Source organism: Lissotriton vulgaris, chromosome 6 (assembly GCF_964263255.1).
Source record: "Lissotriton vulgaris chromosome 6, aLisVul1.2, whole genome shotgun sequence".
Lineage (NCBI taxonomy): Eukaryota > Metazoa > Chordata > Amphibia > Caudata > Salamandridae > Lissotriton > Lissotriton vulgaris.
The window spans coordinates 599,252,168-599,396,346 of record NC_141694.1 but is presented as its reverse complement, the minus strand read 5'-3'; the positions used below and the strand labels follow the sequence as shown (position 1 = coordinate 599,396,346).

Sequence of the window (144,179 nt, the reverse complement as noted above, 5' to 3'; positions counted from 1 at the left end):
GGGTACATAGAAAGCCAGTCGGTTGTGGAGGTATTCTGGGCCGGTGTTGTGGAGTGCCTTGTGTGCGTGGGTCAGGAGCTTGAAGGTGATTCTTCTGTCGACTGGGAGCCAGTGCAAGTGTCTCAGGTGGGGGGTGATGTGGTCTCGGCGGGGGACGTCGCGGATCAGTCGTGCGGAGGCGTTTTGGATTCTTTGCTGTCTGCTAATGGGCTTGGATGGGGCTCCGGCATAGAGGGCGTTGCCGTAGTCTAGTCTGCTGCTGATGAGGGCGTGGGTGATGGTTTTTCGTGTGTCTGTAGGGATCCATCTGTAAATCTTGCGGAGCATGCGGAGGGTGCAGAAGCAGGTTGAGGAGACTGCGTTGATCTGTAAATCTTGCGGAGCATGCGGAGGGTGCAGAAGCAGGTTGAGGAGACTGCGTTGATTTGGTTGGTCATTGTGAGTTTCGAGTCGAGAATGACTCCCAGGTTGCGTGCGTGGTTGGTTGGAGTAGGGGCGGTGCCCAGGGAGGTGGGCTACCAGGAGTCGTCCCAGGCGGAGGGTTGGGTCCGAGGATGAGGATCTCTGTTTTGTCCATGTTGAGCTTGAGCCGGCTATCTTCCATCCAGTTGGCGGCAGCCTTCATACCACGGTGGAGGTTGGCTTTGGCGGTGAGGGGGTCGTTGGTGAGGGAGAGAATCAGCTGGGTGTCGTCTGCATAGGAGATTATGTTGAGGTCGTGGAATCTGGCGATGCGTGGGAGCAGAGCCATGTAGATGTTGAAGAGCGTCGGGCTGAGGCATGATCCTTGCGGGACACCGCAGATGGTCTTGGTGACTCCGGAGTGGAATGGGTGAGGCGGACTCTTTGGGTTCTGTCGGCGAGGAAGGAGGTGATCCAGTCCAAGGCCTTGCCGCGGATCCCTGCGTCGTAGAGGTGTGTGCGTAGTGTGAGATGGCAGACGGTGTCGAAGGGGGCGGAGAGGTCCAAGAGGATGAGCGCTGCTGTCTCGCCGTTGTCGAGTAGGATTCTGATGTCGTCTGTGGAGGTGATGAGGGCGGTCTCTGTGCTGTGGTTCCTGCTGAAGCCTGACTGGGAGGGGTCGAGGATGTTGTCTTCCAGGTAGCGGGTGAGCTGGGTGTTGACGATCTTTTCAATGACAGCCGGGAAAGGAAGTAGGGAGATGGGCCGGAAGTTCTTAAGGTCGCTCGGGTCCGCCTTGGTTTTTCTTAGTAGGGCGTTAATGTCAGCGTGTTTCCAGCTCTCAGGGAAGGTCGTGGTCTTGATTGAGAGGTTGATGATGTTGCACAGGTGGGGTGCGATGAAGCTGTCGGCCTTGTTGATGATAAGGTGGGGAAGAGGGTCGGAAGGGGCGCACGAGTGGATGGTACTCATGGTTTTGATGGCGTCCTCTGTGGTTACGCTGGTCCATGCGGTAAGATGGTCGTGGTCGGTGGGTCCGGTGTGGTGTGGTCTGCTGTTATGATGCTGCTCTTGCGCACGTTACTACATGACTTTATTTTGCAAGACTCTGTTTATGCCTTTCACATGAGAACCGTCTGCTTTGTGCGTGCTCGGTCTGTTCCTGGAGTTTAGTCTGAACACGATGAGCAAGGTCGATAAACAATGCTCCTTGTTATCCTGTTCTGGTGAGCTCCTAGACATAACACGCTAACACAGCTGCAGCTGCTGAAGACTTGTGCTTTGATATTATGAGAATGCATGTTTGGCTGACACACACTTGGAGAAGGACCTTTCCAGGGAGAAGATCCATGCTGTTCCTATGATGTAGATATACCATCTAAGTACTAAAGTATGGGGTCTGCTGACAAAGCCCAGAGATCTTCTATTGTATATTAATACTTCTTACCAAGGGGAGGGTGGTTAGGCCGTATAGTCCTTTATCCACTGTCTATATAGGATGACATCTTCCTTTATAATATATGGACTTGCTACAATGCTAAATGTTTTATGTTTATGCGTTTACCTGCTGGTAGTGGCTTGTATACCACGTTATAGAGAACAATAGTTAAGATAAACATTTTAAACTATAACAGTGTCTCTGTCAATTCTTATTGTGGACAAGTACGAGTGAGTGAGCGAAAGGGTACGTCTTGCTACTGCGATTCCTGAGAGAGTCTGGAGCGTTGTGTTCTTGGGTGTCTAATCATTTGCATCTTTTTGATTGTTTAGAAGAGCGAGTGAGACACTATAGCTAGTCGGTCCTGGGATTGCGGGTACTGAGGCGGTAGTAAGGCTTAGCCCCTATACACCGAGTTCCTGCGCAGAGTTCTGTGTATGTGCAGAATCCCTGCAACAGTGCATAGTCTGTACAGCTAAGCAGGTTGCAGCTCAGGCAACTCTTATCAAGTGCAGATTAGAGCATGAGGGACGTGTGAGGATAGGAATGTGCGCATCATGGTGATTAAAAATAATTATTGAAAACTTCCTTGAACAAATAAAGTTTTGTGCAGCTCCATGAGGAATGCTAAAATGAACACACAGGGAGGAGCTTTGCGCGCAAACAAGATGGCGGCGTGAGCACAGGGCTCCCGAGACCCACGTAACCTCCCGAATATATCCTGTCACTTATCCTGTTCGCTGTTGACGTCTTCGTGCGGATGAACCACAGGAGAAGCGAAAAATGAAATTTGTATGCCGATCGGACCCCGGAGACCGGAATTGTGGCGCTGGAAAGTTTGCGGCCTTTGCCTCTTGGATCCCCGGCACCCGAGTTGGCATGGTGCCCAGGGCGTAATTGAACAATGGCCTAAGGCAGCAGAGGCGGCCGGTCCGGGTCCACTTTCGCTTTTGGCACTTAGTTTGGTCCCGGGCCTCGGGACGCCTCACTTCCTTCAAAAGCTTGTATCCTGATTGGTTCTTGGGCGTGCTGAACAATATTTGGAGTGTTGGCCTTGGACAACAGTATAAGCTGTCTTTTTGCCCATTTTTACTCCTTTGCCTGAGGGCCATTTTGGACTTTCGCTTTCTTGATTCCTTGCTGCTCTAACATCTTGGTCGACATCCCTTTCAGTTGGGATCTGTCTACTGCTCTCTGGTTGGCCTGCCTGTGTCCCCCCTACTCTTGATTTGGATAACACCTGGGATTATTCCGAAATGGCGACCAAACCGGAGGGGGACAAACAGAAGTTGTAAAACCACCAGACGGGGTGGCTATACCCAAACCAATGTGATGGATCGTTATGCTCAGGTTAAGGGGTCGCCCAGTGGACCTAGTCGATCACTGTAGGGGCGAGGGGTTCATCAACTCCGGTAAAGGAACCAACTTTACAGGATGTGATGGCCGCCATCGATGGCATCAAGTCTTCCCTCGGAAAGCAAATGGAGACCCTTGCTCATAAATTGGATACAGTGGCGATCGATATGAATTTGATCCGTACGGACCTCACAAAAACCAATGAAAGGGTCAAATCATTGGATATAAAAACATCGATTTTAACCGCTGACGTCGTTGACCTGCAGACCGAGGTCCGTAACCTAAAGTCCTCCAATGACATTGTTATCTGGAGGACTTTGAAGGGAGGGCTCGGCGGAATAATGTCCGCATAATTGGTGTTCCGGAAAAGGCGGAAGATCAAGCGGCTGACCTCTGTTGAGGACCTTATCGTTAAACATCTAGCCCCCAAGGGACTGAGCAAGTTTTTTACGGTGGAATGGGCCCATAGGATTCCGGGTGGCAGACCGAAAGTGGGAGCCCCGCCGCGGCCTATGATATGGCGGATTTTCAACTTTCGGGATTGCGATGCAATCCTACAGGCTTCTCGGGCAGGTGGACCCTTGAAGTTTGAGAAGTCTTCTATCAGTTTCTACCCGGACTTCATGCAGACTGTCCAGAAACAGAGACTCTATTTTTTGGGGGTGAAAAGGAGACTCCGAGATATGGGACTCAAATACGCCATGCTTTTCCCAGCCAAGTTGAGGATCGAATATAACAAACGGGTCTACTTTTTTGATAAGCCCGAGGTGGTGGCCGATTGGTTGGACACTCTGACGGCTCAGCAGGAACCAGAGAGTCAGTCTGGTGGAGCAGAGGGAGGACTTGAGAGGCAGGAATGAGTGCCATTTGCCTGGTTTCTGGGGACACTGGGGGGATTGATACTGTGATGGATCCAATTCCGATGTACATTTGATTGTTGTTCGAACGGGGGGTTGCGGGACTATCGGCGGGTCTTTCTCCTCCTCAGTTTTACTTCTTGTAGTTTAGATGTGGGGGCGACAGGCACACTGCGAGTTGGGGTGGCTCTTTAGTCGTAAGCAGGGGTGCAGGGTGGGGGGGTGTTGCAACGGGTTGTTTTGGGGAGGGTGGTTGGTTTTCAGGTTACTGTTTTTGCAAGGCGCTATATTGCTGGACATTTTCATTGATATGCTGGACTCTGCTCGGGGTTGGATCTTCTTTCTCTTTCATGATGGGGGTACGGGGTTGAGGTTGATGAGTTGGAATGTTAACGAGCTGGGGGATAAGATTAAGCGTGGGGTGGTACTGCAGCTTCTGAAACGTCACTCCCCTGATGTTGTTCTACTTCAGGAGACCCACTTGGTAGGGAATACATGTCATGCCATGAACAGGAAGGGGTATCGTCTAGTTGCACACGCTGGGTTCTCTTTTGGGTCCTGGGGGGTTGGAATCCTAATTAAGAACGCTCTCCTGCTTGAGGTGGACTCCATGGTCCTGAGGTAATTGAAATTTTTATGGTCAAGTATGTCCCCTAACGTGTACCCCAACGTCTCCATGTACGTGCTTAAAGTACATGTAATTTCCCTCCATGACCAAATATGAAGACGCAAATACATTTGCGTCCAACGTTAACATGTCCTCTTTCAGATCCACCATGAATGGACCGATAATTCAGTTCCTAACCATACCATGCCAACGTCTTTACATGGTACACTTTTACGTTTTTCCTGGCTCTGCCGAGCTAGGCCCTGATTTCTGTCTCCGAGCCCTTTCTGCTTTCTGCCTCCTGCCTCTGAAAGCTGCAGCATGGACACGTATCCCTGGCCTCTGCCTTATTTCCTGCCAAGCGAAGCGGTGCCTGGCTCAACCTGGCCTGCCTGCCAAGACCGTATTTTGCCTTCAATTTATGTGTTCAGCCTCCTCGAAAATACATTCCTGTCTAGTGATTTAGGTAAACATCTCCCCGGCTGCAGAGCAAAGAGCAAGCCTTCCTGTTTCCATGCAAGTAATTTACAGTTCCCGTTGCCATAGTAGGCCCATGACCCTGCACGTAGACACGTAGACACATATGCACACACTAGCATCCAGTATAGAATAGCCTCTGCCCGAGAGACCTTTTACTCCAGATAATACATCCTCCAAACATAAGATACCAGATATGTTATAGGTCCAGGTCGTTCTGACATCCCAGACTTCTGTCTCCTCTACTAGTGTTAAAGTTCTCCCCAGTTACACATCTATGTCACGTCATGCTAGCTGCGCGTGCATCCGCACTTTCTGCTGATCCTGCAACTTTCTCTATGCACCCACCCACATGTGACGATTCTTATGACGTTTCTCTGACATGTACAGTGCACGCCTCTGTGTACGCCTATTACACGCCTTCTTTCACGCCTCTTCTTACGCACATGTGTTCTAATCTCGCTCTTTTTCACCTGTTACGCCTACTGTATTGGATTCAATTATGTTACTTTCCTATATATAATGTGTAATGTTAATAAAACGTTGACTGTCCCTTCCCGAACCCTAGTGGTGACGGAACATGATCTCCAACCTCGAGGTTTTCATTAAAACCCGTATGACTCAGATACCACGGACTCTGCCTCTCATTTGAATGAGCTGTCTTGTAATGATAATTATACGGTAAAAATGACTAGGTAAATTTATTTACCACATAATTTGGCGCCCGAATAGGGACCCCTCCCCCACCCCACGCGCCGGCGATGCGTCGCAGGCCTTGCCCCCTGCCACAGCCGTGACGGACACCTATGCGCATCTGCAGGTTTTCCTGTATCTCCCTCAGGCCTACGGAGGTGACGGAGACTGCGGTCGACATCCAGACGAGGTGGTGAGGAGTGCGGAGGATCCCGACCAGAGCCCAGCCGAGAGTAGCAGTGTCCGAGGTATCCAGAGGCCCACCTGTTCCGATGTGTCGAGGCGCATGCGTAGTAGCAGTACCAGTAGAAGTCCAGTCCAGTCCAGTCCGAGGCCTTCAAGTTCAAGTTCAAGTATTGCTCCCGGTGAGTACCGTTGCTTGGGACGCATCTAGACGGGTGCATTAGTTTGTGTCCGGTCAAGACAGGTCTGGGTACACAGTCCTGGTCCGTACGTGTTCACTTAGGTGAGCGCGGTATGACGTGTCTCTTTATGGGACCGGTCTGTACTGTTTAGCAGTGCATCTAGTAATTCAGTGATTCAGTGATTCAGTATTCAAGCCTTCTAGTATTATTCTCACGTGATTCTAAGTATTGTGTTTTATGTACTAGACAGTATCTATTCGAAATGTTTTAATATGTTTCATGTCGTGGTATGAATGACTGTTTGCTTTTCATTGCCATGTTTATTGTGTTCGAGTCGAAGTAAAAATGCCGTTATTTTCAAAGTTACGTCAGATAGGAACTAGGAAAGGGATACTCGAAGAAGCAGTGCCTGTCCCGCCTAGGGACACTCCAGGATATTTTATGTACCACAAGCACGGCTTAGACGCTGTGTTGTATTTAGATTTGTGGGTGGACTACACCAAGCACTTAGAAGAGAAGTTTAGATGGCCAGTCTCAGGGACATGGGATGCCGAGTGCATCATGAGAGTAGAAGAAGCATTATGGAAAAAGAAAGCCAGACAATCTCAGAAAGATGCCATAGAATTGTGGCGTAAAGAATCGCATAGAAGAACAGAAAAAGAATTCAGAAAAGCAGAGAGAAGTAGAGAAGAATCCGAAAAAGCCAAAGAAAAAGAGTTACTAGAAGAAGGAGAACAGGTCAGATCAGAACAATTAGACCGTCAAAGAAATGCACTCATTACAGGCATGTATCCAGTTCTTGCCGAGGGCCTGCCTAAGGCCGACCCGGAAGTATCCAGTAACTTGCCACCACCATTGGTTCCGACTAAAGTATGTCACCATAAGACCGCAGCAGATATTTTCCTTTCTTCCTATTTAGATGATGTAGCTCCCGCATATACCAATGTACCCGTACATCCTGCTAATAATAATCTGCCACAGCATATTCCTGCTGATCAAGCCACGACCCCTCCACGTCAACATATTCCCGCACCTGTTGTCACTTCCCCTACTGTTCCCCCTACTAATCCTTTTTCGACAGATGCAACCCAGGGTTCAATCCCGTTACATATGCCTGCCCTACAGTCAGGTTATGCTCATGCTTCCGCCTCAGGAGGTGCTACAGGAGGTCCCTATCACACCCCGCCACAATTACATCGAGTGACAATGAGAGAATTAGCCATGCAGCGTACACCTAAAGCAAGCCCAGCCGAAATCTTAAACAGTTACTTACAGATTGTAGATATGATCCAGTACCTGGCAAGACAGGACCCATGATGTTAGCCTCATTACGTCTACGCCGTGTTACAGATTATCTGATGTTATTACCAGACATGCCAGAACATCTAGACAACATATATCATTTTATTAGAACAGGAGAGAGGCCAGGTTGTGTTCGTGAAGCCATGGCACATCAGAAAGTTGAGACACAAGGTTTAATATTGCGATTTTTGATTAATTGTTTAATAAGGGAACAAGACCAGCCAGGCTTTTCGCAAGAAGAGATGGAGGGATTGTCAAAATGGAGTCAGAATATTGCAGATTGTAAACATGATAAACAGAATTGTATAGATGTCATGTCAAGAAAGATCCGTAAAGAAATAGTAGCAATACATGCCCGACGGGAGGCTGATAGGCCTCCCGAGTCAGACGATAAAGATACCTCAGAGGAGGAAGAACCAGAGAATGCTACAGAAACTCAAGACCTGGTAGCGTATGTAGGTAGAGCGAAACCTCCTAAACAGTATCCTTTAAATAGTCCTTTTAACAGACCCATTCGTCTAGAAAGCAAGAAACGATACCTTTCCCCGATACCAGATCAATGTTCTCTTGAACATATATTCCAAGTTACTGATAAAATCCTGAAAGAAAGAGTAGGTTATCATGAACTCACTACCTTACGTGATCAGGAACTAGCCCGGTCAGCAGTCCAATGGGCCGGGGATGACAATATATATAAAGATGATCTAGTAGTGCAAACGTTTTTAAGTCTTACTCTAGAAGAACAGCGACTAGCTGGTATATACATGACCCAACATCTCATTACCCAGTATGAAAACCAACAGTGTGATCCAGGTCCGCTGTATAATCTATTGCAAGACTTACTCCTGAGAAGATGGAGAGGCCTAGGTACCGATTTAATTGATATTATTTTAGAACAACGTCACAAATATAGTACATTCCTGACTCCACGTCTTGTTTCAGTTCCACCCCCAGTTAGACAGCCATATCACCTAGACAGACAGAATCCTTTACGAGAAGTACATCCAATCCGGAAGCCAGATGATACGCTTGAACGTGTATTTGTATACACTCCTTTGACTAAAATGGAATTATTGGAAATGAAGAAAATTGTACCTTGTCACGATAAAGATCCTGCAGGGTTCCACCGTGAATTGAAAGATATGTTACTTATGGGCGATTACACATATTCAGACATTCTTAAAATGTTAAAAGTATTATTGCCAGCAGGGATTTACGAAAAACTGAAAGAGAAGGATTGGGAGGTGGGAGATAAAAAGATTAATTGGACCGAATTAGAAGATGAAGAAAAAGGACGTACCCCAGGTTTAGGTCTTGGGGACAAAACTAAAGCATTACCAGGATTGTTAGTACAGGTTTTGCCTAGATTATTGACAGTCAAGAAGGAAGATTGGGATGCAATTTCAGCCTGCAAACAGAAACCAGACGAAGACACTAGTGATTTTTATTCTAGATTCGAGAAATGTTTTATTAATAATAGTGGCCTGAAAACAAGTAGCGAGTCATTTCCACATCTTTTCGTAACCAAATTAGTTGAGAATTCCTTACCCCAGGTTAAGAACAGAGTATTGAAAGTCGAAAGTACATGGCAAGCAAATACGCCTTCCCAAATGTTGCAAATGTTACAGTACCACCAGAATAGAATCAGAGAGGAACACGATCATGAACAGAGACGCATGAAAGACACTAAAATGAAAGTATTAGTTGCCCAGTCTGTTCCAGCAGATGGTCAGAAGAGGGGTAACACGCAGAACACACAGACTAGTCGTCCTACAGGTTCTGTTAAAGGAAATTGCAATTATTGTAAACAGCCAGGTCATTTTATTAGTGATTGTGCTGTTCTGAAACATAATATTGCTACAGGCAAAACGAAAGAAAGACCACGTCAACCTAGGCCAGAATATGTTCAACAGAATATTCAACAGAATCCGCAACCTGCTCCACAACATGTTCAGCAACAGACCGTAGCGGTACCACAGCCCCAGCCCATTGCCGCAACACAACACGTTACACAGCAGATGTACCAGTATGCACAGTCAGAGTATCCAGATTACCAACAGTATTCATGAAACAGCCTAGAGAGGGAAGTGGGTTTGCCTCTCATCGAGATTCCTGTAGATCAAGACGGTCCTTATGTACATAGTCAAGTATTAGGAAAAGACAGAACATTTTTGATTGACACAGGGGCAAGCAGAACTACCATTAGTCATGACGAGGTTCCAGGGGCACCCCTCTCAGGCTCACAGAATGTTTCCCTTGGATTTTCAGGAAAGCCTATTGTTAACGAAGTGTCAAAGCCAGTTCCCCTTGCAGTTGGTCCATTGTCCCGTACTACAGATTTATTGCTTACAAAGTCATGTCCAGAAAACCTGCTAGGTATTAAAACGCTGAAAGCTCTAGGAGCTGTAATATGTTGTTCTCCGGAAGGAGTGAGATTGTTTTTACGTGACTTCAAGGGTCACTATGTGTTGAGAGATTTTGATCCCCGATTACAGAATGTACCACAGCATTTATGGGCACAAGGTCCGACTGATGTAGGTTGTATGCATATCACACCATATCGTGTCACACTCAAGCAAGGTGTTGTTCTACCCAGAATCCGACAATACAAATTGCCACCTGAGGCTGTAGCAGCCTTATTGAAAATCATTGACGAGCTCATTGCTCAAGGAGTAGTTGTAGAAACTGACTCCAATATTTGTAATTCTCCAATCATTCCGATTCTCAAACGTACTGATCCAAATGCACCACCTGTATATCGTCTAGTGATTGACCTTAGAGAGCTTAACAAATGTATCATACCTCAGTTTCCAGTGGTCCCAGATATTTCATCCCTATTGACTGCTATTGATTCCGAAGCGGCGTTCTTTACTGTAATCGATCTTAAAAATGCCTTCTTTAGTGTTCCCATTGATCCGGAAAGCCAGTACCTTTTCGGATTCAGTTTAAATGGCCGAAGCTTTAAATTTGCACGTGCACCTCAAGGGTTCACGGAAAGTCCGAGTATCTATAGCCAAGCATTGAAAAGACAACTTGACAGTGTCCACATGCCTGCTAACACTGCCCTACTTCAGTATGTCGATGATCTATTGATCACCGCTCGAAGTGAACAAGAATGTGAACAAGCATCTCTGACAGTCCTATATTTTCTGGCCGACAAGGGACACAAAGTGTCTCCTTCGAAGCTGCAATTCTGTGTTCAGCAAGTTGTGTACCTTGGTCACTTGCTGTCCAAGAGGGGGAGACAGCTTACACCTGACCGCATTCAGTTAATTGTACATATGCCACAACCCAAGACACAAAAAGAAGTACGGGCCTTTATAGGCCTCACCTCTTACTGTAGACAATGGATCCCTCAGTACGCATATCTAGCCAAGCCCCTTATACAGTTGACAACCCAGGAGGCAGCGACATCGACTGTCCTCCCATGGACTCAGGAACATACACAAGCTTTTGACGACTTGAAGAAAGCCCTATGTCAAGCACCTGTTTTAGCAACACCATGTTACAGCAAGCCTTTTACACTTTTTGTCACAGAACGCAAAGGTACTGCATTGTCAGTACTCACTCAAGATCAAGCAGGTTCACACAAGCCATGTGCTTATTTTTCTAGTACATTAGACCCAGTAGCCCAGGCTCTGCCTGCGTGCTTGAAATCTGTAGCAGCAACAGCTCTAGCAATTAGACAAAGTGATTCCATAGTATTAGGACATCAATTGACAGTACAGGTTCCACATTCCGTGGAAGTTCTTTTAAACCGAACACAGACTCAGCACTTGACTATAGCGCGACTGACAGGTTATGAATTGACGTTATTCCAGCCACACATAGAAATCAGACGTTTTAACACACTGAATCCTGCTACACTTTTGCCGTTAAGTACAACAGACCTTATGGCACATGACTGTGTGGAAGTCATTAACACTATGACGAAGCCCAGACAAGACTTGACAGATATCGCATTACCAGATCCAGACCTGACACTTTATGTGGATGGTTCATGTATGAGAACAAGTACAGGAGAGTTGGTGGCCGCATATGCAGTGACCACTAAAACTGAAGTCATAGAAACACATCGTATTGACACCCTGTCTGCCCAAGCAGCAGAGCTCATCGCTCTGACCCAAGCCTGTATTCGAGCCAAGAACCTGAAAGTTAACATATACACAGATTCCCGTTATGCATTCGGAGTTGTACACGACTTCGGAGTCCTTTGGCAAGAGAGAGGTTTTTTAACTTCCCACGGTGCCAAGATACAGCACGGTCCCCTCATTCAAGCTCTGTTAGAAGCAATACATTTGCCTACAGCCATAGCCATCATGAAGTGTAAGGCACATACGAAAGTCACAGATACCATTTCCCAGGGTAACGACCTGGCAGATCGAACAGCCAAACATACAGCACAGACTCATACTCATACGACTGATATGACAAAGACAGTAGTTCCAACACATTGCATGACAGTTAGGGATCCCGCACTAGATGTAATTGACATACAGACACATGCTACCCCAGACGAAATCAAGAAATGGACAGAACTAGGAGGGATCCAGACAGAACAGGGATGGATGACGAAGGGAAAAGCCACATGGTTTCTCCCCGACTCTATGGTTCAAGTTATCATTAACACAGCACATAGTCCTGCACATTTAGGAGAAAAAGCTATGTTAGACAGTATTCAAAACCTTTGGTTCAATAAACATTTACGAGCAGCAGCAAAACAGAAAGTGCGTACTTGCATGATCTGTTGTCAGTTCAACCCAGGTAAAGGCATTCCCGTAGAGCAAGGTGAATTTCATCCTCCTGATCACCCCTTTGAAGTCCTCCAGATGGATTATATCCAGATGGACCGTTGTCGAGGATTCAAGTATGTCCTCGTAGTTGTATGTGCACTTTCCCGATGGACAGAAGCATATCCAGTCCCAGATTACACTGCCGTGACCACTGCCAAGCAGTTGGTTCGCGAATTTTTCCCGAGGTTTGGTTTGCCTCGTGTCGTGTATTCAGATAACGGACAGCCATTCTCGTCCGAGCTCATGAAGCAGGTTTCCCTTTTGTTAGGGTACCAATGGAAGTTCCACTGTGTTCGGCATCCCGAAGCAGCTGGATTAGTAGAGAGACACAATCAGACTCTGAAAACACGTCTTGCCAAGGTCTGTGCAGAAAAAGGAGTAGACTGGATAGTAGCCCTTCCAGTTGCTCTCTTCTATATGCGAATGGTAGCCCATTCTAGGACAGGGCTATCCCCGTATGAGGTGTTTTTTGGCCGGCCACCGAATATGTGGGGGACGCCTCTGCCCCGTAAATTAACCGATGTTGACAGTAATATGCTGACAGATTACCTTGCTTCCTTGATGTCTGCACTACAATCATGTCGTTCACAGGTCGCAGCAGCCTTTCCAGACAACACTGAGGTGAAGCCACACAAGATCGTCCCTGGTGATTACGTGTACGTCCGTAATTTTGACCGGTCAACCCTCTGGAGCCCCGCTGGAAGGAACCTAAGATCGTTTTGACGACCACAAGGACTGCCGTGAAACTCGAAGGCAGAAAAAATTGGCTCCACTCGAGCCACGTCAAGAAATGTTATGGACTTCCGCCAAAAACTGTTTCCCAGGACTGCCGCATTCCAATCATTGATACTAAACTCCCCCTGGTAGAGAAAACTCCGTCCCAGGAGTACAAACTAAAGTTGAGGTCTAGTAAGTCAGACAGTTTAATTGTTTAAGTCCCCCCCTGGGTGAAGCGGTTAGACAGGTTCCTGACATGTACAAGCTAGACCCGCATAGTGAGAGATAGACAGGAGATCAAGAAACAGAAATATTGCAAGAATCTCCGAAGCAGATGTATCGTTACTTTACTTGTCATGTTTTTTCTGAGTCTTACGATTATATGCCTAAGCTATATGTTACATGTATATTTTCCTATACAAGCACATTCTTCTTTCAATGACACTGCAGACCACACGTTTAGTGATCTGCCCCCGCACGAACTTTCTTACCGACTTGCACTGCGTAACAATTCTTTCGTCCGTATGTTACATCATTCTCACCAGACCAGCAATGCTACTAATTGCTGGGTATGTGGCCGACTCCCTCCCTATCAGAAAATGACGGGAGCCTTGCCTCTTTTTCCTTACCCGTTTACACATAATGGTTCATGTGGTGCATGGTTTACATTAATGTCCTCGTTAGACAGTAAGTCCAAAGCTTCCCAAGGTAATTGGATATGGGGAGACCTGAATACAGTTATGAATAAGGCATGTTTCCCTGACAAGGAGGGTCTTCCCCAAATGACAGGTACCGATCTAGAAAACGAAGTATATGGATTAGGTAATTTTACACTTAGCCTCATGATCTTGAATGTCCAGTCAGAAACTAGTTCGAACTTACCCTCAATATCAGTTTTGCCAGTGAAAGGTGACCTATGCGTTAGAAAGAATGGTTCAGTACATCTAGGACACAGCGATTGTAATACAGTTATTGAATTCAGTGATAAAGGCAAGTCTACATTCAAGGCTTCCCGACATTCCTATTTCATTTGTGGCCATACAGCTTATATACGTTTACCTCCAGACTGGGATGGCACTTGTTACATTGCATTCCTACTGCCACCTGTTTTTCTAGCCCCACCTGATTACCATAGAAATTTTCATCTCATTCATGTTAGACCCAAGAGAGAACTCCCGATTGTCGATTACACTGAAACAACATGGGAACAATACACAGATTTCAATAAAGGATTCTTTCCTTATTTAGGAACTGTCTCAAACAGTAAACTGATACGTAAATTGACCAGAACCCTTGAAGCTGTAGTAAATGAAACTACTTTTGCCCTAGGTAACTTAACAGAAGAGCAGTCTGCTATGAGACTTGTCGTTCTTCAAAATCGTCTCGTCCTTGACGTCATCCTGGCAGATAGGGGCGGGGCTTGTAGAGTCATCGGATCCAGTTGTTGTGTTTTCATTCCAAATAACGCACCGTCAGTATACAGAGCCATAACTCGGCTCCACAAGATTGCAAGTCAGATACACCAAAATCCAGGCACCTGGACCTGGTCCGGTTGGCTCTGGAGCGTGTTATCAGCCTGGGGATGGAAAGTCCTATCCTTCCTTGGAATAGCCCTACTCATAGTATTCAGTTGTTGCCTATGTCTACAATGTGGGCCAGCGATTTGCGGCTTGTGTGCCACATCATGTATTCCCCGTCCAAGCTCACGTTCTCGTGCCCGAATGAAAAAAGATGAGCAAATGATGTTATATGAACAGATAGATGGACTCATGAAGATTGATATATCCTGAAGGGGACGTAGGGGACAAGGAGGGAATGAGGAAATTGAAATTTTTATGGTCAAGTATGTCCCCTAACGTGTACCCCAACGTCTCCATGTACGTGCTTAAAGTACATGTAATTTCCCTCCATGACCAAATATGAAGACGCAAATACATTTGCGTCCAACGTTAACATGTCCTCTTTCAGATCCACCATGAATGGACCGATAATTCAGTTCCTAACCATACCATGCCAACGTCTTTACATGGTACACTTTTACGTTTTTCCTGGCTCTGCCGAGCTAGGCCCTGATTTCTGTCTCCGAGCCCTTTCTGCTTTCTGCCTCCTGCCTCTGAAAGCTGCAGCATGGACACGTATCCCTGACCTCTGCCTTACTTCCTGCCAAGCGAAGCGGTGCCTGGCTCAACCTGGCCTGCCTGCCAAGACCGTATTTTGCCTTCAAGTTATCTGTTCAGCCTCCTCGAAAATACATTCCTGTCTAGTGATTTAGGTAAACATCTCCCCGGCTGCAGAGCAAAGAGCAAGCCTTCCTGTTTCCATGCAAGTAATTTACAGTTCCCGTTGCCATAGTAGGCCCATGACCCTGCACGTAGACACGTAGGCACATATGCACACACTAGCATCTAGTATAGAATAGCCTCTGCCCGAGAGACCTTTTACTCCAGACAATACATCCTCCAAACATAAGATACCAGATATGTTATAGGTCCAGGTCGTTCTGACATCCCAGACTTCTGTCTCCTCTACTAGTGTTAAAGTTCTCCCCAGTTACACATCTATGTCACGTCATGCTAGCTGCACGCGCATCCGCACTTTCTGCTGATCCTGCAACTTTCTCTATGCACCCACCCACATGTGACGATTCTTATGACGTTTCTCTAACATGTACAGTGCACGCCTCCGTGTACGCCTATTACACGCCTTCTTTCACGCCTCTTCTTACGCACATGTGTTCTTATCTCGCTCTTTTTCACCTGTTACGCCTACTGTATTGGATTCAATTATGTTACTTTACTATATATAATGTGTAATGTTAATAAAACGTTGACTGTCCCTTCCCGAACCCTACTGGTGACGGAACATGATCTCCAACCTCGAGGTTTTCATTAAAACCCGTATGACTCAGATACCACGGACTCTGCCTCTCATTTGAATGAGCTGTCTTGTAATGATAATTATACGGTAAAAATGACTAGGTAAATTTATTTACCACAGTCCTTGATGATAGGGGACGCTATGCGGCTGTTTCGGGACGGTGGGAGGGCCGCACGCTTTCCCTGGTCTCTGTTTATGTTCCTCCCAGCCTACAGTCTACCACCTTTGCTGATTTGGGACGGGTTTTGCTCGAACTCCCCGGGGGATCTTTGATATTGGGTGGAGATTTTAACGCTGTGGTTTACAGTATGCTTGATAGACACCCCCTAGGGACCTAAGGGGGGCGCATGGTTGGCTGCCTGACTTCATGGACACTCTAGGCCTGGTGAACTGCTGGAGACTGCTTCACTCTATTCAGCGGCAGTATACGTTTCACTCGGGCGCCCATGGTAGCCTCTCTCGGATTGAGTATGTGTTGGTGCCGGCTGCACAGGCGTCTTGTGTTATGGAGGTCAGGCACATAACCCGGGGTATTTCCGATCACTCCCCGCTGTGGCTTCGGTTGGAATTAGCATCGGGTGCCGAGGGATGGGTAGCCCCGATTAACCCTTGGTATCTTCGCAATCCCAAGACCTGCAGTGAGCTTGTAAAGGCTTTGGATCACTATTTCCGGGAGAATGAAAGTTCGGTTTCCTCCGCGGTCTCATTATGGGAAGCGTTTAAGACCGGCATTAGAGGTCAAGCTCTATCATTAATTGCTGGAGTAAAGAAGCAGAAAGAGGAGGATGTACGTTGTTACAACGCATGCTTTTAGCACGCATGCTGTAACAACGCGGTTTTTATAACGCATTCTTTTACAACGCATAATACAAAGGGGTGTTGGATAGTGAATATTTTAATTTACTATTCCAACACCAGTCCCCGTTGACACTAGGGAAGGTGTTGGATAGTAAATTTAAAGTATTCCCTATCCTTGAGCGCCCCCCAGAGTCATGCGTTGTAATAGAATGCGATTTAAAAACCGCGTTGTAATAGCACTGCGTGCTAAAAGTTACGTCGTAAACGACGTTCCCAGAAAGAGGAATATGTGGTAAAGATAGAGACTGAGATAGCTGACTTGGAACTAGCGTTAGACCAGGAGGTGACCCGTTCTAAATTGCATGTTCTGCAATTGAAGCATCTGGAATATAGGACGTTGGTGACGGAGGCTGCGAAGGCCCTTAGTCGTGAACAACAGGGGCGTCTCTATGATGTTGGGGACAAGGCGGGCAAATTGATAGCATGGTTGGATAGAAAAGATAGAGCAAGTCGTGTGATACCGGAGATTGAGACAGAGTGGGGCCATGATGACCGACCCACAAGAGATAGTGGCGTGTTTTGCCGATCATTTTCATACTGTGTATACTTCCGTGTCGGATAGACCGGAGGAGGACTCTTGCTTATTGCTACGAGATATTGCCCTCCCGAGTCTCTCTGAGGCGGACAGGGAACTTATGGATTGTACAATTACTGCAGACGAGGTAGCGTCAGCTATGCGTTCCCTACGATCCGGTAAAGCAATGGGTCCTAATGGTCTGCCGATAGAGTTGTACAAGCTCCGGCCTGACAAGATTGCTCCATATTTAAGGGACATGTTCCTAGAGTCCCGGGACCGTGGTTTTATCCCCCGTGACCAGAGGATAGCAACAATAGTTGTAATACACAAGGAAGGGAAACTGAGGAATAAGTGTGCCTCTTACAGGCCGATTTCACTGTTAAATGCCGAACCTAAAATTCTTGCCAAGCTACTGGCTAATAGATTGATCAAAATCATTACTGCCCTAATTCATCCAGATCAGTCTGGTTTTATTCCGCATAGAAACACAGCGTTGAACCTTCGGCGCCTGCACGGGGTTCTCGCGAGGGCCGTGACGTTGCGCGAGCCGGCCATTTTGGCGTCTTTGGACGCCACTATGGCGTTCGATACTGTGGAATGGCCGTATATGTTGGCGGTGTTGACCAAATTTGGTTTCGGGTCGGATTTTATTGGTTGGGTGTGGCTTCTTTGCGCAGACCCCCTTGCTCAAATTGTGGTTAACGGTCGCGTTTCGGCTCCGTTTTGTCTCGTGCGGGGTACCCGCCAGGGTTGCCCGCATTTCCCCCTTTTGTTCGCATTGGCCCTTGAGCCCCTTGCTGCGTGGATCCGTTGGGAGCCCTCCATGAGGGTATTTACTGGTCTCCGGAGTACGAGGATCGAATCTCCTTACTTACTTTTATTTCATTTGTATAGCGCATAAATCACCCGAAGGTCTCAGAACGCTTGCAGAGGAAAGTCCTACAGAAACCCAGACAAGGCATAGGCAGATCTAAAAGAGCCATGTTTTTAACTGTCTGCGGAATCTCAGATAGTCCGGTTCCATCCTAATCTGGAGGGGCAGGGAGTTCCATGCTTCAGGAGCTGTTTTGCTGAAGGCTCTATCACCATTTCTGGCGGTACGCACTCTGGGGACACTTAGGAGGAACTTGGTGGATGATCTAAGTGTTCTCACCGGGTGGTAGACCTTAGGTTTTTGTTCTAGGTAAGCTGGGCCATGCCCATTGATGGATTTGTGGACCAGGCAGCATAGTTTAAATGTAATACGTTTTTGTATTGGGAGCCAGTGCAAGGTTTTTAAGCAGGGTAATGAGGGGGTGCGGGAAGGAAGGTCAAGCACCAATCTGGCAGCGGTGTTTTGTAGGACCTGTAGGCGGGCCAGCAAGGTCGTATTTGTTGAAGCCAGGAGTGCGTTTCCGTAATCAATTCTACTAACAATAAGTCCCTGAACTAGAGGCATACGAGCTGAGAGGGGGAGCCATTTAAAGATTTTTCTCAGGCTACGCATGAGGCCGTAGCTGGTGCCTACTACTTTGTTAATATGTTCAGACATTGATAGTTTATTGTCTATTGTTACCCCTAGATTTCTTACTGAGGATTTGGGCGTGGGGCATGGGCCAAGGGAAGTTGGCCACCAATCATCGGACCAGAATTTATCTGCCTTTCCAAACAGCAGAACCTCCGTCTTTCCTGCATTCATCATTAAAAAGTTTCTGGTCATCCAATCATGAATGTCTACCATGCAGTTTTTAAAACTTATTTTGGTTACGTCCGGATTCTGTTTGATAGTGATCAGTATTTGCGTATCATCCGCGTAGGACACGGTTCCAAAGCCGTGTGCTCGAATGACCTTAGAAAGAGGGGATACATACAGGTTAAAGAGCCTAGGGCTCAATATGGATCCCTGTGGGACGCCCTTATCGTTGTCATAATAGTTGGAGAAGTGGGCACCAATTTGGACCATGGACCGTCTGTTGGTCAAGTAGTTTTTTATCCAGCAAAGTGCGGAGCCTTCGACACCAATCTCAGCCAGACGTTCTAAAAGAATGTGGTGCAAGATGGTGTCGAAGGCCGCAGACAGTTCGAGCAAGACCAGTATGGCTGACTGGTTGGAGGCTAGTGTCAATCTTATGTTATCCACAACTTCAAGGAGGGCAGTCTTGGTGCTGTGGAACACCCTAAAACCTGATTGTGAAGGGTCCAGGAGCTTGTTTGTCTCCAGATGTGATTTGAGGTGTTTGTTTATTAAGGATTCCATGATCTTACCAAACAGGGGGAGGAGCGAGATGGGCCAATAATTAGGGAGTAATTTGGGATCTGCAGAGGGTTTTTTAAGATTGGTCCGATTACTGCTTCCTTCCAATGTTGTGGAACAGAAGAGAGAAGTAGGGACCGATTTAGCATTTTCGTTAAAGCTGGGATCAGAGCAGGAGCCACTTTAGATAAGATTTGTGGAGAGGCCGGGTCTCCAGGGGATCCCGACTTCATATGTAGTAAAGTTGCCTCCACCTGTGCTTCAGTGAAAGATGGAAATTCCCTGAGTGTGGGAGTAGATTTGTTGAGGTCACTGAAATTGCTGGTGGACGAGACTGCCTGACAGGTTGGGGGTAACTGAGGAAAGCGTTTATGAATTTCATTAATTTTGTCGTGAAAAAATGCTGCCACAGACTCTACCCATTCTTTAGATTCATCGAGTGGCTGTTGGCTGGCAGTGGGGTTGGTGAAATCTTTCACTATGTTGTATAGCTCTCTCTGTGAGTTGCATGCCAGAGACATCCTGTTGCCAAGATATGCCTTCTTCGCCTCAGCGATTCTTTTCATATATTGTCTGTGGCCGGTTTTGTATTGAACCCTGTCATTAGAGTCTTTAGTTTTGCGCCATTTCCTTTCAGCTACTCTAACTGTGTGCTTAATTCGTTCCAGATCTGGCGTAAACCAAGGTGAGTTTTTTGTAGGAGGTTTTGAAGCTCGGGCAGGGGCGCTGTGATCTAATGCCGAAACTATTGCACATTCCAGCTCTCTGGCAGCTGTATTGGGGTCAGTCTTGTCAGAAATGACTGGAGGTGAAAAATGTGCAGAGAAGGATTCTAGGGTGATTTTGTTCCACGGTCTACTCAGTTTTACTTGGGTGGTTTTCCGAAGTTCGAGCCGAGGGCACACAATGTTAAATTTAATAACATAATGGTCGGTCCACAGGACTGGATCAATTTGTATAATTTTAACTTTGGGGGAATTTGTGCATATAAAGTCCAGTGTATGTCCCGCTATGTGCGTTGGGCCTGTCGGGAGTATGATCAGCTGTAAGGCATCAAGGTTGGTAGTGAGGTCCACAGTATGAGGATCGTGCGTTTGGTCCAGACGATAATTTATGTCTCCCAACAGGAGAAAGTTCTCTGTGGCCAAAGCATAAGGTGCAATAGCTTCAATGAGCTTCTCTAATTGAGTTTTGGCGTTTGGGGGTCTATAAATGAGGGCCACTTTCCATGACTCTGGATTTCCTATTGTCAAGGTGAAGATACACATTTCACCCTAGCATTCTAAATAGGAGTCATTGATGTGAAGCTTAATATTGGATTTGTAGATTATTGCCGTTCCTCCTCCCTGCTTGCCCAGGCGGTCAAGCCTATGTATTTTATAGGGGGGTGGTAGGGCAATTGAGATGTCTGGTGAGGAAGACTCGTGTAACCAGGTTTCTGTAATGAACAGTACGTCAGGACTGTCTTGAGTCCAAGAGTGCCCAGATTTCTAAGGCATGTTTAGGCATCGATCTAGCATTGCAGTACATGCAAGATATGTGAGGCCGTGGGGTGGGGCGTTTCATTGCTGCCTTGGTTTTCCTATCTCTTACGTTGTTACTAACAAAGTGGGCAGCAGTGGAGGTCAGCCTGTCTGTATTTAAGGAGTGGAGCTCCTGGTTTGTGTAACGGATAATGCCCATTGTGGATAGCTAGTCCAGGGGAGTAGAGGGCCGGGAAGGAGAGTAACTAACAATGGGGAGAAAAAGGTGCAGGGTACCTGGCGTCTGGAGTCGGCCGGGAGCGGACAGGCGCAGACGGGCTTGCCTTTGGAGCGCCGCTGCGTGCGTCCGCTCGGCGCACTTCCAGATAAAGGGAAAGTGGTCAGGACCGCAACAGTGGTTGGATGACCCTAGAGCGCTGACCCTGCTAACTCCAGGAAGTGAGTCGCTCGTAGGGGGTGGCGTTAGCCCTCCGCTCAAACGGCACAAGCCGCGACGGAACAGGGACACCAAGAAACAGGTAATACAGTACAATTTAGATTGTGCAAATTTAGCAAAGTTAAAATAGCAAGTTAAAAACACGAGCGATTTGCCAGTGCCTGTAGCGTTTCTTGAGAGGTTTCAACTGCTCCTTATATGCGGACGACATCCTGCTTTACTTGACTTCCCCTAGGAAGTCTATGATAGTGTTGTGTGATGTTTTGACTTCCTTCAGTAGAAATTCGGGCATGATTATCAACTGGGCAAAATCCTATCTTTACGTCCTCTGTGGTAATACTCCGGTTTTGCCGCGCAACTGTCCCATCCAGATAGCGCAAGAGGGGTTTAAATATCTTGGCATTTATGTTTCGATGGACCCCTTGGTTCGGTATGAAAAAAACCTTCTCCCTCACTTGAATCGGTTGAAACGAGATGTTGCGGGCTGGCGGAAGCTTCCGCTATCGTTGCTTGGGCGAGCGGCCCTCTTTAAGATGTCTCTTCCTCGTTTTTTGTACGCCCTTCAGAACACGCTTGACATAGTCCCTACTAGTTATTTTCGGATAGTTGAGGGTCTACACAGGAAATTGTTGTGGGATGGCAGACCTCGTATTGCATTTGCAAAATTGACGCTCCCGTGGTACGACCGGGGTATTGCTCTTCCCGACATTAAAAGGTACTATTGGGCATCGCAATTAGGGGCCATCAACCATGGTATGTATGGCCCAGAGTTAAACCCGGGTTTGGCCATGGATAGGTGGTTACTTCCCGGGGGAAAATATTATAGGGCACTGTACTCTAAATCGGTGGAGAGGTCTTTGTCGGGGCCAACGAGGACGGCAGTACGGGTCTGGCAGGATGCCACTAGTGCGTTAGGGTGGAAAGATCGTCTGACCTTGGCGACCCCGCTTTTCGGATCTGACAGGTTTGGTAAATTGTGGAACACTAAGGGGTTCGACAAGTGGGATCTTATTGGCATCAACAAGGTGGGAGACCTCTGGGCTAAGGGACAAGTGAAGTCGTTCGCGGTCCTGCAGACTGAGTTTGAATTGGGAGGGGCTGAGTATTTCCGTTATGCTCAGGTTCACCATGCGTTGATGTCAGTCTTCCCGGAAGCGGAGGAGATACCAGAATCTACCCCACTTGAGGACCGAGTGTTGGACGGTCATATGCCGGACAGTACCATCTCCCTGGTTTATAAAAAATTGATTAACCATAGGACAGACCTTCTGTCGAAATTGCGAGATCAATGGACCCATGACAGCCTTGAGCTTGATGAGGAGGACTGGCAGTCGGCGATCTCCTCTCCCAAGGAGGTCGCGATTCCGGCACGACTCAGATTAGTTCAACTCAAAATATTGCACTGGGTATGTCACGGGACCCAGTCTGGTTCGAATGGGTTTTTCTGAGGAGGGTCTGTGCCAACGGGGTTGCGGACAGTTGGGTACGTGTCTCCACATCATCTGGGAGTGTAGGGAAGTCGCTGTTTATTGGAGGAAGGTCCACGAGGTGCTGCAGGAGGTCACGGGTGTGGCTCTCTTGCCAGAAGCCAGGTGCTGCTTGTTGAATCTTTGGGAACCCACCGACCATAATGTGGCTCAGACTCAATGGGTGACTCTAGGGGCCATGATCGCTAAAAATAATATTGCACAGCTGTGGGGGTCCCAGAGGCCTCCTACTCTTGAGGTGTGGATGAAAAACATGGATTGGTGCATGTTTAGGGAAAAAACTGTATATCTGGCTCGGGGTCGTCCCCGGAAGTGGTATAAAGTCTGGGGTCCTTGGAACCGTTATAGAGGAGACATATGTGTACCACCAGTGACGGCTGTCCTTGATGTTCCACCCTTGCACAGTCTATACACTTCATGTATTTTGTTGTCGCCTTGCTTGTTTTCTCCAATAAAAGAAATATATTTTTTTTTAAAATGAACACAAACTAACTAGAGTCTTGAGCAAGCACTTCTCTATAGATTAAGGTGCTGATTATAAGCAATGCCGTTCACACCTTCCCCAGCTCATTGCCAATTTTTTGTTGTGTTTGTAGACACTAGGGCAGGTGAAAAGTTCAAGAAGACCTGTTTATCGAAGGAAGGAATTAACAGCATCTCACATCTTCCCTGACAATTGCTCCAGACTCCAACTAACAAACCCTAGAGTCTGGAACCCTCACCAAAGGATGCCATAATAGATTCTACATTTTAAGATGCTACATTCCATATCAAATTAATAAAAGGATATAAGGCCTACAACAAACATAACAACTGGTTACCTGTTTACATTTGGAAATTACAGCGTATTAAATGTATTAATGTAATTCATGTTATTTTATGGGGAGAGGTAGTCCTTGCAGTAGTAAAATATGAATTTGAGAGTTTTTCACTACCAGGATATGTAAAACTTAAGTACATGTCCTTCGTTTTAAATATACTGTACCCTGTCCTCTGGGCTGTCAAGGGCCCACCATATGGTGAAGAAAAGGAAGGTTTGGCCTTGCAAAACATTTATTTTGCCAAGTTGAAATTGCACACAGGCTGCAATGGCAGACCTGAGACAAGTCTACTTAAGTGATTGACACAATAAGTGTTGCAAGCCCACTACCAGCAGGTAATTTACAAGCCCAGATATAGGTAGTGCCACTTTACTAGAGACTTACAGATAAAAATCGCTATTGGGTAAACACCAAGGCCCACATGCATCAAGCACTTTTGCATTCGCAAACGGTGCGATTCCTTAAAATCGGCCGTTTGCGAATGCAAAAGTGCTTTTTCAGATGCATCATTATTTTTGAATGAAATTCGCTGATTTTGCGACTTTCCAGAATGCGATTGCATTTAAGGAATCGCAAATTTGCGATTCCTTAAATGCAATGCATCATTCTGAAATCAAATTGCGAGAACAAGGTTTGGAAGTGCAAATTACCACGAGGTTGAACCTCGTGGTAAATTGCGAAAAATGTTTAAAATGTACTAATTTACATTTTAAACAATGTCATGTTACAGACACACATGTCCTTAGGAGATGTGTGTGTGAAACATTCATTTAAAAATACATTTCAGGGGTGCAGGGGGGGGGTCCTTTGGACCCCCCCCTGCACCCATGAAATTTTCTAAGTGCCACTCGCAATTTCCATTGATTCCTATGGGCCTTTTGGCCCATAGGAATCAATGGGAATAGCGAATTCGCAATTTTGAAGTCACATAATATTTGCGATTCGGTAAAAATTGCGATTTTTACCGAATCGGAAATATTTTGCACTTTCTATGATGCATCCCGTTTTGCGAATCCATATTTGCGATTCGGTAAAATTCGCAAATTTGGAAACGCAAAACGGGAGTTTGATGCATGAGCCCCCAAGTCTGCCATGCTAAAAGGAGAGAGAGCACAAGCACTTTCGCACTGGTTAACAGCGTGTGCAGAGTCCTATGAGCCAACAAAAGCGGTTTCAGAAAACAGGAGGGGGAAGGCAAATCGTTTGGAGACGATCCTGCAGAAGGTGTCAAGTCCAACTCTGGTTTACATGGGAAACATTACCAGAAGCAATACAAAGTATCCTTTTATTTAAGACAAATGCCCACATTTTAAAGGAAAAAATTGGACATCGTTATAAAGTAAACCCTTAACGTGACATATGGGTAAATCTAAAACACTTGGTTGGCATTTGTTTTTTCAGTCACGAGTGTAAATAGGATATGAAGACTGAATAATGTAAACTTAAATACTTCAAACGTGTGTTAAAAATGTATTCTATAGGCATCTCTAAATCCTCAACACCTCCACCCTAAAATCACATTTTATTCTTTCAGATTATTTACTTCTGGTCGCTGTGTTTCACCTCCACTTTAACACGCCACGAGACGCTTTGTCCGGGCCCACAAATAAAAAATCATCCGTCTCACTTACTCGATGCATGAAATGTCCCCACTCCACGCAAATTTATTAAAAACGCACAACTGTCAGTCTCATCATAACACTGCACGTTTCAGTGCACGGCCAAATATGCCACCGTGTTCATTTTTTCCATCATTATCAGCTCAACTGCTTTCCTGACCGATGCAGGGCCCTCTTAATTTGGGAATGTAGTCTCCGAATGCGATTTTGACACTCAGTAGCGAAGGGCGGTTTTCTCGCCGCTAGTGGGAGAGTAGGACATTCCTCGGCCATGGCATGACGAACGAGGTATGCATGGCAGCACTTTAAAAAGGGTCGTCGTTCCATGGAGCTCACCTAACGCTGTGCGTAAAACAAAGGAACCGTAAGCAAGTTGTTAAGATGAGCCGCAGCCCGGAGAGGATGTCTTCGTACCGCAGGCACTTCGAGGACTTCAGCAGCTCGTCTGTGGTTAGGCTAAGGGTGTGCAGCCCATCCCCACCGCGCCGACCGCGCTCGTCGAGCATCGGCCGCAGCAGCAGGGCACAGAGCCTCGTCTCAGCCCCCAGGGCGAGCAGGAGGAGCACCGCGGGCAGCCGGAGACCCTTCAGCGCCAGGTAAAAACTGGGGATATATTTAACTGCGCCACGGAGTAAGAACTGAGACGGAAGGGCGTTTCTTCGCCACGCGCCTCACGCAGCGCTGAGAGGTTTACCCACGTGACGCTGCACGTCTATCAGGACTCACGTGCAGTAAAACCTCGTCACTATCGTGACGTCATGCGAGTGAAAACATAGGAGCTGTTTCCTAACATAGGAGCTGTTTCCTGTTGTAAACTAGCAAAACATTTATTCCTGTCTCTTTTAATGGGGTGGGCAAGTCAGGGCAGCATTTCTATACCTGACAGGTATGCACTTTATATGTTTAGTCATTGCTCCCACTTTGCTATGTTTTTATAGATGAGAAGTCTATATGTTATTTGAAAAATCCGTTGGTGTGTGCATCTATTCAGTATTTTACAAATCTAGCCAATATTTGTATGTCAGGATTAGTAAAAAAAAAAACAGGTGACGCTGGTGTTTTTTTCCCTCTGAAAAGCAAACGTAAAACAGCAACTAAGAAATCTCATCAAAGATTTTAGAGGTGTTTAAACCACCCCTACGGATTATCATAGGTAAAAGAGGCAAAATTGCCACGTTAAAGAATAATATTTTTATATAAATTCACGATTAGCTGTGCCTGGCTCTTTCAGAATGTAAACAATGGACACATGGTTAACATTTTTCCACGAGGAAGGAGGCAACCACAATTGACGTGCAATATGTTTATTTCTGTGTTGTGGAGAGGAACAAATATGTTGTTACTGATTTGGGCTAATTCTTTGTGTGTTTGGGTTTCACTGAATGTTTTTCTAGGAAATAGCCAAACGTTTTTACTCTTCTTATTGATGATGGAGAGTGCACGGTTTCAGTATAAATTATGCCATTCCCAACTGATTTTTGCATCAGTTAAAATATCCCTCATTCCAAAGCCAGTCAGTGGACAAAGACAGTGTGACACTGCCGATTGGAATGGATGAATTCTTTAAATCAGTGTTAAAGCAAAAATATTGTTAAGTTTCTCCCACTTAAAATTGTCCCTACTGCCCTACTGTAATACAAATGAATGGGAACATTATTTTCATTCAATCTTACTTTTAGCTGTTTATAAATGTTGAACTGCATCTCTTGGCAACACTTTGCATTGTTGGCTTAGCATAAACATGCTTCTTTATGAGTTTATACACTTAAATAAAGGCAATTCAAATTGGTTAAAAAAAATGAAACATTGCAGAGCAATTTTTGAATATCTGCAGCAAAAACGTAAAATCTTGGGGTCACAGACTATATTTAGTATCAAAAATTGGCTAACAAATTACATAAACGTGCATACACTGTCTTTATTTATTTTGAGCATTCCTGACCCTTTTCTGAGGAAGCTAAAAAATTTCTCTTTCCTAGTCAACCACGTTCCTTCTGGACCCTTCTTTTGATATCTTGATGTCAGGATTTCTGTCCTCACTTCTCTTTGCAGCTTCACTTTTTAATAACATGGTCTCTGCATCCTTCTCACCTTATCTCACTCCATTTAGTGTGCTGATACCTTTAAGACAAATTCGAACACGTGGTAGAAAATAAACTCAGTAAATCACACACTTCCTTAAATGGCAGGCATCGGTGCATCAAATGCCAACCCAGTAACAAAAAACACCCTCCAAACTTGATATAGAAAAGAAAGAAAAACACACTCTGAAAGGTCAGATATCAACTCAGTGATTATGATAAATACAAATGTCTTGCTTGCATTTGTCTAAAATCCATTGGATGTTTTCCCAAATCAAAACTAGAACTCAGGTGCGTCACAATCCTGTCACCCAGGACACTATTCAAGGAGGAAAGACTAAGAACCATAATGTAGAGATTAATATTCACTACTAGCTTGAAACATTTATAAACACGCCTCGCTTTTTTCCCAGATGAACCACCAGATAAGCTGAAAAATAATATGAAAGATAAAAGAGGCCAGGGGAATGAGTGTCAGTGGTAGAGATTTGTGTGTAGGATGCTGGTCACATGCTCGAATACTGGTAGGGATGGCACATCCTTTTGGGGTAGCTTGAGTTAATGGTATGGAGTTGACAAAAAGAACACCTATTTTTTAAACACTTAGAGACTATTCACCATTACAAGGCTTCGGTGAGGTTTGAAACCTGTAACACCCAACTTTAAAACTAGGCAGATGTAGTTGCCAACGTTGGAAACCCTAGTACGTACTGTAAAACTACAGAAATCAAATTGATATTATTAAGTCCTCAATCACAACAAGAATAAAACAGATGTGAAGACTACTTGATTAGCAAGATATGAACTAGTCCTGCTCCTTTCACACATACAGTGTTGAATTTTTGTCCAGGAAAGTTGTCTGCCTTTAGGTTGGCAAACAAAATACCAAGTCTACTTGATGCATGTGAATGTTATATCTTCTGAGTAAAACCGTTATTTATTGACACCAGTTTAGTTTACAGGTCTGATATATCAAGGTTTTGATTTCCATTACAGTAGTAGGAATATGAGATATTATCAGAAATGAGCCAATAAGTGTAGTCTTGGTATTCCTATATTATAGTAAGTGTTTAAACAGATTGAAAACATGCTTTTCCTGCAGTGCAATTCCTGTGTATAGATTAAAAGTGTCTCAAACAGAAAATATGTAAAAAAATAATAGGATAATCAACTTAATTACGTTGAAGGTCATTGTAAAGTGGGCTAAATAAACTTTACATGCATTATTATTTTGTGAGCAGCTAATCCCTTAATGAGAACATATAATGCGATTAGTATGAGGATTTGTTAACAACTGACCAACTACTAAGAAATATAGTTAAACATTTTTAACAATGCTTTTCTTCAGTGAGATTCACAACTTGTGTTTAAAAAGAAGAAACACAACCTCAAGAATAATATATCCTCGGTTCATATATGTTTGGAGGACGTTCACACAGAAACCAAGTGGATATGGCTGTCGTTTTAACTCTGATCTAAAGGATTTCAAACATCATTAAGCTAATGCCACGGGGCACGTATTAACAGCCATTTCTTGTTTGTTTGGGGAAAGAGAACGGGTGAAGGTGGTGCTTAGGGATGAAATTAACATATCTTGCCAAAGAGTTTACAGTTCATTTGCTCCTGAGATTTATTTTTCAGAGGAGAAAGCTTGTAACTTGAGGCTAGTTGTTGGGTCCCTTCTTTGGAAAGAATTCTACTGCGTATGCGTTATATTGAGGTAAGCGCCATAGGCCCAGCAGGATGCAGCAGCCATAAGTGAGATTCAAGTCATGCGTATGACAAAGGGTGCGGAGATGCAGAATCTGGGTCTTTAAAGGAATTGTGAGGAAAGGCACATCGTGGTGCAGGGCCACAGCCCAGATGTTCAGTGCTGCAATCAGGTGCACGTGGCTGTTCATCTTCAAGTTGTCATTACAGAATTTAAAAACGCAGTGCTCATTCAGAGGTTCATCATCATAGATGAAAGAACAATGCTTATGCCTGACTCGCTTTGTGAAGAGATTGGACCATAAACAAGCCACACAGGCTCATAACAATCATGGCAACTGACTAAATCTGTGCACGTTTCATCACTAGTGCCATTCTTCAAACAATCATATACATTTGCAAAATAAATAGCATTGAATTTTGTGTCTGTGAACATTTTTTTAGTTTCTTGTGTTCCATGTAAATGAATGATTGCGTTGTGTTTGTTAGTTCTGTATCGTCTCCAGAATTGCTGTTATCCTTAATGCAGCCCCTTAGGGACAGTTGTTTATTATTAAATGTTGTCTTAAGCTGATAATGCAAGCAAGCAACCAACTTAAAAAGGAAACTTAGGCCCCATTAGGATGACGGGCGGATTGCCCCCGCCAGGCCGGCGCTTGTCACTGCTGGCCCAGCGGGGGCAATCCGCCCGCCATCCCTGTAGAAATGACCCCGCCATATTATAATGGCTGGGGGGTCTGCGGCGGACGGAAAGACCGTCCGGCGCTTTTCCGCCCAGTCGACATGTCGACCGGGCGGAAAAGGGTACAATATGGTGGCGGTGTCTTTCAGACACTGCCAGCCATATTAGTATGTGCATTTGTGAATGCCTCAATGCCGCCACAGAAAGGCATGCAGAGTCTGCTTGGGGGGCCCGTTGCGGGCCCCCAGGGACTCTTGGGGGCTGGGGGTACACATGGGGGGTACCTATGGTACCCTGCCTTTCAAAGAACAACGTGGCAGGCACCGCGTGGTGCCTGTCAGGTTGTGCTTTGGAAAGCACAACATGTATTTTTAGCATTGCGGCGGGCAGTGCTTTTAGCACCACCCGCCGCAATGTTAAAAATACGAGACGCGCCCGCCACTGTGGGGGGCGCATCCTAAATGCCCCCACGGGACCCCTGCTCTTATGGCGGACAGTCCCTTCTACCGTGAGGATGGCGGGAGGATTCTGTCCGCCCGCCATCCTAATGATGCCCTAAAGGTAGATATTTAGAGCACTATCAAGTAGCAAAACTGTGGCAACATGTATATTATACCAGACTAATGTATTGTTTTTTATATGTCATTGAGAGTCACCTGTATCTTGGTGCAAACAAGGTTAAAAAAAAGAAATATGCTGTTGAGTAATGGCAATTTGACAATAGTTACTCATCATCTATTCTACATCATAGTAAATCACGTTTTTATTTACTTTACTGGTAGTCCTTCTGGAGCTCTTCCAATCCTCAAAGCTTTAGGGATTGTATATGTTTTTTGATTTACTTTCTTGTGGCTGTGATAATATGTACTTAAAATCCAAAATTACGCTACAGTCCTAAATTGTGCTATTGAGCATATGCACTTGTGTAGAAGGAGTTGAGATCAATCATGTAACCGACCACATGAGCTTAAAACAACACAAAATAAATATTCATATGATACACATACCTACTATTTCAATGACCAATGAAGGACATTGTTACTGGTAGCTAAGATACTGGAGAAAGCCCTCTGAAAAATACATTTTTCACCATAACTACTAGCAAAATATTAAATTATGTTTAGCATTTTTAGAGGATCTTTCAGTCACCTTCAGCTTTTAGACAGCTAAAATGATAGCCATATTAAATATACGTTTGTTAAAGATACAATTTAGTTGCCCAATATTTGAAAAATCCTGCTGGTGATGTTTACCTTCATGTCAGAAAATCGACAGAATTGCACAAGAGGGACATATTGCTGTTTTGAGTAGTTAGGACATTTAAAGAAATGTATCAATTGTCCTTTCATTATTTAATGACACAGCTTAAAGACTGAATCTTGGAACCAGTAAATCTCCAAAATGTAATTTTACTACATCATCACAGAGGACTGTATTGGGATGGCAAAGGGGATTGAGCAGAGTTACGAAAATACATGAATTTGTTCAACATGTGTGCCTTGAAATTAACATGTTTGACCTGCAGAGATGTCTTTGTTGTCTTACCGCTGCAGGGCTCAGAAGGGTATTGTTCAGACTGCTGCACTCTGACAATATTTATCAGCTACTGTTATCTTTGGGGTCTAAAGGCAAGGACTTATTCTATAACATCCCTTTGGCAATATGTGCCTTTGCATCTTCGCCATATCAGAGAGATACAATTCACTCTTTAGAATATGTGTAAATATCCAGCCTTATAGAACTATGGGATCTTATCAACCATAGCTTGCTATTGAATTATATTTATAGATATCAGTCATGTAGTTTGTAGGAAAACGTGAACCCTTTGTTCCCAAGTGCTATGATTGAAACACTGACTTGTGAGCAATTTTACAGAATTCTTCTTTAGAAGATCTATGTGAAGTTCAGTGTTTATTTGCTGTTAAACATTCACCAAATATCCTGTGAAATAGCATATAATAACCGATCTTACATGTATGATTTACCCAACACATGGCGACGGTGTTGCCTGTAACTCTTAATGTAACAACTTATATCAGTAGGACGCCTTGAGACCACATTTATGACTTGCTATATACATCTAATGTTATCATTGTTGATATGTATCACCCAAGAATGTGATACTCTATTAAAAACATAAACATAATTTACTGTGGTTTAAGATGAAAAATGCTCTAACAATGCATTGAAGAGAATAATATTAGGAGACCCAGTAACCAGGGAGAATCACAGCAAGCGCATTATGAGCTGTTGGTGTGGCAATTTAGAGAGTGGGGCTGCTGAAAAATACTTACTTAAATTGAAATTCAACAATCCACATAGGTAAGTCCTGCTATGGTCAATAATAGCTTCATATTGCTGTAAAATATTGGGAAACTCTACTCCTGCAAACAGGTGCTAACCTTTCAATATTATCATCAGTGATAGCTTTAAAAAAATAACCTACAGTTTCTATTGATGCGGTTTGTATAAAAATCAAACTGTTAAACAGATTGCTGGTCTGCTTTGGATTTTTCATGAATGGAGACCTGAAAAACTCGGTCCCTACCAATACTACCCTAGAAATGCAATATTGTTTCTACTCTAAAGTTGAGTTAACCTCTGAGAATCACAGTGCACGAATGATAGCTATAGAAATAAAATCACATTGAATGGCAACATAATAAGAACACAGTAAAAGAACAGCGGATTGAAAATGCTTTCTGGGTGTCTTATTCAAATACATGACATTAAAATGAAGGAAATACATGGCAGCATAGCAGCCAGAAGGAGCAATAGAGTCTGCATTCGATAAGAAGACTTGAGCGTGACTGAAAGAGTGCCCGGGGAACAAAAGAAAATATACAACAACTGCAGGGCTAAACACAAATAAACAGACTAGCCTTCTGAAAATTCACTTTATAAAAACATCTGAATACAACACTGCTGTTGCAAATTCGTCGAAAACAAAATCAACTAAAACGTTAGAAGCCAATTATAGTACTACACACTCTGTATATTGACTTACTATCACAAGGAATGATTAAAGGTGACTTCAATCAAATATGCTACAACAGAGTGAATTTAAGGCCAGATATTTGTAGGTTGTGATTATGTATCAGCATACTATGCATTCTAAATATTCAGTTTGTCAGAAGATGTTGGCCACAACTACACAGAGATACAGTTTGCAATAAGCGAGATGTGGAGGAATAACAATATTTTAAGTGTACATAGATGAGCTCCATTAGTAAAACACTGAAAATTGGCTCAGGGTGTAATTTCACTCTTAAACCTGGTATATTTTGTTGTGTTATTTTACATAGCTACAGACCAACACTTCTGGAAGACGGAGGTGCCTTTACCACGCCTAGGGACTGAACTCCCTCCATTATTAAGGCCTCCTCCTGGATACCGCATACCCTGTTGCTCACACTAGCTACTTGCATTCGTAACACAGGATCCTACTGCCCGGGGCTTTAACACTGTGGTAGACACTGAGTGCAGCCAGCTTCCCAACACCTTTGCACCCCGATGTGGCCTGGGTTAGGAACTGTTGGACTCCAGGCTGCCGGCCCCTGAATCTAGCCTGCTCCTGTTCTTCAACTGACCCCATTTGTGATATTACTACTGTTCTTATGCACCACTGGGGGGGTGGACCACCTGACTTAGCGTACTTTCATCAGACTGCACACACCTGTCCCAGGTTCCCTGGCACAATGGTGGTGGATTGACTTCCCCTTCCTGGCTGGCCGCTTGAGATTTGTAATTTTTTTCCAACTGAGACCTTGAGATGACCCCCATCCTGGTGGACCGGACTACACACCACCTTGACTCCTCCTCCATCCTACATGGCACCCACAGCCAGGGAACAACACCTTCGTTCAGATTGCCCTTCAGGAATATAAGGTTTTCCCAAACTTTATTATCTCCCAGGCGTCAGACAACTCCCAGCAAGCTTGAGGAGGTACATCCTCCTCCTCTCCCCCACCCCAACACAATTGGAACAGTATTTCCCAGCCAACGGTGCGGCAGACATACTTGTCAAGTACTTGTGACCTCCTGGACCTCTCAACGTGGTCACTACAGCTTTGGGGTACCTGGCATTCCAGGTACTGAACAGGGGTTGAGGACTCAATCCTACATCCTGCGCCACTCAAACCACCCACGACCCTCAGCCACTGACTGTGTACGCATCCATGGCTTCTGGAATGTTGACTCGTCAGCTATTTTTCACTGAGGTCGTGCCCCAGCATAAAGCCCCACATTGTCATCCGGATGACCTGAACGAATGCATCCTGCAGAAAATTGCAACAGAGAGTCGCAGACTAGGAATAATGGATGTCAGGATCACAGACCTTACCAACAATATGAAGTCCTTCAGGGCTGAAAAAGGGGCATTACAAGGGTGACTAGATGTAATCGATACCCTTCGCACAGCCCTGAAAACACAAGCGACAAACTCAGATGCACAGTGTTGGACCCGGGCCTTTATGGCTGGTTCACCCCTGAACTTTTTGCTTTTGATGGCGACCTGGCGTTCATGATATCTGGCTTGGCGCACTTTTTCCCTGGGTCCCAGAGTAAAGTGCGTGCATGTAGTTAGGCTGGCCTGCCCTCCCATAGGAATGCATGGGGAATGTCTGTGTCCCTAGTAGTTCCTGATGCGTGGGGAGTGCAGGCTCGAATTTAGTATGTGTAAACTCGTGAGAGTGAATGCTGCGAGATGGTGTATGCGGCATGTATGTGTCTAGAAGGGAAGTGCTACTTCTGGACATTGAGATATGTGTGCAGTGAGGGTGCTGGAGCGTGATTGGCTGGAGCTGGCTGGCATGCCAGGCTCCAGGAAGTCTGGATGGGTCTGCCCGGTGGTGAGTGGGAGATTAGCATGAGTGATGTGTGGGAGGAGTGTACCTGTGTCCTGGATGGGCTGGGTTTTTCCCACACAATGCTGGCTCCGCCCCCCTGTGGTGTGTCTAACGACCCTAGCCTCCCCAGTGAATGAAATGGGTGGTTGGGCCATCAAGAGTGCTCCAGAACCAGCTGCGACTGGTTTCTCCCCCACCCTGCACCTACAGACAAAGGATTTCAGTGTATAAAAATGGGGCTGTGTCCCCACTGAAATGGTTCTTGTTCCAGGATCCCGAGGGGGCTGCTGTTGCTGCTGCTGGGCCAGAGGATCGCCACTTGGGGTGTCTCCCTGCCTGGAGACCCAGTGTGCTGGCTCTGGGCCCAGCCTTGCCCCCTGCCCCTGAATGGACTTTGCTGGACCTTTTTATTACTTCTAGCGCTGGGGAGCGCTTTCTGATTTCCCTAGCGCCTGGGAGCGCTTCGTTTTCCTTCTAGCGCCTAACAGCGCTTTATTCGGGCTGTAGCGCTTGGGAGCGCTTTGCCTGCTACAGCCGGTGCCCACCCGGCGTGTGCCCGCTGGATTGGCCAATTTTGAAGTCCCCTGGCGAGTGCCCACCTCGCCAGGGACCTGGCCCCCATAGCGAGAGCCCACCTCGCCTTATATTTAAATTAGAGGGTCACCGGCGCAGCCCGGAGTGTTTTGAAAACGTTGCCGGGCCGCTGCCAAGTGCGACCCGGAAGTGCCCGCCTCCCTGCTCGGGGCCGCGCTGTCATTGGCGGACACCCGAGGCAGGAAGCCAGGCAACCCCAGAGAAGACGCCCGGACGAGGACGGGACCGGCGAGCCTCCCTTCCGCTTCCCCCGGTCTGGGGAAGCCTAGGAGTGCGTCTGGAGCAGGCCCCGGAAGTCCGCCCCCCTCAGGACGAGAGAGAGAGGAGAGCCTGGAAGCCCTGTGTGGCCGCCGGTGAACAGGAGACGACCGGCAGCCTCGCAGAGCGGGTGAGTGAAGCAGTGTTGTCAGAGAAGGGGGAGGCGTCGGGCGCATTGCCGGTGCCCGCCCCCCCTGTGCTCTCTCCCCGAGTGCGGGACAGTTTCCACTTGTGCGCAGAGCGGCCCCGGTTGCCAGGGGGCCGCTCCAACCAGTGGGGCATTTCGTTGCTGAGAGCCCGAGAGGCTCGGGCCCCTTTGCTTTTATTTTTAGTCCCCCGGGAGGGACTCCAACGATAGTGACGGGCCCAGAGAGGCTCGTAGGGCCATTGTTGTTTGAAGCGCTGCGAGGCTCCACCAGAGAGCCGCCCCCCTGCCACAGTTGTTTTCAGAGCCCGAGAGGCTCGTGGTGGCCATTATTGATTTAGAGCCCGGAGGGGCTTAGGGGGCAGTTCAAGTTGTGCTCCAGAGCCCAGAGAGGCTCAGAGGGGGCAGCCATTTGTTTAGAGCCCTGAGAGGCTCAGAGGGGACATTTTTTTGCTTCAGAGCCTGGAAGGCTCCAACGTTGACCCCACCATTGTTTGCACCAGTTGCCCAGCACTTTGTGGGCAACTGCTCCGTTTAGGCCCCCTGACTTTGGACACAGGGCGTCCTAGCCCTAGAAAGGCCAGTTGGCCTAGGGACTGCCACAGGTTGTGGCTCATGTGAGTTTTGCGCAATTGCTTGTGCTTGCACCTCTGAATGTGTTCTGAAGCATCATATGTTTTTCCGTGCATACACCGCTGAATGTAGGTTCTGCATCATGTGTTTTCTTGGCATGCTCCTCTGAATGTGTTTTGATACATCATGTGTTTTCTTTCCCTACACCGCTGAATGTTAATGCATCATGTGTAATGTTCCTATGCTTATACCCCTAGATGTTGGTGATTCCTAGGTGGTTGTTTTTCTCCTAGTACAGGTGTTGCTAGTGAGGTCTTGGTTCCCTGCGCAATATTTTCCTAAGGTGGTTAGGGTTGTGTAGGAGGTTCTTATGCTTTACCAGTAATTACTGGTTGTGTGCTAATTTGTGCTACATGTTCTATTTGGTTCTAAAAGTATTCTATGTGCTAATTACTATTCCTAAAAAGTGATGATTCCTGACAGTGGTCCAGGTGGCCCTGTCTTGTAAATATCCCCCCTGTAAATTCTGCCCGTGCCTGTTGGCACATTGTAAAATGTGTGTTCTTATCTAATGTGTTTTGATATAATACAAAGGCTATTTTTATATAACCTTGTGTGGAGTTTCCTTTGTGGTGGGCCTTGGGTGTTGTTGCTGGGTGCGCGCGCAAACACTTAACCTACATAGCCTCCAAGTTTAGCCTTGCTGCTCGCGCCACGTTACCTAGAGGGTGAGTAGGGGTTATCTTGGTGTGTGACTCCCTTGCCCTGACGTGGAAGTAGTGGTCTCTGACTGACGTTGGCGCAAGCCTTGGCCAGCCAGAGATCCCGTTTCTAACACACAGGGCTTGGAGTTTAGGCAAATACGCCATGACTAAAATGATGGTGTGACTCCGGACGGAGCCCACAAGTGGGGATTTTACTCCTTAAGTTCAAAGCAAGTAGAGTGCCACTAGTATATCATTCATATGCAAAAAGAGATCGGTACGGAGGAATTAAGATATCATTTTATTCTATCATAGGGAACATTCAATTACACAATCACCCAATTAAAAGTGTGTACACTAGTTATATAAATATGTTTGGGTATTGGCAACGTAGAGTTGAGTTTATAACTGTTTTTCGTATATATTTTACATGTATTTTTGTATGTCCTTGTGCTTCTGATTGTTATTAGGTTTTTGTTAAAAAATCGGCCCCATTGCGTATGTAAAGTAATTTGGTCAATATATTTTTGTGTGGGACTATAGACTGATGATAGGCTAATTGAATGTTCCCTATGATGAAAAATAAAATGATATATAAATTCTTGCGTACCTATCTCCTTTTGCATATTATAGTGTTCCATACCGAGGTATAGGAGGGTGATTTGGGTATACCCCTTGTGTATATACATAGTACATCATTCAGCATAGCTATCCTCGTCTCTCTATCTCCCAAATACCCTCCTAGGAAGTCCAGACCCTAACTTACTACATTCTATGCTCTCCACCGAGATCCATTAAGAGACAAACCCAAAACATCCTCCCCCCATAGTATTTACAAAACAGAAGTAGAATAAATGTACAACTATTTAATGAAAAGAGCATAATACTCAATAAATCCCATGCGAGTTCCAATACAACCAAGAAAGAGACATAGATACCGAAATATAATAAAAAACAAATCAATTCAACAACACAAGAAATTAAGCGTTAAGTCACAGTTTGCTTGATGGACACCCAACAATGTAATCCTTGTTCCAAACCGGTTCATGCCTTTCATTTCTAGATTGGTTTACACACGGTTTCCTTAAAAACCCAGCCCCAGATGTTTTCCCCAGATGAGTTTGCACAAGGTCAACCTTACTTTCAGGAACAATGAAAATCTTGTCCTTGTTCCATACCTCGCCATCACTAGTGTGGATTGTACTAGTATTTACCTTAACCAATCACTTGGGGGTGGAAAACCGAGAATCACCCTTGAGAATATGTCCTAGCCTCTTGATTCTGACCAAGCTACCCACTTTAAAATCACGAAGGTCTAGTTTCATGCTAACACTTCCATACTTCTCCTGTACCTTTATCCTCACGTCCACCACCCCGCCAGTCTCACATCATCAATATGATTCCAACCTATGCACTCACGCTTGAGTTTTAAACAAGGAATTCTCTCCCACAACAGGATAAAAGGAGAAACCCCTTTTGAACAATTGGGGGTTGTCCTAAATGCCCCAGTATGTCATCAACCACAGTCTTCCAATTTAAGTTGTTGACAGTTGCCAACTGCGAATGGTCTTTCATTGTGTGGTTGAAGCTTTAGACAAGACCATTGCTCCTAGGATGATAAATGGACGCTTTCACATGGTTAATGCCGTGGGAGTCTAGAAATGATACAATTTCTATTGATACCAAATGCGTTCCATTATCTGTTGCAATCTCAGCAGGGAACCCTTCCCTTACGAATACTTTGTGTAGAAATTGAATGACTGAAGAGGAGGTGGCATCATTTACAAACCCCACTTCCGGCTATTTTGACGTATAGCGAATTTGAAATTGTTTCCTAAAGTTTTTATGGGGCCGGCTGTGTCCAATGCCACATTCGCCCTTGTATCCAAGGGGAATTCACTGAGTTCACTGGAGTAGGTTGCGTCACCTAGATTTGTCACTTACAAAACATGGACCACAGTATCTCATGAAACATTCCACAGCTTTGTCTACCCCTGGCCACCAAAAATCCTCTTGCACTCTGTGCTTCATTGCTCTTATGCCAATTTGACCTTCTTGTGCCAATTCCAAACTTGTAGGTGCTACCAGCTTGCCCACCCTACGCAGCAGTCCATCTTCACATGTTAATTTTGAGGCCACATGCCCATATGGAATGCCCATTCTCTTAGTGTTGGGCCACCTCTGTGCGACCCACTTCATGACTTCACTAAGAACATGATCTTTATGTAGCTTCTCTCTCCATTCACTCTCTTCCAAACCCCTGCTCAACACATTGTTGATGGCATTTGCTAAACACCACCACATCCTAAACATCTAAGGGCATTCTTGGCTATCATGCACTTCTTGCCAGGAACCTAATCAATGTTATAATTAAACTCCTGCAACCAATTTTTCCACTTGGCAATCCTGGGAGTGGCCTTATCTCCCCTTTTGTGCTGAATAAGTCAATCAGAGGTTTGTGATCCATTCTTTAAAAAAAGGAACTCCTCAGATATATGTACGAAAATACTGTGTTCTCCACCAAAGTGCCAAGGCTTTTTTTTAATGTGGTAGAATAGGTATGTTCTGCACCCCTAAGTGCTCTGGAGGCGAAAGCAACCACATCTTCCCTACCATACCTTCTACTCTGCAAGAGCACATCAACCAACCCCCAGTTCATGGCATTCGTATCTATGATGCTACTATCTCTTGGATCAAATAACTTCAAAGGGCCTGCCGATTCAATGTTCGAATGTACTTTGTCAAAAGCAACTTGGCACTCCACAACCCACAAAAATGAGGCACCCCTCTTTAATAAATTTCGTGGGGCCTGGCTTTGTCATTTAAACAGGGAATGCATTTTGAGTGATACTCAACCAACCCCAGGAAGGATCTCAGTTGATATTTATTATCTGAATAGGAGCTTCCTCGAAAGTTTTAAGCAACTTTACGTTGGGACTGACACCCTCTTTGGATATGTGGTGTCCAAGGAATCCACCCCAGACTTTTCACATTTGCACTTGTCTCCCCTCAATATTACTTCTTTGTCCTGCAGAATATGCAACACCCAGGCCAAAAGCATATTATACTGTTGAAGATTCTGCTCAAAGATCAATATGTCGTCCAGGAAGTACCAGACGCCCTCACAATCTTTGAAACTCTCCTTTATAAGTCTTTGAAACACCTGTGAAGCAGATGCAAGTCTGAAGGGCATTAGTTTGAAACAGAATGCTCCATCCTAAGTTACAAATGAGGTCAAGTCTTTTGACTCCTGACTCAAACCTACCTCATGGTGTGATACTGACATGACTAGAGAGGTAAATATTGTTGCTCCCTCCAATGTACTGAACATCTCACTGGTGTAGGGAAGGGGTTCTGTATCCACCCAAATAGTTTGGTTGAACTCACGCAAATCAACACATATACTCAAGGCATTATCACACTTATGTGTTAAAACCACAGGTGCAAGCTATTCTGAGCTTTCAGTTAGTTCAATAATGTCAAACTCGCACAGTTTGTCTAGTTCCATGCGTAGATCTGTCCTCAAAGAAAGGGGTACTCTCTGCACTTTCTGTGCCACCGGGTTGGAACCGGTTTTCAATATGATTCTGTGTTTATACCCTCTCAACTTCCTGAATCATTGCATAAATACTCCGGGGAACTTTTCAACCCACACGTTTACAGGAGACACACTCAGGCACATACACATTAATTTAGATAGGAGCCGAAGAAACAATATCTGTTTTTTTGGCTTCCTGGAGAAGAGTGAGTGGGACAACGCAGGGTGATATCTCTGCAACTTACTCCTGCACTTCTTAGGTCTGACTTTCACCCCAACTTTGGAGGGCCAACGTGTACCCAGCCGCAGACTGGCCAGCAGAGACAAACCCCACCCGCTCTTAGCTTTGTTTCTGAGACACCATCAGGTTCAGAAAATTCTGACCGCTGCTCACAGCTACAGACCCTACAACTATGAAGGACACAAAATGTGCATGGGGTGAACTTCTCCAGAGAGATGAATGAAAAGCGATCGGCCTTGTTAGCTCTCTGACCTGCACTGCATAAATGGGACATTAAATATGTTCTATTAAACCGGCCTGCATGTAGATCACCATACATGGCAAGTCCAGAACTTTCAATAGCAGAGGACTTTTGAGCCTTCTTGGCCACTCTTCAGGATTCTGCTATGGACATGACTCTCCTTCCTGCTCATGATCGGGCACTCCTGCTCACAATACTATGGGGCATCACCGGTGACTGGACAGGCTGCAGGACTAGGGCTCCCAATCCCTCTCCCAAAGCGGGAGGGACAGAGCCATCAGAGCAGTGGAGGAATCTACACAGGAACTACTGATGATGATGATGACCAGGCACCACCTCGACACTTCACAATGCTGGACTGATGAGTACCTCCAGTTTTTCTCGTTGTTTCTACCTCTGCATTTATACAAATACATAAATAAATAAATACACCCAAGTATCCTAATCTTATCTGAACTCTGTTAAATGACATTATGCCTTGTTTTTCTATTGCATTGAATGATGTTATATGCTGGTTTTTTTCTTTAATCACATTGTAATAAAGAGGTTCATACCTCCCAGAGCTCAGCTGTTCCCTTCCCTCTCCTGGTCAGTTAGGATGGATGTCTTGCCTGCCCAAGACCCCCTCTCCCCCGGAGATCACACTGACGTATCCTAGCGAACCCCTTGGAGGGTGTCTGTGGCCATCACTGAATCTTCTCCACTCCACCTCCATTTGGCTCTCTCCCGTGGCCTTGATGGACTCTCCGCTGCCCCTTGCCTGTTTCTGCCCTCCCCTCCCTTAAGAGGACATGGAACCAATTTCACTTTTTCTCCAGACCAGACCAAGCTCTAAGGAAATCGGCTCACATGATGCTTCAGCTCCTTCAATCAAAGGGATATCCCCCAATCCCACTGTTTTTCCTAGTAGAAGGACGCAAGACCTACCCCGACCTCTAACCCCCGTACACTCCCAATTATCACCCTCTTATCAACTCACTCACCCTCCTTCCTTTTCTCCCCCCTCTCCCAACAGTCCCAATCCATGTTCAGATATCCTTATTTCCATCTTGCCTCCCATCCCGGCTAGACACCACACTCGCTAGTCATGGTGTCGACTCCCTTGACGATCCTATGCTGGAATGCTCAGGGCTTCACCCACTATATCAAGTGCAAAAAAAGTCCTCGCCTTTCATAAGATGCCTCAGAGAAAAGTACTCCTCCAATCAAATCTTAAAACCTATCTCGACGATAACAAGGGATCTGCCATGACCGCACAGAAGCTCTGGGAGTCCTCGAAAGCCACGGTCAACGGCCAACTCATCCGCAACGGAGCGCTTCATAATAATCAAAGGGTGACCCATCAGGCCACCCTGTAAATGAAAGTCCAGAACCTGACCCAGTCATATTCCTTCCATTCCACCAACTCCGCTCACTGATGGTTGGAGAAGGCGAAAACGGACCTTAAAACCCTTTTCCCCTCCAAAGCAGAACATGCACCCCATAACCTGAGATGCCGTCATAATGAACAGGGTGAGAAGGCTAGAAGATTACTTGCAGCCCAGCTGTGACAACTTGAGGCAGCCTCCACTATCCAGGCTATTGAAGGGCGAACCATCTGTCTCATCACTCATCCCCAAGGGATAGCGGATACATTCACAGAGTATTATAGGAACCTCTTCACTCCAGAAAGTATCACTGACAAGGCCCGCATTGACAGCTTTCTCAGTACAGTCCGTCTCCCCCAGCTGAATGACAATGGGCAGGAATTACTCTCGGGAGACCAAAGAGGAAACTGTGAGTGCCATCTCCGCTTCACTTTATAGCAGGACTCCCGGGGCAGACAGCGTCCCCACGGAATTTTACATATGGTCCTCACCAGACATAGCAGAATATCTTGGAACCGATTTTCAACAAGCCCTTTATAACAGTGCTCCCTAGGCTTAGTAAGGACCCGCTGTCCTGCGACAGCTCTCGACCCATGTCCTTCCTGAATGGGGATGCCAAGATCCTGGCCATCAGCTTGGCAGCCCGACCTAAAACAGTCATTCCTTCGCTCATGCTCCCCATGCAGGTCAGCTTGATCTCAGACCAAACTTCTTGCAACTATCTTAGGATCGTGGGCAATGTCCTCTGGCTGGTTGAAAACATGCCAGACGAGGCACTAGCCTGGCTAGTGCCTCCCCATGCTAGTGCCTCGTCTGGCATGTTGGTCTAATTGCTGGGCGGTCGACCTAAAATCTTGGGAACCAGGTTTGAGTCTCGGCAATGACGCTCAACATCCTGTGAATCTGGGTAAATCACGTAATTTCCCTGTGCCTCACCAAAAAATGAATGTGTCCGTCTGTAACACAACTGGTGATCATGTAAAGCACTCAGATACCTTCGGGTTGAGTTTGCGCTATATAAAACTCTTGGGGAAAAAAACTAGCCCTTTCTCTCGATACCGAAAAGGCATTTGCCCGCATAGAATGGGAATACCTCTTCATGGTGCTCTCCAAGGCTGAACTTTCAGACAACTTCATAGCACGAGTCCGATGGTTACAAGACGCCCCCTTGGCTCAGATGAGTTGCGGGGGCTTCTTATCTACCTTCTTACCAATCCGACATGGGACACAGCATGGGTGCACGCTCGTGCCACTCCTCTTCTTTTTAATTCTCGAACCATTGGCCTTGGCTATTCATCAATCAACCGATATTGTGGGCATTCTTAAACTGGGGAGGCCCTCCTCCATTCTTGTCTACGCTGATGATATCTTACTGACCCTCAAAGACCTCCCTAGATCCCTGCTGGCTCTCCTGACTCTCTTTTCCAAGTTTGCACCTATTGTGGGATACAAGATCAACTGAGACAAAAGCAAAGCACTACCACTCTCCCTGTCCACGACAGTGTCCCACATTTAGGGCTATTGATTCCGCTGGACACCAGCCCACCTCATATACTTGGGAGTCTATATCAGTAAAGGTTTGGACTGCATAATGAAGGATAATCCAGAACCCCTCCTGGATCAGACCCGAGCAGACTTCGCCAAGTAGACGCATCTTAATCTCACAATCTGGGGCTGGGTTCAGGCTGTCAAGATGGTTACTCTCCCATGATTTGCATATTCTTGGGCATGCTACCCTTACTGATCCTGATCACGCTGCCACCCATCTATTGAAAAGACCATCAAGGGTGTCACAGGGGGCACCGCCAAACGCTGCTAGCTAGCTCCAAGTTGATCACCCAGAGTAGGTACGGTGGCCTGGGACTTCCCTTTGTTGAACACTACTCCCTAACACTCCATATCATAAAACTCGTCTTCATGCAACAAGGGATAAACAACCCCCTCCTCTGGTTCCTGATAAAGAGAAACATCACTCAAAGCTCACCCAGTCTGTAACTTCTCTACACATACAGTCACTTAAGGTATGTTCTGCCAATCCTATGATTCAGGCTATGGCTCAAGTCTGGAAACACGTCCACAATTTCTTCTCGATTGATCCTTGCCTGCACGAAGGAGCTCCACTCAGTACGGAACACTAGTATCCATATCTGGGGTGGTATTCCTGACTGGCCTCTCTGGCGGCAGGAGGGCATTGAAACACTTCCAGATTCTCATCCACAGAACCCTTAAACCCTTGGCAGCCCAGAGGGTGGAATTTCAACATCCTCCGCATCAGCAATGGAAATACCTACAGCTCTGCCACTGTCTTTTTATCAGTTTGAGTTGCCATTGCGGCCTACAGCTTGCTCCCAATTGTTGCTTATCTCTTACTGTGGGGCCGCTATAGCATGGTGATGTCAGGTCTGTATAACCTTCTGATTTGGCATAAGTACTCATTGCCCCAAACACAGGCCTGAAAACTTTATGGCAAGCAAACCTGCACTTCGATTACGACGACAAAGACTGGTCTGTGGTTCTCGAAAACCTGGACTGCAAGTGTGAGGAAGCCCAGTATGAAATTCTGTCATTTCAGGATGGTGTAGGATTAGTACTGGACTCCTTCAAAATTGGAACATGCGGGCCTTCTGAATCATTTGCAATGCTGGTGATGCAACCTCTAGGGATGCAACACGATGCATATCTTGTACAATTCTCATGCTCTCTGAGGTTTGTGGACGAACACACTATACAGAATCCTGCCCCTTCCAGTCACCCCATCAAGTGGTGTTCATACACAATACATCGAATATCCCCCCCCCCCTAATGATGTATCATGATTGCCATTTCGTTTCAATGGCACTGGCCTCAGCCAAACTATTATGGTATTTCCCACACACCCACGCATGTGGAATGGTTAACCAAAATGTTTAAGACTGCCTCCTATGAGAAGCTTATTTACACACTGGCTGATAAACAGGACACCTACCAGCAGGTGTGGACCCCATGCCTGACTGATGGTCACTGATCAATAACAATGACATAGGCCTCTTGGGGTCATGGCTCTTCCCTTTCCTCCTCCAACAGAAGGGGCATATACATCCACATAGGCTATCACATGCCACATGTCTCCAAAACCATGCATCTCTTACATTCACATGAGGGTGGATATACCTGATCCTGCCCCCATGCCCTCCCCCTTTTTTTCCTTTCCTTTTATTTTCTCTCTTCTCTCCCTGGAAACTACTCTTCCTCTCCCATTAAGCTATTGTTCCTAAGTTAGAATACTGGTAGCTTTGAACACCTACCAGACAATATTGTTGTTGTTGATGTACCTTGTAATCTATCATAATTTTGTTCTGCTGTGCCTGTATTTTGTACTCAGCACTTCTGAAATCATAGCAAAGAATTCAGAGAGAGAAACCCCCTGCCCAAAAAACACAGTGTACCTTCACAATTTGCCTATTGCAATTATTGCAATCAGGTAAAATCGGTTAAGATACAAAGGGCCAGATTTAGGTAATTCCGATGTACCGACTCTTACATACCGAATCATACTGATTCAGTATTTAAGATTCGGAAAATCGGAAGGGGCAGATGTAGGTAATTCTAATTTTAGAATTACCGAATCTGTATGATCCATATTCCTATGGGCCATGAAGCCCATAGGAATCAATGGGAAATACCGATTCGGTATTTACCGAATCGGTAAATACCGAATCCTGCAAGGGTGCAGGGGGTGTCACTTTGACACCCTCTAGCACCCCAAGTACAGGCTTGTGTGACATGCGGCACACATACATGCCATAAGGGCATGTCTGTGTGTCACATGGCACAGGTGTACATGCACAGATGTGCTGTACACCTGTATTCGGTATTTTACCACCCAATTGGATTGGGTGGTAAAATACCGAATTCTGAAGGCCTGTAGCACTGTCAACAGTGCTACCTACATCTGGAATTTACCGAATCGGGCAAATTACTGATTCGGTATTTTACGGAATCAGTAAATTTACCGATTCTTTAAATTTACCGAATCTGTAAAATAAAGGGCCCTACATCTCAAAATCCAATTACCGGTCGGTAACGGCCGAATTCGGTCGTTACCGACCGGTAATTGTCGACCTACATCTGGCCCATAAAGAGGTAAACTAGAGCTGGTTCTGGTGGTGTAGGGGACCAGCGCATTCACTATAGAAACTTGTGTTTGACCCCATTGCAAGAAGTTCAAATCCTGGCATGTCCACTCAGCCTTTCGTTCTCCAGTTGATGACAAAATAAGTACCATTGAGTTGGGTAACAGTAAGTACTCACTATTTGTCAATTGTCCAAAATGACCTCCTTGGGGGTAAAGTTTCTCTACAAATATGCCTGTTATATGAGAAGGGAGACACTTGATTGGGCCATAGAAAGCTGTGATGTTGCCATAATTTGGCAGAAAAGGAAATATGCCTTTAAGAATACAAGTATAGGTGCTTAGAGAGCTCCTGAAGGAATAGTTTAAGGTATATTCGGGAACAATGCTGTGCGGTTGGTATCAAATAAATCCAACCCACTAAAAATGAAGTACTCCTCAACAATAAAAGATACATGAACTTTGATATGACATGCTCTGTAGCATGCATTCAACAAATGCGAAGAAAATATTTTGACAACAGGTATTTTCAGAGCTAAATTAGCAACATTAATGGTGTATCTGTGTAGAGGGTTAGAAAAATCACACTGATATATTCCACACAGTTCTTGTATCCAAAATCCATACACATATAAGTTTCAGTACATAGTGCAATTCCACTTGGTTATATGTAAAGTGTTCATCAAAATCTTCCTCCCCATGAAGAAGGCACTGTAAAGTGATATACGGCCAATGTGGAATAATCTTTGATGTTTCGGCTTCGAAGGTCAATAGATAATGAAACCCTCCTCAGGGCATGTGTTCCATTATACATCACAATATAGGATTTCTTGCGGGTTGATTCACTTTGAAGGTCGGCCATTTAGGAGGTAGTTCACAGTCCTAAAGATCGTCTCACAAGGCAAATTAAAGTGTACACTCTGAGTGGATGCTTTCAATACATAAATAAATGTTATATGTTGTGTTTCTGTGGCTTGAGCTCTAAACCCTGGTTGTCTATGGCGAAAAGGCATATTTAAGTTAAACATTTAACCCAGCCTTTGCTGTGCTGTTTGTAGGGAGAGCCATTGTCATACTTTCATTGTTTGAAATCTCTCGTGAAATCTCTTGGCATCTTTTATAAGCGCAACGTACATGGTGATAAGCAGCTAAGTGATAGCAACATCTTCCTCTGCCTCTTCCTCTCATATAACATCACTCAATGGAGTAGGATTACTAAAGGACCTAGGGCCAGATGTACGACCATTGAAAATTGCTCCTCGCAAATTTCGCCAAATTGCGAGTTGCAATTTCCAATGTACAACAGTGTCTGAGACTCTGTTTGCGATTCCCAATGGGGGCGCAAATTGCATGCCTCATGAATATTTATGAGGCGCTCTTATTTGCGACCCCATTGGGAATAGCTGGCCATCCCAGGGATGGTGGCCTGCTGGGCTCCGTAGACCTCCATGTCTGGGACTGCTTTTAAATAAAGCAGTTTATCTTTTTCAAATGCAGTCAGTTTTCCTTAAAGGAAAACGGGATGCATGTTAAAAAAAAAATGAAACGTTTTCGTTTAATTTTTTGCGGTTGCAAAACATTCTTACATGGCTTGTGGGGTCTCTATTAGGAAGGGAATGCCCCTTCCTAATAGCGAGTCGCAAAACACTTTTGCGAGTCACAAATTATTTGCGAGTCGCGAAATAGTGTTTGTACAAGGCCCACAGGAATTTTGAATGCGCAAAACGGGTCGCAAACCAGTTTGTGCATGCAAAATGTTGTTGTACATCTGGCCCTTAGTCACAACAGACACAATTCAATAGCATGCGAAGAAATGACCATTCATGGAGAAGAATTGATAATGTGCTCCTTATGCCATGCACATGCTTACGCCGTGATGCTTACTTTCATCCTGTAGCATGGCAACTTTATGCTTTGGGTCGGCCTTGGGGGCAGTAGTGGATCTGGAAGCAGCCAGTGCAGCAAACCAGGAATTCCTAAACATGAGGAGCAGTGAAAAGCGTGAGATGGTCGGCCTTAATGACAGACTGGCTAAGTACATTGAGAAGGTAATTTTTTTCAAGATTAACAATGACTGATCGGAATAGCTGCAAAAGCATGTGCCTCTCTATAGTCCTAAAGCACTCTGTTAACTTCTGTGAACCTAGCCCTCCATCAGATGCTTAGTGGTCGATTTAAAAAGGCATTTTTGAATATGGGAAGTAATACTACTGGAGTACTCTTTTACATGCTCTTACAAGTGTTTGTGAATCTGCCCTGAAAAGTTTAACTCCCTATTGGTAAAACTGCAAAGAGAGCACTGTCATTTCTATTTGCATTAATTGTATATAATTATTCCCTAGGTATTCCTGCGTTTATTTCCATTTTAGTTGTTTTTAGGCCAATTCACGAAGGCATGTAAGAATACGTCAAATAGTCCTATATGAGTACTACTTTTTTTACTCCGTGATATCTTCGTGAACACGCCCATAAGTTCGGAGTGTCTCTTGTTTATAAGAAATATTTATTGGCATTGAAATCACAAAATGGATTTACTAAAGTTGGAACTCATGAATGACTAAACAAATTAATGTCCACAGGTACGCGATTTAGAGCAACAGAACAAATCACTCGAGGCTGAGATTGAAACCCTACAAAACCGTTACACGCGGCCTTCCGGACTGCGGGCGCTGTACGAGGAGCAGCTGAGAGACCTTCACAGAACTGCTGAGCAGATAAAAGTTCACAGGGTAAACTGCAGAGTGCACCTGAAACTTATAAGAAAGCATTGTGTTATTGTATGTTGGATACCTGCACAGTGAATGCTACATTGAGTGAAACCACAATGCACAGCAGTAGAGATTCCTTTTTTATTAATTTTTTTGTTACTTTTTTATTGGGATTGTAAGGTGCAGTACAAAAAGAAACATTTAGGCCAGAACATTATATACAAAACTGAGGTATCAGGCAGAATAAATACAATTAATAATATACACAATAGTAGAATTAGGAACAGTACAATTGATATAAAAGAATTGATGTACCAAGGAGAATTAATAATACACCGGGCCATTTTAAAACTAGTTACTATCTGAGTTTACATATAAAACACATAGCGAACAACGTTCAGAGCTTACAGCCTTACCTCCCTCCATTTAGTGATAGGAGCCTAGATACCTCTACCGAAATCCCTAGTTTTCACGCTCTTCTGTTCATATAGACAGGACTCTATATTATGTATCCGAGAAATCTGGAGAGCCACATTTGAAAGGACGGAGCCCCAGCATCTTTCCACCCCGCTGATATTAAAATCCGGAGTACCGCCACTGCGGCAAACACCAAGACTTCCTCTTCTCTTCCCAGCTTTGCATATGTGTAATTCAAGCCTATTCTCACAGCTGGGTGTCGATAGGACCTTGCAGGAGTGAAGGGGGATGGGGATTAAGACGTTGGGGGACATTATGGAGGGAGACGGGGTAGTGGACTTTGGGGTCCTGCAATGTAGGTTTGGAATTTCTCCGAACCATTGGTTTGTGTATGGTCAAATTAGACGATCCCTGAAGGCACTTAGACCGAAACTGCCGCCTACTATAAATATCCCCTTGCTGGACTTATTGACTAGGGGTCGCAAGAAGATTAAGATAATATACAACCTTCTTCTAACAGGAATTCAAGATGACTTGGAAAAGATAGAATCTGCCTGGGCTATAAAATTGGGGAATCCCGATGTTGATGTGGATCTAGCCCTTGACCTGAATAAGAAGGTATTTCGGGCCTCAAACTTGCGGGCCCAGCACTATAAAACAGTGTTTAATCTCTATTATACGCCCGCAAAATTATTTGCTTGGGGGATTAGGGAAGATGATAGGTTTCCTAGATGCGGGGTTGGACAAGCAGATCTAATGCATATGTTTTTTAACTGTAGCTTACTGGCCGCAGTCAGGTCAGAGATAGAGAAATTTTGGGAGGGGCTGCTGGGTCATAAGTCCGATCTATCCCCTGCACAGCAGTAGAGATTCCATAGTATGGCCTTATAGCCTGCTATGTGGGCTATACCGGCCATTCAACGCCCACTTCGGCTTGGGACTTTAACAAGGGAGCAGGACTTTAATGCGGGTATAGCCCAGATACGGAGGGCTATAAGGCTATTAGAACATTCCACCACTAGAGGGCAGAATGTTCTAACAAATATCCAGAAGCCTCATGGAGAGGCCTTTTTTCACAGCAATAGCTGTGAAGGACATCATTGTAATGTTGAAGCTTCATGCTTCTACCAGCCATTAGAAGCACACAGCACTCCATTGTTTTCAAAGAAGCTCCCAACATTCCAATGTTCTCATAAGTATTAGTTATTTTCTGCATGCTCACAATAGCTCACATTGCTCACTGGGCGCCTGATTTTAAAAGGTATTTACACATTTAAGCTGAACTTGTGTGTGCAGATACCTCCATTTATAAGTGTATATTAAATGTTTGGTATTCATAAAACCTGAATTTACACCTGCATAGGTGATAGTAAACCAGTTTGATGTAAAAGTACCTTTCAGCAAATTTGCTCTAGTGGGTTTGTTGTAGGTGTTCAACGGTTTGAACCCCTGCTTAAGTTGGCGAACACCACCCTCGATATAGTAAGAAATTTACTCATGTCAGTGGCAGGAGTAAATTCATCACTAGGATGGGAAGGTGGAAAACATACCCAAAATTGGTGGTGAAGGTAGGAAGGGCTATTTTTATAAGGAGACAAATATTTTCACCAAAAGGGGGAAACTTAAGGAAACATTTCAAATGCAAACTCACTTTCGTAAAGTACTTACATATGCGTCAATGTACAGCTGGTACATTTACTCATCCATGATTACTGTTGTGGCTTGCCAGGAGAACTCCTGGAATTCTCTGTGAATTCCAGAAATGTTGGAAATTTACTGAAAGCATGGATGAAAGGCTATAGGAATAGATTGTCAACATGTTTTAAGACTCCGGCCCAAGGAAAAATACTTTGAGAGCTACTTCTTTGACGTTTATGGACCGATCAGCCCAATATGCGGTCTAAAGTGACCTAATGAGTAGAATATAGTGTTATGTTAGTAACCACTGATACATACATGAAGATATGCAAGAGTTTTGCAGTGTTTTAAAGTTATTTGCAAACTGTGAGGCACTTTGGTCCCCTATTCACAAATCCAGACCGCCCCCCCTTTACATTTACTCATACATATAGATCATGCTAGGAGCTATTTGGGAATTCACAAAGAAATCCCGGTGGTATTCCTGGGGAGCTGTGACTGTAACAGCTTCCCAGGAGTAATAATCTGGATTTACACCTTTGGAAATGCTACTAGTGTCAATTTCTGCATGTGTAAACACAACAGTTCATTACCTCTGAATGCAATTTTGTTTGTACTTCCTTGTTTAAGAATATTGTTAGATGATGGAACCAGTTTCCTCACAACCCTGCTGTAGATAACTGGATTTAAAGTGGTCACTAGGGGAAAGAAAGGCTTAGTTATTGATGTGAACAAGGGCAGAGATCTCGCACAGCTATGGAATTTAGTGCCTCGAAAGTAAAAGCAGGTTTCTTCGAGGAATCCTGAGCTTAAGCTTGGTAGTGTGGAATAATCAGCATTTTCACTAAGAGAAAATATGTGTGGTATTTAGGAGCAAATTGGAGGCCTAGTATAAACTAGGTCTGGACCGGGAGCTCTCGCTTAATGTCCCTAAGGCTTCAAAGTATGTAAGTTCAGTTAGTCATGTTCAAAACAATTGTAATCCAATAACTCAATCAACATAGATTTTGAAATTTGAAACTTATTTAGTAAGCTTTGTTGCAGTACATTACTTCAGTAATATTCACCAATCATCAAATGGGTACAAATGTCAAAAAAGTACTCAAATTATTATCCTAAAACAATTCAATAAACGAAAATACACTTTTCCCAATGCATTTCGGGTCTACTCGACCCTTCTTCAGGGGAATTTCAAATGTAGCAACCAATTCTGTAAACAGTGTCAAGCACTTCAGTCCGATTTCAGGCACTGCAAAGTTAAAAAAACAACAATTGTATTCTTTTGCCAGTTAGAACCATTATGTACAAGATCAAGAATAGAGTTCACACTACTTCTCTCCACTTATAGTGCTATAAAACATGCATATGTGCAATTATGCTGGTGCTGTATGAAAGTGTAAACCAAGCCGAGAAGGGGGATTTGTGTAAACTCTAAGTGCTGCCCACTGGATTACCCTCACGAATCGTGTAAGTTTAAAAAACTGTGAAACACCCTCGTGACCCGAGGAAGAGGCATTTTCAAACTAAACAGAACGGTCTCTCTAAAAACCCAGTAAGTGCCAAAAGCTACCTGTTTGAGGCTCCAAACAGTCCTAGAATTAGGTCAACCGATTCTACTGGATCCAGTACAAATACTGCAAATGTAACATGCCGTGTGTTAAACGTAGATGTCAGCCTTTTTAAATGATAGTGTGTGCTGAGAAAGATCACTATCTTACCCACGTTCTGATGCGCTGTGTTGAGGGTTGGATATTAACTCGGGCAATGTCCCGTTTTTGAATTCAAAGCCTAAAAAAAGTAGTAACGCCCGTTATTTTTACCCCTTATGAGTGATTGGTAGCTAAGAAGCCGGTGATAAAAAGTGCTTACCGTACCTTCGTTCGCGTGATCGTGTCGCGTAGTTATCGTCCCCGTGGTAGCACCTGACCCTGTCTTCACCCTGATATGAAGTGAATTAAGGAAACAGTGATTCCTCCGCCTGTTTGCTCCCAATGACTACTCACTAAACGCCCACCATGGCGGAACGAAGCGCTCACCTTCTCTCTGTTAGCGTCCGCTGACCTCTGTCGCCTGAATCATTTCCGGCATCAACATCCGGTCGAAGTGATGCTGTTTAAATACCCGTACCTCACGTTCGGTTAATGTTATTAAAATGAACCTAATTCCTAGGGAATGTAACTCGGCTGATAAACCCTGATCTAGTCTAAAAACTCCCATCTCAGAAACTTAAAGTGAAAGTGAGATCGGTGAAAAGCACTTGCTAAAAGTATCATGAATTCTTCTTGAAATGTCAAAGCGCCGCTTATGGAGTGTACCGCGCCTCTCATTTGCGAATCAGTGAAATGTTACCAGAAATGAAAAGTGTACAACTTTGTGAAAGTAAAGGCATGCTGGAAATATAGTGTCCATGTATATACCATAAAACTTGAAAAAACGTTAAATAACGTTAAGTAAGTGGAACGTGGTTAGTTGTAGTGTGAATCCTGTACAAAATTAGAAACATATTAACTAATAAAAATACAATCAAGTTATTCAATGCATGTTATGACGTCAAATAATGATGCTAAACGTTATATGTTACATTCATGTGATTCATAGAAAGCAAACCATTTCACACTGGTCATTGAGCCCCCCTGGTGTGAGTGTCCCGAGCATTTTGATCCAAAATGTCTCTCTACGCGCCAAGGCTATGTTGTGATCTACCCCATTGCGTTTTTCTACCACTTCTAGAATAGTATATCGAAGTTGAGGTATGGAATGACTGGATTTCGTCCAGTGTGTTGCAAGACAGGATGTGGTTGATTTGTTTCGTATGGTACTCTTATGCTCGATAATTCGAGTTTTGACTTTTCGGGAAGTTCTTCCCACATAGGTTAATCCGCAAGGGCATGTGATCGCATAGATTACCCCAACTGTACTACAGTCACCACTGTATTTCAGTTGTATGACTTTACCACTATGGGGATGCTTGAATTCTTTGCCCGTGGATACGTTATTACATTGTCCACAGTTGTAACACTTTCTCATTCCTTTATGATTAACTGTTAGATGTTTTGAAGGGGATTTCAGGATTTCCCTGATGTTTTTTGCTCTTGTGTGTGCTATTATAGGAAGAGTTTCATTTCTGGTAACATTTCACTGATTCGCAAATGAGAGGCGCGGTACACTCCATAAGCGGCGCTTTGACATTTCAAGAAGAATTCATGATACTTTTAGCAAGTGCTTTTCACCGATCTCACTTTCACTTTAAGTTTCTGAGATGGGAGTTTTTAGACTAGATCAGGGTTTATCAGCCGAGTTACATTCCCTAGGAATTAGGTTCATTTTAATAACATTAGCCGAACGTGAGGTACGGGTATTTAAACAGCATCACTTCGACCGGATGTTGATGCCGGAAATGATTCAGGCGACAGAGGTCAGCGGACGCTAACAGAGAGAAGGTGAGCGCTTCGTTCCGCCATGGTGGGCGTTTAGTGAGTAGTCATTGGGAGCAAACAGGCGGAGGAATCACTGTTTCCTTAATTCACTTCATATCAGGGTGAAGACAGGGTCAGGTGCTACCACGGGGACGATAACTACGCAACACGATCACGCGAACGAAGGTACGGTAAGCACTTTTTATCACCAGCTTCTTAGCTACCAATCACTCATAAGGGGTAAAAATAACGGGCGTTACTACTTTTTTTAGGCTTTGAATTCAAAAACGGGACATTGCCCGAGTTAATATCCAACCCTCAACACAGCGCATCAGAACGTGGGTAAGATAGTGATCTTTCTCAGCACACACTATCATTTAAAAAGGCTGACATCTACGTTTAACACACGGCATGTTACATTTGCAGTATTTGTACTGGATCCAGTAGAATCGGTTGACCTAATTCTAGGACTGTTTGGAGCCTCAAACAGGTAGCTTTTGGCACTTACTGGGTTTTTAGAGAGACCGTTCTGTTTAGTTTGAAAATGCCTCTTCCTCGGGTCACGAGGGTGTTTCACAGTTTTTTAAACTTACACGATTCGTGAGGGTAATCCAGTGGGCAGCACTTAGAGTTTACACAAATCACCCTTCTCGGCTTGGTTTACACTTTCATACAGCACCAGCATAATTGCACATATGCATGTTTTATAGCACTATAAGTGGAGAGAAGTAGTGTGAACTCTATTCTTGATCTTGTACATAATGGTTCTAACTGGCAAAAGAATACAATTGTTGTTTTTTTAACTTTGCAGTGCCTGAAATCGGACTGAAGTGCTTGACACTGTTTACAGAATTGGTTGCTACATTTGAAATTCCCCTGAAGAAGGGTCGAGTAGACCCGAAATGCATTGGGAAAAGTGTATTTTCGTTTATTGAATTGTTTTAGGATAATAATTTGAGTACTTTTTTGACATTTGTACCCATTTGATGATTGGTGAATATTACTGAAGTAATGTACTGCAACAAAGCTTACTAAATAAGTTTCAAATTTCAAAATCTATGTTGATTGAGTTATTGGATTACAATTGTTTTGAACATGACTAACTGAACTTACATACTTTGAAGCCTTAGGGACATTAAGCGAGAGCTCCCGGTCCAGACCTAGTTTATACTAGGCCTCCAATTTGCAGTTTAACTTTAGTTGTGGGCTCAACTGACCTACTGGGAAGCTCCGAAAAATATAACATAAATTCAACAAAAAAACACTAATATTTGATTAAAATTACAGGAGTGCTGGCTAGACTCTTATATTGCAGTTTAACCACAGCCCGTCACTAAACCAGCACCCACATTACGAAGGATAATGGCTTCTTTTCAAGAAATAGCAAATCTCACCTTGAACCAAGCAGAAATTAAGGTATATGGCACAGAGGAAGCAGCTTCCATCTACTCGTTAATAGAACAAGTACGCACATTCAGCACGTCTAAAGGCACCACCACCCAGATGCTAAAACAACTTGAATATATCATGCGTAAGGAGGTTAACCAACGTTTACACGCAACAACTTTGATTGAGTATCATAAGGTGAAGAGAATTCCCAGGGGACTACGCATAGCGCTTAAACCCATGCTTTTCAAATTCAATAAGGCTTTCATTATCAAATGGCAAGCAATATTGAACAAATGTTCTCTAGATCTTATATTGTTGATTATCGAGGAACTCTCACAAATACTTTTGGATTTAAAGGAAGACATTTTTAAATTACAACAAGAACTATCAAAAACCATCCCGGAAACAGATTGGACAAAAATTCTTGAAGACATCAACAATAGATTGGATGTTCATGCTAAGGAGGTTCATGACCGGAAGATTCGCAAATTTCGTAGAGATACGATAGATTATAAACTGGATGAGGTATACACATGGGCGGAGGCCTATGCACACAAAAGATTTACCAGTAAAACATCTAGGAATACCTCATCAGAAGAAAGCGTGGCATTAGATGAGGATCTCTCATTACAAAGACCACCAGCAGCCGTCCCAATGACGTCAGCAACACCACAAGCCACAACGTCTGGTACCTCTCAGAATATACAACCTTCTTTTTTGGCGGAGGGCCAATCAGCAATTCAACCACCAGACCAGTCGCTAGAATCAAGAATAGACGCACCCGTAGGGGACAAGGCACCAAAAAAGACCACGGAAACTGGACGACCACAAAGACAAGTCACAAAGAAACCAACTTGATAATCAACATCTCAAGTAGACAACTTACAATGGAAGAGGAGAAAGTCCTCAACAAAGGCACATCTTTTGTACCAACTTATGTATCAAACGGTTTGGAAACAGAAATAGCCCTCTTCAAATTTCTACACAAATTGAGATTAAAATGGTTTTTTTCAACCTCAATGACGGATGGAACCACAAAGATTCAAGAAAAATTTAAACCTAAAAGTAAATTTATGTCCCCAATTTCACATAAAATTCTGGACAACTTTGAAACATTAGTCAAAAAGGATCTAGAGACCATCAAATACTCAACACCCAAAAAACAGAACCTATCTATCAAACAAAAGAGAATTTTGAATGATCTCAAACAAGACAAGTCGATTACATTCCAACCGGCAGACAAGGGAGGAGCGTTGGTGATGTTGGACACCACTTTCTATGAAAGAAAAGTTGACACTCATGTTTTGGATTCTGAAACATATATCAAATTGGAACAAGATCCCACTGATGAATTCAGCAAGATATTGGACACCATCATTGAACAAGCAGAAAATTCGGGTGTCATAAATAACAACACTGGCAGATATCTAAGGACCAGCACACCACAAATACCACATATCTATATGATACCTAAGGTTCACAAGAGCATTACCGATCCACCGTTTAGACCCATCGTGGCAGGATGTGGTTCTATTCATGAACCGATTGGTCGTTTCATTGATTTCCATTTGCAACCTTTGGTTCAATCTTGGGAAACATACCTGAAAGACACCACAGATTGTCTATTGAAACTTCAACAAGTCAACAACCTGATTGCGGAAACCACATTACTTTGCACAATAGATGTCGTGGCACTCTATACTTCAATTGCACACACAGAGGGCCTGGAGGCCATAGAATGGAGACTGTTACAATCAGAGGTGGATCACTCTTTGGGGATTTTTTTGTTAGAACTATTACATTTTTCTTTATATCACAGTTATTTTTCATGGAAATCTGATTTCTTTTTGCAAAAGACAGGCACATCCATGGGTTTTTCGGGGGCGCCCGCATACGCTAACACTTTTATGGCTTACTTTGAGCAACGATTCATCTTATCCAACACAAGATGGACGGCGAATCTCATTTTGTTTCTACGGTTTATAGATGACATCCTGATAATTTGGCGAGGGACCAAGATGGAGTTGGAAGAACTCATCAGAGAACTAAATGGGTGTAACCCTAGAATACAGTTCACGCACAACATCCAAGATCAAAAGATACAGTTTCTGGATATTGAGATTTGCAAATCACCTGACGGCATCATAACCAACATCTACCGAAAACCTACTGATGTAAACAACGCATTACACTACACAAGCGCTCATCCCAAAAACCTGAAAGATCACCTACCTACCTCTCAATTCATAAGGATTAAAAGGATTTCCTCAGATCCAACTAACAGTAACCACATGATTGATGAGCAAGTGGGAAGATACATAGCCAGGGGTTACCCAACGGACGTACTAGAGACTTCAGTACAGAAGGTATCCAGAATGGAAAGAAAAGACCTATTGAAAAAAACAGAGAAATCCAACAATGACCGTATAGTGTTTGTCATGAAACACTCGACACAGTCACAATGAATCAAACAGATTCTAAGGAAAAGATGGGAAATCATAGCTAATGAACCCGATTTTGCCCACTTGTTCAAAACTCTTCCTATAATAGCACACACAAGAGCAAAAAACATCAGGGAAATCCTGAAATCCCCTTCAAAACATCTAACAGTTAATCATAAAGGAATGAGAAAGTGTTACAACTGTGGACAATGTAATAACGTATCCACGGGCAAAGAATTCAAGCATCCCCATAGTGGTAAAGTCATACAACTGAAATACAGTGGTGACTGTAATACAGTTGGGGTAATCTATGCGATCACATGCCCTTGCGGATTAACCTATGTGGGAAGAACTTCCCGAAAAGTCAAAACTCGAATTATCGAGCATAAGAGTACCATACGAAACAAATCAACCACATCCTGTCTTGCAACACACTGGACGAAATCCAGTCATTCCATACCTCAACTTCGATATACTATTCTAGAAGTGGTAGAAAAACGCAATGGGGTAGATCACAACATAGCCTTGGCGCGTAGAGAGACATTTTGGATCAAAATGCTCGGGACACTCACACCAGGGGGGCTCAATGACCAGTGTGAAATGGTTTGCTTTCTATGAATCACATGAATGTAACATATAACGTTTAGCATCATTATTTGACGTCATAACATGCATTGAATAACTTGATTGTATTTTTATTAGTTAATATGTTTCTAATTTTGTACAGGATTCACACTACAACTAACCACGTTCCACTTACTTAACGTTATTTAACGTTTTTTCAAGTTTTATGGTATATACATGGACACTATATTTCCAGCATGCCTTTACTTTCACAAAGTTGTACACTTTTCATTTCTGGTAACATTTCACTGATTCGCAAATGAGAGGCGCGGTACACTCCATAAGCGGCGCTTTGACATTTCAAGAAGAATTCATGATACTTTTAGCAAGTGCTTTTCACCGATCTCACTTTCACTTTAAGTTTCTGAGATGGGAGTTTTTAGACTAGATCAGGGTTTATCAGCCGAGTTACATTCCCTAGGAATTAGGTTCATTTTAATAACATTAACCGAACGTGAGGTACGGGTATTTAAACAGCATCACTTCGACCGGATGTTGATGCCGGAAATGATTCAGGCGACAGAGGTCAGCGGACGCTAACAGAGAGAAGGTGAGCGCTTCGTTCCGCCATGGTGGGCGTTTAGTGAGTAGTCATTGGGAGCAAACAGGCGGAGGAATCACTGTTTCCTTAATTCACTTCATATCAGGGTGAAGACAGGGTCAGGTGCTACCACGGGGACGATAACTACGCGACACGATCACGCGAACGAAGGTACGGTAAGCACTTTTTATCACCGGCTTCTTAGCTACCAATCACTCATAAGGGGTAAAAATAACGGGCGTTACTACTTTTTTTAGGCTTTGAATTCAAAAACGGGACATTGCCCGAGTTAATATCCAACCCTCAACACAGCGCATCAGAACGTGGGTAAGATAGTGATCTTTCTCAGCACACACTATCATTTAAAAAGGCTGACATCTACGTTTAACACACGGCATGTTACATTTGCAGTATTTGTACTGGATCCAGTAGAATCGGTTGACCTAATTCTAGGACTGTTTGGAGCCTCAAACAGGTAGCTTTTGGCACTTACTGGGTTTTTAGAGAGACCGTTCTGTTTAGTTTGAAAATGCCTCTTCCTCGGGTCACGAGGGTGTTTCACAGTTTTTTAAACTTACACGATTCGTGAGGGTAATCCAGTGGGCAGCACTTAGAGTTTACACAAATCCCCCTTCTCGGCTTGGTTTACACTTTCATACAGCACCAGCATAATTGCACATATGCATGTTTTATAGCACTATAAGTGGAGAGAAGTAGTGTGAACTCTATTCTTGATCTTGTACATAATGGTTCTAACTGGCAAAAGAATACAATTGTTGTTTTTTTAACTTTGCAGTGCCTGAAATCGGACTGAAGTGCTTGACACTGTTTACAGAATTGGTTGCTACATTTGAAATTCCCCTGAAGAAGGGTCGAGTAGACCCGAAATGCATTGGGAAAAGTGTATTTTCGTTTATTGAATTGTTTTAGGATAATAATTTGAGTACTTTTTTGACATTTGTACCCATTTGATGATTGGTGAATATTACTGAAGTAATGTACTGCAACAAAGCTTACTAAATAAGTTTCAAATTTCAAAATCTATGTTGATTGAGTTATTGGATTACAATTGTTTTGAACATGACTAACTGAACTTACATACTTTGAAGCCTTAGGGACATTAAGCGAGAGCTCCCGGTCCAGACCTAGTTTATACTAGGCCTCCAATTTGCAGTTTAACTTTAGTTGTGGGCTCAACTGACCTACTGGGAAGCTCCGAAAAATATAACATAAATTCAACAAAAAAACACTAATATTTGATTAAAATTACAGGAGTGCTGGCTAGACTCTTATATTGTGGTATTTAGGAGCACCACAAGAATGCTAAACTCAACAAATGAAACCAATAATATTCCCAAAACATGCCACTTATAAAAGAATAAAATGTAATTACAAAACAACACAAAAATAACAAAAGTCTACTGAGGGGATCAGGAGATATTTATTTTTAAAGAAATGGTAAGGGGGCGTGGCCAAGATGGCAGCGAGATAGGACGTGCGTTCCTATCCCTCCGGCGTCACCACTCATAAGATTTGTAATATCACCCACCTTGGAGCCCATTGGAGCTAACCAGTGAGTGCAGCAGCTTGGGTTGTCATCCTGACACCGACGGCGAGCCTGTTTTTCCGATCTTCGGCGGCCATTCCTGCTTTTGCGGTCTTTCCGGCCCCGGCATTGCTGCTGCTTGGCGAGCCAGGAGTGGGCCTGCGAGCCTCACAAAGCCCTGGCACAATCATACACCGTGATCGCCTAGCGAAGGGGGCAGAAGTGCACCCCACCGGTGAGCCCTCCACCGGGAGATGGACCAGGACAGTGAAGCAGCTGGCCTGTGTGTAGCGAGACGCAACTTGGAGCTGTCGCCATTTTGGACTCCCTGCCGCAGTCTGACCGAGGCCCTCAGGACCGCAAGCAGAGGAGAGCGAATCTAGCGGTCACGAGGGGCCTTCCGTGAATGTTCCCAATGCTTGGGTCCCGACCCTTGCTGAGGTGCCCTTGAGCTGTGGTATGGCCCTGAACTCCTACGCCGGCGAAGACGACATGCCCCCAGAGGAGCAGAGGACCTGCAAGGTCGGGCGCAGCCTGCCTGAGCTAGTCCCAGTCCGCAGGTTGGCGGACGGTGCAGGTGGTGGTTGAGGGCTGTTGCGGGTGTCTGCGGGCCGCGAGGAGTGATGTGACTTCCTTGTGAGCCCCCCCCCCCCAGGGCCTGCAGCGTGGTGGGCTGGCGCAGTCCTCTGCCGACGCCCGAAGGGGGTGTGGCAGTGACCGCGGGCCTAGTGACTGAGGAGCGGCCCTGTGGCCTTGGGCCTGATTTGTAGATTGGCAAACACTATGGGCCACAGTGAGAGATCCCAGCGCTCTCTATAAGGTGGGGAGTGCAGTGCTTTCTCCGCTGAGTGGGGCCGGATATGAGACCTGACTGCCCTCCAGAGGATCCGAGGTGAGGAGAGTGTGACCTGTTGTATTTAGGTGACCAGGCGGGGCCAACACCGGTCTGCGGACGGCGCCCTTTTTTTAAACGAGGCCTGTTATCAGGAATTAGAGGGCTGCAGCGGGTGCGGCGCATTTCCTTGTGAGGATCTAGGGGGGCCTATTATCCCAGCAGACGCCCACAAACTGGTCGGCACGAGCGGGTGTCTGGTGACAGTGGTGTGCTCCCCCCCTCCATTGACGAGACCGGAGACCTATGAGAGGGTGAGTTGAGTGCCCATAGTAACTTTATACTGCCCAGAGGCCGCGAGATGGCAGTGCCCTCCGGGCCCATTCGACATCCTATAGCGATCTGTAACCTTCCCATCTCGGCCCAGAGTTCCGGTGAGAGGGGTGCTAGCCTGGAGGGGGATATTGACCGGCCTGTAGTCTAGTGAGAGGTGCAGATGAAGAGACACAAGTGTCAGCGATGGCACACGCTGCCAAATAGCGCCTACCGTCAATCCTGGGCCCAGACGAGGCATGGCTCGCCCACGCCTGGCAGTGTGAAGTCAGTGCTACTGTGGGGCTTGGTACGCTGCTTTCTCCCGTGGCGGAGTGGGAAGAGTGGTGCAAAGGGCAGTGACCTAATTGATCCATTATGTCGTTGGCCAGAGGACGAAAAGAGAAATCACTGAAGGAACTCTTCCAGAAAACTTCATGGCACTCTACATCACTACCTGATGCCAAGATACCACCTATGGAAGGAGATGACACCCCAGCGACTAAAGCTTTCAGAGCTCTTCTCAGCTATCAAGGATGGTGTCCAGGAACTGCGCTCCCAGCTCTCAGTGGACCTTAGAGAGGTTTGGCGTGAAGTTGACAACATAGGAGAAAGGGTGGCGTCTCTGGAGGAGCACTAGCTGGGGAGGGGGGGAGGACATACACCAGCTACAACAAGAAATGATACGCCTGCGGGAGTAGAATATTGATCTACAGGCCCATGCAGAGGACTTGGAGAACCGCTCCAGACATAATAACATCCGGATCAGATCAGTGCCTTGGAAACAGAAAGGTGACGACTTTCGTGCCGACGTCAGCGCTCTGTTTCACCAGATCCTCGGGGATGAAGAGATTCAGGAGATTCAAATGGACCGAGTCTACCAAGTGGGACTTCCACGCGGGGCTAAAGCTCCCCCCCCCCCGATATCCTTTTTTTTTAAAGTCTCCAAAACGTTTATTTAAGAAAAAAGGGCACGGTACATAGTTTTCAAATCTGCCCCAGCAGAGGCATATCATCAGCAATTCCAGCTTATAATAACAAAAAAAAACAGGTCTATCAAATACATATATCCGAACAATACCCTCCTACCAACCCCCCCCCCCCCGTCCCCCCAGATGCAGTGAACAGTTCTGGACATAAACCTTGCTAATGCCCAAGTATCATGTAAGCACAGATTGCAATTCAATACCATCAGTACCTTATCAGAGCGATTCATCATGGTATAGGAGAAATGTGCGTGTCAGATCCCCTGTAAAGAGTAAAACGAGGGCAGGTTACCGTCCCACCGTCCTCTGATCAGTTTCCCCCCCTGCTAACTTATTATCTCCTCGCTGGAAGTGTTCAGTCGTTCTCCCCAGATAAAGGAGCCTCCACTATCGATGCATCCTCCCCCCCTCCTTGTGCATTATCCTGGCTCGTATCATGAGCGAGTACATATGACACTAGGGGCCCCCAAATGTCCTTAGGGCATGACTTTAATGGTAGCTGTCCTGCATAGCTATACAACTGCTCTTGCCAAGTGGACATGTCTGTGAGCCAATCTTTGAATTTCAGTGCCCTGCCTCGTCCCCATCAGCAGGCTACCTGCCGTTTAGCGATTAGGAGTCCCATTGCGAGATACGCCTTATGCACCGTCTGTACATGGCATGTTAGCCCCAGGAGGCCCACCAGAGGCTGCGTTACAATCCTCACACTCAGCATCTCAGACATGCCGTCAAAGACCTCCGCCCAGTATTCCTCCACTTTAGGGCACAGTCACGCCAAGTGCATGAAATCAGCCCCTTCTCTGCCACATCTATTACACCTGTCATGTTCCCTCAATTAAAAGCGGTGAAGCCGAACCGGCGTATGGTACAGTTGGTGCAGGAACTTGTAATGGATTAACCGCAAGCGACTGCTGCCAGTAATCGCCTCCGTTTGCATACAGCTTCGTTTCCACTGATCGTCAGTCAGCGTAACCCCCAAGTCCTTGTCCCACTCCGTCCTCGCCCATACAGGGGTTGCCAGTGGGACGTCCCTAACTTGCTTATAAAGCAGCGAGATAACGTGTGTGGGTGCTTCCGCTTGTAATAACGTATGTAGTGGTATAAATATGTCAGGTTCTCTGGGGAAATCTGGTGTAACTGCTTTAATGTTCTGCCGTAATCTGGTATACAAAAACCTATCCATACTGGTAGGGGTATGATCCCCAAAGAGTTGGCCGTCTAGATAAAGTGCTCCCCAGGTAGTACACTGCAATTTGCGCAGCAACCTAACCCCCAGCCCCTCACATGTTACCCGCACAATAGGGCTGTGTAATAGTGGCCGTCTGGGGGAGTACATTAAAGCTGTCCCCATCTGTCGTGCCATCCACCTCCATGCCGCCACAGTACAATCCACCGTGGTCTCTTTCCGCAACTTCTGTGAATAAATACCCTTCAGGGGGGGTAGGGGCCATGTACCCATCTTCCACCGCTAAGTGCTCCATTTAAGGAGGCGGGTGCAGCCAGTAGACTGCAAAGTGTGCCTGCGCACAAAAGTAATATTGTTCGAAGTTGGGAACTTCAAATCCACCCTGTCGATACGGAAGCATGAGGGTCGCTAAGTTCAGCCGGGCCTGTTTCCCGCCCCAGATGAGTCGGAGTAATTGGGACCTAAGGGTACGAAAGAAAAAGCTTCCCGGGTGATAAGGGATATTGATGAATAAATAAAGAAATTTGGGTAAAATTATCATCTTGATGAGGGATATACGTCACGCCGTCGAGAGGGGCAGTTTCAACCACTGAGTTATGTTTTCGGTTATTCTATCCCTTGCTTTTCCATAGTTTGTGCGCATAAGTTCGTCTATGTTTCTAGAAACGTGTATACCCAGATACTTAAAGTTGTCCACCTCCCACTGTAGTGGGAAGTCCAATGGATACTGTGCCGTCTTGTCAGTCAACGGGAATATTGCTGATTTGGTCCAATTTATCTGGACCCCCGAGATGGCTCCAAACCGTGTAATTTCCCGCAGCACAGGGTTCAGGTTTTCCTGAGGTTTGTGGAGGTACAACGTTATGTCGTCTGCATAGAGAGATATTAACAATTGCCTGGCTGGATATATTAACGCCCTGTGTTTGTGGTGTTGTCTCAGCTTTGCCGCCAGCGGTTCGACCGCTAGTGCAAAGAGGACAGGAGATAAAGGGCATCCCTGCCTCGTGCTCTAGAAATGGGGAAGTTGTCAGACCTGGTCCCGTTCAGGAGGACTGAGGCCCGCGGGTTGGAGTACAACAGCTGAATCCAATTAAGGAAAGAGTACGGCATCCCCATACGCTCAAGCGTACCCAGCAGATAATCCCACTCAAGGGAGTCAAATGCTTTGGTAGCGTCCAGAAAGACCGCTACTGCAGCACTGTTGGGATCTATATCCTGTATGACAGATAACAGAGTTCTAAGGTTATGGGCTGTGGATCTGTTGGGGACAAATCCTGCCTGGTCGGGTAGGACAAGTTTTTCCATTAGTAGGTTAAGGCGCGTCGCAAGGACTTTGGCTAGAATTTTAGTATCACAGTTGAGTAGTGATAGCGGCCTATAGGAATCGTAAGAGGTGGGGCATTTCCCTGGTTTCAGTAACGTCATTATCTGTGCTTCCAGCATTGTGGCAAGCAACACCCCTTCCTCAAGGGCCTCATAATACACAGCCTTAAGGATGGGAGCTAAGGTCGTAATGAAGGTCTTGTAGATATCCACAGGCAGCCCATCGGTGCCCGGGGCTCTACCCGACTTCATGGCCATAATAGCATCAGTAATCTCATCTAACTCCAGGGGGAGGTCTAGGAATTTTTGCTGGGTGTCTCCCAGCCATGCCAGGGCCGTATCGTCAAGATATGTCTGCAAATCTAAAGGCGTCGCCCTCTGTGAGGAATAAAGTATCTTATAAAAATGTACGAATACCTGCATTTGTTCCCGTAAGCCTCTGTGCATTTGGCCCTCCTCATCTTGCACTTCCACTATGTAATTAGCAAATCTAGGGGATCTCACCGCTGTCGCCAAGGCTTTCCCCGGTCGGTCGCCCTTACCATATACACGTGCCCTCTGGGCCTTCCCGTGAAACTGACACTCCCTCTCGGCAGTCTCCACATATTCCGACATTTTCCCCCGGAGGGTAACTCTGATGGTTCCCGACTCATCTCCCTCCTCTAGGTTCCTCTCAAGAGATTTAAGTTCTCCCTCCAGTCTGTGTAATTGACCACGGAGGTCTTTCAGGACCCCCCCCCCCCCCTTCGTGATACACCAACCCTGCATCGTGACCTTAAAGGCCTCCCACACCACGGTCAGGCTGGAAACCGAGTGCACATTACGATCAAAAAATTCCTGTATCTCCTGTTCCAGTTCAGCCCTGAATACTTGATCTTGGAGATGCTGGGGATTCAGTCTCCAGTGTTAGTAAGGGGAGTGGTCCATTGGGGGATGTAACTTAAGCCGGACAGGCGAGTGGTCTGAGTATGTACGGGCCAAATGGGTAGCCCCTTCCACCCAGTGTGCCATACCCACAGTAACAAATACGTCATCAAGCCTTGCCCAGGACCCGTGTACAGTTGAGATATGTGTCCCTTCCCGCAATGTAGGGTGTTTGTAAAGCCATGCATCTAACAGCCTATTGGTGGAGGTAATGTCATGTAGTGTCCCTTGCGAGTTGGCATAATATATACATTCAGGTCCCGATCTGTCAGCCCCAGGATCCAGTACTGTGTTGAAATCCCCTCCCCACACTACATAAGTGGGAGCTATCAGTTGGATTTTACTCCACACCTCCAGGAGCGTATGTGGATCGTCTATGTTGGGGCTGTAGTAATTAGCGAATAGTATATCATGTGCATGTATCCTGCCCCACAATAAACAGTATCGACCAATAACATCTGCTTCCTCTCCCCCTCTTACAAAAGGCATCCCTCTCCTAACCAATATGGCCACCCCTCTAGAGTAACTCGAATATGAGGCAAAGCATCGGTGCACAGCCCATCGACCCGCAAACTGAGGACTACTTGACGGGTTCAGGTGGGTTTCCTGCTGCAGATCCACAGCAATCTAATATCTATCCAAGTAACTCAGCACTTGCCTTCTTTTTCTGGGATCGCTTAAACCCCGCACATTCCACAATAGTATATTAAGACTTCTCCCATCCGATGCCTGATCACCCATTGTCCCAGCTTTTGCGTATATTCAACATGTGCCAGTCCAGTCCAGTATTCAGTCCTGCATAAAGAAACTTCCCCCAACTCCCCCCGCCACCCCCCCCCCCCAATCCGGCTCCCCCAACCCGCCGAGTATGTCACCCACCCTCCCCATTGCAAGAAGAAAACAAAAACTCACTACAGTCCTCTTCTCAGTGGAGAGAAGTTTGGGGGTATGCCCACATATGGGGAACCCTAGCGGCACACGACGTGCCCTCTCACCTTCCCTATTTCACCCACCCGCGTCTCCACTCAACAGAGCAGGGTGCGTCAGTGGGACGGATGGGAGTGCCCGGGCGGAAGTCCGAAGTGAATATACTCAAATCAGAATAATGAAGGATACATCACCAGTTCGCCATGAGCTTTATGTCGCCATCACAACCTGTCCAATCGCCATTGACAGCCCGTAGCCCAGAGTGCCGTCCTGGTTCGAGGTGGGCAACAGTGATCTTGAGAGAGCCTGCTGCAGTCTGTCTCCTGGGAAGCCGCTTTGCGATGCCTTCTCAAGTAGTCCTCAGCTTGCTGCGGTGTGGTGAAAAAGTGCTGCTTCCCCAGGTGCGTGATCCGAAGTTTTGCCGGGTAGAGCATCGCATAGTGTATATTTCGCGCTAGCAGTTTCTTTTTCACAGCGATATATTTGCGCCTCGCCTATTGAACTGCTTGAGTAAAATCCGGGTAAAACGATAAAGTTGTGTTCTCATAGCAGACTTGTTTATTTTCCCGTGCCAGCCGTAGTACAGTGTCGCGATCCCGATAGTTTAGAAATCGGACGATGACAGGACGCGGCGGTACCCCCGGCGGAGGTCGTTTGGCTAGCGATCGATGAGCACGCTCCACCGTTAGGTGTGCATAAAAAGCTTCCCTGCCAAATAGTTCAATCACCAAGTTTTCCATGAAGATCTCCATCCTGCCGGTGTTGGTGGTCTCCGCCAGGCCTATGACTCGCACGTTATTCCGTCGAGAGCTCGCTTCTATGTCCTCATTCTTTTCAGCAATCACTTTTAATAATTCGTCCATCTGAAGCACATGCGCACTCGTCGAGGCGGCACCATCTTCCAGATCTGACACTCTGGATTCAATCTCTTTGATCCTGTGGTCCTGTCTCCAGTTCAGAAACCACTGAGTCCATTCTAGCATTCATGGTGTCAATCTTAGTGTCTATGGACGTCAGACTCTGCTTCATACCTAGCAAGATTTCCTTCCTTTCATCTTCCTGCTGCTCCGGTGGTCCTGTGTCTGAACCCTCCGTCGAGCCGGAGCGCTGACCCCTACGGGAATCGAAGGCGAGTTTAGCCTGCTAAGGCTCGACGCGTCCCATGGCTGTCTCGGTGGGCAGACTGTCGGGCAGTGATCGCTCTGCCAGAGTAAGTTAAAAAGTAAAGGAGGACCCCGCACAGGCTTATAGGGGACTGGGGGGATAGTGAATCTTAAAAGACAGGGATGTCCCCACGAGAGAGCAGTCTTAGACTGAGTATCACACCTGGTTCTTAAATTCTAGGGTGAACATTTCATTCTAAAAGAAAAATATTTATGAAGCATGCCATTAATATGGCGGGAGAGGTAAAGTTACAATGATTTGTACTCGACTTCTATCAGTGTATGGTAAGACCAACTACTTACTTTCTATCACTAAAGATGCCAAATTCAGAGGGAGATGACTGTTATACACCCTCGTTTAAACTGCAGTTATTACGTATTCCCCACCATGAACACAATATTTGGTTGTTAAGCAAAAAGAATAAACAAGACACAATGTCAATAATGTAAAAGATAAAATGAAATAAAATTTTTCACACCATGAGTTACTCTGTCAAACATTTATTGTATATACACATTGTTAAAAAATTTCATTGTTACACAGTATAAAAATTTTTTCAAAAACATTAAATACATTTGAATAAACACAGTTAAAAACAAAGAATCACAGGTCGACGCGGCGTTTCGGTTTCTTGGATTAGTACCTTCTTCAGGACAGATTCTACATCAAATTTAAAGATTTAAAAAAACACAGAGTTACTCTAAGTTGCATTGGTGCAGTCTATTAAGTTTTCACAAGTTTATAATTAATCACAATTGTGGTTACTCCAGTTAATCTTTAGGCATCTCTAGTACAAAACAAACATCTATTTTCCCACAGTGTTTTCAGTTTACACACTAATACCATTTTAAAATGTCTAAGGTTTTATTTAAACATTATTCCCCCCTTCTTTTTTGAAACATTGAGTTATGCGAACATATTCACCATATTCTTTCTGTCCGTACCCTTTGAACAAAACTAATACTGTTTACCTCTCCCATGGACTTGAGTGGTCCAATGCTTACGGAGCTTAGATGAAACAATTCCTATTCATGCACTAAAGGTATTTGTAAATTTGTTGCATACCTTAAAACCAGTGGAATAACTTCCCCACCGGACAACGTTTTCTGTTCAAAATCTTGCTGCCGTCTTACTTATGGGCTTAATATTTGGTATTTCACCTTGGATAAGAGATAGATATAGGAAAAGGATATTACCACCTCCATTTTTACATGAGGTGTCCGCGTACACAGGGTCGAAATATCCCTGACTCCAAATATTGTATGTGAATATTAAAAATTGATATATACCTTTCATTTACACTTGGTATGCTTTGTCTTTGACTACCAGGAGGAGCCACCGTATTTTGTCCTATTTGGGTTTCTTCAATGACCCTAGGAAATATTAGATTGTTTAATTCTTACTTTATACCATTTGTTCCAATACAGAATGTAGCCTCAAGGTGTTACTTATTAGTGGCTGATTTGTAACTCACCAGAAAGGGTTTTCTGCTTATTGCAGTTCCTTGAATATTCTGATTCTCAGTTCCTTTTATGGATATCAGGGTTCGTGGCTGTATTAAAAAAATAATGAAAACTTTCTTTGTATCTTAGTGAATTTACGCATGTTTCTCATTTAGTTGTTCCCAACTGGGAATCTATTTTTATACATGCTCTCAATTTTTAGTTGTTCATACAGGCACTTAATAGGAAAAACCATTAATGTGTCTTCCTCAATTTTGGCAATTTTTTCTTCAGTTATTACCAGTCTAGGAATCTATTTACAATTAAAGTATCAATGTTTGGAATTCTTCCTAACTTTTCATTATAATTACTTTTTCTTTTTTTAAAAAAGGGTTTAAAACTCGCCTATCCTATTGGTGATCCTTACCTTTTAATTAGCAATCGGCCTCCCTGCTCCTTGGTCCTGGCAGTCTATTCTGGCGTATCTTCGTCGGTCTGCTCCGATCCGGTAACAAGAACTGAATGTATGTCCTAGCGCGATGTTCTTATATTAGACGCGCTTTGATTGGGTTGATATGTCCCCTTCAGTAATTGGTTGCCTACCGGCCAATCAGAGTAAGGTTGCCTAAGCAACCGAATGCTTTTCCCCGATCCGGAACCGGCATCATTCTATTATATTTGTTGTCTCCTCTAACCTGGTTACAAGAATGTTAGGAAATCTAACGCGTTTTTCTTCACCTCTATGTTCTAGCTTATGTGTTTTACGTGACGGAGTTTGATGTTTATTCAGAGTGTTTCTGTGTGGAAACACTACCATGCTGATTGGTTCTATGTGGGCCAATCAGGGTGAGGTTGCCTCGACAACCAAATGCTTGCCGTTTTCAATGCGGACTCGGCAATCCGTCTGCCTATCGCTTTGTGTACTATATTATCTGATGGCATTACACGGTTGCTAGCGCGTTTATCATTGGCTCATCGTATTGGCTTTTAGTTGCAGGATTGTTAGGTAATCAAACGTGTTTTTCTTCGTATCTTTGTGATTTACGTGGCGGAGTTTAATGTTTATTCAGAGTGCTTCTGTAAGGAGACACTCCCATGCCGATTGGTTCTCTGGGGGCCAATTAGGGTGAGGTTGCCTTGACAACCAAATGCTTGCCGCTTTTAATGCGGAATCGGCAGTCTATTTGCCTTGTGCTTCGTTTACTATTTTATCTGATAAAATTACAAGGATGCTAGCGCGTTTTTCATTGCCTCATCGTATTGGCTTTTAGTGTTTACGTGAGGGATACTGATATTTACTTAGAATCATGCTATTTAGGAAAATTGTTAACATTCCGAAAGCGGAACTTAAACAAAATGCCTTCCCTCTGTGCTTATCCTTTGAAGAGAAGTGGATAGTAAAGTCATGGGTACACAAGTTTTGTTCAGATCTTGTGACTCTGTCCAGTCTTATCCTTGGATAATTCTCTCCCAATCTTCCTTGGAGTTTAGGCCACACCTGACACTATTCAAGGTTGACATAAAGAATTGTTCCCTTCTATTTCTTTTGTTATTCTGATTTCCACCTCTGGTATTCTCACTTATTCTTTCTAGACCACACCATTTTAAATCCTCAATTTTATGGCCAGCTTCCCTCCAGTGTTCCGTCAGGGGGGCTCCAATTTTGTTAGTCCTGATGGCTGAGCGGTGCTCATTCAGACGGAGCCTAAGTTCCCTAGACGTTTCACCTACATATGGTCTATTGCAGGGGCATTGAATGAGGTAAATTGCGTTAGTGGTTCTACAATTAATAAAACTCCTAATCTTAATTGTTTTGTCATTCACTGTGATCGTGCTGCCTTTAATTATATTACCACAATTGACACAACCTGCACATGGGTGGGTTCCTGTTGGTAAAGGCTTGCCATCTATGGTGGTTTGCACATTCCTGTGGGGCTCCTTGTATGTGTGTACAAGTGAGTTCCTAATTGTTCTGTTTCTCCTATATGAGATCATAGGTTTGGGGATGGGTTCCTGTGCCTTATCTGAGATTAGGTGCCAATTCCTATTTATTATATTTTTTACTTTAAAGCTCACTTGGGAGAAGTTGGTCACGAACATGATTGGCTGTTCTTTCTGTTGATTATTTTGTTCCTCTTTGAACAAATTTTCCCTGTTAAAATATTTGGCCCTTTTGTAAGCATGTTTAATCATTCTCCTCGGATAGCCCCTTTCCAAGAATTTTTCTTTTAGTCTGTTGGCATGGTTTTCGTAATCTGCCATTGAGGTACAGTTCCTTCTTAGTCGAAGGAACTGACCAAAGGGAATGTTATTTTTCTGTGATGGTGGGTGGTTGCTTTTATAATGGAGCATGCTGTTTCTATCAGCTGGTTTGGTATATAGTTCTACTGTTAGTCTCCCTTCTTGATGTTTGATAAGGATGTCCAGAAATTCAACTTGAGTCCTGCTGATGTGGGATGTGAATTTTAAGTTCGCATCTCCCAGGTTTAACCATATCAAAAATTCATTCAAGGTATCCATTTCACCTGTCCATATGAAGAAAATGTCATCAATGTAGCGCCCCCACTCCGAGATGTTTTCATAGAATGGGGCAGCTACATTGTAGACATGCTTCTCCTTGAATTTAGAAACATAAAGACATGCCAGGCTAGGGGCACAGGTAGCCCCCATGCTGGTCCCCTTAGTCTGTCTAAAGAGACTATCCCTGTATAGAAAAATGTTATTCTTGAGAATGATCGTAATGCACTCAATTATGAAGGTTTGGTGATCTGTTAGATCCTGTTCACCCTCTCCTAATATCTCCTCCATAATATTAATTGTGCTGTCTTGAGGGATATTGGTGTATAAAGCTTCAATATCCAGAGTCACCAATATCTGTGACTCTGGATTGAAGCTTAAGTTCTCTACTCTCTTAATCATTGAGGTGGTGTCCTTTATATATGCTTTCTGTTGTTGCACACGAGGTTGCAGGAAAATTTCGACGTACTTACTCAAAGGCTCAGTCAAGGACCCTATGCATGACACTATAGGTCTCATCGGAGGATCACTAATGTTTTTGTGCACCTTTGGGAGGCCATACAGTGCTGGGATTAGAGGGTCCTTATTTAGCATAAATGCGAATTCTTCTTCACATATGATGTCCTCTTCTTTCGCTAGCCTCAACATCCTCTCTATTTCTATCTTTAGGGTTTGCCATTCTTCTCTGTTGGATTTCTTGTAATGGTCACTATTATTTAATAGTTTCAACATTCTCTTATCATAGTCACTGCTGTTCATAAGAACAATACTTCCTCCCTTGTCAGCTGGTTTGACTATTAGGGCGCTGTTTTTCTCAAGCTCTTCTAGTGCTTCCTTCTCCTCTCTACTGAGATTGTATGATGTCCAATTTCTTTGTTTTAGAAGATTATCTATGCTTTTGTCCACTGACCTTTCAAAGGCCTCTACATCCTTATGTACAGTGTTGATAGGAGGAACCCATGTGGATTTGTTTTTTAGACCAGATTTGTTTTGTCGCACCATCTTATCTTTGCCATCAAAGAAGATCCGGAGTCTTATTTTACGGAAGAAGCTCTGCAGATCTCTTTCCAGGGTATATCTGTCTACATGGGAACATATGGCGTAACCTAATCCTTTTTCAAAGAGTTTTATCTCTATTGGGGTCAGTTGGTGGTCCGATAGGTTGATAACTGTTAGTTTCTCGTTCATGGAGCTTAGTCCCATTGTTTTTGGCTCCGAGTCCGAGGACGTTGAGGGTTCTGGGCTTGGGTGTATTGTGTCTGATTGTAATTGTTTCTGCCCCTTCCCCTCTCCCTTGGTTGACCAAACATCTGATTTCGCCTCTCTAAAAAAACTAGACCCTCTTTTGTTGTTTGTTGTTGTTTATTCATTTCACCATCCTGTTGTTGTCTATCGTTTACAAGTTCACCCTCTGAGTCAGTACTACTGTAAGAGGAATCAAAGAATCTTACACGTTTCCTAGATTGATTTCTAGGTTGATTCTGCCACTGTCTGCGGGGTTGGAAGTTTTCTTTGGGACGGTCATAAAAATCTTTTTGAAGGTATGGATAAACAATTTCTGGGTTATAGTTTTCAATATCTTTTTTTAGTTTGTTGCTTTTCTTTTTAATTAGGTACTCACTATAACTATCAACATCATTTTGAATTTCTTTTAATTTCGCCTTTGCATCTTTCAAAGCATTACTGTCCCTTAGTTGACTCTCTAGTGCTTCAATCTCCTTTTTTTCAATGAATATAAATTCCTCTGCTGTCTCTATAATAAGTAAGATCCAGTCTCTACTGCATCTATTTGCCACCAAGGTCCATTTGTCTATGAATTTTTTATCTGTGATAAAAATCCCCGGTTCATTTGTCACTTGTAGACCCTTTGGGATAATACCACTCTTGCAGTATTCCACCAGGAACTCTGCGTGTAATTCTGCTCTTATCACTTTCTTTTTGAGGTTCCAGAGTTTTTCCCACTGTTCCTCGTCTGTTTTATCCAGTCTGATTGTGGTGGTATTCCGCGATCTCTTATTTATTAGTCTATCAAACTGATCTTCCGAGAAGCTGTATGTTTTTATACCCTCCATACTGGGAATAATTGATGTGTTTGTTATGTTGAATCTAGGGGTATCTTTTCAATTTTATACCGCTATGCTAATTAGCATATACAAAACAAAACCTCCTCAGCTTACAAGCCGAGTATTTAAGTTAAAAAGTAAAGGAGGACCCCGCACAGGCTTATAGGGGACTGGGGGGATAGTGAATCTTAAAAGACAGGGATGTCCCCACGAGAGAGCAGTCTTAGACTGAGTATCACACCTGGTTCTTAAATTCTAGGGTGAACATTTCATTCTAAAAGAAAAATATTTATGAAGCATGCCATTAATATGGCGGGAGAGGTAAAGTTACAATGATTTGTACTCGACTTCTATCAGTGTATGGTAAGACCAACTACTTATTTTCTATCACTAAAGATGCCAAATTCAGAGGGAGATGACTGTTATACACCCTCGTTTAAACTGCAGTTATTACGTATTCCCCACCATGAACACAATATTTGGTTGTTAAGCAAAAAGAATAAACAAGACACAATGTCAATAATGTAAAAGATAAAATGAAATAAAATTTTTCACACCATGAGTTACTCTGTCAAACATTTATTGTATATACACATTGTTAAAAAATTTCATTGTTACACAGTATAAAATTTTTTTCAAAAACATTAAATACATTTGAATAAACACAGTTAAAAACAAAGAATCACAGGTCGACGCGGCGTTTCGGTTTCTTGGATTAGTACCTTCTTCAGGACAGATTCTACATCAAATTTAAAGATTTAAAAAAACACAGAGTTACTCTAAGTTGCATTGGTGCAGTCTATTAAGTTTTCACAAGTTTATAATTAATCACAATTGTGGTTACTCCAGTTAATCTTTAGGCATCTCTAGTACAAAACAAACATCTATTTTCCCACAGTGTTTTCAGTTTACACACTAATACCATTTTAAAATGTCTAAGGTTTTATTTAAACATTATTCCCCCCTTCTTTTTTGAAACATTGAGTTATGCGAACATATTCACCATATTCTTTCTGTCCGTACCCTTTGAACAAAACTAATACTGTTTACCTCTCCCATGGACTTGAGTGGTCCAATGCTTACGGAGCTTAGATGAAACAATTCCTATTCATGCACTAAAGGTATTTGTAAATTTGTTGCATACCTTAAAACCAGTGGAATAACTTCCCCACCGGACAACGTTTTCTGTTCAAAATCTTGCTGCCGTCTTACTTATGGGCTTAATATTTGGTATTTCACCTTGGATAAGAGATAGATATAGGAAAAGGATATTACCACCTCCATTTTTACATGAGGTGTCCGCGTACACAGTAGAAGCTGGCCATAAAATTGAGGATTTAAAATGGTGTGGTCTAGAAAGAATAAGTGAGAATACCAGAGGTGGAAATCAGAATAACAAAAGAAAAAGAAGGGAACAATTCTTTATGTCAACCTTGAATAGTGTCAGGTGTGGCCTAAACTCCAAGGAAGATTGGGAGAGAATTATCCAAGGATAAGACTGGACAGAGTCACAAGATCTGAACAAAACTTGTGTACCCATGACTTTACTATCCACTTCTCTTCAAAGGATAAGCACAGAGGGAAGGCATTTTGTTTAAGTTCCGCTTTCGGAATGTTAACAATTTTCCTAAATAGCATGATTCTAAGTAAATATCAGTATCCCTCACGTAAACACTAAAAGCCAATACGATGAGGCAATGAAAAACGCGCTAGCATCCTTGTAATTTTATCAGATAAAATAGTAAACGAAGCACAAGGCAAATAGACTGCCGATTCCGCATTAAAAGCGGCAAGCATTTGGTTGTCAAGGCAACCTCACCCTAATTGGCCCCCAGAGAACCAATCGGCATGGGAGTGTCTCCTTACAGAAGCACTCTGAATAAACATTAAACTCCGCCACGTAAATCACAAAGATACGAAGAAAAACGCGTTTGATTACCTAACAATCCTGCAACTAAAAGCCAATACGATGAGCCAATGATAAACGCGCTAGCAACCGTGTAATGCCATCAGATAATATAGTACACAAAGCGATAGGCAGACGGATTGCCGAGTCCGCATTGAAAACGGCAAGCATTTGGTTGTCGAGGCAACCTCACCCTGATTGGCCCACATAGAACCAATCAGCATGGTAGTGTTTCCACACAGAAACACTCTGAATAAACATCAAACTCCGTCACGTAAAACACATAAGCTAGAACATAGAGGTGAAGAAAAACGCGTTAGATTTCCTAACATTCTTGTAACCAGGTTAGAGGAGACAACAAATATAATAGAATGATGCCGGTTCCGGATCGGGGAAAAGCATTCGGTTGCTTAGGCAACCTTACTCTGATTGGCCGGTAGGCAACCAATTACTGAAGGGGACATATCAACCCAATCAAAGCGCGTCTAATATAAGAACATCGCGCTAGGACATACATTCAGTTCTTGTTACCGGATCGGAGCAGACCGACGAAGATACGCCAGAATAGACTGCCAGGACCAAGGAGCAGGGAGGCCGATTGCTAATTAAAAGGTAAGGATCACCAATAGGATAGGCGAGTTTTAAACCCTTTTTTAAAAAAAGAAAAAGTAATTATAATGAAAAGTTAGGAAGAATTCCAAACATTGATACTTTAATTGTAAATAGATTCCTAGACTGGTAATAACTGAAGAAAAAATTGCCAAAATTGAGGAAGACACATTAATGGTTTTTCCTATTAAGTGCCTGTATGAACAACTAAAAATTGAGAGCATGTATAAAAATAGATTCCCAGTTGGGAACAACTAAATGAGAAACATGCGTAAATTCACTAAGATACAAAGAAAGTTTTCATTATTTTTTTAATACAGCCACGAACCCTGATATCCATAAAAGGAACTGAGAATCAGAATATTCAAGGAACTGCAATAAGCAGAAAACCCTTTCTGGTGAGTTACAAATCAGCCACTAATAAGTAACACCTTGAGGCTACATTCTGTATTGGAATAAATGGTATAAAGTAAGAATTAAACAATCTAATATTTCCTAGGGTCATTGAAGAAACCCAAATAGGACAAAATACGGTGGCTCCTCCTGGTAGTCAAAGACAAAGCATACCAAGTGTAAATGAAAGGTATATATCAATTTTTAATATTCACATACAATATTTGGAGTCAGGAATATTTCGACCCTGTGTACGCGGACACCTCATGTAAAAATGGAGGTGGTAATATCCTTTTCCTATATCTATCTCTTATCCAAGGTGAAATACCAAATATTAAGCCCATAAGTAAGACGGCAGCAAGATTTTGAACAGAAAACGTTGTCCGGTGGGGAAGTTATTCCACTGGTTTTAAGGTATGCAACAAATTTACAAATACCTTTAGTGCATGAATAGGAATTGTTTCATCTAAGCTCCGTAAGCATTGGACCACTCAAGTCCATGGGAGAGGTAAACAGTATTAGTTTTGTTCAAAGGGTACGGACAGAAAGAATATGGTGAATATGTTCGCATAACTCAATGTTTCAAAAAAGAAGGGGGGAATAATGTTTAAATAAAACCTTAGACATTTTAAAATGGTATTAGTGTGTAAACTGAAAACACTGTGGGAAAATAGATGTTTGTTTTGTACTAGAGATGCCTAAAGATTAACTGGAGTAACCACAATTGTGATTAATTATAAACTTGTGAAAACTTAATAGACTGCACCAATGCAACTTAGAGTAACTCTGTGTTTTTTTAAATCTTTAAATTTGATGTAGAATCTGTCCTGAAGAAGGTACTAATCCAAGAAACCGAAACGCCGCGTTGACCTGTGATTCTTTGTTTTTAACTGTGTTTATTCAAATGTATTTAATGTTTTTGAAAAATTTTTTATACTGTGTAACAATGAAATTTTTTAACAATGTGTATATACAATAAATGTTTGACAGAGTAACTCATGGTGTGAAAAATTTTATTTCATTTTATCTTTTACATTATTGACATTGTGTCTTGTTTATTCTTTTTGCTTAACAACCAAATATTGTGTTCATGGTGGGGAATACGTAATAACTGCAGTTTAAACGAGGGTGTATAACAGTCATCTCCCTCTGAATTTGGCATCTTTAGTGATAGAAAATAAGTAGTTGGTCTTACCATACACTGATAGAAGTCGAGTACAAATCATTGTAACTTTACCTCTCCCGCCATATTAATGGCATGCTTCATAAATATTTTTCTTTTAGAATGAAATGTTCACCCTAGAATTTAAGAACCAGGTGTGATACTCAGTCTAAGACTGCGCTCTGCCAGAGTATACACAGTGATAAGGACCCTTGCACAATCTCTGTCTCTAGGTTCCAAGTGGGTCACCTTCCGCCCGTCAATGCCTACCTATGTCCTGCACCCCAGCCTCCAGTAACTCAAAAGGGGAAACCTCGGCAAGTAATAAAAGGGCAGGCCAGTCGACTCTTTCAAAGGCCGCAACAGTCAGACCCTCCAGGATTTCGCGATTTCGCCGCGAAATCTGCACTTTTGTAAAAATGCTGCGATTTTTACAAAAGTGCCCGCAAAATCGGCACTTTCGTAAAAATGCCGCAATTTTTACAAAAGTGCCTGAGAAATCAACCCCCTATTAAATAATTCTCCACTCTTCTTCTTTTCTAAATCATAATTATTATGATTTCGAAAATAAGAATCGCGGTTTGAAAATGCCAGGGTGTTTTTGGCTACCAGCCAGGCTTTATCATTGAAATATGTCGGCTGTGCAATCCGTGCCTGGCGGATGACATAAAATGCGTAATCGGAGAACAACTCAGCTTCCTGTGTGAGATATGACTTCTAAAGCACTGACGAAGACGTGAATCACTTTAAAGAACAACGGATGATAAACATACACCACCTGGGTATTGCACAGTGATCTGAAGTCTCAAAGAGCGTGCTATGTTTACATTCTTCGAAAAAACATGACATAGAGTGGAACTTGACACCGAGAACGTCCTGGCTGTGCCAGTGAATTATGCCTATAAAAGAAATGCAGACCCTGATGGACATGGCCTTGCCCGCTCCATTTCAAGTCTACATCCTCAAGTAGCGTTAGGTGTGAATCAGGCTTGCTTCAGGTGTTCCTTCAAACAATCAGGTTCTACCATTACCACTCTAAACATCAATTGCCTCGTTTTTTAATCCTACCTGCTTCCTGCCTCCTTTAATATGAGTGGCTCATAATGTTATAGACACTTGAGTATATTCAAGCAATTAATTTCCTGTAACTGTTTTAGTTCGAATGTGGTTTTACCTTGAAAAAACAGGCAGTATCCTCCCCTTTGGTGTCCCTCCTACAATTCCCATCTTGCTCTGTTTGAGGCAGGGTGCATTGTAAGTATAAGGTAGGACATGCCCTGGTGTGTGTAGCATGTCCTAATCAGACCCTCCAGCATTTCGCGATTCACGAAAAAATCACGAAATCAGCTGGCAAGCATGACGGGCGCGATATTTATTTTGCTGTCAGCACTACCTATAAAAGGGAGTCAGTGAATGCAACACAAGAGGAGGCTGTACCTCTGCACCCAGGGAGCGATGGGGGTCTTTGTGACTGTATCCAGGGAGCAAATGGGGGCTGTGTGACTGCACCCATGGAGCAAAGGGGAGCTGTGGGACTGCACCCAGGGAGCAGTGAAAGTGGTGCCCCGGCAGGGGTGCACTCATGGGCACTAGAAAATCCCAGGGAGAAATACGCCCCCTCCCACAAGCTTAGTAGGTTACTAGATTGGAGCTGTGCTTCCGTAGAGCTGCAGAAACTTTAAACATGCCTATTTCAAAGAGGAATACTATGCTAAAACAGGTTCCATTGATTTAGGGCTGAAAAGGAATGATTAGGAGTAAATTAAAGTGCTGCAATAATGCAGCTAAATTTACATTTTTGTGCCGCTAAATTTGCACTTTTATGCCGCTATATCCTGGGGGGTCTGAACAGTCATCTCTCCCGCAGCGCATTACTCTCTCACTGTTATAATGTGAGATCATCAAGCAGCAGGTAATTTCAGGGACCCCCAATCCGAGTCTCTCCAACCGCCAGGGGGATCGCAGCCAGTCCCAGCCGTTCTGTGTGGAGGCGTCTGCAAGTGTGGGGCCCAGGCACCTCGGCCGAAATTTCTCCTCAAGCGCGTGGGCACAAAATGGCGGCTTCCAGGCCCTGCTGCACGTCGCGTCACCACAGCGCTTGGCTATCTGCGCTTATTGCAATACAGTGGCACCAACAGTGACCAAGCTCAAAGTTCTTCACTCTACTATGCCACAAATGGCCACTCCGTTCGTGCACATGAGTAGTTCCCTTTACGGTCAATCCCAGGATTTCAATGCCGCTGCAGCTGCACGTTGTGGCAAAAGAAAGGGGGTGTTACAGCTTCTAGCACATCCCTCTTAGTTTAATATGGCCGGTATAACCACCCATCAGGCTCCGTTCTCTAGAGGGGTTTGAGTGCTCCCAGCCGCCTGCCGCCACTCTCCGTCGAGGCCCCTTGATCCCCGGGCTCGCTTGGTGGTTCTCCGCCGCACCAGAGCTCTGCCGCTCCGTGCACCCCTTGCGCCGGCGTTTCGGACCGCAGATATCTCGGGCAGCCAACAGCGTAGGACGTTCAAAATTAGTTTACCGGGATCCGGGGAACATCCACTTTCAGCTCTGGCGTCTGGTCACAAATTTAGGGCACTCAGGATGGTGATTATGTGGAAGAATCTGCCCGGGCCGGCAGGAGCCTCACTAGCGCGCGGCCATGTTGGTTGTGCGCCCTCTAGCGCCCCCTCTCCCCCCCAGATATCCTTGTCTGTGTCCATGACTTTCAATTGAAAGAGCGTATCCTCCGTAAAGCAAGAGACCTTAACCCGGTGCAGTTCCGTGGGCACCAACCTGCGCTCTTCCAAGATTTGGCGGCCCCCACATTGATTAAACGCAGAGAATTTAAACCTATCACTAACCACCTCCGAGGAAAAGGCATTCCCTATTCCAGAGGTCACCCGTTTCGCCTCATCTTCAAACATCAAGGAAAACTCCAGCAGATTCGGCCCCTGGAGGAAGCATATGACACCTTAGGTCTCGAAAGGAGCCCTGCCTCGGCAGAGGATGACAAGCCACTCCCTTGTAGACTACGGCACTCCTCGGACTGGCAACGGGTCAGGAGACCTTCACCAAGCTCCAAACCTGACATGATCACTAGCAAACTAGGAAGAGAGGCGGCCCTTTCATCAATGACACAAGTAACAGACTGCTCTGACGCCCCTTGATTTTTTTGAGATATGGCTTCCTTCTGGGTTCACCTACTGGCGCTGAAGGGATGACCCAGTCTGACTCTGTGCAGTGACGCCACTCACCTGCCATCTTAGTGAGCTACGTAATACGTGGTGCTGACTGGGTATATGCTATGTCCCCCTGAACATTTGACCAACATGCCGAACTTTTGTCATGTTTTTTGGTTTTCCCCCTTTCCTTCTACTACTTAGCTGTTTCTTATTGTTTGGGGTTTTCGGGTGTTACTTTGGGGCTCCGCATCAGTTCATGGGCAAGACTGGCAGGCGACCACACTACATCGGATAACCTTTGCTGTTCTAGTGTTATTTAGGCTTGCGCAAGTATTTAGCCCCCCCCAACACTACGATAGGTAGAGATTTGAAAGTTGTAGCCTGAACGTTCGTGGGTTGAATAATCCTGCAAAGCGCTCTGCAAAACTCTAACTCCTGGAGAACGCCAATAGCGATATTTGTCTGCTCCAGGAAACCCACCTCCTAGCTAAAGATACTAGGCGCATGAGGGATAGGCGCTTCAAGCAACAATTCTGGTCATCTGGGCCATCCAAGAAAAACGGAGTAGCGATCCTATTCAGGGCGCGCTCTCAATGAAAAGTAGTTTCCAAATTGGAGGAAGTTAAAGGCAGGTTCCTGGCACTAAGGGTACAATGGGGGGTGCACATATTACAATAGGGTCCTTATATGCACCTAATGAACGGCAAGAGTCCTTCTTGCGCCTTGCCCTGTCCGAGGTTCTTGCCTCTCCCGACGTGGCACTTTTGGTCGGGGGGACTTCAGTGTGGTAATGGATCCAGACCTAGATAGATCGGGACAGAGATCACTCCAAACAGGGGCACTTTAGCAGGCTGGGAAACAGTGGCTGGTTGACTGAGGATTGTGCGATGTGTGGCGAATGCAGCACCCCAATGAGCGTGACTATACCTACTTCTCATCAGTGCATAAAACATATGCGCGTATTGATCAGTTCTTAACCTCCTCATCTCTTCTTCCCATCTTACACACCGCGGATATCACCCCCACTCCCTCTCAGACCATGCCCTCATCTCAGTGCTTCTGCCGGCGCGGTGCTCGCGCTCAGCTCCACTGGGCTAGAGACTCCGTGAATCCCTCATCCACTCTGAAGAGGTTACCAAACTGATCCGTGATACTATAATACACTACTTCTCTGAGAATGACCAGGCGGCTACATACCCTGCTGCAGTATGGGAGGCTCTGAAGTTGGTGATTCGGGGTGAATTAATCGTGGTTGCGGCATAATTTTCGAACTTACGCAGAGAGAAGCGCACAGAATTAGAAAGAGAGGTGGGAGAACTAGAGGCGGTCCATAAACAGACGAGGGCTCCGAGGGTATGGAGGGAACTAGAAAACCGGCGGCGAATGCTGAAACACCTAGACTTAGATAGGGCTGAGCATGCTCTCCTGCAGCTACAACACAAATTCTACCTTAGTGAGGATAAATGTGGGAAAATGCTAGCACACAAATCACAAGCACAGGCGCAGATGTCCGCAATCCATTCCATACGGGACTAGAGCGGGGTGGAACACCCCACAGATGCCCTTATCTTTGACTCCTTTCGTAATTTTTATTGGCGTCTCTATGCCAAGGGAGATACCCTCCTGCACGGCCCAGAGACATATCTGGGCTCCTGCGATATATCGCCCATACTCAAATCTTCGGCTGATAATTTAGATGCAGCCATTCGCATAGAAGAGGTCATATTGGCGATTTCGAGGTTGAAGGTAGCTAAGTCACTGGGTCTGGATGGCTTCCCGGCCGTGTTTTATAAAACATTTTGTGTGGAGCTTGCTCCCTTTTTAACACAGATTTTTAATTCTGTCCTGGATACCGGGGAAGTGATGCCTATAATGGCTGAAGCAGCAATTTCTATTGTTCTGAAACCTGGGAAAGAGCCCAAAGAATGCGGGTCATACCGACCAATCTCACTCCTTAACATTGATGCAAAATTGTTTGCGGGCATTTTAGCTTCACGCCTTATCCTCCTAATGGCTGATATCCTAGTCCCAGACCAATCGGGTTTAATACCGACTCGACAAGGGAGTGACAATTCTAAATGACTGCTGCATCTCATAGATCTCGTACATCACTCGCGGACACAGGCCCTCCTACTCTCGATCGACGCGGAAAGGCCTTTGACCCTGTCGACTGGGAGTACTTGTAGCGGTGATGCATGCGTACGTTTTTGGTAATAATTTTATCTGATGGGTCCATTGTTTGTACACCTCCCCCACAGACATGGTGCGGGTTAATGGATGTAAATCGGCCCTCTTCCCAATCGCCAAGGGAACGCGTCAGGGCTGCCCCTTATCCCCACTTTTATTTGCACTATATGGAGTCATTCACCCAGCGCATTCGGACAAATCCTGACATCGTTGGCCTCAAATTTGGAGCTGACACACATAAAATTAGTTGGTATGCCGACTGCGTCATCCTTTCGCTCACCCAGCCCCGGCTGACGTTGCAGGCCCTGACTCAGGAGCTCACTGCTTTTGGGAATGTTGAAGGGTTCAAGGTCAACTTTGCAAAGTCACAGAACTCAACATCGATACCAGAGAAGGAGGTTCTGGATCTACAACAAGATTTTGTGTTCTACTGGGTGCCCACAGACATTACTTACCTGGGCCTTCGACTAACCTCATCCATTGCTAAAACGGTCTCCCTCAACTACACCATGCTGATGGAGCACACGACCAAGGCACTGGCTGCCTGGTCGCGCCTCAAGTTGGCGTGGTTCGGGAGGATAGCGGTGGTGAAGATAACAGTGCTCCCAAGCATCCTTACATCTTCCAAATGCTATCTTTGGCTATTTGGCCCCACCGGCAGGCACGCTTCAGAAATTGCAAGAGTTACTCAATAAGTTTATATGGGAGAGTAAGAAACCTCGCCTCTCGCTTGCGCACATTGCTTTCTCGAAGGCACAGGGACGGCTAGGCTTCCTGCTGGTAGGCGCTTATTACCAAGTGACATGCCTTTGCTACATTGTTGAATGGAATAGGCCCCTGTCCAGCAAACATTGGAACTTCATGGACCAATCAGTGGCCGGAAAGAACATTTGGTGAGAACTGTGGCTCCCTCGTAAGCATCGAGCATGTGGGCTGTACTCATCGCCGGTCACATCCCCGACACTTAAGGTATGGGATCGACTGGCAGGCCCGAAGGGTTGGACCACATTTCCTTCTCCCATGTTCTCTATTGTAGATAATCCCGACTTTCAGCCAGGACGCTCGTCCCCCGTCTTTCATCGCTGGAGCGAAGAGTGGTGCAAGAGGGTGGGCTCCCTTTTTGATACTGAGGGCTTAATCCCCTTTACCCAATTGCGTAAAGATTATGACTTACCACCCTCTGACGCCTTCCACTATGCACAAATTGCACACTGGATGACACCAGCTGAGAACTTTGCCCTAATTTCTCGTCCCCTGACTTCCTTCGAAAAGTGGCTGGTTTGTAAAAAGGATGATCACAAACTCATATCTGAACTCTACGCCATGATCACTACACAACCGAAGGGACACCGTACGAAAGCGTAAGTAAGGTGGGAGACCGAGCTTGGGAGGCCCTTATCACCTAAAGAGTGGGACGACATTTTTTACCGAACACATCACAGTGCATACAACACAGCAGGAGCGGAATCTGCATACAAAGTGGTTACTTACTGGTATTATATGCCGGAGCGCGTTTACTGTTGGGACAAGTCCAAGACAGACCTCTGCTAGCTGGGGTGTGGTCTAACTGGTACCCCAGCTCACTTACTCCGGCACTGCCCGAAACTGGTGCGATATTGGTCAGCGATCTTTGATGATATCGATGCAGCCTTCCAGATTACATTGCCAAGGATTCCTGAACACACTCAACTGGGTCTTCCCCACCCTAAGTTCTTCCCGCTGATGTCACTGAGGGGAAGACAGATTGCAATGGCATTGATTGCCGTGTGACAGGTGCTCTTAGCGCAATGGGGGTCTTCGACAGTCCCTGAACCTCGAGACTGGATCCACCGCCTATGGCAACATTTGGCCATGGAGCATCTATCGCTTAGCATAGAGAGGAAAGGCAACGAATTCCCGGAATTATGGACCCCTTACTTGCAGATTCTTATCAGAGATATGAGAGAAGTAACGTGTCCGAAATATTTGCAAATTTTTCAGCTTATCCCAATAGAACCACACGGCTTATCCACAGATAAGGTTGCTAGATAATTGAATACTGTTATAGGCGTCCGTAGCAAGGTCGCTTAGGTAGGGCTCGAACTGATGCGGACGGAGGGTGGAGGGTGGGTTGGGGGGGTTGTTTCTTTGTTTTGTTGATCTTTTATAAAAGTGGTTTCTTCGCCAGGTGCCCTAAATGTTAACTAATGCTTGAATTCTTCGCTGGGTCATCCTCCGGGATGTAGACTTGAACGCTGTGTATTTCTAAGCATTTTTCGCTCTACCGGCACCCTGATGTAGACAGCTAAGCTGTGTACTCGTCACCATACTTCCATGCAATAAAAATGATTAATTCTAAAGAAATGGTAAGCTGTGCCTTTAGAAAACCTTGTGGGCATTTAATAGTCATTATTATCCTATGGGATGAGGATAACCTGGTGCTAGCTGACATATCAAGCTGACCATGATGGTGTGGGTCCCAGTTAACATTTTTACCTACTGACTTTGGGCCTCATTTATGTCTCAGCGGTTGGGCCTTTGTTTCAGCAGGGCGATGGATTGCTCTGGTAGAGGCCCCAACCTCTGAAATAATAAATGGCCGCCTAGCTGTTGGTCATTTATAAAGCATTGGCAGGAATTGCTGTCACAGCGGTACCTGTCAATACAATCCGCGCTTAGGGCAGGGCTGCTTCAGTATGATGCAACTTTGCACCAAACAGCATTCTTTTTTATTTAAAAAAAATAGGATTTTCTTTTTGAAAATATAAAAAGCAATGCTCCCCTCATCATGGGAGTCCTCTCCAGTGGCAGGGGGGCATTAATCGGTTTTTACTGTCCCTCACCACCAGAGTTTGCCTGGCGGTGAAAGAGAGCAATAAAATGGCTACATGCCCCCCATCCTCATTGGGTGGGCGGACATATACCTATTTTTCCGACGGCCCTTACTTCATCGGGCTGTTGGAGAGGTTTTGCTGTGGCAATGATGGAGTAGTCACTGCTGTAGCTAAACCGAAGGTCCCCCCGTATATAAATTGGGTGGGCCGACCTTAATGTTGACTCTAGGTATACACTGTCACTGTTGTGACGTAGTATATACACCACAACCATGTAAATCAGGCCATCAGTCTTCATGATGAATGTCAAAATCCTTCAATGGAGGAAGGCTGAATGCTATGGTTGAAATTGATTGGTACGTCACTTTGATTCTATGGTTCTGCGGAAATTCTCACTTGAAGGAGCCTTCCACTAAAGAGGAACCTCCTTTTTCAAGTGGTGGGGTTAGTCATCTTACCTTCTTTTTTTTTCTAACTATGCAGTCACTGTACATTCCGGGCCCAATTCACAGAATTAACTTAAGACAAAATCCTAAACGTACTACTTTTGGTATTCACAGAATGCACCTATTACTTTTGGTATTCACAGAATGCACTTACTACCTTTGGTATTCACAGAATGGATTTACGACTACTAACTTTACGTCTGCACTCGGGCCGGAGATTCTGGCCCGGAGGCGGAGCTTCCGGCTTGGAGGTGGAGTTTCCGGCCCAGAGGCGGAGCTTCTGGCTGGGAGGCAGAGCTTCCGGCCCGGAGGTGAAGATTTCGACCATGGCTAAATCTCCACCACTGACCGGAATCCCCTCCTCCGGACTGGAAGCTCCGCCTTTAAGCCGGAAGCTCCGCCTCCAATCTGGAAGCTCTGCCTCCCAACCGGAAGCTCCGCCTCCAGGCCAGAATCCCTGGCCTGAGTGTGGACATAAAGTTAGTAGTCGTAAATCCATTCTGTGAATACCAAAAGTAGTAAGTGCATTCTGTGAACACCAAAAGCTGCAAGTGCATTCTGTGAATACAAATAGTAGTAAGTTTAGGATTTTGTCTTAAGTTAATTCTGTTAATCAGGCCCATTGAATCTTTGACCCTCGCTCTGCACGAGGGTTTAGGCAAAATCAGACAATTTGGAAAGGCACACATGCAGTGCGCATGGGCCTGCTGTTGTACCTTTTGCAGGGCTTACCTGATGCCAACCTTGTGTTGCAAGGCACAGAGGACCAAAGTTGGTCAGAGGTTGAATGATGCTTCAAAGAATTGATACATACAACTTCTTTACTAGTTGCATTCTTTTGTGTACATTTTATTTTGAAAGCAAAGAATTAGCAATGTTGATTTCAAATTCTGAAAATATTTGCATCTCATCAGAGGGCATTCTGGGAGCATTATACATAGCCTTATATTGTTTTGTTTTTTTGAAATCTTTATTATGTAAAGAAAAAGACAGTTACAGACCCACAACCACGGAGGCTGGTCAGTCAAACACAATAACATCAACATCAAAATACACAGCTCATCAGCCGACAACCCGGGGGTACGGCAGCGATGTTTCATGATTATGCACAAGCAGGTGGTATGGCTAGGATCCATGGAAGGTTCACATTGTATCTTTTATTTAAATAAAACCCACAAACAAAAACTCAAAAAAGAAAGATCGAGGCACGGCTATGTATAAACTGGCTGTCCCTTATGGCAGTGGAAGGCGGGTGAAAAACGTAGTTCAATAGGAATGAGGAGAAATATAGGGGAGGGCATGGGGGGGTAAACCTGGTAGCAAACCAATACAGTGTGATCAACGAGAACTGAGTATAAGGAACGCACGATCAAGGGAGAAGAAGCGGATCCGGAAGGTCGGTGAATGGGGGGGTACAAATCTCACCACGGTATGCGTTCCATTGTCCCCATATCCTGCCCCATTTCTTGGGTCTGCCGCGGGAAACATACACAACTTTCTCTCTGAACATGGACCAGTCCATATTTTCTGTCCACCGCAGGAGCGTCGGTGGCCTTGGGGAACCCCATAACTGGGCAATGTCACGTTTAGCAACCATATTACCCAATGTAACCCATTGAGTCTGAGCAACAGTGCAGTCATTCGGCTCCCAGACATTCAACAGACAACGCCTGGCCTCAGGCAATAACGCTACCCCCGTCACTTCACCCATAACCGCATGCACCCGGCGCCAAAACGCCGCCACCTCCGGACATTCCCAGAGGATATGCAAAAAGGTAGCCAGCATACCACAACCGCGCCTACACAATCCATCCACAGAAAAACCCATATGTATCAGTCGTGGGCCCGTGACATACACCCGATGCAGTATTTTAAGTTGCACCAGCCTAAGACGTGCCGGAATCGCAACCTCCTTAGGGGAGGATATCGCCGCCTGCCAGTCTTCATCATCCAGTTCTAATCCGTCACTGGTCCAAACAGTCCGCAATTGCAGAAGGAGATCCGAGCGGTCGTTGATAAGTTTCTTGTAAATGAGAGATATGTGCTATCGGGGATGTATCCATCAAGCACTCTATCCTCAAGAGGGGAGGCCTCCGGGATAGAAGTGTCAGCCGGGAAAACCGAGTGAATCGCATGACGGACCTGGAGGTACCGGAAATATTCCCTGTCACTCAATTTATATTCTCGCTGAAGTGCCTCGAAGGTCTTGACTGTACACTTGGCCCAGAGGTCGCCCACCCTGCTAATACCAATGAGATCCCATCTGTCGAAACCCCTCGACGTCCACAGGCCACCTAGCGCTTCCGCAGCATACAATGGGGTAGATTCCGTCAATCTATCCGTCCAGCCCGCGGCGGCGGTCGCGCTTCCCCAAACTCGCACAGCCACTGCCGTAGGGCCCGTGAGGTGCTTCCGGTCGGCTCTGGAATAGAGCGCCCGATTGTAATCCCCCCCAGGGAGTTGCCATCTGTCCATCTCAAACGCGGGGTTAGGGACAGGGCCATACATAGCGTGGTTCACAGCACTCAACTGGGAGGCCCAATAGTAGCGCTTGATGTCGGGCAACGCGATACCCCCATCGTACCAAGGCAAAGTCAATTTTGCCAGCGCGATGCGTGGTCGCCCACCCCATACCAACCGCCTCTGCAAGCCCTCAATCTCTCGGAAGTAGCTGGCAGGTACCAAATCAAGTGTGTTTTGAATGGCATTTAAAAAGTGGGGGAGAGACATCATTTTGAACAGGGCCGCCCTTCCCAAAGGGGATAATCGGAGGCCGCACCACGCTGTAACATCCGAACGAAGCCGGGAAAGTGGAGGCAACAAGTTCCGCTCATAGCGAGCTTTGGGGTCTAGTGAAATGTAGATCCCCAAGTATTTGAAACCATCTCTGGAAACCGGTATCGGACAATGGCGGGGAAGAAGGAGCTCATCGTCCGTTAGTGGATAAATACAGGATTTAGCCCAATTAATAACAAGACCGGAATTCCTCCCAAAGGAGCGTAGTACGTCAAACAGGATGCCCAACGATTTACGAGGAGAGGTAAGGTACAACAATATATCATCGGCGTAGAGTGATATACGGTCTTCGAAATCGGGCGACCAGCGGATGCCCTTAAGCGATGGTTCCCACCGCAACCATGCAGCCAGGGGCTCAAGGGCAAGCGCAAAGAGGAGCGGCGACAAGGGGCATCCCTGTCTCGTTCCCCGCCCAAGGGTAAAGGGCTCCGAAGCCATACCGTTAACCACCACCTGTGCCAGCGGTTGCTCATACAGGAGTCTAATCCATCCAATGAATTTGGGGCTGAACCCAAACTTAGCGAGAACAGCCCACAAATACGGCCACTCAACCGTATCGAAGGCCATCGAGGCATCAAGGGAAACCAAAATGGCCGGCTCTCGAAGAGACCCCGCCCTCGCTAAGATGTCATGGAGGCGACGTAGATTGAGCGCGGTGTTTCGGTGGGGTATAAATCCAGATTGGTCCGGATGGATCAAGTCCGCTATCACCGTAACCAACCGATTCGCCAGAAGTTTAGCGAGAATTTGGGGCTCGACATTCAAAAAGCGAAATCGGCCGATATGATGAGCAATGATCACGGGGCTTGTCATCTTTATAAATGACGACAATGGACGCCAGTCTCTGATCCCGAGGAAGAGAGCCGAGATCTCGCGATGACAAAAACATCTTACGGAGATACGGTGCCATTTTGTCTGGGCAGAGTTTATACAATTCCACCGGAATACCGTTGGGGCCAGAGGCCTTCCCAGACCGAAGTGAACGGATGGCGAGCGCTACTTTGTCGGTGGAAAAATCCGCCTCCATAAGCTCCTTGTCAGAATCCGACAGGCCAGGCAGGGCGATATCTCGAAGCAAAAGATGCGAATCCTCTTCCGGCCTATCAGAGACCGGCGCATAAACCGCCTGAAAGTGACGGGCAAATGTTTGGACTATGTCAATCGGGTCCACAACTTGAACACCATCCACGCGCTCAACAACAGGCACCACTCGGTTCAATCTATCCCTTTTGTCCAGCCATGCAATCAACTTTCCCGCTTTATCACCCACATCATACAAGCGCCCCTGTTGCACACGGTGCATCGCCTTAGCGGCATCAAATTGTTTCAGGGCCAGGGAATGCAACACCTCTGGAGTATCCCCAGTCCCAACCTGTCCCTCCAAGTCAGTGATCTCATTTTCCAGTTCCACCACCGCGGCATTTCTACGCCTCCTTTGGCTGGCAATGAGAGACAAGGCCTGACCACGAATCACCGGTTTGTAGGCCTCCCACAGTGTAACCGGGGAGGAAACCGATCCCTCATTCTCAGCGAAATAGTATTCCATACATTTCACTATCTCCGACCTGATTTTAGGATTACGAAGGTGCCAGGGGTTGATCGGGGCGACCCGGCCCTCGGCACCCAGTTGCACATCAATTGCAAGCCAAAGCGGAGAGTGATCAGAGATCCCCCTGGCCAAATGCCGAACCTCCCGCACCAAGACCATCTGTGCTGCTGGCATAAGAATATAATCTTATCTCGAGAGGCTCCTATGTGCACCTGAGTAAAAAGTGTATTGGAGCTGACCAGGGTGTAGCTGCCTCCAACTGCCAATCCCAGCATGTCCAGTAGCCTCCCAAGCCAGAGCTGCGCCACAGGCAAAGTCCTGGGGGGACTACGATCCTCATCCCCACTGACCACAGAGTTAAAATTGCCGCCCACCACCAACATGTCGCCAGGGAGCCCCAGGATCACCTCACCCAGATCAGCAAACGTGGTAGACTGCAGGCCAGGGGGAACATACACAGACAAGAAAGAGACCGTTTTCCCTTCCCACTACCCCGTAATAGCCGCATAGCGGCCCCTGTCGTCCAACACTACATCATCGATCTCCAAGGGGAGGGAAGTACGTACCATGACCCCCACCCCTCTCGAGCCAGAAGTGAACCCCGACTGTGCTACCATTCGGTAGCCGCGTCTGTTTAGTGCGCGGCATGCATTGCCCACCAAGTGTGTCTCCTGAAGCAAAATCACATCTGGAGTACAACGTTTCAAATATTGCAATACAATACCCCGCTTTATTCTATCTCCAAGACCGTTAACGTTCCAACTCAGCATCCTAAGCCCCCCTCCCCCCATTCCGGCATTGAGCACCCCCCCCCCCCCCCCTCGCCTGGGAAGAAGCACACAGAATTGACAACTGGAAATGTAGCAGCCTCGAACAAAACAAAAAGAAAAAGGCCCCCCCACCACCCCCAAGGAACCCTGAAAAACACCCCCCCCACCCTGCACCCCTGTATTAGACCAGAAAGCCACCCCAACTTGCAGTGTGCCTGTCGCCCCATGAAACTAACCTACAAGAAGAGAGAGAAAGCCCCCAAGGGAGGAAGAGGAAGCCCGATTCCCCCCACCCCGGGTACCCATAGTAGTAGCAAGTCTATTAAAAAGCGATTGCTAGAAGTCCAAAGTAACCAGTTCGCCACTGCAGACTCCTTACTCCTGTTCGGCCGGGCCACCCCCGGCACCTTCCGAGTTCTCGCCGCCCATACGATGCGATGGCAAAGTGTCCAACCAGTCACTGGCTACGTCGGGCGATAGAAGAAAAACGCCCGCTCCTCATACTCGATCCTCAGCCGGGCAGGAAAAAGCATGGCATATTTCAGACCAATTTCCCTAAGTCGTCTCTTCACCCCGGTGAAACCCATGTGCTGTTTCTGCGCCGCCTGGGTGAAGTCTGGGTAAAAACTGACCGAGGCATTGTCAAATTTGATAGGACCCGTGGTTCTTGAAGCTTGCAGGATAGCATCCCGGTCTCGGAAATTAAAAATCCTGGCGATGATGGGTCTTGGTGCGGCCCCCAGCTTCGGCTTCCCGCCGGGAACTCTATGTGCTTGTTCTACAGTGAAAAAGTTACTGAGGCCTTTAGGCGCAAGATGTTTACGGACCAGATCCTCCACCAGAAGGTCCGTGGAGACGTCCGGTGAGGTCTCCGGAACCCCCACGATGCGAACGTTGTTGCGCTTGGCCCGGCTCTCGAAATCCTCCAGCCGCCGGGCAAACTGGTCATTGGAAGTACGGAGAGTGCGAACCTCGGCCTGAAGGTCCGAGACATCAGTGATCAAGCTCGCAGTTTTAATATCCAGAGACTTGACACGTTCATTAGTCTTACCCAGGTCAGCCCTGATAAGATTAACCTCGATCGCCACCGTATCGATCTTGGCAGCAAAAGTCTCGTATTGATGGCCCATGTCCGTCCGAACACTAGTAATGGCGCCCATGATGTCCTTTAGTGTCGGCTCCTCCGATAATGGAGTACCAACCACGGTCCCTTCAAGAGCCTTGCTCGCTCCACCTGGGGACCCTTTCGGGCGAGTGTAGCGCTCTATAGTCTGGGTTTGGATGAAACCCCCACGATGCGTGCCCTTGGTGTTCCGCTTCTCGGCATCCGCCTTGCCCGCCATAGTGGGCTTTGAACTCCCGCGGAGTCGTTGTGATCTGGTCAAAATGATCACGCTCTCGATGGACCTCAAGGGCAGGAGGGCTAAGAACCAGAGCAGATTCAGGATCCGTAGCTGGGACGAGAAGACAAACGGGGCAACTGTAGAGCGTCGTCAACAATGGCCCAAATCGAAACCGAAAGTGCCCCAGGGGCTGTGGGCGTGCCCAAATGGCCGCTGTTGTTGACTTGCCACCTGGGTACCTCGGAGACTCAAGGCCGGGGACGGTCTACGATGTAGGCCACAAACTTCCGGATGCAGCAAGTCCGGTTTGCGGCGTCCGATTTAAGTTCCGAAAAAGTCCTCAGAATCAGCAAGGCATAGTTGACAAGTACCCGTCGATCAAATCAGGATTTGTTGCAGGATAGATGCGGTAGGCGAAGAGGGTCTCAGGAGCCCTGTGCTCACGCGTCCATCTTGGATCCGCGCGAAGCTCCTCCTCCTAGCATTATATTGTTAAACTTTGCAAATGTGTGTACGCATTTAGTTTCTGGAACCACTGTCAGTAGTGCAGTCCAAGCTTACAATATTAATTTAGGGTCCTCAGCCTAATAATAAAAGCTTTGCAATAATGAACCATAAGTATACGTTTGAACGGGGGTGTGGCTTGGATGCAGGGCGAGGATTAGTGCGGCTCCTGTACCCGTAAACCAGAATCTTTCACAAATCCTGGCGAAATAGCGAGAATCCCTGAACGAGAGGGGGTCGGAACCCCCCCTGGTCCTGTGCCTCAGGCCGTATGCGGAGCGGCTTGCCAGCGGTCCTATAAGCTGGTCTTTTCCCTGGCGGCGGAGGCGGCTGCGTTGGGGACAAGATGGCGGTACTTCTGTGATCGGCCTAACTGCCTGCTTCTTGCCGCCTGTGCTGGGCCGGCCCCTGCCGTGCAGATTGGTGCGGCGGGGCTGTCGGCGGTCGGACGATCCTGCGACAGTGTGGAGAATCTTTGAGGCTCGTGCGGCTTGCGGTGAGGCCCCTGTGAACGCCTGTTGCCTGAGCCCTGATGCGATCCCGGGGGCGGCTTCTGCGCGACCTCGGGGATTTGGAGGCCTGTAGTGAGCTCGGATTGTGGAGCTCCTCCCGACGGAGTTGTTGCCCATCACGTCGTACTTCTTGGTCCGGACCGCATTATTTATTGTCCCCCTTGCGAGGGACCCTCTCCGGGGGACGTTTGGGGCCTGTACCTTGAAGTCGCCAGCATCGGGCCTGATCTGAGATACCGGCGAGGAGGGGCTGGCTGGGGCCCGTGGTCTAGAGCGAGGGGCCCGCAGCGCTGGATCGGCAGACAGAGCGGGTGCCTGACGGCGCCCGGGGGCGCACTGCTGGAGGCCTTGGGACTTGGAAGGGCTGACTCTGGCGACTTGGCGGTAAGACACGGACGACAGGCCTGCTAGTTGAAGGGAAGCGAGCCCCTGCGGGTGGAAGAGCTGCCGAGGGGCTTCGAACTGGGCTTCTGGGACTGCCAGCGCTACCGGACGCCATCTGGGGAGACTTATGAGGAGACCACCGTGGAGGCATGATACGGTGACACGGGGGCTATAGCTAGACCCCAACTGGGCAGTGATTCTTGTGGAGGCCCTGGATTGCCTTGGGGCCTGAGGTGGAGTGCCCTGTGCGCTGACTCCCCGGGAGCTGTCGGACTGCCTGAGGGGTGCGAGTGGTGAGCGGCCTACGTATAGGCCTCCCGGACCTGGCCTGGCCTGCTGCGCAGCTTGGTGCCAGGAGTGGCGGCGTTGCAAAAGTACAAAGGCCTCGAGGGTGACTTTTGGTGGGCCCCTACTGGAGATGGGGAGAAACCGACGACCACTTCGTGGAGCGCAAACAAACAAAATTATGCAATACACGGTACCGGGGCCGCTGTCCATGAAGCGCAGCAGACCGCCTCCTGCGCAGGGGCCGCCGCAGGGATCAGTGGCCCAAGATAAGGCTGACATCCTAGAGGCCATTAGGGATTTGAGAGTGGCGCTTGAATCGAAAATGGACGGCATGTCTATGGACATAAACCACCTGCGCCTGGACCTGCAAAGGTGGCAGACCGTGTCACTACCACTGAGGGAGACCTGACCTCCCTGCGGACGGAGGTCCAACACCTGCAGGTGACGGTGTCCGCACTTTGGGAGCATACCTCTCATCTTGAAGACAGGGCGGAAGATGCGGAGGGGCGCTCTAGGCGGGACAACTTCCGCTTCCTGGGCTTTCCGGAGAAGGCGGCGGACCTGTTCTTGGAGGAATGGATCGGCACCGTCCTCCCGAGCCTTCGGCTCTCCCGGTTGTTCGCGGTGGAACGGGCCCACCGATCCCTGGGTCCCCCCTCCCGAAGTCAGGGGCACCGCCCTGAACTTTATTTGCACGTGTCAAGATCCAGTCGAACTCCTCAGGATCAGAGTGATGCTTAAAGGGGTCCACCTCCTGACTTCCCCACACTCTGACTAGTGATAAACACACAGAGCATAGAGGTAATCAAGTGAGGGATAGGAAGGAAGGGAGCAGCAGTGGAAGGGACACCTGAAACGAGAAGATAGAAGGGTTAGACACAAACAAGATTACTAGCTACTCTCATATTTTCTCGCTGATATAGATATAAGACACACCTCTGATTCTCAGCTCCGGAGATGGACCCTTCCTAATGTCTCAGTTAACAAGATACTTCTCTTATTATGGAGACAAACTGCTCCTAGAAACCAAAGCAGATGTTATAGACACCACAATCTATTCCTGCTCTGCACCTATCAAATCAAACCAACCTCATACACACCCTAGCTCGCACTTCCCTTGCTTCTAAACAAAACCTTAGAAAATTGCTATCTTGATAGCAAAAGTAAAGTCAAGGAGGAAATGAGGAATTCCAAAAAGCATTAGGAAATTAACTTGGCGTTTGCACCAAAGTCTATGACAAACGACTTCTCCAGAATCCAACTTAATCCATCCGGGTTGTGTATAAGGAAAGAAATCAAATATAACATACAGTCAAGCCTTAGCACATCCAGCCTGGATGCTTACGCTTACGGATACCTCCAGAACCTTGGAACAAACAATAGTAGAAGGAAAGTCTCTAATCCTTGCTCAGCCGAGCGGAAGTTGAATCCGGCAAACAATTCCCAAAGAGTCACGCCGGACTCGGAATTGGCAGCATAAGAACAGCAGTCTCAAAGAATGGACGAGGCGTCAGTAATCACCACGCCGAAAGTCCCTTCCCCGCTGCAGCTGCAAGCGGGAAGAGTAGATGCACAGCCCTGCTCAGCCGAGCAGGATCGAACAGCATGAGACGACCGAGGCATCTCAGGTAAGGAACTACAGATAACCTCCCAGCCGGGAAGATGAGGAAAGTTAGCAGAGTCAGTCGGGAAACCAAGATGGACGACTCGAATCTCCGACACGTTTTGCCAATGAAACTAGAATCACGTACAACGCGGATTGCGTGTCACGTGATTTAAAAGCTTTTGGATCTGCCCAGAAAGCCTTCTGGGCAATGTATTCCTGCCTAAAGTTCATAATGTAGGCGCTGATGTCTGTTCCCGACAGCACGCCTGTTTAACTTCAGGGATCGGGATGTGATCCTTCAGTTCATCCATAAGAATGGTCCCCCCAAGTTTGAAAACCACGAGATTCATATCTACCCAGATTACACCAAAAAAGTCCAGGACCTACGGAACGACTTTCTGAGGATCAAGCGGAGGCTGCGGGACCTTCATATTAAGTACTGCCTGATGTTCCCGGCTCGACTCCGAGTGCAACACGCTGACAGGGTCCACTTTTTCAACACTCCAAAAGAAGCTGAGGACTAGATGGACTCACTGGGCCTGGCAGGGCAAGATATGCAACAGGAATTGCAAGAGCAGAGATGGCGGAGTGGCAGACAGCGGAATCGGACTCGCCGCTCGGGGGAACAACATACCGAGGCACAGGAGGAGCCAAGCGGAGATCGCATTCTGGTAGGTCCGGATAGCACCCTGAGGGAAAAGTTGGGGGGCATCCCAACTCAAAATCCGTTTTCCCCATTGTGTCGGGTCCAGGAAAGGCACTGTGGACCTGAACGCAGGCGGTTCCTGAGATGCCTAACTCTGTAGGTGGGGACTGCCAAATGTAGGATGGAGGGCCGACGGGACTACATAAACTGTTGTGAGTATGGTCCCCACCTGGGAAATGACCTGAATTGTTGGGGCATGGCAGGAGAAGATCCTCACTTGCTGTGACCATGAGGGGGATGGGGTTCTTGGAGAGGGGATGAGACGATGTTCCGCCATTCTGCAGTCTAGACACTCCGACTGTAATGTGCTGTGTTGGCCTGGCTAGGCGCCGGTCGGGCGGGACCGCATGACACCAGGCAGTTTGGCCGTACGACATGGTTTGGGTGATACATTTGACTGATTGCTAATGTTACATACAATGTTGCGGGGGGAATTTCGGGGGAGAGTGGCGGCTATGGGGCGGAGTCCTGTGTCTTCAGACCACGGTTGGGCTGGGAGACCGAGGTTCTACTGCCTGGGGGTGGGGGGTTACTGTTTACACTGTTTTGCATTTTTCTACTGTGGGGCACTACGATTTATCCTTATCCAGCATTTGCAGTGGTGGTTAGCCAAACTTCCATCTCTATGACAGGAGATCGACAAACCTATAAACTTATAACATGGAATGTCAGGGGGCTCAATAATCGGGTCAAGCGGATCAGGATAGCAATGTACCTGAGACGATACAAGATTAGTATTGCTTTCCTCCAAGAGACCCATCTTTGGGGAGATTGCTTAAAGTATGTCCAATGACGGTGCCAGGGCCAGTTTTTTGCAACCTCGTACTCGGGGTTTGCTAGAGGGGCGCTTAAATGGGTGGCACCTGGAGTCCCATTTAAGATGTTAAACTGTTCCCCTGACTCTGACGAGAGGTACGTGGTGGTGGAGGGGACGCTGGACGGGAGGCACGTGTTTTTCATTAATGTGTATGCTCCTAAAACGGATGACGGGGAATTCCTGCTTGTGGTCTTGAGGACATTAGATCTGGCGCCAGACGTAGAATTATTGTGGCTGGAGACTTTGACTGCGCCTTAGATGGAAGCTGGGATAGACACCCCTCTAGAGCGGAGGCCAAACCCAAAACGTAGGAAGCCATGCGTCAAATGCTTAGTAATTATCACTTATTGTATATTTGGCGACACCGCAACCCTTATAGCCGGGTGTACTCCTGCGTCACTCCGGTGGCCAATACCTACAGCAGACTGGACTACTGTTTCCTACAAAAAACGGCAGACGGGCGGGTTCTGGAAACGCAATATTTGGCCAGATATCTGTCTGATCATTCCCCCCTGCTGGTGGCCTATTCTTTGGGCCTCCCGTATTCCAAAATTCCGTTATGGCGACTTAATACTGAGGCGTTGACGGACCTGGTCTACAAAGAGGCAGTTGCGACTGAGCTGGAGGGTTACTTTGAACAGAACTGGAACACTGCGAGCTCCAGGGCGGTGGAATGGGACGCAATGAAAGTGGTGCTGAGGGGGATATGTATGTCAACTGAGGCAGGGGTATGGAGGGTGCTGGAGCGAGACCAGCAACAACAGGAAGATAGGTTAAAGACCCTAGAGAAGAACCTCCCCAGAGACCCGGAGGGGCAGGCCCAGTGGACAGAACAGCAACAGCGAATATGGGAGTTGTGGGACTCACTGGGCAAGTATAATAGGACCGTAAGTAGACGTTGGTGGTACACAGAGGGGGACAAGGCCGGGCGCCTACCGGCGCAGTTGATAAAGACTGGGTCTTCACAGCCTCTATTACACCATTAGATTGTGGACACTTTCTCTCCTGGGTAAGGAGAACCCAGATGATGTAAAAAGGGCTGTACAGATCGGCAACTGATGGGAAATCTTTACATGCCCTTGAGTTTTTTTGCCCACGTGTATTTAGTCATGCATAATTGAGCATTTGGGTTCTTCACTTTTTAGAAACTAACATTTGGTTATGTCGAGGATATTCTGTGAGTTGAGTCTTTTTTCTTACTTCCTTGACCCCTAGATACTTGTTGTTGATGTTATTATTGGGGGCATGTATCTAGTATTGGGTCATAAAACTTTCCCTTGGACCCTTGTTCTAAATATTGTGTTTTGTATACAACAGGTTACTCCCCCACCTTCGGTAGCTGGTTCACGACGACCAGTCCGGATTTATCCTAGGAAGGAACACGCTGCGAAATATCCGCCGCCTTGCCCATGTTATGCAATCATTAGAGGGCAGGGCTGACCAGAATACTCTGGTGTTCCTTGATATCCAGCAGGTGTTTGATTCGCTTTGATGGTAATACCTGTGGCGGGTGCTCCTGAAAATGGGGTTGGGTGAGGGGTTTGTCAATTGGGTGAGACTGCTCTACACCCAGCCGGTGGCGAGGGTCCGCATGGGGCGCTACGTCTCCGATGTAATACCGATTGCCATGGGGACACGACAGGGGTGTCCACTCTCCCCCTTGCTGTTCGCCCTCGCAATGGAGCCATTGGCGTGCCATCTCCGTAAGGTTCTCCTGGGGCAAGGAATCCAAATTGGGGCCCGGGAACACATACAATCACTGTATACGGATGACGCTCTGATGTATTTACGTGAGCCAACACACTCGCTTCCGCTACTGATGTCGGCCCTGGGGCCATTTGCCAGAGTCTCGGGGTTACACGCTAACAATACCAAGTCGCAACTATACCCGATAGGTTCAGAGGCTGAGAAGGGTGGGTCTCCGCTCCCGGAAGTAGGGATCCCCTGGGAGCTAGGTGCATTGCGCTACATAGGGATTTGGATCAGCAGAGACAGGAAAGATTTTTACCAGCACAACATGGGGAGTATAATTTGTGGTCTCCACAGCAGTATCAATTTTTGGAACACACTCTGGCTTTCGCTGATGGGGAAGATCACCCTTATCAAAATGGTGGTATTGCCTCGCTGCCATTACACAATGCAGGGCTCGTTTTTTGAGCTCCCACACCAGGTCTTTCGGGACCTAGATGCTATGCTTTTTCAATTATTGTTGAATGGCAAAAGGTGTCGGGTGAGCCTCGAAGTAATGAAACGCACTTCGGGCAGAGGTGGATTAGAAATCCCGACCTTGAACTTTATTATTTTGCATCCCAATTACAGCACGCAGTGGCATGGCTTGATACTGATCCGTCGTGGGAACGCTCCCTCCTGGCTGATACGTACGGAGATCGGCAGTTGGGGGCACTTCTGTGGCTTGCGAAAGGACAACAGGGCCGATGCCCCCCATTGGGCAGGCTGATGGCGGCCATATGGGATAGGGTGATTAAACGGCTTCTTCGGGTGCGGCCGTTTGCCCCAAGGCGGATTTTTGGTTGATGCCACCTTTCGCGCACATTGACCGGGTCATGTCTACTGACAAATGAAAAACGTGAGGTTGTCTCATGTTAGCGGATCTTTATCCCGACCAACAGTTCATCACATACCAAGATGCAGTAGACACCTTCGAGCTGGGCCCGGGGCAATTCTTGCAATATGCCAAGATAGCAGCGATGGCACAACTTTCCCGGACGCCCCTGACCACACGCGCACCTTAGATACACTGAAAGCAATGGCGGGAGGGCGGAAACTGATCACTCACCTGTACAGGTCACTTCGAGAGGACACCACTCAAAGTAGAAAGTAGGTGGCAGGAGGTGAGCCCCCAAGAGATCACACCCGTTGACTGGGAGAAGATCCATGAAGGGGTCCGTAAGGTAGCTGTTTCCAATAGATTCAAATTGATACAGTTTAATATGGTCCATATGACCTACCTCTCACCTAAGTGCCTCCATGCTATAGATAGCACGAGAAATCCACGGTGCCCCAGGTGCCAGTACGACCCGGCAGATTTCCCACATATGGTTTGGGCATGTCCCATTATACAGACATACTGGACAATCATCAGGATGGAGGGTGGCCCTGGAGCTGCGTACGTGTCTCCTGGGATTGATCCCCCGGGACCCGAAACGCAAAACTAGCCAAAAATTCCTGGTGTTGGGACTTGTTATAGCCCGAAGGCGGATAGTAGTTCACTGGCTGTCACAGACTGGGCCATCGGTAGAGAACTGAAAAGCTGATCTGAGGGAGTGGGCATTGGCAGAGGAGGGACACATGCGCAGCACAAGGAGGGATGCCAAACTCCCGGAGGTATTACAGGCAAGGGGTTAATGATCCAGGAGATTGTGTGGAGCGCCCCAGATTCCACGCAGACAGTGTCCTCTTCAGTTAGCCACGAGAGGACCGGATCCCCCAGGCAGGAGGAGGAACGGGAGGTCACTCCTGTTTGAGATAGTGTGAGGAGTTCCTTTGACTGGATGGGCCCGGTAGGGGGGGGAGGGTACTGAGAGGGTGGGGGGGGGGGTTAGTTACACTGTTCATGTGATTATGACGGCCAATGTTTGCATCACTCGCTGGTTTACTGTACACCACCACTGCAACTCAACTTAGACTACCAGCTGCCGGAGTGGTTGTAGGCGGCTTGCTAAGTATTTCTACGCTGACAACAATGCTTTCTTTGGTTTGATTCATACGCTGCTGGTCTGTAAGAGGTTGTAGGCATCATGCTGTGTTCAAACATGCATGCCTTTTATAAAGGTTTTTGAAAATTAAAAAAAAAAAAAAAAAACGAGGGATGTGGATGAAAAACTCCATCTACCGGTGATTTATACCATTCCAGTACACTCTGGGATTACGGTAATAGTAGATTCCTGCCTAATGGGACAGGGTGTAGCGTTGTTGGGACAATGGGTATGAATGAATTGCTCAAAAAGAAAGGGCTATATAGACATAAAATGTTTTCAATTTGTTGCTGAACGATTATCCCCTCAACTATCTTGCTCTTGTGTGTGTGGGAAGTTGGTAGGAATTTTTGACAGACAATACAACAGCCCTGTTTAACACCACAAAACTGGGTGGAAGAAGATTACCCAATTAGAGAGAAACACAACTGTTGAGGAAGTGGGCTTTCCAACACAGTTTCTGTCATGACCTAGGGTATAAAAACAGTGGTGCATTTTCCTTTGATTCTGTTCTTTGTTTACAAGCAGAATACCCTTAAGTTACTATCGACCACAGGTGGCTGGCTAACTATCTGCGCTCATTGCTCTCAGGTCTGCCCGCCTATCCTTTCGCAGTACGAGATGTCTGCTGTGCACCCTCCTTGTATACGCAGTCGGCCCTCTTGGGTTGTAGGGGACATGCTGTGTTAATTCTTGGTGGGATGGTACCTTCACCTTTGTCGTGCCAACATGAATGCACCAATACTAGCCGGCCCACTGGGTTGTAGGCAACATTGCCCTGTTTGCCTTGCTTGTAATCTGCCAATAAAAACTGTTTAATACTAAAAAAAAAAAAAAAAAAAATTATACGTTTGAACAGCGTTAACGTAGGGATACAAATATTACCTCAACTGCAGACAATTCCCATCCCTGCTCCATAATGAGGTACTGTAAATTGGTAGCCAAAGGGCTTGTGCTGCAGGAGGTTGGTGCTACTTGTCCCAATGACAAAATAAACTTGAAAGCTTGTTGTCCTTGACCCCAAACAATATGTCCTGGGCATCGGGCGATAGGAATTCCATACCCTGATATTTCATCCACATAGAGGGCAAACGTCTACATGGCACCTAAGGCAAAGTACTGGGAATGTCCAACTGGAGGTAAGTCTTAACATACCGTGGTTGGTGACCTATGGCAAATTTAGAAAAGAAATGGAGTCAGCTAGTGGTAAGTGATGGAAAATTTCAGAAATGCCCTCGGACTTTTTAACTATTTAGTTTGAAAAGTGTGTTTTAAAATTCACTCTTGGACCTCAGTTTTTTACACGTTTCTTACGGGAGAACCACCTCACCCACCACCTAAACCCTCCTTGAAGATGTGAGGCTCACATCGCTTGCAGTCTGTCATTCAGGGCAAGAATTATACCTCACCACTTTCAAACATCACCAGCTGCCATTGGAAATGGCACATGAAAGGTTGTGATATCAAGTTTTGATGTCATCTTACAGACTACCTACCAGAATTATTTTTCAAGCATTTGGAGACATTTCGTATGTTAGTTTCATCAGACGGGCATGTTCCACAGTCATTGTTTTCCAGCTGGGAAGGCCATGAATTAGGCACAGTTAAGGGCTGCTTGTCAAGATTATGCCAGACAAATTATATTTCTTTACAGTACCCACTGTTATTCAAAATTATTTTTGAGTGGTGATCACTTTTGCTCGTGTCATAAGTGTGCCTCAAATGTTTTCTCAATTTTTCTAATCACAAATCTACTTTGGATTTGACCATGATAGTATACCCGAGCTTCTCCTCTCACAAACAAATCAACTTACTAGTGTTTATCCTCCCTCATGCCCGTCCAGGTTGGAGGAGAGACTATAGAGTTTTAATTCAAAAAGGGCTTCCATCTATTCAGAACAAAGGAATTTTGGGGAGAATGCCCAACTATTGGTTTCTCTGGGTCTTAGAATGGGAGACTACTATTCAAGCAGACAGTATTACAATGTATTGTGATGTGCATTAGATATATTTTATGACCTTACTAGACAGGTTCCAAAGGGTTTTATCACTGTAACAACTCTGTTTCCAGAGGGGTGCCCCTTTATCAATCTACTAAGCTGCTACTTTTCCTACATCTGTGCTTTCATTCCACGTTACCACTGGAAGCTCATTTTGGGTGAGAAGTCCTTATGAATTTCCCAGTTTACGGTAGAGATGAAATTCACTCTATCTTCTTCACACATCTCAGTTTATGATCTGTGTATTGGTTTGGGAGTTAGTCTTTTAGAACCAGAATGTGTGGGAAGTATGTACTATTAGAAGTGCAAGTTAGTTACCTTCTTAGCATTTTTCAGATGTACATGTTCTTTCTCCTTCAGATTCCAGCTGAGAGCTGCTTTTTGGGCAAGCAAGATTTCAGATAGCGGCTCTTCAAAGGCGGTCGAGCAGTAGTTTGCGCAAAGGAGGTGGAAAAAGTTTGGGAGCTTGTCCATTATTTCGGTTTAAGGCACCATAGTTCATTTAAACTGGGATACCATCAGGGCGGAGTTCATGTCCCAGGAGAGGTGATGGGTAATGAGGGCCCTTTGGGAAGTTCATTGGGTGGAACACAAGGAGACTCCAATGGTGGCAGATCCAGCCTACATATGAAAGATACATTGAGGAAACATAGTTGAATACAGTGTCAAGGGAGGTTGGGTCATAGCGAACCAGAGGAAAGATCTAGAAGGCATGGAAGCCAGAATGAGAATATCAGAATCCCCAATGGGCCTAGCACCAGGGTGTTTATGACAAACGTACCCAAATTGACAAATGCCTCAAGTGAATCCAGGGGCTGCTTGGTTAATAATGCTATCCACTGGATAAGACAGGTGAGGCAGTGTTGCACAATTATAAGATCAGACATATTAAGAGTGGAACGTTGCCCAACATATAAAGACTCAGACCATATTATACTGGATCTGGTTTCCAGCGATTTAGTAAAGGGGCTAGTTAATTTAGAGCAATGCTCACTACCCCCGAACAACACGCAGAGCCAGCACAAGTCCAAGTTCTCTCCCCCAAATTCATCTTCCCCCACTAACCGGATTCAGGTGAGCCAACCAGATAACATCGCTAACATCAACTCCCAGCCAGTTCTGACAATCAAATCTACTTGACAGGCAGTGGAATTGTTCCCTCGCAACGCTTTGTTAACTTTATCACAAGAAGGTAATTGCTAACAGATACCAAAAGACTTACCTAGGGCTCATGCCACTAACGCTGACAGGGGACAGTCCTCAACTCAAACACCTACACAACTCTAGCGAATGACTCGATTAGCACTTTACAAGGTAAGGGAACATCACTCACCCCCTGCACTTAACAGGAAACTGAGACTGTTATTTTGGAACCTAGCAGGGCTTAAGTCTAAAGTTGTCTGCGAAGACTGGGGAAGGCTAATAGACAGCCATGATATTTGCCTATTTCAAGAGACCTGGGCTGTGATCAAAATACATGGAGTGGATTTCACAAACTACAGCATAGAAGCCACTCCATCAAAGAAAGGCCGTCCAGTAAGAGGGTTAAAAATCTAAACAAAAATAAGAAGGGGATCCATATAAAAATAACAGGAACTAGATAGCCCCAATTTATTGGCCATTATCATTAAAGACACCAACACCAACAGGTCAATCGTATTGGTAAATATCTATAACCGATTCACCTCTCAACACCAAGACTCTCCAACTATGGCAAACCTAGACAACTTTCTTGAGGCAGATAGGGTGCACCATCATTTAATCATAGCTGGAGACTTAAATACAGCATTTGAGCCTCTCGAAGTAACTAAAGGCATCACTGACAAGGAGGAATCTGAACTAGGGATTCCTGCACTGAGTCACGAGAAACTGGGGAAGGATGTGAAAGTAGCTCTTCAAGTAGCATCGTTCACCTATAAACATAGGTTGAGAGCTGTGAATGGTCACTCCTCCTCTGACTGTAGACTATATCATATACATACAAGAGAGCAAATAGTAAAACCAGGATAGACTATTTCCTGATTGACGTCCATCTATGGGTAAGTCTAGTGGACATGTGGGTGATAGACAGAGATGATAGCGACCACAATGCTCTCTCCCTGGAATGAAAAGATCCTTCTTGTTCACTCCAACTTCCCACTCAACCCAAATCTCTCAATTGTATTGTCACCAGTAACAATAGGAAGAGGATCAAATGGCCACAAATATAGAACAATGCAGAAACTCTGGCACAGATTTACACCATAGTCAGTGACAAGCTAAAGACTGTAGATACTAATAACGATGAAGAGCAAGCTCAGGTGGATACATTTAAAGCCCTGGTCAATAACGTTAACGCATTTTTCTATAAAGCATATATTGGAAGGGGGAAGATGATAGAGTTATAGCATTTCGTAGCCCGCCCTGCATTGCATTTTGCAATGCAGGGCGCACTACGAAATTCATTTTATTTATTAAATTGTTTACTTACCTGCAATCATCCATATTACGGTATTTAGTACCCCCCTCTTTTTCTGTCCCATGTGTAGCCAATTGAGAAGAACTTGGCTAATTCCAATTGGTCGAATTCTGGCAGCTAATCGCCTAATAGAGATTGTCAGATTCCTGAAAAGCGACAGCACAGAATATCTAGTGTTTGGGTTGTTTATATATCTACTCCATGCATGGACGACACGAAGAAAAGCAATAAAGAATACCCAGCAAGCAGGATTAGGGCAGTGAGTATATTAACCTTGGGAAGAATTCAGTTTGTGGGAGAATGAGCAATGCTCAAGGGACAGAATGGCATTGAATAGAGAAATATTATGGGTTCCCACCACCCGCCTTATTCATACAGAATGGCTAGAATGCATTCCTGTCCAGAAACTTGTGATATGACCCAATATGTGACACTTGAATTCGAACTTAATATGCTGCTATTATTTTTTATGATGAATTGATATTTTATTATATTTGCAATAGAAGGATAATTATAATTTTAATGTGTACATTCCAATCGTGACCAAAATATTAAGTGTGATTTTATTCTATATATATCTCAGTTTTATTATGATTTTTTTGGGGTGTTTTAAAAGCGTAAGCACTAGGCACTTTAGAAACCCCAAAATGCAAGCACTATAGTAAACTGAATGCTGTTGCTAAGCCTGCAGTTCCTCCTATAAGGAAGGGTAATGGGGATGTTATTAGGAATGATGGAAGAGGGGAAGGTGCTAGGCACAATGTATCAAACAGTTTATTTTCCTAGGCACACCCGATGTGGAATTTGCTTTCTCCACCCTCCCCCACTACTGCATTAGGATGTACCGATAAATGTATTGTAAATGTATGTGCTTTTATGATTTTAAAAAGAAATCGAATAAAGATATTTAACTAACTAACTACTCACAGATATTCATTGGCCTTGGGTGAATGGGGCCCCTTTGTAGGGTTTGGAAGCCTCTGATGGGTAGAGGGCAGGCCTCTGTGCCACAAAAGTGGAAGGGCCCTGTTTTACACCCTTGCATGCTATACCATCATGATTGCAGGCATGCTGTTCCCATCGATACGTTCTGCTAGGTGGAAATTCACCAGTTTGATGCTTTGCTCGTTGTATGCCATTCTTTTGTTTGTAATTCTTTCACATGTCATGCAAAGAAGTGTTTGTAATCGTATTGTGTCTATAATTCCATATACACACGCTCCTGTGCCTGCCTGCAGCTCTTGAGTTTTCTTTGTATATGGAGTAGAGGCACACAAACATAATAATAATAAAACAATGTGATAACAGCACTTTACTCTTATTATTCCCTAGGACATGTCCTTGGCAGCAAAATCTGGAGTGGCAGAACAGCTGGAATCTATAAAGAAGCGGTACGAAGAAGCAGTGGAAGAGCGGAAGAAGGCTGAAAAAGATATTGACGCTTTCCGCCCTGTATGAGTCCTTTTATTTTTGCTTCACATTAAATAGTTGTAGCTGTAGCCTTTCCCCCACGAGCTTTCTGGATACATATCAAAGTACTGGAGAGACACAAGCTCTTGTTACCTCCTGCTGTGCATTTACAGAGGGGTGGCCCTGGGCAGGGAGCATAGGTAGGGGGCCCCGGATGAGGGGGTCCGGGTGGGGCGGAGCGGGGAGGCCAGCGAAGAGGAGGGGGGTCAGGGTGTTTGGAAGTGGAACAGAGCCGGAGGCCCCCAAATCCCTGCCAGGGGCTACCACGCAAATATGCATCCATCCTCAGAGGATTACTATATTAAGGATATACATTGGTGTGGTGGCCCCTGGGGTTTGGTGGCCCTGTACAGGTGCACAGCTTGCACATGCCTAAGGCCGCCCCTGATTTACATTTGGTAGTGAGCGCCGTCCTACGTTTATTTAATCGGAAGTGCCCCAATAACTCTAGCATGTATCCAATATTCGATCATGCTGTCTGTGTTCCAGATGTAGATGCCATTTCAAGCGTGAAAATGAGCCAATATTCATGTAAACTTAATATTTGATATTATGGTACATGGATCTTGAGACTCATACAATCTAAAAGAAACGTTCAAAGAAAATTTCTTTTTTGTCTTTTCTTACTCATTTCTCACATTTATCTTGCCTCTTTGTGCAAGTTACTGATCTTTACTTTGCTTTTTTCAGCTCCCTTCTCTGCCTCTCTCACTTAATTTCTCACCTTTATCTTGCCTCTTTCTGTTCATTGCTGACCTTTATTTTGCCTCTTTCTGCTCGTTGTTTACCTTTATTTTGCCTCTTTCTGCTCGTTGTTTACCTTTATTTTGCCTTTTGCTGCTCGTTTCTGACCTCTATTCTGCTTCTTTCTGCTCGCTGCTGACCTTTATTTTGCCTCTTTCTGCTCTTTTCTGACCTTGATTCTGCCTCTTTTTGCTCGTTGCTGACCTTTTTTCCTCTTTCTGCTCATTTCTGACACTTATTCTGCTTTTCGTGCTCCCGTCTGACCTTTTTTCTGCCTTTCTGTTAATTTTTCATGTTTATTCTGCCTCTCTCTTCTAGTTTATGGTCTTTATTTTGCTGCTTTCTGCTCATTTTTTACCTCTATTCTGACTTTTTCTACTCATTTCTGACCTCTATTCAGCCTCTTTCTGCTCATTGCTGACCTTTTATTTTGCCTCTTCTTGCTCGTTCCCCACTTTTATTGTGCCTCCTTCTGCTGGTTTCTGACCTCTATATTACCTCTTGCTGCTTGTTTCTGACCTTTTTTTTGCCTCTTTCTGCTCGTTTCTGACCTTTATTTTGCCTCTTTCTGCTAGTTTCTGACCTTTATTCTGCCTTTTCTGCTTGTTCCTGACCTCCATTCCGCCTCTCGCTTCTCGTTTCCTACCGCTATTCTGCCTCTTTCTGCTTGTTGCTTACCTTAATTCTGCCTCTTTCTGCTCATTTTTTACTTTTATTCTGCCTCTTTCTGTTTGTTTCTCACCTTTTATCTTGCCTCTTTCTGTGTGTTGCTGACATTTATTCTGCCTCTTTCTGCTCATTTCTCACCTTTATTCTGCTTCTTGCTGCATGTTGCTGACCCTAATTTTGCCTCTTTATGCTAGTTCCTGATCTTTATTCTGCAGGTTGCTGCTCGTTACCTACCTCTATTCTGCATCTTACTGCTCGTTGCTCAATTTATTTCTGCCTCTTTCTGCTTATTTCTGAACTTTGTTCTCTTTCTGCACGTATCTCACCTTTTATTTTGCCTCTCTGCTCATTACTGATCTTTATTTTGCCTCTTTCAGCTCATTTCTGACCTTTATCCTGCCTCATTCTGCTCATTTCTGTCCTTTATTCTGCTCTTGATGCTTGTTTCGTACTGCTATTCTGCCTCTTTATGCTTCTTGCTCACCTTAATTCTGCCGCTTGCTGCTAGTTTTTTACCTTTACTCTGCCTCTTTCTGCATGTATCTAACCTTTAAGCTTGCCTATTTCAGCTTGTTGCTGACCTTTATTCTTCCTCTTTCTGCTCATTTCTGACCTTTATTCTGCCTCTTTCCACTCGTTTCTCACCTTTATTTTGCCTCTTCTTGCTCCTTTCTGACCTATATTTTGCCTCTTGCTGCTCATTTCTGACCTCTTTCTGCTCGTTGCTGACCTTTATTTTGCCTCTTTTTGTTCATTTCTCACCTTTGTTTTGCCTCTTTATGCTGATTACCGACCTCTATTTTGCTTCTTTCTGTTTCTTTCTGACCTTTTTTCTGCTTCTTTCTGCTTGTTTCTGACCTTTATTCTACCTCTTTCTGCTTGTTTCGGAACGTTATTCAGCCTCTTTTCTGTTCATATCTGAAATCTATTTTGCCTCTTGCTGCTCGTCTCTGACCTCTATTCTGCCTCTTTCTGCTCGTTGCTCACCTTAATTCTGCCTCTTTCTGCTTGTTTTTGACTTTTATTCAGCCTCTTTCTGCTCATTTCTTTATCCTGCCTCTTTCTTCTAATTTCTCACCTTTATTTTGCTTCTTTCTGCTCGTTGCTGACCTTTATTTTGCCTCTTTCTGCTTGTGTTTCCAGGAAATTACTCATCCAGGGATTAATTGTATCGAGGCTGGATTATAGTAATGCGATTTTTTTGGGCGCTCCGGAAGAAACGCTCAATAAACTCCAGCCGGTGCAAAACGCAGCAGCAAGGCTGCTGATGAACATTCCTAGGAGGCAGTCAGCTAAACCGGCACTAAGAGCACTGCACTGGCTTCCGGCTTCTTTCTGCCTATTTCTGACCTCTATTCTGCTTTTGTCTACTCCCATCTGACCTTTTTTTTGCCTTTCTGCTTGTTTCTGACCTTTATTCTACCTCTTTCTGCTTGTTTCTGACCTTTATCCTTCCTCTTTTCTGCTCATATCTGACCTCTATTTTGCCTCATGCTGCTTGTTTCTGACCTCTATTCTGCCTCTTTCTGCTCGTTGCTCACCTTAATTCTGCCTCTTTCTGCTAGTTTTTGAATTTTATTCTGCCTCTTTCTGCTTGTTTCTTACCTTTTATCTCGCCACTTTCTGCTCGTTGCTGACCTTTATTCTGCCTATTTCTGCTCATTTCCCACCTTTATTCTACTTCTTGCTGCACGTAGCTGACCTTTTTTTTGCCTCTTTATTCTAATTTCAGACTTTTATTCTGCCGGTTTCGGCTTGTTTCCTACCTCTATTCTGCCTCTTACTGCTTGTTGCCCACCAACATTCTCCCTCTTTCTGCTTGTTTTTAATCTTTGTTCTACCTCTTTCTGCATGTATCTCACCTTTTATCTTGCCTCTTTCTGCTCGCTGCTGACCTTTATTCTGCCTCTTTCGGCTCATTTCTGACCTTTATCCTGCCTCTTTCTGCTCATTTCTCACCTTTTTTCTGCTTCACGTTGCACATTGCTGACCTTTGTTTTGCCGCTTTCTGCTTGTTGCTCGCCTTAATTCTGTCTCTTTCTGCCTGTTTCGGACCTTTATTCTGCCTTTTTCTGCACATATCTAGCCTTTGATCTTGCCTCTTTCAGCTCGTCACTGACCTTTATTCTGCCTCTTCCTGTTCATTTCTGACCTTTATCCTGCCTCTTTCTACTCATTTCTCACCTTTATTTACTCTCTTTTTGCTCGTTGCTGACCTATATTCTGCCTCTTTATGTTTGTTGCTGACCTTCATTTTGCCTCTTTCTGCTAATTTCTCACTGTTATTTTTCCTCTTGCTGCCGATTACTGACCTCTTTCTTCTTAGTTCTCACCTATATTTGTTTTTTTCTGCTCCCGTCTGACCTTTTTTCTATCTCTTCCTGCTTGTTTATGACCTTTATACTACCTCTTTCTGCTTGTTTCTGATCTTTATCCTGCCTCTTTCTGCTCACTTCTCACTTTTATTCTGCTTTTTGCTACTCGTTGCTGACCTTTGTTTTGCCTCTTTCTGCTTGTTTCTGACCTTTTTTCTACCTGTTGCTGCTTGTTTCCTCCTCTATTCTGCCTCTTTCTGCTTGTTGCTCACCTTAATTCTGGTTCTTTGTGCTCATTTTTGACCATGATTCTGCCTCTTTCTGCACGTATCTAGCCTTTAATCTTGCCTCTTTCTGCTCATTGCTGACCTTTATTTTGCCTCTTTCTGCTCATTTCTGACCTCTATTTCTGCCTCTTTATGCTTGTTGCTGACCTTTATTTTGCCTCTTTATGCTCATTTTTCACCTTTATCTTGCCTCATGCTGCTGATTACTGACCTCTATTTTGCCTCTTTCAGCATTTTTCTGACCTTAATCAGCTTTTTTCTGCTCCCGTCTGACCTTTTTTCTACCTCTTGCTGCTTGTTTATGACCTTTATTCTACCTCTTTCTGCTTGTTTCTGATCTTTATTATGCCTTTCTAGCGCATTTCTGACCTCTATTTTACCTCGCTGTTCATTTCTGACCTCTATTCTGCCTCTTTCTGCTCGTTGCTGATCTTTATTCTGCCACTTTCTGCTCATTTCTCACCTTTATCTTGCCTCTTTCTGCTCATTGCTGACCTTTATTCTGTCTCTTTCTGCTCGTTTCTGACATTTATTCTGCCTCTTTCTGCTTGTTTCTCAGCTTTATCTTTCATCTCACTGCTTGTTGCTGGCCTTTACTCTGCCTCCTGCTGCTCATTTCTGACCTTTATTATGCCTCTTTCTGACCTTTATTATGCCTCTTTCTAATCATTTCTGACCTTTATTTTGTCGTTTCTTGCTCTTTCCTTGGACCACATGGGGGAGCCTGAAGGCCTCTGTGGTCCCCACCAACTCCCTGCCTCCTGAGAGAGCTGGCATTGCTGCTGCATCGAGGGAGCTGCAGGCTCCAGGAGGTACCACGTAGCTCTCCTCCTTTCTTGTGCATGGCCCATGGAGGGGGGCCCTATGCGCCCCACTCCTTTTTTATTAATAAAGCCCCGGGAATTAGTGGTCCTAGGGGCTCAATGAGGCTTAGAAGCCTCTCCTGTTTTTCAAAAATGCCCCCGGGACCTGGCCCACCAAGGAGCCCTTTTGAAAACAAGCGTGGGAGCCTGCGCTTGCTTTTTTTTTTTACATTGTTTTTGCTGCAAATGTCACAAATTCACAGCAATTCTTTTTTATACCTTTATACCGTGGTGAGGTTCCAGGGGTACTCCAAGACTAAGGCTTGGGGTTTAGGGTATTCCAACCCTGTCCCCTTTTCTTTTTTGTTACTTTTTTTGTGGGGACTAAGCTGAAGCCGAATCCCAAGATGCCTGCCACTTGAAGTGTTTGCAGCCAGTCACAGCTCTGCATTTCTCCGCACAAGCTTGTTATTTTTCGCAAAGATCCTGCTGCACAGACATCATTAACTTTGTTTTTTTATATTTCTTAACAACTACTGAACGGATTTACACCAAATAACTGAAAGTGTGATCTGCGAAACCAAACCGAGAAAATGCTTGCGACTATTATGGCTTTGACAAAGACTTTTCCAGTCGAAATGCCTCAGCCTTTGTAATACATTTCACAGATTATGTTTGGAGTTTAATGCAGTGCTGATTACATTCTATGTGGGTCTGGCCCCCACTGCTCCGCTCTGATCTCGAGAGGTGGATGAAATCGGGAGTCTGCAAGATGACAGCTGGTGGATATATATATATATATATATATATATATATATATATATATATATATATATATATATATATATATATGAGATATATATATATATATATTTGAGATATAGGTATGTGTGTGTGTGTATGTGTATATATATATATATATATTCAACAATAGTGCAATTATTGTAAGTTTTAATCAACAGTATTCACATAGTGTGTAATAAAATAATCTAAGTGCTTAGATTTTTTTTTCTTGATCTTACCTGCTTGTAGGATGCTTCGATGATATAGCATGGTTTGCAGGTAAACACGTGTAATTCAAACACCTTCATTGCAACAAATAACCCTATGGATCCATACAATAAGAAGCGTTTCTCTATATTCGTGTAACAGAATTTATGACCTTGAGTCCTTTATCCCTAATAACTATAGATTGTTGGGGGACCATTCACATCGTAAATTAGTTTCTTAAGGGCAGTCTATATCCCAGATACATGCGGGTTAGTCCACATTCTCTAAAGCCATTTATTGAAAAGAAAATATAATACAACCAAAGGAATGCGTTGGTTGCAAGGAATCTTGATACAGGAAATGAAAGCCTAAAATTCACATCCTGTTCGTGTTTATGTCTTGAATGACATCTTTGTGAGACATGCTCTGTTAGCACAATGACTGGGAAGTATCTGTTTTTATTATGAAGAGTATTTCCCGTCCTCGTTCACCATTCGTTTTAAATGCAGCGACCTTTTCTTTTGATTTTTTTGGGATGATTCATCGATTGATTTGTGGCTATAGAGAGTTCTTTGGAATCCAACCTATGACTTTGTCATGTAGAGCTTATCTCAATGACTGAACGCCTTTTGACGGGTTCTCTTTTAGGTGCCTCTCAAGCAGGAGTTTTTAGATAAGGAAACTCACCCATGTGAATGGAGTTTTGAGCTTTCTGTTGCTTGTAATTTCTTAAGAAATACAATAACTATTGAAAGACTAGTGATTGAAATCATTGAGTAGCCCTCGCACAGTGAAAGTAAATATTTTTCCTTCTACCGTCTTTTAACTTACTACTAAAATTGTACTTTGCAGTAAATGAATGTGTTGATCACAAGGCAGCCATTCCCTTGGAAATAGAGGTTGTTTTTCTAATTGCCTTTCTCCTTCATGGGGATATTCAGCATAAATATTCTTCGAATGTATAGTTACTTATAAATCTCCCGGTTAAATTAGCTTTATTTAAGCCCTATAGCACAATCAAGGGCACTAAAATTCGCTAATTATATCCACATTTTGGGAAAAGAAAAGCAGTTGGACTAATTCCATTATTTCAAGGGGGCAAAAGCATTGCCTCTTACAATGTCTCACAGGAATCCATTTTTTTAATTGATTTTAAGTTTGGACAGTGCTGGGTTGCAAGACAACACAACTTCATATTCAATGTGTTATGTTTTACATAGTTTAGAATCAACAGCGGGTGGTTAGAAGATTTCATGATCATTTTGTTTTAAAGGGGATATCTGCCCCGTTATCTCTACAGCACAGACTCCTTGAGTGGTTTTTTTAATTTCCTCATGTGCAAAAGAGACACTAACTGCTTTATTTTCTGCCTAATACCATGGAGCCATGTTCACACATCCAGGCTAGTGTAAGGCCAAAAGAGGGAGGTCCCTGATGATATCTGGGTAAAATTGGCTGAGCAGCACTATTGGAAAGAAGTAGGTTTTTTTAGACTTACACTGCCTGTCCTACACCCAGTGTTGAAGAGGAAAGGTAGATTTTGTGTTATGAATGGGTGGGCTTGCAGTGATGCACAACATTCTCAAGAATTTCACTGGATTGGTTGTTTCAAGCTCATGAATTTATTTGATCCTTTTTTGTGCATGCAAGGTCCACCAAGTTCACCGCTGTACTAGGTCTGTTGCCCTTGCTCCAGGTCTTACATTATAGAGCAGGTCAATTCGTTATAACAGTGGCGCCCCAGCACATTTGTAATTCTGTTGCCAGGACAGGTATGCATGTGCGCTGATACAACTCTTCTTTTCTTCTTACAGGACGTGGACGCCGCCACTGCTGGGCGCATCACCCTGGAGAAGCAGCTGGAGAGCTTGGAAGCCGAAATTGTGTTTCTGCAAAGAGTTCACACTGAGGTAATAAAGTGCTCCTCAAAATGAAAAGAGTGCGGTGTCACTGTTGTGCACAGGTCTGCTGCAGACTCCAGATTATGTTTACCACGTGCCCTTTCTTTGCCGCGACACGCAGGAGATTGAAGATTTGATGCAGCAGATTTACAGCGCCACCACCAGCGTGGACATTGCTTTCTCCATCCCAGACCTGGCCGCCTCTCTGAGGGACATCCAGTCGGAGTACGAAGGGATTGCCGCCAAGAACCTGCAGGTGAAGCCGGGGCGCGTGCCCTGCGTGGGCTGGAGTGACATGTCACATCGTGTACAGAGCAGCGAGGCGCAGCCTCCCTTTGACGCGCACATATTGCTCTGTAAACATCTGATGTTTCCCCCTCGCCCCTCCTCACGGCTCCCCCCTCATTAGACTTCACTACTTAATCCGGCATTGGAATAATATAATTCCGCCCGGGTGATTGATGGTTTGGGGGAAAGCTTTGCTGCTTGTCTTGTTAATATGACAGAACACATTTTCCGCTTGCGGTTGCCCGACTTACTCTCCTGCGTGTGTGTTTGTTTCCCCCAGGAGGTAGACGAGTGGTACAAAACCAAATTTGTGGACTTCAATCAAGCTTCCACGAAACACGCGGAGAACGTGCGACGTTTCAGGGAAGAAATGGGAGACTGCAAGAGAAGTGTAAGCTGATTTGAAAAGGCCTTCCAGCTTAAGCTGTGTCACTTCCAATAGGACACTTGCCGGGGATGTCGCGAGGCCGTAGAACATGCCCGTCTGCCCGCGCTCCTGTCTTGTGGAAGTGACGTTTTTACTCGGCCGGGTTGTTGGGGGAGGGGAAGGCGCATTTTTTTTGCCGAGCTTAATGCAACAGTAAAACACAGGGTTGGCGGGTCTGGAAAATTGATTTCAGGAGGCCATGGTTGGAAAGGGCTGTCACCAACTTTACATCATTTATGCAGGCCGGATTGTCTTCTTCTCAAGCTAGCCGTCCATTTCAGGAACATTTGAGTCGATTGCTTACATTGCAAGCATATTTTATGTTTCATGTATTTATAGCAATTTCAATGAGAGTTAAATTCAGAATCACAACCAGGGAGATTGTTAACAACAGTAAATGCAGGTACCCAAGGAGTTCCACAGGAGCCCGCTGCCAGGTACCACACCTCATGCATCTATCTCTCTTTCACCATCTTACACTTCTTGCCTCTTTATTTCAGTCTCGAAGGTTATTTTTCATCTATGCCTTCACCATTGCCACTGTTTTCCGATTGTTCTCTTCCTATCCCTTCTTCCGCCTCATCTCACTTTTAAGTAGGGACAAAGTCAGTTGATGATAAAATATGTTTCTGTCCCTAAACGTGAGGGCTACCGCACACCACCCACAGCCACCGGCATAAATTAAACACTGGCTTCCTATTGAGGCAGACACTCTTGTCCCAAGAGAGACTTGGGCTACGTGTTTGGACAGGTTCAGAGTAGAACACATCTGTCTCATGGATGGGGCCTGATCTGTCACCCATCTTCACTTTTGTAATCAGACTTTGGTGCTGCCCCTGTGATTTTAAATGCATCACAGAGATTGCTTCTATTGCACCGATTACCTTGTAAATTTCACGTGTATCCACAACACTTTAGGGTCTCTGGCAATGTTCGCGCTAATTATTTTTCTTTGTATACTGCAGCACAGCATATATGCGCAAACTTTTCTGAGCGGTGTGCGTAAATAGAATTCCCTAGGAGTCACAATGCGACTACATGTGTGCTACTTATTCTAAGGGTCATTGAGGTGCAACATCTTACTTTCACTTTTGAAAAGAATGGGCTAAAAGAATAACATTGAAATATATAACTAGTCTAGTTACGTTGGCTAAATAAAAGCCTTATGTTTTAGCGAAAGCTATGGATGGGCTGGTAAAGCTTCCGAAATAATCCAATATTTTATGATATGTCATTACACATAGAAGTATTATTGTCCTGAGATAAAATCAATCCTTTATGTACCTAATTGTTATTTATTTGAAGGTGCCAGGTGCATCCATATTCTGTGTGCCACCTGAATGTATATGTGACCTTGTTACTCCACCTGTTCAAAGGTTTTGATGCTTCTCCTGAAAACTGTTGTTCTCGTGCCTCCTCTCGGACCTGCTCTCTCACTCATTTAATCAAACTTCCTCTTTCACTAATTCTAATTCTTTCTTACACTTTCATGATTCCTCTTGCTCTTTAACTCACTAGGTCATTCAGTCCCTGAATATAATTGGGCCTCTAATTCAGTTTCAAGTTCAAACTTCCATTTGTGCCTGAATTTGGATTATTATCAATACTGTTTCCCTCGCTTGATTTTCACGAGGTAAAACCTAACACATATTAAGGGGTCATATAGTGTAATGCCTCTTTCTCTGTCTTGGACTTTGTGAAAGCATGTGACATTTTTTTATGTATTCTCCATTCCCAGGGCTGAAAACCATGGCGGCTGCAAGTTGTGCTCCTGCAAAATATAACACCCTGTGCGAACTGCAATTAGTGGGTGTGCAATTCACACCAAGTTATAATCAGGCCCTCACTCTTTCTCTTCCTGTCTTACAGTTTTGCATATATTCAACATAAAGCTCTTGCCAGCTGTTAAACACAGATATATATTTTCAGGGTAATTGGCCTTTGGAGCAACTCATGAAATATATAAATAGTCTCACCTACACATTAAAACTCTCAACTTATTGAAAGTCGCACAATCACTCTAGTGATTACACAAGCCCCAAAAAACAAATGAGTAGTCTGCGATGGAAACGCATGGAAAGTCATACCCTGGACTAGTTGTAATTCCATATTAGTGGCAGTTTGTACACAATGCAAGTGCTAGTTCACAATAGCAATTAACCTATGCACACACTCTCCCTATCAAATGTTTAAGAAATAAGAATACAAAAGTAGAGGGTGAGAGTATGGTTTAAAACATGTATAAATGTACTGTGACAGCACTGAAAACTGTACTGTGCTTTTAAACCTATCCTCTAATCGATATAAATCGATCAATCTAATATGTAACTTTCAGATGAAAAAAATGATATAGGATAGTCAACGTTTGGAAGCACATCTGGTCAAAAAAGTTAATGGTTCTATCTATTTTGGTTGTTTTATATAGCATGGACAAGCTTAAATTGCATTAGAGTGTTTTACAGAGGGAAAAGAAATCTGAGCATTTGGAAAATGTGACTGCAATGTAAAATAAAGACAACAATTAGATAACAAACCACACATGAAAATCAACTGTCAGGAGAAGGGAGAGGACACTTATATACACTATTGACAATGTGATTAGACATAATAGTAACTTTCATAGCAATGTAGAAAACGAACATGTTTACAAATCATTTTAGGTAGTTTTGTTGCACGCATTAGTGTTTTAAGAGAGAATATCTTTGATGACAGAAGTTTCTAATACTATAGTAAGAAGTCAAAAGGCATCAGCAAACTTCATTTACTGGCAGTAGGAAACCTGAAGTCAGATATACAAAGCCAGCCTTGCAATGTGGGACACAGATCACCTCTCACTTAAGCAAAAAGCCTTTTGCTTTCTTTTCATGTATGCATTTGCTCTTTAAAGGCTGGTGTTGTTCCTTCAGCAACATAGACTTTATTATGCATGCTTCTGCGGGCACCCTGCGCAGAGAATAATGACAGAATACTAGGCGCGCACCTTAGAGGGAACTTCCGTCTCTGGGTTGCTTCAGTAAATAGTTAAACTCAGTATGAAACAGACATTGACAAAGACAGTGGGGCTGGGTTACACTGTCAGACTTTTAGATATGTCAGTGTTTATTTTGTCATGGTTTTTGTCAAACGTTTTTGATCAGAGAGTCTGCAATATAAAAAAAAAATTCTAAAAGCAAAAATATTTTCTGTTCTGAAAAACCATATATTGCATAGCGATCCCTGACACTGAAGAGGCTACTTTATGTACGGAGCTGCTCCTTGTGAAAGAACGGAACGCTATCACTCATAGTCAATTTAGTTAATGACTGAACTGCCCTAAGCTGTGTGCTGAAGTGGGCGGGAGAAATATGTGAATGACCCACAACAGGCCATTGGATGAAGAGGGTCGGTTAAAAGTCCCTATGTGTAAGTATATTTAAACTGCAATTTTAGTGAAATTAAAAGGTTTGGGCTAACACTAGACTAAAACAGAGCAAAGACCCTTTAGGACAGAAAAAAGTACGAGGTATTTTTTTTGGTTCAAAATATAAAACACGTACACATTATAGAAGCTTGTCAAACTGGAGAGAGAGGAAGCTTTACTGCTCCAAATATCTGGTTGAATTAGGGGATGTCTTCGGAGGAAGGATTTCAGGGTAGGCAAGTCACGTGCCACTGCTGCAAAGACTGCTGGAAGATGAGAATCGGTGCTGTGAACCCTGGCAGGTAGCTCGTTCAGGGGTCTTTAACCCCAGCCCATTTCAGGTGGATGATGGTCCCACTCGTATGATCTTTGGTGGCTATAGGGAGCCAGGGGCGGCCTTAGGCATGTGCAAGCTGTGCACCTGCACAAGGCCACCAAACCCCAGGGGCCACCACGCCAATATATATCCTTAATGTAATAATCCTCTGAGGATGGATACATATTTGCGTGGCGGCCCCTGGCAGGGATTTGGCGGCCTCCGGCTCTGTTCCACTGCCAAACACCCTGACCCCCCTCTTCACTGGCCTCCGCGCTCCGCCCAACCCGGACCCCTCTTCTGGGGCCCCCTACCAACGCTCCCTGCCCTGGGCCGCCATGAGCCTAGAGCCTCCCCTGAGGGAGCTCAATACAGATAATGTTTGTTTGAAAACAATACTGAGGTATTGCCTCTGGTGTACAGATCTATTGGTGATGTTTTGAACCCTCTGAAATACTATTTTCAGAAAACAATACCACTGTGCAAAACGAGCACGACAAGGAAACACTTGCTCATAGGGATAAAACAAAGACAACACAGTTCCAACCATACACCCTACATGTTGCAGCATGCTACACATGTAGGTAAGTGCTATGGTGTCCCACATTGGGGTAGTAAGTGCTATAGGTAAATGTTACAATATGATAACATAATGATGTAGAGCTTGCTAGGTAAGGCATTGCTGAGATTAATGCTGTAAGAACTTTCTAGATCAATGCAGCAGTTGCAAAGTTATATTTACCTCTGGAACCCTGACTTGTAATGATTTTTGCTGAAGCCATCTTTGGTCTTAGGGCAGCTGTCAGCGCAGGACATTTTTTTAATGCTATTGGCAGTTTTACAAATAAAGTTTCTTTAGCTAGACATCAGCAACTGGTACATGAAAATGTTTGCATTTTATTGTCTGAGATGCAGTGCCTTTTATAATAGAGCCATTAAGGGGGAGAAATCCCTTTAGGACGATTACCCTCACTCACCAAAGGTGACATGCTTCATCATTGGAGAATCTCCTCTCAGTGGAAAAACCTAGTTCCACAAAGGGCTACAACCCCCTCACTGTGAGAGAGGGGGTTCATCTAGATGTTAATTAAGACACACTGACTGCCCTTACTGTTCCTCATTCCAGCACAAAATCAATTTTGAGGAAAGAGGTTGCACACATTTCGAGGAAAGTTGACTTAACAACTGTATATTCCATCACCTATACCGCCTCAAACATTAAATCGTATGAGGAAACGAGAATGCATCCATACCTAAAGTTAACACTAGCCAATGAGACCAGGCACTGTATTAGAGCGCAACTCATGGTCCTCCCAATTAATACATTTAGACCAGCGTGGGCTGCAACATCAGGCAGCAGGCTTTGTAGATTCTGCGAGTATAGAAGAGAGCCCATGATTCACCTGCTATGCTGTCGCCCAGACTTTTAAACTGCACGCTGTACTTTATTAAAACCAATGTTCAGGGTGAATTGGGGTCTTCTCCTGCAATGATGTGCTGGAATTGTGTATGACTACCACTATTCCCATGTTTTTGGCACGCTTTGGGAAATCTATTAACACAATCTTTACCGCCATCAGGCACCGAAGGACTTGAATACATCCATTACGGTCACTGTCGAAAGATCCATATTTTTACTCCAGATTTATTTACCTTTTTCTGCAGAGTTGTATTTTAGGATACTGTTCTACTTCAGGATTGCTGCTGGTATATTCTAAATTGACTTTACTTATTTTGTTATTAATTGTAACAATTTTAATTAGCTGAAAATTATATAATACATACACACTGGATACATACAGGACACAATCATAAAGCTGAAATGAAGAAGTGCTCAACTTCAACCCACATTAATTATATTGTCCTCTTACACAGTGTTGTATTCATTACATAAGGTTTGTAAGGTACCATTAAGAATGTTTGATGTGAGGATTCTTGGTTGTCGGTGAGAGTTGGGGCTGGCGAGGGGATGTCACGCCATAGCAGGCTGAATCAAGCTTCTACCAGGAACGGAGTGAATGGTCTAGACGATCTTTATTTCCTATATTTGGTGACGCACATGCACATGCCACCAACTGGACTATACTGTTTGCACTTCACCTACATGTGTTTCCCACCTGTTAACACAGGCCGCCTCATCTAACTTCAGCAATTTATTCCTGTGCCATTTTGACATTCAAATGGCCAATGATTCCACTTACTCTTGGCTGTGTTGTCTACTGTCTATCAAATGTGCTGGTGAGTTCCAGAAGGTCCTGTGGGTGGGTGAGAGGAGGTGGTTCTCTTATTACCGGTTCTGGGGACATGATCCATAGCTTATTTCTAGAATGTCCTCATGAGATGAATATTTATTGCAACCCCATAAGAACGAAAGGATCTATCACGGCTCGAACCTGTGACTTTCAAGTTATCCAGTGAGCTCTGCAATTGATGCTTTTCAGACTGACCTTCATTTATTGCAGTGCCTCTGGCTTAAAAAAAACCTTGTAATGATAATCATAAATTGCCATTATTCAAATAAAAAAAGCTCCATATTTTGTGTTCTATTATTTTATGTTATATGTATTTTTGTGGCTTACATTCTGCCATTTTTACGGCCTCTTAGCACTAATCGAATCTGGTACCTCCCTGCTTTGGTTTCGACGATTCCCTAACGGATAGGAGCCTGGTTTTGTTTATTTATGATTTTCTGTGTGTTTATTGCAGATTAAGTGTAAAGAACTGGAGCTGGAGGCCCTTAGAAATAAAAACGCAGCGTTGGAAGCACAAATTAAAGACGCACAGGAAAAGAACAATGTTGAAATTGAAGAACTACAGGTAAAAATCCATTCTATTAAGTTACCGTGTTCTGAATGGCTAATTGTTAATTTGAAAAATACAGATGTAAGCTTGTTAGTTAACTGTGTTCCATCACTAGTGGTCAGTTGGCATAGAATGGTAGGTGCTAACAGGTGACAATGAACATGTTTGCTCTCATTATTCATGTGGGTGATGGGTTGTTCTACTCTGCAGTAGGTTTGGATCCACCGCCAGGTAGTCCACACTGCTCCTTATACAGTGCTGAGCAGAGGAATCTGTTCCTGGCAGAATTGTATCTACCAGTGAACTTCCAAATGGGGTAGACCTCATATGCATGGGTGCGTATTCCGATGCGTATGAGCTCCACCCATTCCATTCCATTCCACTTCCCTTCAGTATCTAATAAGATTTATAATGATGACAAGGAAAGTACAGGTGTCATTCAAATGCAGATCTGCGTTCTCTAATGTTTGTGCATTGTGTGTTGGCAGACACTCTATGCCTCCCCTGCGTGGAAGAGAAAACCACAAGTTTCTAACACCCCCTTTCCTTAAAGATTAATGTATGCCCAGAGCTTAATGGAGTGCTAGGCAGAAGTGTCCTAGAAGACGAGAGGAAGGCTGCATTGCATGATTTCATGCCAGCCACTACGTCAAGGAACTATTAATCTCTTCTCAACTTTTATAACAGGCAGCTAATTTTGTTTCGTATTAAGCCCCCAGCCCCCCCCCCCGTATTTACAATTAGACAAAATCGTAATATTTCGATTTTTAACCAAAGCAAAGATGATAGGGAATAGTGGACCTTGCATAGCACGTTGCTGTAATCGCACCGGAGATCTGCCTTGGTCCCTTTTTCATAGTCTGTAATAAAACGGGATATGTTATCTCTATAAATCCAGAGAACCCAAAAAAGTGCTATAAGTGCTATTTTTTAGAATGGCTCACGTGTATCAAGCAGTATTAGATGAACATCTCAACATATGCTATTGTCAGCTGTATGTTCCATGACACTGGCTAAATATTGCATTGAGTAGCTGAGATTAACAATGAACAACATTGTGAATAAATGTTTTGATATCTAATAAGCTTGATCTTGTAAAGATGGCAGGTAACATGGTACGAGTTTTTCGGTAAAACCAGTTAATCATTTTTTAATGGTTTTAAGCAGTATGTCACTTTTCAGAAACTGGTTAAATCACCACAACTTAAATTAATATGAAAATGTTAGCTCAAGCCATCTTCCTTGACACCTTACAAGAAAAGTATTATTGCTCCATTTAGCTACTCAAATGGGCAATTAATTCCCTTGCTGATGATTCTGTTGTAACCTACTCAGAAGGTTCAGAGGGTGAGTGAGAAGAGGAGGTCATTAGTTAATCTCAGTGATCTCCACTATTGGTCCTGGAGGGCACGAGCCATGGTTAATTTCACTGATATGCATGCAATGGATATCCATGCAGTGAAACTAAATGGTAATTATGTATTTTGTTCTTATGTTTCCTGAAATCGGGCATGATTGTGATTCCTGATGACAATCTTAAACCTCTTCTGGTGCATGCTAATTCTTAGGTGAATCTCAGTATTACAGTGTGGGCTCTAGGGCAGCAGAGGCGGCATGGGGTAATAACAATTGCTACCATGTTTGTATATATGTATATGGCATGTCTATAGCAAGAACTTAGCCCAAAGGCAGGAGAGCACTGTATATGGTCAAAGACAAATTTAAAGCCTATGGCTAATGGAAGAGGAAGCTGGGTTGTGATCGGTTAATGTAGTGTTCTTTAAAGAAGTGAGCCTTCAACTCTCCCCTAATTCGGAGCAGCATTGGGGCAGTCTTGATTGATGTTGTTCCCACTCCTAGGTGCATAGTTGAAAAAGGCCTGTTGTCGTGTTTTTTTTCACACTTCTTAGTCTGCAGTCAGTTGGTGTCCTTGCTGTTGGTTTGCTGAGAGACACCTGAGATGGTGTGCTTGTCTGCAAGATAAGAAGAGGGACCAGGAGTGATGGCTTTGTAAATGATGCAGCTGGTTTTGAAGGTAGTGTCGGCTGACAAGGAAAGCCAATAGTGTTCAGTTAAGAAAGGAGTGATGTGATTATACTTTGTCAGGCCCTGGATAAGATGTGCTGCAGCATGTAGGATGGCACTAAGGGGTGCCAGTGTGGAGTTTGGTAGAACATGAAGTAGAGCACTATAACCATATAGATCCAAGGATATAAGGGCTTGAATAGCAGTTTTGAAGTTGCTTTCTGGAAGAAATGGTTTAACTTTCTGTAGAAGAGAGATTTGGTTTCAGGCCATCTTTGTGTTTAAGGCAGTGTTCCTTGAGGGTGAAGTTGGTCTTTGGAATGAGTCCATGTGACTTGACATCAGTTGAGAATTGGGTTTCAAAGCCGTCAAAGTTTATGGTATATTATAATCCAACATACAGGTGAACCTCGGGAGACTTTCTAATGAAGTCTGGCCACAAACTAGGTAAGGTGAGGAACTGATGCAACAGTTTAGGTCACACAGTATTTAGCAAATATAGTTAAACAATGTTTTCTATTTTTAGGATAAAATTATGAAACTCCAGGAGGACTTGAAAACAATGAAAGAGAAAATTGCCCTGCATCTACGTGAATACCAAAGTCTGCTTAATGTAAAAATGGCACTGGATGTTGAGATCGCCACCTACAGGTGACAGTATTTGTGGACAGGTCATCATGTTCAAGTCCCAAGCTATGCTTCGACGATTTCACCTTTTGGTTGTTTGTTTCACATAGTTTTCACATAGGAAAAGTAGGCACTAACTTAACTCCTTGCTTTCAGGAAGCTGATTGAAGGTGAAGACATTCGTCTCTCCACCAGCGTAAGTGGACATCACCTTTTGAGCAGGATGACAGAATGTCATGAGGAAGCTAGCACCATTCAGAGCATCTCCAAAGAGCAAGCTGTAGAGGTAACTGAAAGAAAAACTCTCCTCATCAGGTAAGAATGTTTTTTTCTGTCTTCTTCTCTCTCCGATTCCCACCTATTTGCTGATTAGGCTTTGCCTCACCTCCCAGTTCTGTTCTTACCTTCTTATCCACTATTCACACATCTAAAGTTGGATCAATCTATTAAAGCTTTTCTCGCTTTCCCTCTCCCTTGATCCTTTCTTGAAAACCTGCCCTTTTTTCTAACTCCCAGTGTTCCACTGTCACTACGCTCCGAGATTGTTGTGCCTTGATATGGTTTGACTTGTGATGTGTGTTGAATAATGATGTAAATAAATAAATAAATATACACCAGCTCCTTCACCCCATTTCTCCCACAGCCTGTCCTCTACCAGGGTGATAGAGTCATTTACTTGATTGTCCTGGTGAAGGTGCCAATGGCCAAACTTAGAAATGTCTGCTGACCAGCGGACATTTCTAGAATTGGCAGGAACCGCCATCATTTTGTCAAATATGGAAGGTGCACTAGGAAATGAAGTCACAGTCTTATGCGTACGTCCATCAAGTTTCTTTATTTTTCATCATTGTAAAAAATTGGACATCAGCTAACGCGTTTAGCTCCTATGCAAGGAACTGCTTCAGGGCTATATATAATATCAGTGGAAATTCTCCAAAATTCTCTAAAAGCTTCTCTGATGTAATCTCGGATAAGTTAGGCGAGTAATGTGAAAAGGAGCCCACAATAAGGGTTCAGGTAAACAAAGTGCAGCCCTTACGATCTCGTGGGCCAATATCTTCTAGTTTCACACTAATAACCTCCATCGCACTGGGTAGCGTACTGGTTAAGTCTTTTTTTATTTTTCATAGATTCTATCTCCTATTTTCTTGTGACAATATCTTAGTTTAATCTCATCAGTGTTGCATTTGTTTCAGATGGGAAGGACAAGGCTGACAGCCCAGCCATGACCCTTATCAAAGGAGAACGGAGCACTGACTGAATACTGATGAGAATAACCTAAGAAATTGTCACAAGAAAATAAGAGATAGAATCTATGAAAAATAAAAAAGCCTGTTTTACTGAATGACCCGTCAAGCCATTTTCACAGAGTCTGAAGATGAACATATCTGGGGTCATTTGTCGCATACAATGACTGTCTCCCCAAACTGTTGCAGGTGTAGTGCCCCATGTCAAACCATTTGACCTTGAACTGAGTGGGTGGGTTGCAGTAACCCAATCCATTGGCAACCTGACTGATGAAGAGTAATAACTATCCAAAGAGGAAGCATAATCATTACACTAAACAAAGGGGGAGACAGTGACTATGAGACAAAGCTAAAAAGAAAGCACAATCACCACACTGCTTTAAATAACCTCCCCCAGCAACAGCTTACCCTACTTCTGTGCCAAAGAGTTCACTGCCAGATGCCTCATGACTGAGAATACTGGACAACATTCCCATTGATTGGCACCGACTGTACCTACTACCCCTCCCTTGGACTTCATGAGTCTAACAAGTAAAGTCCTATTTACTATTTGAGCCTTATTTGCATGCAGCCCCTGTAGGAGGTCACCCTCTGCCTTAGCTACCAACTTGCTCATACAAAGCTTCAGACAAAAATAAGTGTCTAAGCTGCCTTGAACATCATCCTGCTTAGATGGAGAAACATCTAAAACCACTCATGGAAGTCAGTTGGGTTCAATGAGTCCAGAAGGAGGCTTCCAGCGGATCCCCCTGCTTTGTCTTCTTGACTGAAAAGCTAGCTGAGTGGTAGAGTTTTGTAGTCAGCATAGCGTGAATGCAACTGCGCATATCTGCCTAAAACTTATGCTGTGTTGTTTCCCATCAAGTGCATGTGGTCTTTATGACCACCAACCACCTCATGGACAATAAATCACTGTGAGCCACCATCCCTCCAAATGATTGGTATAACACAAACATGCCCTGTTGTTCGCTCTTCAAATTTCAGGTGTGAACAAAACTGAGACGAGGCCCTTTGGAAGTGGGCCCCAAGATCCCACACTTTTTTGGGAAATGGCATCATGTGCACCACTGCTGTTGTGTGGAATCCACAAATTAAGTTCAATTCTTGAAGGAGACAAAGCATCAGCAGCATTATTCACTACACCTTTAAGAAAACGTTTTTTAATGAAATTGTTTTGCTTTAAAATTACTGGCAAAGACATACATGACCATGGGAGCTCATGTTACATCAAAAAGTGACCCCATATATATCCCTTGGGTAAGAAATATCCAGCAATATGTTGCATAGTCTCTGCACATTCATTACATAGAGCTGCGTCTTTCATCTTAAGAGAATGGTCCTTAATACCAGTCAACTCTGCTCGGTATTTAGACTGCATTAGCAGCATTGCTGTGAGTCTCCTAAACCTTTTAGTGATGTTGATTACATATCCCAGTGATGTCAGAAGTGCTGAGCTATGCACACTGTGACCAATGATTTTCAAGATTATATCCAACACATCAGATCAGTATTTCAGCATAGTCGCGCATAGCTATGTCAAATGGAAGAACTTCATATTTGGGGCTCTATACTTACAGCAAGTGTAACAGTATGTCATGTTAAGTTTATGTAAAAATCCAAGCATAGTGGTGTATAAAGTTGAAGCCAATCAATTTATGTCTATAATTCATGAATATTTGTGACATTTTCATAGAACATTATTTCTAACAGTCATCCAAAAGTTCAAGTTCAAGTTCTAGATCAGACTCCCACTTACATCTTGTAGGCATGTCAGTATCTGCCTGGAGGAAGCTTGCTATTGCATATAGTTTAGAAACCCATATCCTAACCTCTTAGTCAAAGTCAATAAAAGTTTTTATCAATTAAGACCCTGACAGGGATCAATAACATAAAATGGGTGGACCGCGGTGCAGATGAGGTCGTATGAGAGTGAGACTGACAGACTCATCACATCACCTCGACTAGAATTTCAACTCTCTAACTTCCATTCTGGTGCTGCATTGTGACTCCTCTTAGCTGGGGGTCCTCTGCAAACCTCTAGCACAAGCAATACGTAAAGTAAGATAAGATTATCTGGTTTTGGAGCTGACACAAGATTTTCAAATGCCCTTCAAAACTTCAGAAATTATTGTTAAAGAGCACACATTTCATGTTCTAGTGGTCTAGCTCATAGTTTAGGTACGGTGAATAACACTTTAATTGGCATTGTTTTATATTGAACACTGCATCCGTGTAGCCACAACATCCGCACTTTGGTCAGTGAGTGCTAGTGGACTGGCCAACAAGACATTGTCTGTTTTGACCGCCACCAAAAGCCGGAATGGCCATACGAGGCATCTGGCAACGGGCGGGTGGTTCCCCTGGAGGCTGGAAAGGTGGAGGGCAGGTTTTGTGAGTGGGTCGGGTTTTTGTAGCAATGCAGCAGTTTTAAAAGCACTCCAAAGTTCCTTGTATGTTCAACAGTTTTCAGGCAACAATAAAAGTGTCAAGTTAATTCTGGTGATTTATTAGTGCATCTGCTGGAGAAAGAGGGGGGTTCGTCTAGTGGCAGTTTTCATTTATCTAAGGTAGTGGAGAGGGTTAATATGCCTGCTGCAAAGAATGTGTGACACACGGCACAGCCTCTGTATCGTGCTTGCAGATTAGTAGAAATATTTTTCTTGGATGCTGGATAAATAGGAAAATAGCATCCACTTCCATTGAAGTTATCAGCCATCTGCTGATAAAGACAATATACTGATTCATGTGATGTTGAGACAGTTGGCACACTAGTGGCCCCAAAACCATGGCAAAAATAAGCAAGTACACATACAACCTTGTCTGATACCCTTCCTATTGACATTGAACACAAGCTTATCATTTTAAGTAAATAGTGTCCCATACCAGCTTCATAAGAACAATTCTCAAAAAGGCCATTCCAGTGAGTCAAAGATCTTCTTGGCAATGGAATATAACACAACTGCTGCAAGCACCAGGTTCAATTAATTCCTGAGGGCAAATGGGGTGCTCAAGTTATTATTAAGAACTCTCCAAACAAGATAGAGCCCTTCAAGACCAGCATGATCACAAAGTCGCTGTACCCAAATTTGCAAAGCCACCACAATTAGGAACAACTCTATTAAAGTGGCATTTTTGACTAAATCTGTCTTGTGCCATTGCCTAGCCTACTTTTACATACACCAGTCACTCACCGAAATGCCTAGAAGCCCACACTAAGGGCATCATTGGTGTGCATGTCCAGTTCCATGTTGAGAGTGAAAGAAACCGTCCATAGAATTCCCCACTTAAAATTAGACTTATCTAATGGTATGTACCCGTGACGGTTCCACTGAGCAAAAAATTGACCTGGAGAACGGCACCTGCTAGACCTGACAGCCTTTAGGATAGTCTTCCCCAAGACATTTTGTCTGCTCACCTCCTGTTACTGAAATTCTTTTTTGTTGGCTTTAGGACTATGTGCACTTTATGACTACTAACCAGTGCTTGTGCTCCCTCCTCTGAACATGGTAAAATTGGCTTACACTCAATTGCCACTTTTTTTTTATTGTAGGTCCATGGAAAGTGGTACAACATGTACCCAATGCCTGTAAATTAAATTCTGCTACTAGTGGGTCTGCGGAATGTTCTGTGCCACCCACTTAAGTAGTCTTTTAAACATGTCTTAGGCCTGCCATTGAAGCCTGTGTGTGCAGTTTTAAACTGACATTTTGACCTGGCAAAATAAACCTTTTGCAATGCCTAAACCTTTCTATTTAATACAAATGTCACTCCCTAGGGTAGGTCCGAAACAGCCCATTGCACAGGGTGCAGTGTATTTGAAAAAGTTGGACATGTACTTTTAACTTTTACATGTCCTGGTAGTTAAAAACTCTTAAATTCATCTTTTATTACTGCAAGGCTTACCTCTCCCATAGCTTAACATTGGATTATTTTATTACATTTAATATGTGATAACTTTCAGTTGGGAACATGTAGGAATGTTGAGTTTGATGTCTAAAGAACTGTTATTTAAAACCTTCTATAATGGTAAAGTTGATTTGAAGTCACAATTCTGAAAATGCCACTTTAATAAAGATGGCATTTTCTTGTCCCTACAATTTGGTTCCTGCAACCTCTAACCTGGGTCACATGACTAGCAGTAGATGGCAGTTGATCTTTGTGTATTAATCCCAGACAGTGAGACATAGGAGGAATAGCTGTTGGAAGGATGGGGGATCTCTGACTTGATGAGGGGGTGGAGCTGTGACCTATCAAACTTGCACATCACAAAGACTATGCCTCATCACACTCACACAGAGTTTCACACTAGTCTTTTGCACCACCAGACAAGCTGGGGCCAAGCCAGAGAGACAGGAATTTCCAAACACATCTGGGGGTGGAAACTTCCAGAACCTTCTACTTCAAAGCTGGCACCAAGTATAAATATTGGACCCTCAGACCCCACTCTTCAGTAGGCTCCTGGACCTATGGTTATTACAGAAGAAGAATGCCCTGCTGCTTGAGGCCTGCCTTGGTTACTGAGGCCTCCCTGCATCTGCCCAGCTGACCTGGTGTCTGGACCTGCAACTGGACATGCACCTTGAATTGCCTGAGCTCTGCTCGGCTCTGCTGGAGTGAGTACCTGTTTTCGAAGTGGTGCCCTCAGGTCCTGGACCCTTGGTATGTCATCAGTTGTGCTCCCCTCTAGGAAAAAGAGAAAACCTGACGTTTTGAGTTCTTGGCGACCGCAAACAGGCCTGTTCGCACCAAAATCTTGCCACCTGAGCTTCCTGCCAAAGCAAAGCTCCAATGAACCTGACATTTTGAGCTACAGCGACTGCCAGCAACTCAGATATGCACTTTGCACTACAGCAACGACACACCGCGGTGACCGCCAACACGAATCCCGAAAGCCGTCCACCCAACAGTATCTTCGCACTACAGCCATGATCGCCTGTGACAACTCGCCTGCTCTTCGTGCTACAGGGACGACCATCCGCGATGCTCATCCTGCTCCTCGCAGCCTTCTCCACTGTGAACAGAACTCTTTATGTGAGGCTTTATATGGTCGATTTTTCAGCTGGACTACCCTGGTCCCTGTGTCTGGTCAGCACTCCATCACGGTGGCCGGAACTTTTGACATTCACCAGTTCTCGCATGACCAGATGGCTGCGAGCTGCGCTTTTAGGTGCTATACTTACCTTACAACTTTAAAATTGCATATCTCTGTTTCTACTGGCTGGACTTTTGTTGTTTTGGTCTCAAATAATGTATTACATTTTACTTTAGTGTCTTAATTGATGTGGGATTTTCTAGTGTTGTGTTTTCACTTTCTTACTGTTTGAAGTGCTGCATAAGTATTTTACAGATTGCCTCTAAGTTAAACCTGACTACTTTTGTGCCAAGCTACCAGAGGGTTAAGCATGGGTTAATTTTAGATTGCTTGTGACTTCACTCTGACAGGAATTGTGGTTGCTACTTGAGTATGGTTCCACCCCCCTCAACCAGTAACCCAGTGGCCTACAGCGAGACAAAGGAGGACTAGGTGCCGGCAGGATGGGAGGGGTGGAGCTGTTCCCACAAAGAACATCACAACATTCTTTTGTCATCCTAGACCCGATGTACTCTGGGCAGGGGAGTAAAGAAATTCCAGAACTAGATATGGTGGAAAGATCTAGAAGTTTCTCACACTTCAAAGTTGGTACCTGGTTTAAAAACATAGCCATCGGACCCAATCTTCAGTTCTCTCCTGGACCTGCAGAGGACCCCCCCCCCCCCCCATAAGGACTGCTTGTACTCTGGAGGTCTGCCCCACTGCTTGAGGCCTACCTTGTACCTCAGAAAATGGCCCTCTGCTACCAAAGGATTGTCCTGCTGCTTACGTTTTGCCATATACCCGCAGAGGACTGCCCTGCTGCTTGAGGCATGCCTTTCTGCTTGATCCCATGGCTACCTGAGTGACTCAAAGGGTCAGGTGGCTGACCTCATGTTCCGAGCTACAGGGACTCACCAAACTCCAGAGACCTCCATGCAGGAGCTGAGTACATCTGCTGCAACTGGACCTGCCTGAGTCCTGCTGGAGGTAGTTTCTAATCCCCAAGAGGTGCCTCTATTGGTCCTGGACCCTTGGATGGCATAAGGTGAGCTCCTCCTAGAAGAAAGGGAAAAATCCTGTAGTTTTGGCCTCTTTACGACTGCGAATGGGCCAGTTTGTGCCAATATCTCGCCGCCTGTGACGACCACCCACTTGAAGCTCCAGTGAACCTGACTGTTTGTGTTACAGTGACTCACAGCGATGACCAGCAACATATGCACTTCGAGCTACAGCTATAACAGCCCGTGGTTACCGCCAACGCAAAGCTCCAGCAATGACTGTCCTTGATGCCCGACAGGATTGTCATGCTTCAGTAACAACTGTGTGTAACACCAGGCCTGCTCTTTGCACTCCAGTGATGACCATCTGCGATATTGTGTTCTCTGCCCCCTCCACCACAAACACAACTGTTTGTGCCTGACTTTGAGAAGGTAACTCTTTGATCGGGACTAATCTGGTCCCTGTATCTGGCCCGCATTCCATCGTGGTCAGCCTGAACTTATGACTTTCCCTCGTCTAGTGCAATCACACAACTGTGAGTGACGCTTTATGCTTCTAGCCACTATACTCAAATACATCTTTGAAATTGCATAAATCCAGTTCTAGTGATTAGATATTTGTTGTTTTGGTTTCAAATGAAAGTCAATTTTTCTAAATTAGTGTGGGATTTTTCTTGTGTTGTGTTTACACTTTATTACAGTTTGTGTGCTGCCTAAATACTTTCCACATTGCCTCAAGTTTAAGCCTGACTGCTTTTGTACCAGCGTACCAGAGGGTTAAGCACAGGTTAATTTAGTCACTTTTTTGCTTCACTCTGAATCTTCAGTTAAAAGGCCAATTTCCTACAACGTCTCATCTGTATGACCCACACACTGAAATTGTGTTACCCTACCAAAACCTGCAGTTGGTGTAGTGTAACATTTTGAGATGCCAAACTGGCATTGGTGAAATCATGGAAAGCTCTAGCCTTCTAAGTGATAACCTTCAGACTCCCAAGCAGGAGTCGATCTCAATTCTGTGAAAGGTTTGTGTCAAAGCAGAAGCCACCATTTTGTTTGCCGTGAGCAGACATCGCACTTAGCCCATTATGCTTTATAAAGATTTAAGGTTGTGCCCAAGCCTTTAGTAGCTGGGGGGCCAAATAAAAACAAACCCTTATAGATAGATGATATCACTTTACTGTGTCAGAAGACCCACTCCAAAAGGGAATTGAAGCTGGAAAATAAAGTGAGCATCCCATGCTTTTTTTTTAGCAGCTTCACAGTGGTCTGCTTAAGCATGAGGGTTATCTTGTGGGGCAAATAGAGAGTGTCCCTCTTTACCTGATCAGCCCTTTGAACTGTACATTGGTGACACATTTCAAGCCCTGGGGTAATTAATGCAGGCACCCTCGCGGCTGAATGTACATGAAATACAGCAAATAAATTATCCCTAGGATTGGTAGGAGCAAGGGCCCACTGCCTAGCCCAACCTACTCATTCTTCTTCCCTAAATTGTGGCACTTTTTCAGCAACAGTTAAAACGTCCGGGCTTTCAGAGGCTACTGAAATATTGAGTACCTGTTTGTTATTTGTTAATTTATAATGGTCACATAATGCCTTGTAATTAGAGCTTCAGGGTGCAAATGCAGTAGACAAGTCATACAATAATAGCATAAAAATAAATAATAAAATATCTAGCAAACTAAAATACAATACTCAACCATGGTCCCTTATAATAGTGAAAGATCGGCACACCAGATGCCATTAATCTTCCCTCAATTTGAAATTGAAGGAATTGAAGACAGTAAGGTGATGCAGTTTTGGCATGAGGACATTTCAAAGCTTAGTTGCAACACCACTAAGAAGTTTACCACCAGATCTGGAGCACCTCCAACTTGGTGAGATCATCTTTCTATATCTTGAGGAAGGCTGTTCCCAAAAACATTTGTTAAATTGAAGGCAGGCTTTAAAATAATTGAGGTTCAACCCATAGATGGATGTACAAATTTAGTCCAAAACATTAAGTTAGTTGCGAAATGGAAATTGAACCACAAGAACTCTGCAATATTCTAAAAAGCGGTCCCATTTTCTTAAACAAGACACAACTCTGATTTCACGGTTTTGTACTGCTTGTAACTTACTTAGTTTTTAGTGAGAGGCATTTAAGTATATATCAGAGCACTACAGTAATCCAGAATAAAACAAGATCTGAACCTGAAAGGCACGAGGTAAAACCCTCAAGAGAAAAGCATTTTTGGACAAATTTCAACAATGAAAATGAGTTGCTTTAGTAACTTTAGTAAAGTGCAAATTTTAAGATGAAGACAAATCAAATAGAATAGCAACATTCATTACTGATTGGATGCTCTGTGAGCATCTTGCAATTCAGAAGGTTAAAGCTGAGGTGCATGTTGAGCATTCCTGAAAGCAAGACTACAGTGTTGCTAATATTGAGGCATAAGTGGTTAGCGGGTATCCCATCTCTAATTCCCTTTAATGAAGTAGTCACATTATTAACCATAGAACTATATTGTTCATATAAACATCTTAGACGTTCAGAGTTATCTATGTACATCGACGACCATGCACCAGAGGCAGAAATCAAATGAGAAAGAGACTAGTCCTTTGGATGTTAAATCGAAGGGATGAGAGAGCATAGCCTTTGAGAACTCCACTGTGTAGTACACAGAATATAAAGCCACATGAGCAAACTAACTCAGTCCATTAAAAACAGAATGGATCCTATCCAACATTCTGCCACTCGCAAAAATCTACACTCTCTGGCATAGTAGCCCATGGTCTAAGGTTACAAATGTAGCAGAGAGATATATTATGAATAATGCGGCTAAATGTCCTTGTATTGCACTTGCATATGTTCTCGTATATTCAAAACAACAGTTTTATACCTTGTGGAGGATGGAAACCTAATTGACAGTCTCCAAACATCTTAAACCGTGGCCAACATATGTGATGGGGTAGCTTGTAAATCTAAACAAATGTGAAAATTAAGATAGGTGTGCTCCAAATTTTCCTTATTAATAGGTTTGATATTTCTTGTCAAACGTTTAAGTGGATTTGACTGAGGGAGACTGTTGTAGATTTACCCGAGGAATCGAGATGGAAAACAGCATAAAAGCATAGTCTGGCAAAGAAAGATATAGAACTAATTGATTGCAAGGACTGCAATTAAAACCTAAAACACAATCTAAAAAAAGGCCTGCCTTATGGGTGAGACCATCAGGCCGATTTCCAAATCCTAATTTGTCCAGCAGATCTAAAGAAACCTTTAGCTGAGGGGTAGCGCTAATCTGTCATAATATTAAAATCTCCCAAACTGTAGTTCTGTTTCTAAAGCTTATGCTCTCCTTTGATTGCATTAGGACTCTAGTGGACAAGCATTAGGGACCATTAGTAGAAAAGATAGGTTATAAGAATTTTATGAAAGCTGTATGATTGGTAAGACACCTGGGGCTGTATTACTCATGACTGCGCCAGCGCTAGTTGTCGATGTGCGCCAGAGTATGTCCCCAATCGCATTACAGAGGATTGGTATGTAATGCGCTGTGATGTTGGCCATACTTTGAGCTCTGTGTTTATGTGCGTTTGCGTCTATGCGCATATTGTGTTAGCGCACAGACGCACATACACACAAACATACTCTGGCGCACATGGACAGCTCACACCGGCCCAGTCATGCGTAATACGCCCCCAGATGTTAAGAGAATTTCTCAGGTTGAGGTGTGAGAACGAAAAAGAGTGGCCAGCAAGAAGAGAGTGCCTAAAGGTGGGTTCAATAAGATGTATTTAGCTCTCAATCTGAAGGCAGCGAACTTTAAGGCGACCTATGAAGAAAGGCATACTGTCCATCATAAGGGTATAGCAGATCAGACAGACAACCAATGAAGTTACCTACAAGTGAAAAAAGATGCAGTCAGTGTGCTTAAAACCCCTTACAAGGTTTACGTACACTGCTATGGCCCAATCAAAACACAGAAAGAGGAAAGTGCTGGAAACAGAGTGGTAGTATATGGCTTCCACAGTGGGAAGATTTTCCACAGGAGATGACATTGGGAAAAACGATGATATCACAAATTAGAATTTACTCTAGAAGGAAAATTCGTCCTCAAATTTATTGCCAAATGTTTTAAAAACCTTAGTGGATAGAGAATTGTTGACGTTCAATGTCCATAAAAATAGATTTCCAGACCTGTTTGTTGTTCCCAAGCAGCAGGACCTTAGCGGCATCTACTTTCAGCTCAAGAAAGTTATTTCACTTCCAATATTGGATGAGTTTGGGGAGTCACTGAAGTTGAGGCGGTTGGCCGTTTAATTGACTTGTCAGGAGAGGCAACCTGTTAAAATCCAGATTATGTTAGTGCAAATTGCAGGCCCGACCTTCTCCCTCCTTACCTAGTATGCCTATTTTATTTTACAAGTTGAAGTTATATTTTGTTGCTTTTTAGTTGGAAAACTTTTGTGATCTTCCTTAGGGTTTGGGCCAAAACCTCCTCATGGATATAAATTATTATTGTGCTGAGTGTGCGGTTTACCTGAGTTGTATTTGGAGACAAGACCACGTGGACTGCAGAGACAGTTGGATTTTGTTTGACTCTGGAACAAATACAACACAATCAATATAAGGACGTATCTAGGACCTCAGCATTAGAATATATTCTCAAAAAGACTTGAGAAAGCCTCCACCCAACAGGCTGTTTGAGGGAGGAAACTTGTTGGCTGGAAAGTAGAAATGTATTTAACAAACATAGTATAAAGAAGATGAATAGTGTTTTGAAAATACTACATTTGAAATAAAGCTGTAACATACAAAATACTGCGTAGAAGTTGATTATATAATTGGATGCTCTGACGAAAGGAATAATAGTCACATAACAACAAACTTTAATCATAGAAACAAGGGAATTCAAATACACTGACAGGAAAATCGCATACTCAGCATAATAACTGTTAAAATCCAAGTCTGAATATGCATATCTAAGACGTAAAGGTCAGGAAACAGGTGCCTGAGCGACAGAGCATAGGCCTGTGGAACACCACGCAAGATGGTATAGTTTTGGGATCATGAAGGGCATAGTGCAATTAGCGCATAGGATTGGGAGTGACCTTATAATAAGGAGCAAAACCAAGCAAGTGTGTTGCCACTGATTCCCTTAAAGGCAAGCTGATGAGAATGTCATGATGAGCAGGTTCAAACACTGCACAGAGATCTAATAAGACCAAGGACGCAGCATCTCCAGAATCTTTAATGAGCATGACGTCATCAATTGTGGTTCAAGGTTGTTAACTAAACAGCATGAAAATACTTGTTCGATAATTTCTGGAATGGCCTTGATGACAGGAATGGGTCTCTAGCAAACTTGGTCCTTGCTTCCAGCGAAGATGTTTTGACCAATGGCATGACTAATGGAGTTGGGTGTAGTGCAAAATCATGTTCAGCTTAGCAAGCAGGAGGAAAAGAGGGTTTTAAAAGGTGGAGACAGTCAGGCAAAACTGAACAGGTTTTTTTGGGCAAGTTGACTGTTCAACTGGATCTTTTTATTTCAATAATTTTACATTATATTTGTTTATATGAGGCTATGAATTAAGTCCAGAATAGCTAAGCAAACGAGATTAGGTTAAACTGGTGTATATATGCTGTATAGTAACAAAAGGGCTATTCCTAGATAAAACCCGACCATGAAAGAGGCGTAATGCAGCTCCTGCAGTGCAAGTGGGGAACCATCCCCCCAGGGACCCTTCAGGGGGCCCCTATTCAGGCCAAAGCCAGTGAACATCTGTGAGATGTAGGGGTCCAGAAAGATGGCCTCGCCCAAAACACAAGATGGTCGCCATGTTATGTTACCAGCTACCAGGAAACTCCTCTTGGAAAGATAGCCTTCCCTAAACCGCTGTCCCAATCTGGTTGCAAGCCATTGATTCAGCAGATCCTTATAAAGAGGTCCGAGATTTAACTCAGTGAGCACAGCCTCTTCTCCAATAGTTCAAGTGTGGCTTGTGCGACTCGAGTACCCAATCCCACAGGAGTACCGGACAGACTGCTGTTTCTTCTCCTGCCCTGGAGACATCTTTTTTTCTCCCCTCCCATGTCAGAGTGAATTACCTGCAGGCTGCAGTGGTGCCTTCAGAATTTGACATGCTTGGGTAGGCTATCACCAGAATTATGCTGTAATGTAGATATCAATTATTTCGCAGGGCGGACTTGTTAGACCTGGCATCATTGGCATGAGTCTCCCTTCCATGTTTTACTGATTGCCTCCTCTGTTTTTTTATATGTTTCGCTGGTTAGATGCTTTGGGCACTGTGCCACTGCTATTCAGTGCCTCAGTGCAAGTGCTCCCTGTGTTAAATTGATGTATTGATTAGTGACTCCATGATTGGGTTATTTTATTTACTTGTTGGACCCTAGTACAGTGCAGCATATGTGCCCAGGGCTTGTAAATCAAATGCTGCTGGTGGGCTTGCAGCACTGGTTGTGCCACCCACAGAAGCAGCTTGTAAAGTGTGTCTCAAGCCTGCCGTTGCAAGGCCTGTATGCAGTCTGTGACTGCCATGTCGACTTGGCAAGCGCACCCACTTGCCAGTCCCTAATCCTTCCCTTTTCTTCATATCAGACACCCCTATGGTAGGCCCAAGGGCAGGGTGCATTGTAAGGATAAGGTAGTAGATGCCCTGGTGTGTGTGACACGACCTAATAGTGAATTACAGCCATTTTAGTTTTTCACTATTTCAAGGCTACTTGTTCTCCATAGGCCAGAATGGGCAGTTTGATTATTACATTTTATAATCCTATCTGACTCAGGGAACATGATAGAAATTCGAATTTAGTATGTCTGAACTCAGAATGTTAAAATACATCTTTTAGTGAAGTTTGTATTAACATTCTGTGTTTGAAAATACCACTTAGTAGGTATTTTCTTGCCTAACTATCCAAGCCAGCTTCTGCTAGGTTGTGTATTCCTTGTCTGGAGTTTGAGTGACAGGGGCTGGGGGATTCCAGTAGAGAGGGTGAGTCAGCACAGTGCTGAGTAGAGAGATCTGCATGCAGATGGGAGGGAAGAGTTGCACCTGGGACCTGAATAGGGCTGTGCCTTCCCTTCACAATGCTGGCTCCACCTCCTGTGGTGTGTCTGATGTCCCTGGCCTACACTGTGAAAGGAAAGAAGGAGTCTTGTCAACAAAGTGCTCCAGGACTGACCAGAACTGGTTTGGACTAGGCAAAGGCCTCTCTGCTTTCAGAGAACAAAGAGAAAAATAGTATAAATATTGGGACCCTGACCCAAGAACTTAGATCACTTCTGGGAACAAGACAAACCTTTTGCCAAGGAGAAAAACCAAGGAAGCTGCAGGAGTTTGGACTGCCAGTGTGCTGCTTGCTGGGTTGGCCTACAGTGATTTATTTATTGCCAAGGAAAGGAGAAGGAACTTTCAAAGAACTTTCATCATCTTGCTGAATATTTCTCCAAGGTCTTGAACTTGTGCTTGCCTCCTGCTGGTCTGAGGGCCAAAAGACTTCACCCCAGCTCCCCTCAGAGTTTCCTTGCTGGGAATTCTGCCTGTAGAAGCCAGCGTGTCGCTGGGAGCTGGAAGCACGATGCATCGAGAGAAGCGTGCCGCAGTCGCAGCTGTTGCCGTCGTATCGCCAGAGAAGCGTGTCGCCGCTGCAGAGGTTGCCACTGGATTACCAGATAAGCGTGCCTTCGTTAAAGCTGTTACCCGACGCATCACCGTAGAAGCGTGTTGCCGCCGCACGGTCACCAGAGAAGCGTGTCGCAGGACCTGTTGTGGCTCCAAAGCTACAGAGTTTGCCGCATGGCCGCCGGGCGTGCACGCATTGTCTTCATGTCGTCGCATCAAGGGCACCATCTTATTGCATCGCACTAGGATTGTCGCATCGCATTGAGGCGCCGTCTTGTGCATTGCAACCTGGCCGCAGGACGAGAATCTACTCATCATCTTCACTCCGGTAAGTATCAAGACCCATCCCCTACGTTGCGCAAGCATTGAGGCGCGACGCATCATCTCCCCGAAGCACGGAACCAACGCATCTCCCACTCTGCGAGCCTTTTGTTTGTTTTGCATTACGCATCCAGGTACTTTTGTGAGAACTGTGTCACATTTATCACCAACTTGAACTTAGCAACTTTTACTATCTTTAAGTCAACTCTAAGTACAGTATTGTGGATTTATGTTGTTTGTGGTCTTGTGTTAAGTCAATATATAGAATACTTATTTTTATAAAACCTGTGTTGTGTCCATCTGTAGTGTTTTCACTGTATTGCTGTGTATATTCACAAATGCTTAACACACTGCCTCTGAAATAAGCCTGTCTGCTTGTGCCAAGCTACCAAGGGGGTGAACAGGGGTTATCCAGTAGTGTAATCTCCTTTCCCTGACTTAGAAGCAAAGGTCCATATTTGGTCAAAGGTGTATACCATTGCAAACTAGGACCCCCAGTTCTAACAGGACTAAATTATGCATCAGAGGCATGTGGCGTAATGCTACCATTTTTTACTATTTGTCTATTTTGTCATAGCAGCACACATTAATCCTGGGGAATATAGGTAAAACATTTACATCAGTGTATGTTGAATGCTGCTAGTTTGCGACCGGTTTAGTTGTTTGTTAAATAAAAAACATCTGTGAGGCACTCAGAAATGCATTGTATCTCGAATTCTGTTGTGAAGCACTGTGGTTATACCTATGTTATATGACATCTCTTTATTAATGTAATAACTGCACTTTCACAATTGCTTTATTAACCTTCCAGCTTTCTCAAATTTGCTTGAAAATGCACCAATGTCCACTCTTTTTTTCAAAATTTTCTTGGGGAGAGAACCCCCCGAACCCGACTTAGGTTGTTTGGGCTCGCTCGCTATACTCACTCGCAACGGTGCAGTATGACAATTATTTTAAGCCGCACAACTTTGAAATGTCACCGACTGCCACTTGTTGAGTGGGGTCCAGTCAACCCCTGCCTATCCATAACAGTCTTTTTTTAAATTCATAAACAGTTATTTAACTTTCCCTTTTGTGAATGGCTTACCACCCCAACTTGTGAGTCTGTAATTTTTCAATGTTTTTTGATGGGTATGTCAGTTGCAAAACATTGATATGTGTCATACCAATTCACTGTGTGAACTGAACGTCTATAACATGCCCCTTCCAAATACCAAATTAGTATAAGTGGTATTAATCCCATTCTCGGAGTCTGTAAAAGTTTACTGACTGTTAAAATGGGATTAGGATATTAAACAAGCATTTTGCAGTCGCAAACTCAAAATCGGTGTAATTGTGACTGTAAAAATGCTTTATACATCTGGCCCATAGTTTTTGCAAGGATAACGTTTGTTATATCACACCACTAATCGAATTCTTAAATATATGGATGCTTAATGACTTTTCTCTTTCCACATACATAACTGAATTTCTTTTTATTTCATGCAGTTAAAACAAAGATAAAGCTGAAGAGGAGAGTCTTCAAACTGATGTCCCGAGCGGTGCTGGTCAATTACATAAACCAAGAGCATTTCAAACTTGGCGTTTGCTTCAACTCCTCTAACTTTTCGCCGAGAGGAAGATGCAGGATGAAGAACAACCTGAGGGCACAGTTTTTTGTTTTCGCTATGTTATGCTTTGATGTTGCTTTCACTGTATTAAACGGTATATGAAAGCCTTATATTGAATAATGTCTGATCACACACCTATTTATGTTTAATCCATTACACCATTTAGCACTGTAGCCTGTCGTTGTGTTGGTTAGCAGTGCTTCCTTTAAGCGAACAGATTTGGCTGGATAAAAAGGGCCTGTATTATGTAAAGGGCTATCTATGTGTGAGGTACTATGTAGCACAAATAAAAAATTTCCACTGGCAAAAAAATGAAAGAGAAAAGACGACAAAGTAGGTTGGCCCATTATACAATGGGTATAGGCAGACAAGGGCAACCGGGGAAGGAAGCGCAGGGGATATTTATCCAAAGGGTCCAGCTCATCGGACTTCCATAGGTCACCACCAAGTAAAGGAATTACTTCAACACTGCAGTTGTAATTCCACCAAAATCAGGCATAGCAGGTGCCACTCTAGGGGAAGCGAAACTGATGTCAAAATCCCATGTGTTCTCACTTAGTTCATTTCAGATTCATGTGCAGCAGCAATATGCGTTTCACAGACTTCTGTATTAGCGTCCCTACCACATGTATTGAAAGTAGTTTCACCAGATGTCCTTGATTATTCAATACGAGACCTGCCGATTCAAAGAGCGAAAGCTGATGTCTATACCTTAGCTCACTTTTCACATCAAAGGCTTCTTCCCTGACAGCAATGCCATGTTTGTTCCACCTGCTGACGTGACACATACATATCGGCAATGGAAAATACTCCTTTATTAAAGATGTAGGCATTGTGTGATACATAATACTTTTTCACTAAAGCAGAAAGATTCCCAGAAGAAGTACATGGTTTGTATCTGTTCGGACTCAATGCTTTCTCTCCTTGATTACAAAGGGGACACTATGGACAACACATGCTGACAGGAATGTATAAAAAGCTATTAAGGCATATGCATTATTTAATATGTTCAAAGGCTGATGTTTAGGTACAGTCATTATGACGAATAACCGCAAATCTTTCCTCATGTCACAGCGACACGAGCGATCATCTGTAGAAGCAAACCTAAATTATCTCATTTAACCTTCAGAGACAGCACAAAAATGGAATTTGACGTTCACAAAATAGCTTCAAATCTTCTCACTGCACATGCTCAACAGGATGCACATTAGGGACCATGGTTATGTTACCTTTACCATGCATCAATTAACAATCATCTGCTTTACCA

General features: G+C 44.7%; 1 protein-coding gene across 1 annotated transcript; it reads left to right on the top strand.

The window, feature by feature from the left end:
- Positions 1 to 25,671: 25,671 nt before the first annotated feature.
- LOC147707767 (desmin-like) lies at positions 25,672 to 143,022 on the top strand. The gene is made up of 11 exons (XM_086926619.1): positions 25,672 to 25,935; positions 48,329 to 48,479; positions 49,011 to 49,160; positions 108,296 to 108,415; positions 116,056 to 116,151; positions 116,264 to 116,398; positions 116,711 to 116,821; positions 123,280 to 123,390; positions 125,927 to 126,051; positions 126,184 to 126,342; positions 142,791 to 143,022. The coding sequence occupies exons 1-11, from the start codon at positions 25,721 to 25,723 to the stop codon at positions 142,792 to 142,794; spliced, it is 1,377 nt and encodes a 458-aa protein (XP_086782745.1). The 5' UTR covers positions 25,672 to 25,720; the 3' UTR covers positions 142,795 to 143,022.
- Positions 143,023 to 144,179: the final 1,157 nt, after the last annotated feature.

What these genes read in the sequence shown, in the direction of transcription:
- LOC147707767 (XM_086926619.1), top strand. Translation starts at nt 25,721, where the DNA reads ATGAGCCGCAGCCCGGAGAGGATGTCTTCGTACCGCAGGCACTTCGAG. An exon ending in AGCAGATAAAAGTTCACAGG is followed by an intron (nt 49,161 to 108,295) that starts GTAAACTGCAGA and finishes ATTATTCCCTAG; the next exon opens with GACATGTCCTTGGCAGCAAA. An exon ending in TGGGAGACTGCAAGAGAAGT is followed by an intron (nt 116,822 to 123,279) that starts GTAAGCTGATTT and finishes TGTTTATTGCAG; the next exon opens with ATTAAGTGTAAAGAACTGGA.